Below are 116200 nucleotides of genomic sequence, written 5' to 3'. Positions count from 1 at the left end.
GTACATCTCAAATTGCCATCAATTTTTTAACAAAAAAAATGAGGTCCGAACACAATGAATAGTCAAGTGACTATTTTGTTAATAGTTGAGTGAATATTTTATTAATTATTGAATGACTCAACAAAACAATATTCTCTAGTCGATAAACTTAATAAAACAACACATTCCTATCGTAAAACCATTTGTTCACTTTACCTGTAATTATTTTATTATTTATAATAAAAAATAGATATCCCTTGTTCCCATATGTAATGGGATAAGGGGAAGGTAATATAGTAGGTTGCCCCCAACACCAGGTTAAGAGCAACTTCCGAAGAAGACCTCCGAATTATGAAATGCCCTCTGAGTCCCACGACCTCAAGGTTAAGAACCTTATGCTCTACCAACTGAGCTGGATAGTCATCTCATTTTTATTTATAATAATATCAGTTTAATAATCTTTTTTTAAATAGTGGAGTGGAGAAATTGAGAAAGAATTGGATTGGGGAATTCTCGATAGCCACAAAGAAAAGCCACCCTCGATGGCCGCCACACTCAAAGTCAAGTCAAAGTGCATGAATTAGTCTTGATATCGTGAAAAGCTGGGCATAATGTGAAATGAAACAACCTTAACGTGGTTGACAGAACTTTGAAATTTGTGGGAGAAATTGAGATATTAGAATAGATATTGACGGTCACTGCATTTTTAAAACATTTTCATTTTGATCAACTAAATTCTAATCTCCCAATTCTACGCCTTAAACCTTAAACAGAATTTTAATATAGTTCACTTTTAATTGATCTGATGGCTGAGACGTTGAATAATTTTTTTAACTTTTAATTTTTGATTGGAAAAAGAGATTAAAACGTTATTATTTTGAATAATAAAAAATTGGAGACGAGATGTTGTAATTGCGTCTCTGTCGTTTATTATCCATACTAGGGTAAATTACGTATTAATATCTAAATTATCAGTTTTAGTCTATTTTAATATATAAATTTTTATTTTTTTTAAAATCATATCAAATGTTTAATTTTTACTTCATTTTAGTATATTGCCACTAAAAATCTTAACGCGTTTAGTATCTAAACTATCAATTTTGGTCTGTTTTAGTACCAAAATTTTTATTTTTTTTTTAAAAAAAATTAACGTTAAATATTGAATGGGTACTAAAATAAAAAAATGGACTTTAGGTATAGTTTTGAAAAAAATGGAAGATTTAGGTACTAAAACAGATTAAAACTGATAGTTTAGATACTAAACACGTAGTTTACCCTAAATACTATTATGTTTAAACAGTTCAGAATCTTCTATTTTTCTTGGCTAAGAGTCGGATTGTTTTCTGGCATTCATTCAACACATATATAGACTTTGAAAAATGCACATATTTATGTGTACAATCTATACGGACAAACTTGAGGTAGAACGCCATCTTTGGCCAAGTTGACCAACTGTAATATCTAGTCACCAAAACGGTGAGAAAATATCGAAAACTTTCTCAGAGAAAAAAGAATGTAGAATTCCGATTACGGTCAGTATGGCCTGAACCGGACATGACTAGAACTGGCTAAATCCAAAACCAATGAAGATTATCTGGGAATCGATGGTCTAACTGGTTTGACATTGTGCTGGCTATTACAAATGAGGTGTGACAGACCAAGAGCAACATCACACAAGTAGGCAGTAGCATAACTTAGGTAAAACATATTTGCTTTCTAAGTTTCTGAAAATGAAAGCCTCGTGTCCTCAAATTCAGACACTACGACATACACTACACACGATTCGGTTCTCCAGAGACAACACCGATAACACTCGATTGCATTCTAGTGGACTGTAACTCTAGATTTCAGTAGCTTGTTGAACTAAAACACATCAGACATGAAACACCTTTCAGTGTGCCAATAGCAATATCAACATATGGAAATGGTTGTTCAAGAAAATCCATCATTTCTTCCAGTTCTGTTACATAAGAACGAAACCTAAATCAATAGAATGAATTATAGAAACATAAAACAACATACACACGTTAAATGGTATTATCTCACATCTCTTAGTTCTTGGGTTTCCTGTGGTTTTATATTCAAGTTGGGAGATTTTAGCTATTACCAATTAGATCTAAGTTGAAAGCTTAAGAATATAATTGAAAAGATGGTAATTGGTTATTAGTCATTATGCCTTTTGTTTTCCCTTTTTTTTTCAGCTTCCCCCCTTCCACAGCACCATTTTTTTTTCTCTTGGCATGTAAACGGGATTTCTAAATTCATCTAACAATTCAGCTCTGTGATTGGAAATCATCGGGACGTACATATTTTTTCCACGAATGCAAAGACAATAGATGGATATAGATATGGGTATCAATATTAATCTTTACAAGAGCAACAAGAAAACAATATGAACTTGCTAGCATACAGTTACGAAATCATCAACATAACGGAACGATAGCAAGAAAATCCATAAGTGCAACAAATAGGAAATTTCGGTTTAAGGCATTACCTTTGATATCAAGTAAGGCGAAAAACATATATAATTGGCCACCATGATCTGACCTTTCTTGAAGAAACGGTTAAAGATGGGTTCTGGTAGGAACCTTTCTGGAGGTGCCATTCAAATTAAACTAAAGAGAAGAAGAGAAGGAAAGCATACACAAATAATCTTTATGACAAGTAACCTAGATTGAGAGTTAAGGAAAGGTCCATACACTATCAAAATGAAAGCTTCATTGCTTGCAGGTAATTTATTTAAGGCTAAGAATGAATACAAACTAAATAGCATTCTAATTGGTTCTTCACGTATGAAATATGATTTCAATATGCGAGTCTATCTTTACTTATACATACCTTTTGGTCCAGCTTCATGAAATCTATTTCGACAATATTCATCCCGACTTCTGCTCAATACATTTGTAATATCTCAAAATCCGGCTAGTGACTAAAATGAGAATTTTGAAAGTTTTGTGCTCAATTTTGAAATAAGTTAAAGTTCTGGGATTTAAGTAAATAATTTTGATGATGGATTAAATAGCATAGATGGATAATTAAAGGGGCAATTTAGTCTTTTCAGCTTAAAGCATATTTTTTCCCCTTTAAATAAGAGTTATACACGTGGGTTTTGAGAGATTTCTGGAAGCCTTCTTCTTGCTCTCTTCTTCTTCTTCCTGTAGCTCAAGCTTAAAGGTACGTTTGATTTGTAGCCGTTAATTTCTTGAATTTATAAGTTGGTTTTGAATCTTTGGGGGTTATATAAGCTTAAGGAAAGCTTATATAAGCTTAAAACATCAAGAAGAGAGAATTACAAAGAAATTTCTATTAAGAGTTTAGAAATGAATTTTTGATATATAATGGTTTTTGAAATTTTAAGGATGAATTTGACTTGTCCTCAACTTAATTAAGACATATGAAGTGTTAGAATTAGATTTAGATCATGTTGGAATTTGAGTGAGATTCTTGAATTCTATTTGGAGGATTTGATTTTTAAATTTTACAGGTATTGAATGGGCATTAATTAGTTTAAATAGGTGTATAAGAGTTAAGAATATTAAAGGAGGTGAAAGATGAAGCGATGAGCTGAAAAGAGAGTGAATTTCGTGCTTAAAATGGAATTTATGGGTTGTGTGCATCGATGCATCTTCAATGTATATCGATGCACTCTCAAATGAATGAACATAGAATGCAATTAGTGCATCGATGCATCCCCTTAAGAATAAAACATCGAAGGTGATTTGTGTACCGATGCACAGGTAGTGCATCGATGCACACGTTAAGGAATGCATCGATACACTGTAGAGAGCATCGATGCATACCTTTATTAAAAGATGAAAATAGCTTTCTTTTAGCCTAAGAATCGATAGTTTAGAATATATTAATTAATATATTGATATGTATCAATATATTACTATGTAGATTCAGAGCTTAAACAAGTTCCAGAACAATTACCCGGTAAGATCGATCAGGGGAAAGCAAAAAAATACAAGTGAGTGCATACTAGTGACCTGTAGTGTTTAATGGAAATAAGACTTGCGGTGAGTCTATTTCCTAGAGTAATATGCATGAAGTCATGAACATGATTATGTGGTTGTTATGATTATATGTGTTATATGTGATTATATGTATTACATTAATTGTATGTATGCATGACTAAAGATATTGATATGCTTTGTATATGCTATATGATTTGTGTAAAACATTATTATGTAATAATGAAAGAACGTGAAATAAGTTATATGATAAAGACATAAAGAATGAAATGAACATGTGACATAAGCTATATGTTAATGAATCATTGATATTATATATATATATGTGTGTGAACATAAGATAACCAAGTATAAGTCATATTATATGGTATAAGTGATTACACGAGAAATGTTAAGAGACTCTGTGAGGATAGTATAAATTTGAGGGCATAAACATAAGTAATGATACATAAGTTATATAGGGAAGATTTATATACTTAAAGGAAACTATGGGTTATGAGTTATAAAGTGAAGAATTACAACACTTTATGAAAGAATATTATAGAAATCATGGAAATTGAACTAAATAAATAGATAAAACTAGTATATAGAAGATTTATGTGAGTGAAAGGGGAAGTGAGATAAGATAAGTAGAAACTATGTATAGTATAGAATGAGACTATTTGAACTGGTACTTATAAAGGAAGACTTAGGTAAACTCAGTATATGATACAATTATATAGCATTACTATACAAATTATATTAAAGAGTATATATGAGTATATGAGTAAGTTTATAGGTTAATGATAGGACATATATGATTATATAAATGTATGATAATATGGAAAGTGAACTAAGTTTAATGATGTTGAACCCTATGAGTAGAAGTTATGTGATTATAAGTAACATGATTATATGATCACAAGATATGATACGTGACATGAGATATATGAAAGAGAAAGTATATGCCATATGAAATATTATATGACTATGTGATTATATGAAAAAGAATACAATTATATGTGATAAGCTCTGTGATATGTGAATCATATGAAAATGTTCTACGCGTAAGTGAACCATGTGTTTAGATGTATCTGTGATATGTGATTTATATGACAATGAGCTATGTGAAAGAACTATGTGACTATGTGTATATGTGAATGTATGCTAACATAAATATTTATGCCCATGTTATGTGACATGAAAGCTAGAGGTATAGTTGGCATGCCAAGAGTTGAGGGTCTACGCGGTCTTTCGGGACATATATGTATTCTTTGGAACATGTGTGATGTCTTTTGAGACACATACTTGATCATTGACATATGTATATGATCCTTAAGGAATTTTCTACGTGGTCCTTAGGGACAACCTTATATAGCACTTCGGTGCATTTCTACGCGGCACTACGGTGCAATTCTACGTGGCACTTCGGTGCATTTATACGAGCTGTGGTGACAACATTAGTGCACAATCTCTATAGACTCACATATCCGTAGTTCTCACATGTGTACATGGGCTAATAAAGAGATAATTGTGAAAATAATGTATGTAATATATGTATATGATGTGTGATATGAATTGTATGACATGATATATGTGTGATATGAGTGATTGCATCTGTTACATGATATACATGAATATATGTTGATGTATATGTGAATGAGTATAAATGACTTAGATGATGATATAAAAATTTGTTATAAGATATAGAATATGAACGTAAGAGATCATATGAACAAGAAATAAGAGATATGAAGTATAAGAGTATGATAAAAATATAAATGATGAAATGTATGTGCACACGTATGTAATTGTTATATGGAAAAAGTATATGAGTTGTATGATTTGATATCATAAAACAGTCATGCATGATTAGTAGATATGAATTTCATTAGATGTGTTTTTTTTATGCCTCACTAAGTCATCGACTTAGCGTGTGAGTGTTTCACACGCATGTTACAAAAAGTGAATATAGAAGCTGAGAAGAGCAAGACAGATCAACATCTTTCTTACAAAGTTCAAATCAAAAAAGAAATGTTTGATATGTATTTTATTCTTTTAGATGTAGTTGACATGTCATATAAACGATTTGAATTGTATATGCTCTGATAAGTGTGAAAACTTTTATTTTGAAATAATAGAAAGTTTTCTTTAATGGAGATTTTTCATTATTTTGAACAAGTAAAGGTTTAAAAATTGATGTGACACTTCGAACTCGGATTCGGGTTAGGGGTGTTAGAACATTTATAAAAGCTCGGCTACATAATGAAATACACTATATTGTTCAACAGTATACACAAAATTTCAATGTCCCAACACATTCCATCAAATCCACTCATTCATGTTAATCACACACACACACACAAATTTACTAATAAGATGTACATCCCTGCGGGTAAATGGTTTAGGTTTTTTCAGCTAATATCGATCACTTACACCGATAAATGACATGGTTGACAATTCACTGTCTACTCTACCAGGCATGTATCCGAAAATGAGCCTAAAAGTAAAGCGAAATCAAGTTACAGTTTCTGAACACATGGAGCTCGAACAATAACACAATGGAAAAGTAACCCTTTATATAAAGAGAGAAAGATTTCCTACTGTCATCAGCTTCTTTTTCGCTCTTCATTCTATCAAACATTGGACTAACTTTAATTTCCATTCAACGATGACTAACATCCAATGAATGCAGAATTCAACGACAGAGAGATCAAGTGATGAAGTGAAGATAACTACCAGCAAGCTCATAAAGTAGAGAAAGATGGAAATAACTTGTATACACAAAAAGTGGCCACAGATTACATAGTTCAAAACTTTGACATGCTTAATAATCCTTAAAACGAATGCCACAACAACAAGAATCAAATTGAAAAGAAAAGAAAAGATAGAGCCGAGAGTTAGAAAAATAGAAAACGGATCAAGCTTGGGTGCCAGTCAAAGCCTTCATCTGAATATGATTATTATCAGCAGCATTGGAAGGCAAGGCCTCATACGATCCCAGTTTCCTCGTCCCAAATAAGAGTGTAAACGAACTGAGTCGAGTTCGAGTATTGCTGAGCTCGACTTGACTCGAAAACTCTGAAATGGAGTTCGATTCGACTCGAAAACTAGCGAGTTTAAAATTTTCAAATTCGACTCGAACTCGAAATCCTGAACTGAAGCTCGTGAACAGCTCAAAAAAAGCTCGAAATGAAAAAAAAATCTTAAACTTAACTCGATTAAAGCTTAAAACTCAAACTCGAACATAAACTTTAAATACATGAAATCTTATTATATTTTTTTTAAAAAAATCAATACATAAATATTAATATTATTATTAATTTATTTTTTTAAATAAAATCTTAATATATTATATTTTCAAACTGTTCAAGAGTTTTTCGAGTCGAATATCGAGTAGTTCGTTTCAACTCGTTAAGAACTCGAGTTGAGCTCGAACTCAAGTCGAATCCATTCGATCCGAGTATTTATCAAACCTTAATCGAATCGTTCTCGAATAACTCACGATCTGTCTCATCTCATTTTCAGTCCTAATCTTGATAACAAGAGCGTAAGTGACCATCACAATGATGACAACGAACATAACGTGAACAACGAACACCAGATCCAGAATCGCCACAGCCCTGAGCCGCGACTCAACGAGCTCGCACTTAGTAGATCCCTCGACCCCACTCACAACATCAAGCAACTTATGACAACCTTCGGGTATAAACGCATCGATGTAAAGCGAGAGCCCGGTTTGCAAAACCCAAAGCCCCTGCAAGCAAATCGCCACCCCCAGGCCCACCTCCGCCACAAAAAGCTTGGGTTGACAAGCCAGAATCAAACACATCAAGGAAGCCAAAGCCGAGACGCGGGCGGAAATGGAATCGCATCAGACGTCTGAACAGAAGAAGCGGATTCGGAAACGGAGTAATGGAGGAAGAAAATAGCCGACCCAAAGGCGAAGAAGAGATCAGGAGGGAAAGGAAGACACGACGTAGTCTCGGAGATCAGAAACGAAATCGAAACGAGAAAGAAGGGGGTGCGGCCTTTGACGAGGGAGTCGGGGTCGGAGGAGGTGATGGATTGGTGGAGGAAAGCGATGAAAAGGCAGAGGATGAGGAGATAGAGAGGGAGGTGCTTGAGGCGGAGATTGGGAGAGAAAGGGAAAGGGTAAAATGGCTTGGCAGAGTAGCTTTGTGGGGATTTGAGGAAGTTACGGGCGGTGCAAATTAAATGGTAAACACCCAGAGAGAGAAGCGTGGAGGAGGCTAAGATCTGGTATATTATTCCCGCCATTGAAGAACGTAAAATCAAAGCGAAAAGGGAATCTCAGTGATTATCAACAGTAAGGGAGCTCCAGTGGGATTCTCTTCTCTTCTTTTTTTCCTTTTTCTGATTTTGATTTGATTTTTTCCCGGAGATTGACCCAACATTTTGTTTTGGTAAAGTACACATATAACCCTTTAATTATAAGGTATTTCTTTTTACTATTAAAAATTATAAAATAATTCTTTAATTATATAGTGTTATTTTATTGAGTCTCTTAACTATTAAAAGTTATAAAATGATTACCACTAATCATCATGTTCCAGCCTCATTTTATTTTAAAAATTGATGGTATTCTACATCTAGCTTAGATATCTGTCAAATTTTAATAGAAAAAATACGAGTTTAAAACATAGTGAATAATCGAATGATAATTTTATAACTTTTAATAGTTAGACTTAATAAATAAATACTCTATAGTTAGGGTCCATTTATGTACTTTTACCCTTTTAATTTTTGAATAAAATAACTTTTCAGGATAAATTATCCAAATAATCCCTAAACGAGAGGTAAATTCTATTTTAACCATTAAACTAAATGTTTTTCATAAAGTCACTAAAGTACCAAACTAGTTTCAATTAAGCCAACTACTTTTAGAATGTTAACAGAATTTTTGATCAAATAATTAAGTAAATTTATATAATAAAATATTTAACCTTTTATATTTTTGTATTCAATCAATTTAATTTTAATTTAAAAAATTAATAAAGTTAACCTTTTCAAATACATTTATGAATAATATTAATAATATTAATATTTGAATTTTTTAAGTGATATTAATGATAAAAGAGAATGTTGATATTTTTATAGAACTCGAATTCAGATAATTACATTTGTAAAGTGTGTGTTACTAATTGATTTTGAGCTAAATTATTATTATTATATTAGATCATGCTACACTTCCATCTAATATTTAACAAAATATTTTATTTATAATAATATTTTATTTATAATAATATTTTATTTGAATAAGGTCTCTATACTTAAAAAATTAATGTGAATCTTGTATTATTTTTCTCTTAACATAACCTTTCAACTCAAAAAATAAACCTAATGTGGCCCTTTGACCAACGTTCTTTCGTCGTTGACTATTAACGCGCTAACGTGACAGTTCACAATGCTGTCGTGGTAGCCCAGGGTGGCAGATGAGCTAAATTGGTAACTCTAACATGACAGATGGACTATTACTGTAGAACGTCATGTCAGCACCCCGAACTGACACAATATTGTTGTAACAGTCAACGACGAAAAACGTTATTCAAATGTCCATATTGGGTTTATTTTTTGAGTTGGAAGGCATGTAACACCCTAGACCAGTACGACACACAGTCAACCAATTTAGGATGACACACAGAACCACAAAAGTGACTGACCAACTTTTTCTTACTTTGTTTAAATATAAAAACAACTGTAAAATAAACTGAAGAATGAATAAAATCTTTACACTGAGAAGCTCCAAATTAAAATGTTTACACTTTACAAAAATGATACAGATTACTCTACTGAAACTATGACTCAACTGGACAATAAATTTTACAATTATACATGCCCTTTCAAAAATGCTGAGATGTACTCTGAATTTGCAATGGTCTGAACTGGGTTTTGACCTATCTACTGCTCCTCGCCTACTGGATCTACTGACGTATTCACGGAAGCAATCCGAAGGCTGAGCTGACCAGCTCAGCGACACACTAATAGATGAAACATATTAACTGCATATCACTGAAAGGCTAGCTATCAAGTCTATTGATATGATTTACTTAGTGAATATCCTTTAGGTACTCACTCTCTACGCTATTGTAGACATCATGTATGGCTAAGGGATTACTGCATCTTAGAGCTCACACACCCATCTAGTCTACTGAGATATGGCCCTCAAAATTCTGCATCGGGCACCATACTCCTGACTAACCCACCCCATATAGGTGTCAGGCCTCGACCTTAGTTAGTCGATTTTAAGGGACTTGCGCCCTATATAAGGATATATCCAGACTTAGGGTTGTAAATGAGACGAGACAGATTACGAGCTACTCGAGATCGACTCGATCAAGGTTCAATAAATACTCGGATCAAATGGACTTGACTCGAGTTCTTAACGAGCCGAAACGAGCTACTCGATATTCGACTCGAAAAGCTCGTGAGCAGCTCGAAAATATAATATATTAAGATTTTATTTTATTTTTAATAAATTATTAATAATATTAATATTATGTATTGATTTTTTTAAATACAATAAGATTTCATGTATTTAAGGTTCATGTTTGATTTTGAGTTTGATGCTTCAATCGAGTTAAGTTTAAGAATTTTTTTTTCATTTCGAGCCTTTTCGAGTTGCTCACGAGCTTCAGTTCAGGATTTCGAGTTTAATTCGAGCTTGAAAATTTTAAGCTCGCGAGTTTTCGAGTCGAGTCGAGCTCAGCAATACTCGAGCTCGACTCGGCTCTTTTACACCCCTATACCGGACTGCATCTATACTTTCAACTCCACTAGCTTTTCTAAAGGAACTCGGGTGTTCGAATAATTTTTTGAGCATCAAACAAGGCTAGTCCTATTTGTCCCTAATTATTTGATTTCTATGTTTGAATTAAACAATAATATTGTTTCACTTGTAGTCTTATTTGATGATATAATGAAGTATTGGAGTACCTCGAGTCTAATTCCCTTGGAAAGTGACATTTTTGCCCAAAACATACTGAAATCGATACTCATGCTAAAGTTTCGATACTTTATATAAGTATCAATACTTTTTAGCCCTATGTTCTAGCAAGTTTCGATAGTTGCCTAGGAGTTTCGAAACTATTCCTAAAGTATCAGTACTCTTGTAAGAGTATCGATACTTGTTGAGTTAATCAATATACGGAATCGGCCAAGAGGGGGTGAATTGGTAATTAAAAATTTCGTGGAAGCTTTTGCAGAAAATTTAAAGTAATTGCACATCGATTTACAGTGGTTCGACTTTCTCAAACAAAGTCTACGTCCACTACCTTAGCTATCCACACTAAGGATTTTCCAACAAATTCACTAATTTGTTCTTTCTTTTGAGGCCAAAGAGATAACCTTACAAAATCCCTCAAGAGTATACCCCAACTCTTGAGAACACTCTTTTTCTCAAAGAGAAGATTACAAATTTGCAAACTTACAAGAAAACCTCACAAGATAAGATGTTTGCACAATTCTAGAATAAAGAAAAGAACACTCAAGGATAAATACAATTGAGTACAAAAGTGTTCTTGAAAGCAAATGAATATTGGATGAAAAATAGGCTTGAAATACTCAAACTTGAGGTTTGATGCTTTCTCTTTGATTTTCTCTTGATTCTAGTTGATTGATGTTTCTTGTTGTTGATCAATGGCTCCAGAACTTGTTTAAATACCCCTTGAATCAATTCTGAATGTTGGTGATAATTAGTGGGGATAATAGAGCCGTTTAAGTGTGAAAACAATTAATTTTTCTAGGTGGAGCGTCTCATGCATCGATGCATGATCAAGTATGCATCGGTGCATTCGTGTAAAATTCAAATATTTTGACCGTTGGAACACTTGATGCATCGGTGCACCAAGTGTGCATCGATGCATGAAATGCATTCGATGTTTGAAAAATAGCCTGATGCATCGATGCATGGCTTGTGCATCGATGCATCAAATGCATTCGATGTTTTGAAAATATTCAGAGTGCATCGATGCATGGAGAGTGCATCGGTGCATAGAATGCATTCGATGTTCAATTAATTCATCGATGCATCGATGCATGGACTGATGCATCGGTGCATGCCTTTGAATAATTGATTTAAGGCTTGCTTTTGGTTCAAAATACTTTGTGAAAATTGTTTCAAAAATAGTTTAAGTACAAATCACAATTTTACACATTTAGTAAGGATTAAAATTGATCTTGAAAAACTTGGAGTAATAATTTGATATTCGGTTAATTGAATCGAATTTGTAAAATCATTTGTGAAATCTTAAAATTCATTTAACTTAATTTGTTATATCGAAATATCAAAAATGTTTTCAACAATCTCCCCCTTTTTGATATAACAAAACATTTGAATAATTTTAAGATTTGTTTAAGAAATTATTTTTGAAATCGATTTTGAAAAACTTACTCCCCCTTACTATAGCACATCTATAGCACATCTTAAATTTTCTCCCCCTTTTTGTTAAATCAAAAAGACTCTATATAAACGTTTTAAACAAGAATTTTGAAAAACATTAGCCAATTGATTTATTAATAATAAGCTGCTAAGATCACAATCAAAAGAGAGATTAGCCATTAGTTTTCATAAACAATATTCATAATAAAATGTGAAATGGCATAATTGGTCATATATCTAATGATGCAAAATGAATAAAATTCAAACCAAATATATTAAAATTAAGTTCAAACATTCAAGCATCCAAACATCCAAACAAACATAAACATTCAAATCAAAAAGTTTAACAATCCAAGTTCTTAAAGTTTAAAACCAAATATCATCAAATAACGTTTAATCATCCATAGCGGAATCGGGAGGAGGAGGAGGATAATGAGCTCTAACTTCAAGAGTAAGAGCATCCATACGATCACGCATCTCCCTCTGAAACTCAGTAATCGTAGACTCCATGGAAGCAAAACGCAGATCAAACGACTCTAGAAAAGATTGGAAATAAGGTGGCGTTTGATCATCTTGCCGAGCTGGTACTTCCTCGTCAATATCTCTCATAAGCCTTTGAAGCTCTGGATCATTATCAGCGTCAGGAGCTGGAGGAGGAGGAGGAGCACGAGAAGAACTAGGAGCAGCTCGTGAAGAACTAGCTCCCGGGGTTTGCTTACCGGGTCGAAAAGACCATAGTCCGGTGTTCTCATCCAATTTCCAATTCGATTTCTTTAAGGATGTGATATTGATTGGGTTTTGGAGCGGAATAGGATTGTCAAGGGAGACATCTAGGCCGAGTTTGATAAACAAATTGCTTAGTAGACAACCATAAGGTAGGGTTTCTACATGCTTTGAGGGAATGATGTTTATGATATCGACAAGCGCGCTAAAGACAATATGTGGAAAATTGATTTTCTTTTTGTTCTTTATACAGTGCATCCACCATAAGACTGTAGTACGTAGTGTGGAGTACCGACCTGCGGATGGTCTAAACCACCAAGAGATCATTAAGTGAAGAAATCGATCGTGGTGAGACCTAAAGGTACTGACACTAGCATTAGGAAGATATGGATATTCCACATCTTCCTTCTCATTAAATAAACCCTCGTCATCTAAACCAAAATGAGATGCGATGGATTCAGAAGTAATAGTGATATATTGTCCTAAAAGATAGGATCTAATCGCTATAGTACCGCACTGAGTTGTGTTCTGAATACAAACCGCATTGGAATAAAAGATGCGGACAAGTTGGTGAAAGACGGGTTGAAGAGAAAATAGTTTATCAAACTTCCATCGGCGAAGAATTGAGAGGTATTCAAATTCAAGTTTTATCATAGCTTGTAGAGAAGGAATACGCTCTTCCCTAATACGATAGGATTGGAAGGAGTTCATGTACCTAGAGTACAATTCATCCCTACGGTTTTCAGGCATGTTAAAACAAGTACTAATGAGGGATGAATGAATATTGGATGGATTTTGAGGTCTAGGAGCGGGAGGACGGTTTTGGTGAGACCGACTCGAGGATGATCTAGGGCGTTTGGGATTAGACATGGTTAGGGAAATCGGAAAAGAAATATCACCTGCAATTTAAAAACACATGTATGCACAAAATTCAATCCCAAAACTCAAATGAGTCCTCAATAATTCAAGGTTCTCTAACATAATCCTAATGGGCAAAGTTTTGAAAACTATTTAAAATTAATATCATAATACGCATAGTTTTCATGAAAATAACACAATTGAATCAATAATTTTTGAAATAATAATAATAATTTTTTTTTGAGTTCGAAATTTCCAAATAATTTTGAAAAATTATGCGTTTTTGATGAAATTCGTTGTAGAAACTAGTTTAGAATCATCATATAGCCAATGCCCGATAATTATTTCAAACTAGAACTAATCTAAACTAGTCCTAAGTTTAAAAATTTAATGAAATAGAGTTTTTGTGAAAATACCTTGAAAAATTCGGATTGAGGGGAATGAGGAGATGTTTTGCGCGATTTAATGAGTGTAGCAGGTTTGTAGGATGAAAAACTTGAAGAATCCGATGTTTTCCCGAAGATTTTGAGCAAAAATAGAGATTTGAGGTGAGAGGGGGACAAACGGCCGAGAGTTTGTGTTTTAGGTTTTGAGAAAAATGAAGAAGATGAAGATTTTAAACCTAAAACCCGACGGATGCATCGGTGCATGGTCTTATGCATCGATGCATATTCAAGGATGCATCGATGCATTGTTAAATGTATCGGTGCATGAAGCGCAAAAATGTCAAAAATCCATTTTAAACACTTAAAATGCTAAATAATTTGGCTCTAATGGTAATGGCAACTCATATATATCAAAAATTAATTATGTTCAATCAATCAAATTAATCTTCAAACTTTATTTGAACATAAAATTAATTTTTATTAAGAACCATAAACTCCCCCTAACTAATAGCAAGAATACAATCAAAAATTATTATTATAAGCATTTTTCAGTATTTATTAAAAGTGCTAAATTATTTTAAGCACTAAGTGAAGATAGGTCAGTTAAACCTAATTCTCTTCTAAGTGTCCAAAATCTTTCTTTATCTAAGGGTTTTGTAAAAATATCCGCTAATTGGTGCAAAGTATCAACAAATTCTAGAACTACATCTTCCTTAGTGACATGGTCTCTAATGAAGTGATGTCTTATTTCAATGTGTTTAGTTCTAGAGTGTTGGATGGGATTTTTAGTGAGACAAATAGCACTAGTATTGTCACACTTGATAGGAATAGTACCTACTTCAATTCCATAATCAAAAAGTTGTTGTTTCATCCATAAAACTTGTGCACAACAACTACTAGCTGAAATGTATTCGGCTTCAGTGGTAGATAATGCAACACAATTTTGTTTCTTTGAAAACCAAGAAATCAGCATATTTCCAAGGAATTGGCAAGTACCGGAGGTGCTTTTCCTATCTAATTTGCATCCTCCATAATCCGCATCAGAAAAAGCATGCAAGCTAAAACTAGAGTCTCTAGGATACCAAAGTCCTAAACTAGGAGTGTCCTTAAGGTATCTAAAGATTCTCTTAACAGCTAGTAAATGTGATTCCTTAGGACATGATTGAAATCTAGCACATAAGCAAACACTAAACATAATGTCTGGTCTACTTGCAGTTAGATAAAGCAAAGAGCCAATCATTGACCTATATAATTTAACATCTACACATTTACCTCCTTCATCTAAATCAAGCTTTGTTGAAGAGCTCATTGGAGTGTTATGAGGTTTCCCATTTTCCAGTCCAAACTTCTTGAGCATATCTTTGACGTACTTAGCTTGATTAATGAAGATGCCATCTTTTCTTTGCTTGATTTGGAGTCCCAAGAAAAATGAGAGCTCCCCCATCATGCTCATCTCAAACTCACTTTGCATTAGCTTAGAAAATTCTTGGCAAAGAACATCATTAGTCGAACCAAATATTATATCATCAACATAAATTTGAACTACTAATAAATCTTTACCTTTTCTCTTTAAAAACAATGTAGTGTCAACCTTTCCTTTTAAAAAACCTTTTTCAATTAAAAAATTTGACAATCTTTCATACCAAGATCTAGGAGCTTGTTTTAAACCATAAAGAGCTTTTGTCAATTTTAAAACATGATCCGGAAAATTTGAATCTTCAAAACCTGGAGGTTGTTCCACGTACACTTCTTCTTTTATAAAACCATTTAAAAATGCACTTTTAACATCCATTTTGTAACAACCCGGAATAAAATTTAGAGAAAAAAAATTTAATTAAGTAATTTGGCAAAATTTGAGGATTAAATCGAAAGTTTTCAAAATTGTAGGCCATTTTAGAAGTTAAAGGAAATTCAGGGACCAAGCCCTGCATTACTCCTTTTAGTGTCGGCAGAAAATTTCATATAAACGTATGAATGGTTTTCTGTTTTCAAAACAGAAAACAATTGTGAAATTCTTCCTCACGCACACAACTTCCAAACTCGATTCCGACGCCGTCCGAATTCCGATCGTTGTTTTGAAACCACCGTTGTGTTCATCATCGAGCGAGGAGCAAAACCTTCAAATTAATTGAAGCTAAACGCGGCCAAACGTCGGGAATTTCCAGTCAAAGTAGCGACGGTTTTGTTAGCTCTATCGCCGAGAAAATCTTAAATTCACCGCTGATCGTTGCTCTGTTTACGACACCTCCCGCACCATCGTGTTCCTTGTGCCGTTCCGAGTTCACCGGTGTCAATCTTGTCCGCCGTAGACGGCGGCGCGTGAGGAGGTGGTGCAGTCAAAGATTCGGCCGATTTGAAATCGAGCTCTCCGCCGTTCAAAAATTTGAACCGATCGTTGTAAGTATCTCGAAATCGCTCAAAATAATTTTTAGAAATTTTTCCGGGATTTTTAGGGCCCCGGAGGACGCCTCACGTGCCACACGCGCCGCCGCAGGGCGAGTGGCTGCTGGAAACCGGTTTAACCGGTTTTTAACCGGTTCTGACCGGTTTGACCGGTTTCAACCGGTTCGAACCGGTTTGACCGGTCTGAACCGGTTTGACCGGTCTGACCCGACCCGACCGTTGACCCGACCCGACCCGACCGTTGACCGTTGACTTTCTTTGACCAAAACTTAAAATGGCTTTGACCGAGCATTAAACGACCGTTAATCTTTTCCGAGTATACCTATCCTGATAGTTTTCGACATGCCGAATCCGTTTCCGTGGTCCGTTTTGTCAAATTCGAATCCGAAGGTCTCCAAATCTACGGTCAAAGTGGTTGACTTTGACTTTGACCAAGAATTTGAATTTTCGAAAAGGCATACTTTATGTTTTTCGACGCCCTGATTCCGATTCCGTAATCCGTTTGGCCAAATTCAGACTCGAAATACCTCAAATTGATAGTCAAACCCGAAAAATGCGTATATACTTAAGAAGTTTAGCTTTGAACAATTAAATAGGATTTGAGACTGATAAATATTATTGTTTGAAGGTACAAGAGACTCTCCGGATCGTTCGACAGCTCGACCCAGCTCTTCTAGATCAGTTAAACCACGTGTGCCAGTATTCACCCGTTCGAAAACTGTAGCAGAGCGTGGTGAAACCAGCAATCAGTAGATTTGTTATTTGAATCTATTGTCGAGGTGTGTTCCCTACTTGTTATTGAACTGTTTTATTGGTTTTAATACGTGGTACACCGAATTCATTGGCTATTGTTTTATGGATGCACCAATTTAATGTGACAATTTATGGAATATGGCTGCTATCTAATTTTTGTTTTGAAATGGTATATGATTACCATGTTTTTGGATTTATGGAGTTTATGTCACGGTGCAATTGAATTTTGGAATTGAAATACGATGGAATAGCTCTGATCAAGCTAACTGGGCCTAATGTGACTCTTGAGGGCCCCAAGATGTTTCATTAGGTCGGCTTTCCTTTGCTGTGTGCTTAGGGTAAGCTGTATGGACTTATTGACTTGGGCTTAAGGATACAAGCTTCAGAGCCTATCCTTAAGTCGGCTTTCTTTTTGCTATGTGCATAAAGTAAGCTATATGGAAAATAATTTTGGGAACTACTGATGGTGTACCAGAAAAGGGTTTAAACTATGATTTTCAAAAAGTTAAACTCTTTTACGAATTTGTGAGATTACTGGACTATGATTTGTACCTATTGTGATTTTATGGAAATGTTGGGACACACTGAGCCTAGCTCACCTTTTGAAAATGTTTTCCCCTTTCAGATACTGTTGGGTAGATACCTTGGTTCGAGCACTTGGAGGATCAACATATCTCTTGAAGTAAATCAGATTGTAATGTTTTTATCTGGCAAGTTTACTTTATTTTGGTGACATGGACCTTATTTTAAAATATCGGATTTTATAATGATAACACTTTTGCTACTACTGCTCGGTTTATTGTGATTTTGAATTTGAAGACATGTTTTAAATTAAATTATTATTTATTTGTACTATATTTACAAGTTGGATTTTGATAGTATAAATTGTTTATAATTTCATGTTTTTATAATGTGATTTTATATTGATGGAATAACGGTTGCGAAAAATGTCTTTAATAATTATAATGTGATCCACTAGACTTAGTCGAAACGCATAGGCCGGGTCTAGGGGGTTACACATTTGATATAATTTAAATTCATTGAAACATGCAAATAACAATAACATTCTAATTGCTTCCATCCTAGCTACGGGAGCGTATGTTTCATCATAGTCTATGCCTTCTTCTTGAGTATAGCCTTGAGCAACAAGTCTAGCCTTGTTCCTCACTATATTACCACTTTCATCAAGTTTATTTCTAAAAACCCATCTAGTACCTACAGTAGATTTATTACTAGGCCTTTCAACTAATGTCCATACTTTACTTCTCTCAAATTGATTTAATTCTTCTTGCATAGCCATAATCCAATGTTCATCTTTTAATGCTTCTTTGATGTTCTTAGGCTCTATGCATGAAATAAATGCAACATAATTACAGATATTTCTAAGAGAAGATCGAGTAGTTACCCCTTTTGATGGATCACCTATAATTTCACCATCCTTGACATAGTTGTACTCTCTTGGAAAAGATACTTCCCTTTCTTCAATGGTTGGATTCTCGAGGGGATCATGAGTTTCCTCATCTTTTTTTTCTTCCTTTGATGATGATTCTCCAACGTCATGTCTAACGTCATTTGCTTGTACAATACCTACATCATCATTAACAGAAGAATCCTTCCTTGGAAGGGGATTATCATCGAAAACAACATGTATAGACTCTTCTACAACTAAAGTTCTTTTATTAAATACACGATAAGCTTTAGAATTTAAGGAATAACCCAGAAAAATTCCTTCATCACTTTTAGCATCAAATTTGCCAAGATTTTCTTTACCGTTGTTTAAAACAAAACATTTACATCCAAAAGAATGAAAATAGCTAATGTTAGGCTTTTTATTTTTGAGAATTTCATATGGAGTTTTCTTTAAAATTGGCCTAATCATTACTCGATTTACAACATAACAAGCGGTATTTGTGGCTTCCGCCCAAAAATATTTTGGCAAATTATTTTCACAAAGCATGGTTCTAGCCATTTCTTCTAAAGTTCGATTTTTCCTCTCAACAACTCCATTTTGTTGAAGGGTTCTAGGTGCTGAAAAATTATGGCTAATACCATTAGAATTACAAAACTCAATGAATCCAAGATTTTCAAATTCAGTTCCATGATCACTTCTAACACTAGTGATAGAGTAACCTTTTTCATTTTGGATTATTTTTGAAAATGTGATGAAATTTTCTAATGCTTCATCTTTAGTACTTAAGAATAGAACCCAAGTGTATCTAGAATAGTCATCTACCAAGACAAAAGCATATTGTTTTCCTCCCAAGCTAGTAGTTCTAGTTGGCCCAAAAAGATCTAAATGGATCAATTGTAATACTCTACTAGTTGATACATCATTAATAGATTTAAAAGAAACTCGTTTTTGTTTTCCTTTAGCACAAGCATCACAGATTCTATCATTATCAAATTTAAGCTTAGGCAACCCTCTTACTAAGTCTCCTTGAATTAACCGTTGCAAAACACTCATACTAGCATGACCTAGTCTCCTATGCCATAACCAACTATCATGCTCATCCTTAGCAACTAGGCATAAATTAGTCATATCAATAGAATCTAAATGCACCATATAAATGTTTCCTATTCTATGACCAATAAGCATAATCCGATTAGATGCAATGTCAATAACTTTACAACCATTAATTTCAAATAAGACATTGAATCCTTTATCGCATAATTAACTAATACTCAAAAGATTATGCTTTAATCCATTCACATATAAAACATTCTTAATTTATATGGAAGATGTATTACCTATTGTACCAATACCTTCAATGTGACCTTTTGAATTGTCTCCAAAAGTCACTTCTCCTCCATTTTTGGCGTTAAGCTCAATGAACCGGCTTTTGTCTCCGGTCATATGTCTTGAGCATCCACTATCAAGGTACCATGAGTTTGAATTTGTTTCCCGTGCCTTGTAGCAATGCTCCTTTCCCTACAAACATAGATTAATTTTTGATTTTTGGTACCCAAATTCTTTTGGGTCCATATTCATTAGTTTCCAAAATCCTAGTCCCCTTAGGTATCCATTTGTGTAGGATATTTTTATCTTTAGTAGTAATGAGTTCTTTAGGAACCCACATACTTCTAATGATTTTTCCATTAGAGGTTCTTTGGGGACCTCTATGATTGTAGTTTCTAAAACTTTTTCTAACAAAGTTGGATTTTGAATTTCCACCTCTTTCAAAATGTTTTGTTCCAACTTTATCAAAAGAAGTTTTAAGATCATCAATTTTCTTTTGATGATCATCATTGATCTTTGAAAGTAAATTTTGCAAATCTAAATTTTTCTTTTCAAACTCTTCTAGTTTGATTTGCAAATCTTTGATTTTACTTTCAAGATCGTTGTTGGTTTTGGATATGAGTTTGTTTTCATTTTTCAATTTTGAAACATCATTTTTATATTTTAAAAACAATTTCTCATAATCCAAAGCCAACCCATTGTACTCCTCAAATAACTCATCATAAGATAAATCATCAAAATCGGATGAGTTAGAGGTTACCTTAGAATCTTCCCCGAATACCATCAAGCACAAGTTTGCTACTTCTTGTTCCTCTTCATCGGAACTTTCTTCATCGCTCTATGTAGCCACATGAGCCTTGTGCTTATTCTTTGATTGACCCTTTTTCTTCAATTGTGGGCAATCATATTTGACATGCCCCGGCTTTTTGCATTCATAGCAAATGATTGGGTCCTTCTCTTTTGGTTCATTTTTGAGGCCTTTGTTTCGTTTGAATTTTCTTCCTTGGTAAGGTCTCATCATTTTTCTGAACCGTTTGGCAAACAATGCCATTTCCTCGTCATCATCATCATTATTAGAATCACTCTCATCTTTTGTGGATTTGAGAGCAACTCCAATATTTTTCTTCTTCTCCTTTTTCTTTGGTGTCTCTTCAACTTTATCAAGGTCCACCTCATCTTCGAGCATCATCTCATGAGTGAGGAGTGAACCGATAAGTTCTTCAAGAGTTAAGGACGATAGGTCCTTAGACTCGATGATTGCCGTCTTCTTTGATTGCCATGATTTTGGGAGGGAGTAGACTAACTTCCTCACAAGCTTTTCATTTAAGATGATCTCTCCATATGATTTGAGACCATTGACAATCGTTGAAAATCTATCCGTCATAGCTTTGATGTCTTCATTTGGTTTCATCCTGAAATTTTCATAGCTATGCGTTAGAATACTAATTTTTGATTTCTTTACCTCATATGTACCTTCATGTGTGACTTGAAGCTTGTCCCATATTTCTTTGGCGGTTGTACACGATGAAACTCTTCTGTATTCATCTGGTCCAAGAGCACAAAAAATAATATGGATGGCTTTGGAGTTGAGCTGGAACATTCTTGTCTCTCATTCACTCCACAACCTTGGATGAGTGATAGGCTTGATGAATCCTTCTTCTACGGCATTCCATGCTCCCATGTCACTTGCTTGAATGAAGTACATCATTCTATTCTTCCAATAGGCGTAATTAGCTCCATTGAAGAAAGGAGGCTTGTTGACGGGCATCGAATCAAGACCGCAGTCGTAATTTGAAGTGGAGGCCATTGATGAATTGGTAATCGATGTAACTCTTCCCGAATCGACTCAAGAGGTGATTAAACCTTCAAATGAGTGAGGCTCTGATACCAATTGTTGAGTTAATCGATCTACAGAATCGACCAAGAGGGGGGTGAATTGGCAATTAAAAATTTCGTGGAAGCTTTTGCATAAAATTTAAAGTAATTGCACAGCGATTTACAGTGGTTCGACTTTCTCAAACAAAGTCTACGTCCACTACCTTAGCTATCCACACTAAGGATTTTCCAACAAATTCACTAATTTGTTCTTTCTTTTGAGGCCAAAGAGATAACCTTACAAAATCCCTCAAGAGTATACCCCAACTCTTGAGAACACTCTTTTTCCCAAAGAGAAGATTACAAATTTGCAAACTTACAAGAAAACCTCACAAGGTAAGATGTTTGCACAATTCTAGAACAAAGAAAAGAACACTCAAGGATAAATACAATTGAGTACAAAAGTTTTCTTGAAAGCAAATGAATATTGGATGAAAAATAGGCTTGAAATACTCAAACTTGAGGTTTGATGCTTTCTCTTTGATTTTCTCTTGATTCTAGTTGATTGATGTTTCTTGTTGTTGATCAATGGCTCCAGAACTTGTTTAAATACCCCTTGAATCAATTCTGAACGTTGGTGATAATTAGTGGGGATAATAGAGCCGTTTAAGTGTGAAAATAATTAATTTTTCTAGGTGGAGCGTCTCATGCATCGATGCATGATCAAGTATGCATCGGTGCATTCGTGTAAAATTCAAATATTTTGACCGTTGGAACACTTGATGCATCGGTGCACCAAGTGTGCATCGATACATGAAACGCATTCGATGTTTGAAAAATAGACTGATGCATCGATGCATGGCTTGTGCATCGATGCATCAAATGCATTCGATGTTTTGAAAATATTCAGAGTGCATCGATGCATGGAGAGTGCATCGGTGCATGGAATGCATTCGATGTTCAATTAATTCATCGATGCATGGACTGATGCATCGGTGCATGCCTTTGAATAATTGATTTAAGGCTTGTTTTTGGTTCAAATTGTGAAAATTGTTTCAAAAATAGTTTAAGTACAAATCACAATTTTACACATTTAGTAAGGATTAAAATTGATCTTGAAAAACTTGGAGTAATAATTTGATATTCGGTTAATTGAATCGAATTTGTAAAATCATTTGTGAAATCTTAAAATTCATTTAACTTAATTTGTTATATCGAAATATCAAAAATGTTTTCAACAATACTCCTACTAAAAAAACACACATTTTGCTTGGAACGATGAACAAGTATTAATAATATCCCTATAGTATCGATACTCCACCAGCAGAAAACACGTTTTCACTCAAAAATCTCTTATTCATCTAACCCAAAGACCTTAGTGAGGTCCCAAACGTTCTTAAAGTCTTGTGTGATTAAAGAGGAGCATAAATAAGGCTCAGAAACATGCTAAAAACATTAAACATAAGATCTACTATGGAAGGCTAATAAACATGCTCATACTCAACTTTCAAGCTAAATTATTTTTAATGATCCTACAACTGGTATGAAAAAGCTAATAGTGTGTTATCTGGATTCTTTGGATGCTAGAACACTTTTTGAATCAACTAGGGATCCATTCTTCCTTTTCCATTTACTTGAACTCTCTCTTCAATCTCTTTAACTAATCAAGGTATAAAAATGGATTACTTACTTAACTAGGTGTTGGATAAAGCTTAGATACACTCCTTACAACTCAAACACTCTTCTAAAATAACTTAAAACACTTGCTTTTTAAAAACCCATAAAAAACCATTTCTAAAAACTTAACCAAAACTATAAATTAATTACTCTAATTGATGCTAAAGGAAAGAAGAATAAGAAAAATTATCTTGGTTTCTTCAATCTAGCTTGAAATCTCACCTTGGTTTGATAACGAGAAAGAAACTGGAGAAGAAAATGGAAGATAAAATGAAAGAGAAGATTTTTGCATGAAATTTTATGAAGAATAGGAAGGTTTATAACCTTAAAATAAGCTTGGGGTAAATTTTTATCTAGGTCCCTCTCATTTCTTATTTAATTAAGAACTATCATTAAACTTAACTCTTAGGCCTACCTTAGGCCCAATACCCTTTATAATTGGTCTAGAATGACTCTATTTAATCTGATGGGCTCTAATATATAGTTTCGTTTTGACCGACACTACTGACCCAGAAATCAAGGCGTTACAGGATCACATTGAAAGAAAAATAATACGAGAGATACATTGATTTTTTTCAAAAAGTATAGGGACCTCTAATGCCTTTTTCCTTTTTAAAGAATGCCTGTTGTAATAAACCCGTAATTAAGTGACCTTGTGAGTAGTTTACCCTTATTTATTTTGTTTTCTAACAATTAAAGAACAAACATCTTTACGAAGCAAACAACAGGATACAGGCACGGCTAACCATTGCTGGATTTAAATTAGTCTGGTTCGGATTTGGCCTCCGCCTGCTAGCTGTTGTTTTCACAGTAGCTTCTTTGATAATCTTTTTAATCCTGAAAATCACTTTTACTTGAGGTTCATCAACTGTTCAGAAGGGTAAGTATGCAACACAAGGAAGATGTTCGATGATATGCTTCAAAGAGCGTATTCGTTCATTTTATTTCTCGTATATTGTGATCTTCGAGATAATTTTATTTTGGTATATTTTTGAATGTTTGAAATTTCTTTTACGACAATTAGGTTAATCCTTTGATTGTTTTTTCTCTGCTAAAAATTGTGCCTTTTGCCTGTTTTTGGTTATATTACACGGCTTGGTTTTTGAAGCTTTCTTTTTTTGAAGGAATGGAACATGAAGACGATATGAAATTAAAAGGAGACACAAAGGAAAAGATGTTCCAAATTTATACAGAATTTTTGACAGGGTAATCAAAACACAAAAATGTTGGTTGTTAACTTACTCCAGTGCTTCTATGCATCGGTTTCGATGTGTCATTCCTTAATTGCTTTAGGAAATTGTATGTCTGCACATTAGAGAAAGGGGTTGGATTTGCAACTTTAAGATGCAACTCCATTTTCAATAGAAATCAAAGTGATGAAGCCTATGGTTTTTACCGAATTCCGAAATTATTGTTTGGGACATTGCAGGGTGGCAAAGCTTGATGAACTGGTGGCCGTTGGAGGCAGACTACTTACCGGCTTTCAGCAAGGACTAGGTCAGCACCTTTTGAAAATCCGCACTATATTTTTTATCCATTGCAATCAATAGGATGGTTTCCTTGGTGATAGTATTTTCTCGATTCTCTTTCAGAGTTTCTCCGGCGCCCTGCAATTAACAAGGCGTCCAAGTTGATTGAGAACATTATTAAAGCCAATGAAACAAACAGGTTAAAGTCATACCTTGAAGCTGGTTGCATTAACAATCATGACCGTGTACATAATACGAGCAAGTGTAAGTACTTTCATTCTTCATAGATAAAGCATTATCCGGTTGATAAATGGAAACAGTCACTTGTCTTCTTCTGTTCTATACTGATTTCTGCTATAATCGGATAATCTCTTGATTATGTAGTATAATTTACCTTTTAAAACCCTCCTAATTCTCCTTATTTTATATCACTTTTTTACTTGCATGTTGATCTTTCGTATCGGTAGTATACACATGCCTACATGGACTACATGATCATTTTATTAAAGGTAATGTTCTATTTGCAACCTTATTGCCTTTGTCTACTTTTATCCAGTAAATATGTTGTGTAAGGATCAATAAGTGTTTGCAAACTTATGGTGTGCAGTCGAATCCTTGCTGAATGATCTCGAATGCTTCTTGAGGGATGCCACAGCTGCGCTGCAAATGGCAAATCAACAGTTATCTCCTTTGTTGTACGCGGAATCTAGTGTCGGACTACATCCACATGAAAGTGACGGTGAAGTAGGTGTTTACGCTTCAACTCTTTCTGTTTATTGGAAGTTGACTATCTTGCTGAATGATCCAATTGTTTTCCCCTTTAGGATGAAATGGTTTCATCTTGTCTCCTAGAACCCGAAGTGACAGATTATGCCGTCTTGATGGGGATTGTATATAGTATGGTGAAGCAGGATTGTACAATGCAGGTACTGCTTGTAACTAGTATCATATTTCCGATACGGAGCGAAACTCCATCAATCATCGAATATGAGTTCCGAAACAATTTCTATTTCTCTTTCGTTGTTTCCCCCCTCTAGAACAGTGACAAAACACCGCCTTTCCATTGCAGGGTAAGATTGTTAAATCTCTAAATCTCAAGACAACATCCGAAGAACTAGAGAGCTATTCACTGATGTGGACGTTGCGACCTTACATCAACAATCAAACCATGCAGCTAGCTTGGAAGATTGTTCCCTGAAACGTGTATGTGTTTATAAGAACCCAAAACTTGTTTTGTCCGGAATATTCAGTTTTTGCCTTGTTCCATTTAATACAGTTTTGGAATGGTTGTGAACTTGAATGAAAGCACAAGGGAGGCCATTTACCCCTTCAAGCCAAGACAGATATGGAACCCTGCAAATGACATAGTTTCGAATCAAAATAATTCAAAAATATCATTGTTGAAACCTCACATTGGGTTATTCCTACATGGTTGAAAAATCCAGCTTGTTCGAATCGTTTTGTTGAGACTTTTCTCATAAATAATTCTAAGGGAGTTGAACGTTAAGATATACTCTTAAATTCCACATACAATACAACACTCATGCATGCTAGCCCTAGGCACTGACTATTTCGAAGACGCTGCAATGTGATTATTCAGTCATCTTACAACAAGAAAATAGGCTGAGCGGATGACAAAACAATCTCCCACATAGCCACAACCACATATTATCTAAAGAAATACAAAGGTCAGCTTTTAACAAACAACTTACGGGTTACTAGATTATATTGAAGAAACAAAAAAGCCAAGTATCATTATGTTAAACATTGCAAAGTGAATGGTTTATTGGTATATAAGTTAACAATTTGAAATGAAATCTAGAGTGACAGCACTTGTAATATAATTTCAAATTTAAGAACTGCAGCTAGAAAAATAGTGCAATTTCTTTGAATCATTTATGAATTATTACAAGAGAAACACTTGCACTAACCAGTTGCACTTTGCATCCAGAATCGCAAGGCATATAAAGCCTATATTCAACAAGGGAAAAAGAAAACGAGGAAAAGTTTCTTTGACAGGATAAAAAACAAACAAACAAACAAACGAACAGTCCAAAATCATCTTGTCCATAACCTGAACCAGTTTTATGATCACAGTTTCTCGGTGCATCAAATGTCTTATATATGATTTTAGGCCAAAAGCATTAATCATCATCATCTGCAGTTGAAAAAAAAAGGAAGTAAATTTTTGGTCGAACCAATGGTATAAAAACAGATAAGATACACAACTTTAATCTTAAGCTTGATGAAGAGCAAGGTTTTAAATGTTACTACCATGGTTGATCAGCTAACATAAAGATAATAAAGAAACAAAAACATCCGGTTCCAACTCAGCATTCGCAAAAGATGGTCAGTTTGGATTGGGATAAAGTAACAATTTTAGACAACTCCTCCATTTAGGACTTATAATACATATACAACAGTGAAATAATTTCGAGAAAAAGAGGGAGGCTGTAACATTGCAAGCAAAGACAAAGCTGCATGAATTGGAGCATTCTGAAATAAAAAGACTAATAGTATAAATCAGGGACGAACTTATAAAACTTTAGAGTGGGCAAACTAATAAAATTTTAGGAGGCAAAAACATATTATCAATAGAAAATACAAAGAAAAAATCTAAATTATATAAGAATTTGAAATTTTCAGGGGCAGCTGCCTCGGTCCATCCCTGATATAAATGGATGCTAATAAAATTGATTGCAGATGACACTAGTAGTTTTGGTTTCAGGTAAATTGATAAAATTTATGGGTTGATTTTAGGAAATAGGGTCATCGACCAAAGTAGCGGCGCTCGTTGGCTGCCTTGGCCTTTTCGAGCATTTGGTCAAGGTCCCGTTGGAGCTGAGCGTCCCAAATCACTAGCTGGTTAACGAACACTGCTCCCAGGCCCATCCCCAACAGGTGCTCCCACGGATCTGCATTTCGAGTTTTCGATTTCGAATTCAAATTTCCTAGTCTAGGGTTTGAAATTAGGAACGAGATGAAACGCATAAATAAATAGAAAAAAAAGGAAAGGAAATGAATCGCACGTCGCATGTAAGGGAGCTTGCGGAGAGCGTTGGAGTACATTTGGGTGCCGAGTCCCAGCAGTGCTCCGATCACCGTTGCGCTCACTGCCATCTCTTCCTCTTCTTCACCTTTAGGCTCTACCTTCGCCTCCCTCTTCTTTTCTTTTCTCGAATTGCTGATTACCAAATCTTTTCCTCGGTCATGTTTACTTAATTAATAGTAGAGGCATAAAACAAAATAGGATAAACTATCGAAATGATCACTTCTATTTCATAAGTGTTCATTTTAATCAAACAAATATAAAAAGTAAAGTTTTAATTACTTATATTATATAAGACGATAAGTCGTTCCTTTGATATGTTAGTAAAATAAATTAATTTTTTAATTTTAGATCAAAAATATTAATTTGACTCTTGAACTTAGATAAAATTTTAATTTTACACTTAAATTTTAAATAAAATATAAATTTAATCTTAATCAAAGTTTCCTACCATCGATCATCTCCCATCGTTATCGACTTGACCACCTTCGCTAACGACCGTTGAACCTTTAAACTTTTAAAATTAAACGAACAACTTAAAAGTTAAGATTTTAGAATTATGTATACATGTTATGACTCCTTTCTTTCTTCATAAATTTGTTATATTGTATAATTACAGAGAAATCCTCTTAATTCATTTCATTTTATTCACAATACTAAAATTTAAATTATGTATATTATGGAAAAAAAATTAGCATCGTATCTCATTAAATCAACCGATAATTTATGTCTTTATTCTAAATATATATATATATATATATATATATATATATATATTCTTTTTTTAAAAATTAAATGTAAAAGTTATCGAAGTTTATCTATACCAATATAATTGTTCAAATAGATATTTATTTTCATATCAATATAACTGTGAAGACTCGAAAGTTTTCATATGAAATGTTGTATAAATAAAATCCTTTCATAGAATAAGTCAACGTTGCCAGATTCAGATCAGCAAAAAGTCAACAATTCAAAAAGCTTCGATTGATTATATATTTTTTTAAAAGAGAAAATCGCCTCAGTGACCAAAAAAAAAGTTATAATATACGATTTTAATCAACTTTTTTTGGATTTGCCAAAATGACCAACAAAATCGCAACGCGAAATAAAAATCGCAACGCGATCCCCAGAATCGCAAATCAGTTTCCAAAATCGCAACGCGAATATGAAAATCGCAACGCGAACACATAAATCGCAACGCGTATCCGTAAATCGCAACGTGTATCCGTATATCGCAACGCGTATCCGTAAATCGCAATGCGTATCCGTATATCGCAACGCGTATCCGTAAATCGCAACGATAATACGTAAATCGCAACGAGAATCTGTAAATCGCAACGATAATCCGTAAATCGCAACGAGAATCTGTAAATCACAACACTGAAATTTTGGGTATATAACACTGAAATCATAAACTAAATCCCTAAATCGCAACTCATTCCATCTCCATCTATCACTCTCTCCGGCGACATCCGTTCCTATATCCAACGACATCCTTCCCAATCCGGTAACAGGTTTTAGTTTCGCAGCTCGTCTGTTTAGTAAATTAATTTACAACCATGAAATCATCTAATGTTGATCATGTTTGGATAGATTTGTGTTTTGGAGGGTCATGGGATAATGTTCATGGTGTTTTACAATATATGCCTTTACCCATGAATCTTCAACTAAAATTGTCTTTACAAAAGTTAACTTATGAAACTCTAATGCTACGTGTTTCAAATAAATTGAATTTAGAGCCCCTAAGTGGATTTAGGCTATCTTATCAGAGAAATGGTAAAGTTTATTTGTTAACCGACAATGAAGATGTTGAACGATTCATTGCTTACATTAGTGTTTCACAAGATGATGTTACATTGTATGTTGTTGAACCTAGAAGTAGTATTGTTGGGTCAGTAGCGGGTAGTAATCAACTAAGTTTTTCTCAAAACCCACAACCTTTCTCTAATCCAAATCTCAATCAACTTTCAGCACCAAATTCCGGTTTTCGTATTGACCAGTTAGACGATGATGAGCCAACAGAAAAAATTGTGAGTACTAGTCAGTATTCGAAATTTGGTCTTGGTCAATATCCGGACTTTGATATTGGTCAATACACGGATTTTGATGATGTTTCAGAAGAAGAAACAGACCCTGCGTGTAATGATTTTGATATTGGTCAATACCCGAATTTTGATGATGAAACAGCCGTTGCCGAAGAATGTATTGTTGATGATAATGAGGAGGAAGTTACGACTGTGAATGAACATGTTGAACATCCATTCTGTAATTCATATAATCCTGAAGAAGAAAAAGAAGAAGAAAAAATCCCCGAAGAAAAGAAAATGCCACGGGCGTATAACTGGAATATGCCAGAATTACTTCAGATACCGGAAGAAGAGTTGGTAAAGAAAGCAGTTGATTGTTACACAAAGTTATTCGTATCAAGAAAGATGATTGTTTTGATACAAAGGAAGACTTGAAGATAGCTTTGTATACGAAATGTGTGGAAGATGGCTATCAACTAAAAGTTAACAAATCAAGCAAAGATCGTTTTGAAACAAGGTGTATGATTGACAAAAACTGTATGTGGCGAATGATTGCAAATAGAATAAAAGATTGCGAAATGTTTCAAGTTAGGACTTTTATTGATAAACATACATGTTCAAGAACCCAAGTTTTTCCTCACCATAGACAGGCAAACAAAAAGGTGTTGGGTGGTTTTCTGGCTGAGTTAATGTTTTTGAATGGCAGGGTATATCGGGGACATGAAATTATGACTGACATGAATGCTCGGTTCAAGATTAGTATATCATATTCTCAAGCTTGGAGAGCCAAATGTTATGCCTTAGAATTGTTGAGGGGGTCGCCAGAAGCATCGTTTGCCCAACTGCCGGCTTATTGTCACAATTTAAAGCTGAAAAATCCTGGGTCGGTAACTCATATCAAAACAGATAGAGATGGACGCTTTGAGTTGCTGTTTATCGCCATTGGTGCTACGGTTAGTAAATCAATATAATTTTGTTGACTCATTTTTGTTAGTTACATGCATTTCACATTTAAATGATTATATTTCTTGTGTATATTATTTTGTAGATTCGTTCGTTTATTACTTGCATGCGCCCAGTTATTATAGTTGACGGAGCACATTTGAAAGTCGATACCTTGGAGTAAACTTATTAGCAGTAGCCATGGATGCTAACAATGGGATATTGCCAATAGCTTACGGGGTTGGCAAATCTGAAACCTCTGATTCATGGACATGGTTTATGGGGCATCTTAGGGATTGCATAGGTCCTATTAGCAATCTGACAATCATATCCGATAGGGCAAACTCAATTGACAACGCTGTTAGAAGGTGTTTCCCAAATGCTTTTCATGGACTTTGTGGTGTTCATTTGTATAGAAATCTAAAATCAAGGTCTGCTGGTATAAAAAAGCACAAATGGACATACTGGAAGGCTGTAAAAGCTTATCGGGAAGTGGATTTCAATAAGCATATAAATTGTTTAAGACGTGTTTTGCCTCAGTGTGCTCAAACACTAGAAGATGTCGGGTTTGAAAGATGGTCAAGAGTACATCAACTTGGAGCAAGATATGGTTTCATGACGTCTAATAGTGCAGAATCAATCAACGCTCTAAGTCGTCATTCCCGGAAATTACCCATTACTATGTTAATGGAGTTTTTTCGAGCCTCTATTCAACAGTGGTACTACAAGAAAAGAAACCATGCAGGTATTATTTCTTTGAATTCGTAACTTATCATATTTATATATTTTACTAAGTATTGTTTATTTAAATTTACAGGAACATTGGAACATCGTGTTACACCATGGACTGAAAAAAAGATAACGAAAAGTGTTGTGAAGTCAACGTCATGGAGAGTTGAACCATGTTCAAACACTTTGTTTCAAGTACTGGATAATAACTTAAATGGGCTAGTCGATCTAAATGCAAAGACGTGTAGTTGTATGAAATGGCAAACATCTGGTTATCCGTGTGGCCATGTTATAAAAGTTGCTCTTCATTTAAACCAAGATTATTCAAGCGCATACGCTATGGATTGCTACACTACAGAAGTTTATCGACAGACTTATGCCGAGATTGTCTACCCTATTCCACATCCTTCTGAGTGGGACATACCAGATGACTTACAAACAGTTTTGCCACCAGCCATGGACAGAAGGCTACCTGGCCGACCAAAAAGTCACGATCGTATACCGTCTAAGGGTGAAGAGAAGAAGAGATCGACATGTAGTCGGTGCAAGGAAAGTGGTCATACAAGGTTGACATGTGGATCACCAGTGCCATCAAAATCATCTTTTCCTCTACCAAAATATGGATCCTCATCAAAATCCAAAGCTCATATGGTGTCAAGCAAAAGGCAATCATCTTTAAAATCCCAATCACAATTGGCTTCACCTTTTGGGACTGTTAACTTAGGTGATTTTTAAATGCAAACGTTGTATTATGTGGATTTTATGTGTGAACTTTTAACATTTTCAGTTGAATTAATGACTCAGGCCAACCATTTTGACTTAACCAACTCTTGTTATTCAGTTGTTATCACTATTAGGCATGCATTTGACTATCGCAACACGGAAATTACAATCGCAACGAGAGAATCGCAATGCGAAATGAAAATCCCAACATGAAAATCGCAATGCGGAAATGAAAATCGCAACGGGAGAATCGCAATGCGAAATGAAAATCGCAATGCGAAATGAAAATCGCAACGAGAGAATCGCAATGCGAAATGAAAATCGCAATGCGAAATGAAAATCGCAACGAGAGAATCGCAATGCGAAATTAAAATCGCATTGCGATTCTCCCGTTGCGATTTTCATTTCCGCATTGCGATTTTCATTTCGCATTGCGATTATCTCGTTGCGATTTTCATTTCGCATTGCGATTTTCATTTCGCATTGCGATAGTCAATTTTGCCTTCAACATAATGCAGATTGAAATCAACAAAATCAACCATTACATTTCAATCAATTAAACAAGCACAAATAAGAATTATATTCGCATCAATTACACAAATCAACTTTTACAAATCATCTTTTACAAATCAATTAAACAATCAAAAAATAAGCAATAATTCTTATTTCCGATCATCTACTATTGAATCAACTTTTACAAATCAATTAAACAATCAAAAAACAATCAATTAAACTATTGAATCAACTTTTGCAGCCATACATCATTTTCACGCAGTTCACTTCTTAGATTAACCTGCAGAAACCAAACATTTGCTCAAAAAACACTTTCTACACATCTAAAACCTACAAACAGCAAATTATTGAATTCTAGGTACTTAACCAAACATTTTCAAACCAAAAGTATATAAACTTACCAATTGTTTATGGACATTTTTATAACGCGGATGCAGGTAGGCAGCGTCTCGTATATATCGATTTAGCCATATAATGCCGAAACCACAAGCCTACTGCAGCTCTATCTCTATCGGTGGGAGGTAGATACTTGATGCTTCCCGTCGTCAAACGCTCCAACGCCAAGCATACGAGAGGACCACAATCTCCTCTAGCTCCGCTCGTTTGTTGTGGCGCGGTCTCGTCTCTAATAACTGTAATATTGAGCTTCTTTGGCTTCTTGTTTCCAGAACGAGTCCAATAATTGATCGCATCCAAGAATTTAGCCAAATGAGAGCTCCATCCCTTAATAACATCTCTTAAATCAGCCAATGATATGTAATTTATCATGCTGTCATACACTATTGTCTTAAGGGATGGGAGCTGAAGCTCGACGAGAATCCAATGTTTACGTTCCAAAACAGGGATAAACACCTGCAATCATAAGTAATAATTCATTCATTTGCGCACTTATTTCATAAAACCTTTAAACTCAATCTAAAATAAATACTAACCTTATCGACCTCCCACCATGCAGGATAAAGTTTAGCTTGTCCATTGCCCAAATCAAATGATTCATCTCGTGCATTCTTCAAGTGAACGGCGTGAAAAGACGTCGGCATAATTGTATATCGTATATTTTTATTTTTCTTAAGTTTTCTTATTATTAGAAGACGTGTCACCCACGCATCGATATGCTGTTTTACAAAAAAAAGACATATATTAGTGACTTACATAAATTTAAAAAAAATTAATCAAATTGAAATATAAGAAAAATATAAGACTTACCCCCCCATCGAAATAGCCATTGTCTTCGACCCCTAATAATACGCCCCACCAAGGCCGTTCAAGCAACAAATAGATATCATCGGTGAGCTTGCATATGTCAGTGAAACACCCCTTGCTCCGCTCATGTAGATAAAAATCAACTGCGGTCTTAGCCCAAAGGGTGTTATCCAAAATTGTGTCCGGTAGTTGTTCCCTATCCTCTTCAGATACCGGTATGGTACTGGCCGGTAACTCATACGAGAGCCAACTTGAATCCATCATGTCCGGCACATCAGAGGGTTTCTCAAGAAGCCTACATATGACGCCATGTGAATCGGGCTCTTGAATGGTGGGAGGGACCTCTTCAATGATGACAGTGGCCTCTTGAACGGTGGGAGGGGACTCTCGAGGAATGATAGGGGGGCCTCTTCAACGATAGGAGTGGACTCTTGAGGGATGACAGGCGAGTCGGGCTTCTTCTTGCGGTGTCTTCGCACTATTGGGGTGTACGGAGACTTAATAGCACGTGCACGCTGTCTGATGCGTGAACTCCGTCGTGCAAGCATAACCCGACGTAAAGCATCCACTCTATCGGGCCGCTAAATAATTAAATACAAAAATCAGTAAATAAACAGACATGATATTTAAACAGTGAAAACAAAGACAAATATGTTTCAAACTTGCATTGTATTCACCCAAGTCATTATTCTATCATAGTTCACAAAATGCATCAGATAACAAAGAAAAATATGTTTCAAACTAATACCCTGAAGTTAGTATTTGTCTTTGTTTTGTCTATTGGTTGAAGTAATGCAATCCATTCAAGTTTCAATTTGCAGAAGAAGAAATAGTTTACTTTCGCAACACGAAACTTAAAATCGCAACGCGAAACCAAAATCGCAACGCGAAATGAAAATCGCAACGACAGAATCGCAACGCGAAACCAAAATCGCAACGAAAGAATCGCAACGCGAAATGAAAATCGCAATGCGATTTTGGTTTCGCGTTGCGATCTTGTCGTTGCGATTTTGGTTTCGCGTTGCGATTCTGTCGTTGCGATTTTCATTTCGTGTTGCGATTTTGGTTTCGCGTTGCGATTTTAAGTTTCGTGTTGCGAAAGTAAACTATTTCTTCTTCTGCAAATTGAAATTTGAATGGATTGCATTACTTCAACCAAAAGACAAAACAAAGACAAATACTATTTCACAGTGTTAAAGAATACACAGTTTAGCAGAATTGGCAGCAACCGAACAAATTTACTTTCAACCAAAAGACAAAACAAAGACAAATACTATTTCACAGTGTTAAAGAATACACAGTTTAGCAGAATTGGCAGCAACCGAACAAATTTACTTTCAACCAAAAGACAAAACAAAGACAAATACTATTTCACAGTGTTAAAGAATACACAGTTTAGCAGAATTGGCAGCAACCGAATAAATTTACTAAGCAATCTAAGTGAAATGGCTAATCTAAGTGAAATTACGAGTAAATTTATCATTAAGTTAAATATGGAAAATCTTAAACTTACCTCGTTGCGTAGAGTATGAACCTCATTCTGCAACGATACTATCATCTCACGTAGAGCGGCAACCTCACCACGTAAAGTTGACACCTCCACACGCCATGCACCATCGTTATCGCGTAGAGTACCGATCTCCTCACGCAAGGCATTGACCTCATCACGTAACTCCCTTGACTCATCCCGTTGAGGTGGAGGTGGAGAACAGGGAGATAGGAGTCGTGGCATCTTTGCCGGTCGCCTATCATGAGGTGATGGTGGAGAAGAGGCTCGATGATGTGACGGGATAGGTGATGGCTCTCGTTCTAGAGGTGTATAGTCGGGTCGATCGGGTGATGGCTCTAGGTGAGGTGATGGCTCTCGAATTGGAGGAAGTGGATGCTGCTCATCATCCGTGCCATCAAAAAAACTCTGACTAGCTTGCCACCAATCAGTGGCAAGCTCTTCCTCCGTGGGTGTCAGTCTTTGTAATGGAATGTTGGCCTCCTAAAATATAAAAACTCAAACAAAGTTAAACGTCTACTATTAATAACTTGTTTATATATTATATGAAAGTATTTGTGTTAACTTACATTATTTATTGTCGCATATGGTATTAAGTCTTCCCAATCCAACAGAGTTTTCCTCTTCCAGGAAATAGCCCTGGGAATATCATTTGACGTTTTTATTGCATATGTACGCATGCTGGGGAAAGCCTCGAATATCCAAATCTACAAACAATATAATAACAAAATTAGTAATTGTTAAATAATTAATTATAATTTTAGAAACATTATATAGAAATTCTTACCTTAAAGGCCCAAACAAAGCCTGACAAAGTGTATTTGGACCCATCGCCCCGCAAACTTTTGCGGTCATCAAAGGCAGACGACAACTTAGTCCAGGTAGCTTTCCATATATACGAACCCCACGGAAACAGATTCCATGCATTCAGGTCCTCTACCAATATTATTAGCTCCCGATGAATAGGTTGTCTGGCCTCTCTGCCTAAAAAGCCGGCATACACAAGTAGTAGAAGGCATACTCGGACAACATCGACGTCATCCATCCGAGTGAAACCAGCTTTCTTATTAAACAATTTCTTCAGGTCGTCGACATGTAGGTTCGGCTTCTCCATTGACTCATCCGGAAAAACCCGGGATAACCATGATGGGCGAGCGATATGACGAGTGTACCGGCCTACATCATCGTGTCCGAATCGTAGACCAGTGATTAAGCAGAACTCCTTCCGCCCAAAACAAGTATACGCTGGTGGAAAATGAAACCATATCTCTTCCTCACCACGTTGTATACTGTCGGGTAGATTTGATGTCATGGTCTGAAGCCACAAATGGGTCAAATTAGCATCTCCACCCGGATGCTGTACTCTCAGCCATGGCCCGAAGCAGGTTTCCTCAAACAATTGTCTTTGAGCAGGTGAAAGCTTCGAAGCAATTGTAGTGGCCAGGCTGACTTTATTTCTCAAGGTCAATTGAGCCGAAAAAAATTTCTACAAAAACAATAAACATACCAAGTTAGATATACCAAAAACTACACTGTGAAGATATACCAAAAACAATAAACATAAAAAGTAGTAGTTTATTCTTGAAACTAAAATTTGCAACACTGTTTTGTCTTTTGGTTGAAATGAAAATCGCAACGAGAGAATCGCAACGCGAAATGAAAATCGCAACGAGAGAATCGCAACGCGAAATGAAAATCGCAACGCGAAATGAAAATCGCAATGCGATTTTGGTTTCGCGTTGCGATTCTCTCGTTGCGATTTTCATTTCGCGTTGCGATTCTCTCGTTGCGATTTTCATTTCTCTCGTTGCGACAGTCATTCTCTCGTTGCGATTTTCATTTATCTCGTTGCGACTCTTCTGCAAATTGAAACTTGAATGGATTGCATTACTTCAACCAAAAGACAGAACAAAGACAAAGACAAATACTAACTTGAAAATCGCAACGAGAGAATAGCAACGCGAAATGAAAATCGCAACGACAGAATCGTAACGCGAAATGAAATCTAAGTGAAATGGTTAATCTATTATTGAAATGACCAGTAAACTTATCATCAGTTTCAATATGAAAAACCTACAATAATGCAAACATTTCAAAATAAAAATAATTAAAAAAACTAACCCTCGGAGGTTGATTTTCCATTTCTGAATATTGTGAGGGATTTCTGACCGTGAATGGTTGTGAGGGATTTCGCCGGAGATGGGGACGGAAATCTTCGGAGATGGGGACGGATTTCTTCGCCGTAGAGAGTGAGAGATGGAGATGGGACTGAGTTGTGATTTTAGGTTTTAGGTTATGAGTTGCGATTACGGGATTTTGTCTTAATATTCGTTTTTGTAATTTGAAAATAAAATACGCGTAGCGATTATAATGGCGCTTTAAATATCGCGTTGCGATTTACGGATACGCGTTGCGATTTTATGTATTATCGTTGCGATTTACGGATACGCGTTGCGATATACGGATATATGTTGCGATTTACGGATACACGTTGCGATTTATGTGTTCGCGTTGCGATTTTCATATTCGCGTTGCGATTTTGGAAAATCGCAATGCGAATTTGTACTATCGCATTGCGATTTTCAAGAATCGCGTTGCGATTTTGGAAACTGATTTGCGATTCTGGGGATCGCGTTGCGATTTTTATTTCGCGTTGCGATTTTGTTGGTCATTTTGGCAAATCCAAAAAAAGTTGGTTAAAATCGTATATTATAACTTTTTTTTGGTCACTGAGGCGATTTTCTCTTTTTAAAATTATTATTAAATCAATTATTCAACTGAAAATTGAAGTCCAATTCTTGTAACAAAATCAAATTCAGATGCCATAAATATAGGTAAATTTCTTGCTTAGTATTAAAATTATCAATTTTGGTCTGTTTTAGTATTTAAACTTTTAAATTTTTTTTCAAAATCATACTAAAGTTTAGTTTTTGTTTCATTTTAGTACCCGCCGTTAAAAACTTTAGTTTTTGTTTCATTTGGGTACCCCGTTCAAAATTTAACGTTAAGTTTTGAAAAAGATTCAAAGTTTAAGTATTAAAACGTGCCAAAATTGATAATCTAAGTACTAAACAAGTTAAACTTTTAACGGCGTGGTACTATAATGAAATAAAAACTAAACGTTTGGTATGATTTTTAAAAAAATGAAAGTTTAAGTACTAAAACTGACTAAAACTGATAATTTAAATACACAACACAAAACATGCGCCAGGAATTTACACCAACGGGAAGTATATAAATAAATAAAAAAACACATGTACACGCCATATATTGCACTCATATAACGTATATACCACTCCCTGTAGTAATTTTATAAAACACTTGGACACTAAATGATAAGAAAAACGAGAAAGATTACCAGCACCAACACTAGAATTCCCAGCACCCACCAGCACTGCCAAAAAAGAAAAGAAAGATATATCAACATGAAAATGCATATCAAAGTTAGGGATATACGAGGGATAATGGTTCATCAGACCACATTAATCTTGTAAATATTTCAAACAGATTAAAATATGTTGTCACGACCGAACCCGAACTGCATCGTGCAGACCCCATGAGCATAATCGGGTATTGTCGACAATACCAGATTGGGCTCACGGGGTGATAGGTCATGACACCTGCATCCTTCTCATCTAGAGAGAACTAAGGAGCATATCATTCCTATTCCTTGCGCATGGGCTAAAGCTGATGGTTCTAAAAATGAAGTACATTGCGTACCAGGATATTGCAGGGCTTAAGTTATGAGTTAATCTGTTATTGCAGTTAACAACAGCAAGTTTATGAACTCGCCAGCACTATCTCATTAGCCAGTCTCTTTACATGCAGAAATTTCAAGTCTTCAACGAAAGCAATTCATTGGTTATTCAAGTTTTTTGTTTTTACAAATTCATTCTCTATCGTCAAGCAAGCATTCTGTGAATGGATCCGAAAGTCGAAACAATCTTTGCACATTTGCATTTCCTCAGCAAAATTTCAACTACAAATATCATGCATGTCATGTCAAATAAAATTCTAGAAATCAACAGTTTAAAGCATACCCATGAGGTTCGAGATTTCACACTTTTGGAACCCTTGGCCAGCTGAACTCTACCCTGGGTTGTTGCAGCGGAGGAAGCATCAATGTTTGATGAAATGTCATCTGTTTATGATGGAACAAACCGTCAGATAAATAGATAAAATGTAAGCAGGTAGCAATGTTTTGGCATGCAAACCAAGATATTAACTCTTAAATCGCACATAGTCGCAATTCTATTGTACTCTCTTTTCCAGCATAGTGAAATTTCACGTAAATATGTGTGTTCTTTTCGTTTCTTTTAACTTTGCGGTTGTTTCTATTGCCATTATCGACATCTAGTATTACGATATGCATAAATGAATAATGTATCTTAGGGGGTATTTGGCATCTTACCAATGACCACACCCTGGTCGTGGACAAGAACGGCAAGGTCCTTAAATATATCATTTACTTGTCCTATTTGCTCCTCTATTTCTCTGATTCCCTGTTCTCTTTCATCAGTTATAGCTTCGTTGAACCCAATTTCATTATCCAGCAGAAGCACCTCTTGAATGCACATTTTCTTGGATGAACATGGATCACAAAGAAAAGGCTCTTACAACTCATTGCAACAAGAACAACATAACGATGGCTATATTGTATGAAACGACTTTGACCAAAAAGACAGGCATGTTCATAGGAGTAAAAAAATGTTCAAGATCAATGGACTACTAAGGAAAGCGACATCAGAATTCATAACTAATGTTTATATCAAGAGCATTCATTTCAACGATGCTTGTCATCATCGTCGACTGGTAAGGTACTATGACTTCATAGGATTACATCATGCTGGTGTAGGCGCCCTCGTAGCCTAAAGAGAACAATATCGATATTGTGCTCATGACACCAGCACAAAATGGCGTATGAAATTAGAGTACATTGCTGATCGGCAGGTAGTGCAAATGCTACTAAAGTCATTGATATGCATGCATTGATATGCATGTATTGATATGCATGCATGACAAGCGATGAAAACAAATAAGTAAAAGGAGTTGGGGGAGAAAGGAAAGGATGAACTGAACTCACCTTCTCTGTTCCATAAGAAAATGTTGTTGTTGCTCTTGAGAATCATTGAACCCAGAGCTGCTTTTTACAAAGCATCAAATCAATATAAGGCCTCAAATTATAACAATAAATGATGCAAAACGTAAAAGACTGATACGAAGGAGGCAAGGAAGGTGGGGCAGCGGCAGGAGAGTAAGTAGACTCGCGTTCAGAGGCCAGCTGCTGAACTTTCTGGAACTCTTGTAGTGTGGTCTGAAAATCTCTGGTCAGCTTTGCATCTTCTACCTTTTTACTTGGCTGGAAGTCGAAATTCGATTATGAATTGACCATATAAACTGGATATACTCAAAGGAAAGAAAAACAAAATTAGAGATGAAGAAAAGATACATTGACAGTAGGGTCATGATCGGATTCAGTCAAGGTCTTGAGCTTAGCGAAGGTTTCCTTCACTAGTTGCAGAATCCTTTGCCTTGTGTTGTGCCTGTCGATCAGAAATTTTCAACTTCGTGAGAAGAAAAAGAACAAGAAGGATATGCATCTTTGATGTTTTAATTGCAAGACATTAGAGAAAAAAGAGTACAGTTTTAGGCGGTGATCGGGAGTGTCCTTGGCGGTGCCAATGGCGTCCACGAGGCGACGGAAAGCGGCGACGGCCGTGTTGATCTGGAAGATCCCGGCTGCCACAGCTTGTGAGGGGCTCTTGGACGCCAATGAGGAGCGAACACCACCAGTTGGAACGTCTTGAAAGCTCATTTTCGGCTTTCCTTTGAGGTTTCCGCTTCCAAAAAAAATGGGGGAAAACACTATTTGGCTAATTAATAAACCCTACAATGAGAATTGATACAGCTTCATAAACGCTGATCTCAGAAGATAGGTAGCAGGCTAAAGGCTAACCCTTTCCAGTTGTAACTGTGATTAGTTATCAGTTCAGCTCATCTTCAATCACAGTGGCACCAAATCACCGACCACTCAACGTATCTGGGGTATTTCCTCCCATCGGATTCAAGGTTTAAAACAGAATAAACTAGAAAACTCACCAATCAAAAATGGAACACTTGGAGGTGCTGTTGCTTTTCATGCCTTATACTCTTACATCCTGATGTGAGTTAAATACTGGGCCAAGTGGCATACGATCTGTTTCCCCCCCCCCTAACCGAACCAAAAAAAAATATTAATTAGTTCAATAGGATGTATAAAAATTTATATTGAAAACTAATTTATTTACTACAGTGATTTAAAATTTATCGGTAATAATTTTAATAATTTTTTATTTAAAATTTTATTTCGATGTGATAAAATTTAATAAAAAAATATATTTTATTAAAATTCATCACATCTACGAAATGAGTTTAAATAAAAAATATTATTTGAATAAATTTATCACTTCAACCTGACAAAACTGTAACAAACAACATATATCTCAAAATAAATTTTCTTATGCCTTATTGGGCTAATTATCAAAACTATTTTTCTTATTGAAAAAAAACCTATGATATGTTCTTCCCGGATAAGCGAAATCATTGAGAATTTAATTGTATCGATGGTCTTTAAATTATAACATTCATTTTAAATTAATCTTTAAATTTGAATATTTAAATTACATACTTAAATTATGTCTCCCATTTCAAATTAATTCCTTAAATTTTGAATATTTTAATTTCATCCTCAAACAATAAAATTCATTCTACATCAATCCTCAAACATTTAAAATTTCAGTTTCATCCCAAACATTTAAACATTTAAATATTCAATCAATGAATATTCGAATAATTAACCGAGTACAATGTGCCTTAATTTTTCTTTATAGCTCAACATGTAGCCATATAGATTCTTCTCCGATGACTGATTAACTAGCGGACTACACATAATATATCATTCCAACTTCAACGAGACTGATGTGAGGAATGTTCAGTTCTACCGCAGGCCCCCTGCAGTTCGTCCGGAGGAACGCATACGCAACATCGATCACGAACTTTTTTAAAACCGATGAACTTCGCCTGGCCTTTACACAGGAGTGCCCCATTATATATGCAAACCCTGCTTCCTGTGCCTCGATCAAGTCCATCAGCTCTTCTCGGACAGCAGGGTCCATTTTCTGCTTTGCCGGTACTTGAAATCTCAATTGTCGCTGCCTAAACGGAAGATTCTCTTCGTCATACACGGACTCCAAGCTATGTAGGATTGAGGATTCACTGCTTTGGATGGTGCTACTATCAATGATATCGTCTTCCTCGGTGATGATTATACTCCGGATGCTGGTGGAACTCGTAACAACCATCCTCCCATCATGGTAGTGCGGGTCTTCAGCTTCCAGCTTGATGAACTCTGCTATTCTTTGTATGAGCTGGTTCTCAAAATCACCGTTGTCTCGTTGGATATCTTTGTACCCGTACCTAAGGATACACCGATACATTCGATATGGCCTCGGGCAAACCCGGCCGATGATGAAGCGTTCGTGTGATGGTACAAATGGGACTGGAACTGATTTGACACAAACAAAAACCAACACCTTATGGAATGCAGGTAGGTTTGTGACGAAATGGGAGAAGATTGCAGGGACTCCTGTTACCAATTCGGAGTATATGAGGCCTACACCGGGCACACGGGCAATGCCGAGGCTAGGACCTAAGCCGAGCAACCATTTCAACGATACTTTGTTGTGCATGTCGAAGTCATACTTCTTGCCCGTCCCGTAATGCCAAATGTACATGACCATCATGAAGATGAACGACAGCACCAGGGGCACCCATCCTCCTTGTTGCACTTTCATCAGCGCAGCCGACAAGTAGACCCCTTCGATAAACCCGAAGAACAGAAAGAACATTCCAGCAAGCCAAATGCTTTTATGCCAAACAAAGGCTATCACAAGCGACATAAGAAATGTTGTGATGAACATCAACGTAACGGTTGTGAGTCCTGAAAATCGAAACCAAACATCATCACCAAAGACAGAGACAGGACAGTTGATGCAACGTAGTAAGGGACCATCATCACCAAGGAAGCGTTTATGAGAGAATGAATTACCATAAGCATTTCCGATTGAAGTTGTATCGTGAAATCCAATAGTGATCAAAAGAGCAAGGACCAAGAGTATCCAGTTGATTTCCGGGATGTAGATCTGGCCATATATGTGCTTCGAGGTGTGAACGATTTTGACTCGAGGAAAGCAGCCGAGGGCATGGCATTGTTTGATTACAGAGAAAGTGGCAGTTATGATAGACTGGCTTCCAACAACAGCTGCAAGGGTGGAAACTACATAGATAGGCCAATAAACGGAATCTGCAATGGTAAAACTAAAGATTTACACAAGCCTAAATGTTGTAACAATGTTTAGAAGCTATAGAGATGGTCTCAGATTGCACTAACCCGGAACAGATCTGAAGAAACAGTTGGGAATCGCATCGAGGTGTCTCGACAAGAACGCAGCCTGACCCATGTATTGTACAACCAAAGAGGGGTATATTGCAAATACAAATGCAATCTGCACAACCAGTAATATTATCAGTTTGCTATACATCATTCAAAACACAAGTTCATAGCTTCAAGAATGAAATACACACACACACACTCACCCTAATTGATATGGCAGTGAAATGACCAAGGTCTGCATACATATATTCGGTACCTGGTGAGACCGAAAATGTACACATGATCGATACATCGAAATCGGCAAGCATTATTATTGAAAAGTTAATTGAAATGAAAGTCAAGCAATAAACAGAATCAATATCGATATTCAACCTACCGGTTATCGATAGAAGGATCCCTCCAAGGGAAATACAGCCATCTTTACCAGTCTCTTTAAAGAACTTGATAATATAAAACGGAGAAATTGCTTTAAGAATATGTGGATTCCAATGTATTATGTTGTACAATCCAACACAAAAGATTAATATCAGCCACAATAGTACAATTGGTGCAAACATAAACGATACCCTGTGCGTGCCAATATGCTGCAGAGCGAATAGGCTCACCAATATGGCACAATCAAGAAAGAGGAGTACTCCTAGGATCAAAATAAAGCAGAAACTATTAAGTCCTACAGAAACCAGAAAATGAAGATAGAAAAGAACACAAAATAAGAGAGACAAATTACCTTTAGATAGTTTCTGTCCGGAGTTTAGTAGCCCCGGCATCGATGATAGAACTACGAAATTAAAAATATTTAACCCCCTTAACCATAGCAACAAAAACCAGATGGGAGATTTGACTGATATGATGAACTATACATTCTTAACATCTACCTGACATTGCTGCAGTGAGCACACCATCACCAATGACCATAGAAGCAGCAAAGAGTACCACGATAAGAAGTCCCATCCTCGCCGTTTTATTCTTCTCTAGAAACCGCTTTAAGAAGGAGGCATTCGACTGCGTCGAGGGCCCGTATTTATAGGCCGAGATCTCTTCATCGGCTGCATGTTGATTGGGTAGCAAGCTAAACTTTGCGTGCCTACAAAGCAGAGAGTAAAGAGCAAAAGTGCCACCTGACAAGAACTCGTTTCTATCAGCCTGCAAATGGTTAGCCAAAGGGGTATATGTCTACATTATGAAATTTCATTGATTCACCTCACCTTCACCATTATCATCAACATACAGCAAGATGAACACATATTTACAAAGGGGTATCAATGTAAGGGTCCAAAAGATCAAGGATAATGCTCCAAGTATAGCGTCTTCATTCTGATGATTCTGCAACTTCCCAATGAAAGTGCTCGAGTACACGTAAAGAGGTGACGTGCTAAAGTCTCCATACACCACCCCCAAGCTCTGGTATGCTAATATTAGGTTTCTGGAGAGATTGACCCACGAAAGCTGCAAAAGTGACAGTGTCAAGCAAGTATACTAATACAATGGTTAATGCCAAAACATCCAGAAAACTAGAGTACGGCCAATACAGAAAATAGTTTACAATTATAACAAAGTATTTGTGAATAATAAACAACATTAATAATGTACTATCTATAAACATGATTAATAATAAAATGATGGCATGACTTAGAATCTTGTAAGTTTAGAATCTTGTAAGTTGTAACTTTTGCTTCTGAAGTGTAAGTTGTGGAACGACTTCTAGTAAGTTATTTGCCCCTTCCTATTATCTCTCAGATTATGATGTGCATTTAAAGCAAAAAAAAAAAGTGAGTTATAAAAGACTGTGATCTATAGATTGTATCTATGTTCACTGAATTAAAGAACGGATCAAAATAAAGAAGGAATCGGTTCCTTTACAGTTGAATTAGTAGGAACGAGCTAGAAAAAAAAATTATATTCTAGAGCTTAAGAAACACAAGCAGATTACCAAATTGAAAAATATAATAAAATCAGATCAAACAAAAGTATTCAAAATTAAATGAAATCTAACCGCAAAAAGATGTTTCGGAGGAGCCGAGTCAGAATCTGGATCCATCGGAAAGCGGACTCAGAGTTCGAAGAGATTGGATTCTACAAATCGTCATTTTTCATATTCTTTCCCTATTTGATTTGATTTGATTGTTTTGTTTGTGTATTTAGAAGAAATTTAAAAAACAGTTATTGTAGTGGGAATGAAATGGATTGGTTCCAACACAAACACTCTCGAATTTTGGTTTATTAATTTTCTTTTCTTTTTCCGAAACAAACTTGATCTGATTTAACCTATAATCAAACCGAGTTAAGTAGTACCGAAGATGCTGAAGAGAGTTTCAACTTTCAAAACCTTCGACTCTGATTATTGTTTCAGTGCTTTCCCAGTCTCCTTCCCCAACGGCAACGGGCCGATGAATTTGGAATACTACTTTGAATAACAAAATCAATAATACTATTAGCTATACATAACAATTGATTTTATAATAATTATTTACAGTAGATTTATGGTTGAACTCCGCACCTTTGACTATCATTCATGTCGTCTACAAAAGCTGACGGCAGTAATCGTAGTGATAACGAAATAAAATTTTAGTGATTATTCCATTGGCATCAATAAATCCTATTACCTTACCAAAAAAAGAAATAAAATTTTAGTGATTATATTACAAATTTTAGAAGTTAAGTGACCAAATCACAAGCACTTTAAAAGTTTAGGAACCATTTATGTATTTCACCCTTATTAATATCATGACATGATATGATGATGGTAATTGTTATTAACCATTTTCTTAAAACAAAAGAAGCCTTTATTATTCCTTTTAAGGGGAAAAAATCAATAAATTAACTATGCATCTCAAATATAGTCTGTACAGAAGTGATATTTATCTGAAGGAAAAAGAAATGGTAAAAAAAATTTACGGAGAATGTACAACATGATCTGGTAGACTGGTACAAGCAGATGAGAAAAGTTACTCGTTAGGGCGTTGGATCTCACCCATCAATATGCGGTTGCTTGTAACCTTGAAACCGAGCAAGGCCGGATCGATCTGTTTTCCCTTCTTCCCTTTTTTCTTGCTAGATCGGGGAACTTGTGAGGCAGGCGCATCAGATGATGGCTCAAAAGCAGAGCCGTACACTGCTGCTTTGATTCCGTGAAGATGAGCCGGCTGCTTGAGAATATCTATGAATGATGATGCCTCAGACACTGCAGCATCATTGGAAGATGAGGTCATTCTCATACCTGCATCGTTGCCCGATGCCCGAGTTTTTGTGTTCCTCTTTGCACCTGCATACATCAACATGCCTTCCTGTCTTCCTTCTACACAATATCGAATCGAACACATGATTTTGTAATCAATATACATACAAGTGAAGGACGAACATGTATTTATTTTATGATTCGTCTTTTCTACAAATAATCAAAAAGAATATATCATACCAGAAGTTGCAAGGCTTTTCTGCTTCATAAGCACTGTGTTTTGTTCGGAAAAAACATTCTGGGTTGAAGAAACGTGTGAAGTTTTATCACTAAAAGAACCATGTCGGACATGGGTTTGACCTTGTAGATCATCGTAGTTCAAAGATGTCTCTACTTGCTCTAAGTCCTCAGACCCTGACACAGAACCGCTCCTAGAAATCATGCCTTTCAATCCACTTATCTTCTCCTTGCCCTCCAGTTCAACTAATTCTTTGTCCACTGTGGATTTTGCCATCAGCCTAGCATCTGCATAACTACTAGAAAAGGGATCCTCAGAGTCCAACAAAAACGACTGTTCTTCTGTAAATGAGACAGAATTTTGAGGGCCTTCTGATAAAGAAACGTTCTCATGAACTTCCTGATCTTTGAAATGATTAAAAGGTGGATTCGAAGACGATGTAGAATATTGATAATCTACTTCTGATGACTGTCCATATTGAATACCAAGTTTTTGGTGAAGAAGGTCCATTAAAGCTTTCTTAGAGTTTTCATGAATCCCTCCAGTTGGTGTCCAAGTGTTTGAATCAACTTCAGACTCCCTTCTTTGCAGATCTGCTTCAAGACTTAATTGTTGCATTTGATTTTCCGCCCAACTATTTTCTAGCTGCCCATTTTGCCTAGACTGGTAGCTCTCTATTAAATCTGGATGAGAAGTGTACACATCACCCGAAACTTGCCGGTCAAGAGAGTGATTACCAGAAGAAAATGGACCTAGTTGGTTGTTATAGTGCATATAGAAATGCTCAGATAGATCTAGAGTATTTACATTGTCTACTTTCATCCCAGGAGCAGCTGCAGAAAGAGACCTGGCAAATTCTGTAGCACTGGGGTCAAAAGCCCCTCGCTGCTGTTGCTCCTGCAAAGCACGATTCATTTGAAGATTGCTGAATTGCTCTTCAGAAGATGAAAACCTCTTTTGGTGAGGATCTGAACCATTCAGCCCCGCTGTTTGAGCCTGGGGATGAATGCCAGGATTCCTGACAAACTGACCAACTTCATCTACAGACCAAGAACCAGCATGTTGTCTATCCCCCTCCATACTTAATTGTTGGTTCAGTGCCCTAGATAATTGCTCAGCTTGAAACTGATCACGTTGAAGACGAAGCTGATGCTCTGAAGGAATCATATTGCCATACTTCGCTTGTAACATGAAATCCAAAATATCAGCCTGCTGCCCTAGAACTGCACTCTGGTTTATCTTTGCTTGGATAATCTGCTCCGGTGATAGATCCAAGTGCATTGAAGCATGAGAATTCTGCTGCAATCCATCCAGAAGATGCTTTTTTAACTGAATCTGATCAAGCAAGTTGTCTCTAGCAACATCAAATGTGTGCTGGCCATAAACAGGATCAGAAACTTGATGCTTCAGCAATTGATTAAGTAGCAACTCCCGAACTTGAGATGGCTGCTGATGTAGATGTTGCTGTTGCAATTGCTGCAACAAATGAATTTGATGGTTATGATGCTGCTGCTCTCGCATACGTTTCAGCTGTTCCAGCTGCTGCTGCTCTCGCATACGTTCCAGCTGCTGCTGCTCCCGCATACGTTCCAGCTGTTCCAGCTGCTGCTGCTCCCATATATGTTCCAGCTGCTGCTGCCGCTGAAGCTCCAACTGCTGCTGCCGCCGCTGCTGAAGTTCCAACAGCCGCTGCTGTTGCTGAAGTTTCAACTGCCGCTTCTGTTGCTGAAGTTCCAACTGCCGCTGCTGTTCAAACTGAAGTTCCAAAAGATGTTCCATATGCGGAGCTGAAAGATGGATTGACTGCTGATGATTGAGATTCTTGCTTTGCAAACTATAAATTTGCTCGGAACCAAATCCAGTTGATTGTGATTCACTGGGCAACTTTTGTGACATTAAGTGCTGTACCAGGTCCAAACCATTGTGTTCTTGTTCCCTGTGAGATAAGGGGCTGCCTAGATGAATGTTAGGATTAAACACAGAATTTCTTCTGTAATCATCAGACCGAGCATCTGGAAGTAACTCGTCACCACGATGAGAAGGCACAATGGTTTTTGAAAATTCATTTGAAATAGGCAGATGGCTTGCAGGATTGCTACTAAAAGGATCTTGAATTTCACCAGAAACTTTAAAAGGCTCCGCACCAGCACTTCCAGGCCTTCTGGGAAAAATAATTTCTGCATCACACAAGAGAAAAGCAGGAATCATTATCAAACACAATAACAAAATCAACAACAGTAGCTCCAACTAATTAAACTTACCATCTGCACCAGCATCAGCAAATTTGTGGAGCTTTTGATCTTCAGAAAACTGATGCTCGGAATGATAACTTTGAGAAGGCACTCTTAACTGAAAATTAGTACCAGAAGTCTCAAAAGCAGACAAAAACTGCTGATGCTCACGTCCAATGGCAGACCCCTTCAACTCTGGAGCAGAAGCGGAAGATATGGTCTCTTCCAAGCTCCCTTCAAACTGATCAGGTATTTGCATTCTTGTAACTGCACCAACACCGGAGGCTGAACCAGAATTCATCCTTAAGTGAGGCATCAATTCACCAAGTCCTTGGAAAGGCAATCCATCAGGAGCATTTGCCAATCGAACAGGTAAGTCTGTACCAAAATAACCTTGCTCAAACCATGAAATTATGTCAATTCCCAGATATGGTCCCTGAACTACCCCTTGAGGATCAAGATAGCACAAGCTCAATTCCTCTGGAGGGGTAATACTTTCCAGTGAATGTGACTCATTATTTCCCTCAAGATTTATCTGGTTATAACCAAGAGTAGGCTGCAGTGACTGAAAACCAAATAGAGAGCTTGAGCCATCAGGAAGATCACTACCCACTCCAAATTGCCAGGATGATTCTTTGTCCTTCATGTTGGAGTCCTTTTCCATTTTCCTATCAGCTACTGCTTGATTATCAAAAGATTTTAATCCATCCATGTAATTTGCAGAACCATCAATCTCCCTATCTGACCCCAAAGCATTGGTTTCATCAATATCAGATGGTGTCACATATACATATCTTTGTCCACCTTCTTTTGAACTATACATTTCTGTAATAACAATCAAAATAAATCATGAATATTATCCTTAATGGACTACTGTAGGCAAACAAATAAAACGGAAAGTTTCCTACCCTTAATCATAATCATATGCAATTCTCACACACAAAATGTTAAATGTCTCACCTTGATAATTTTTGTTTACAGAAGCCTTCTCACCAGATTGAACACCATCCTCACTGTTAACCGAGAAACATTGTTTTTCTTCACCTGAAATCACATCCATAAGACCCGGATTAGGATAGGAACATAACTTAGCTTCTTAAATATATCTAATCATTTATTAGGTAAGTTTGAACATAAATGAAACTCTAGCAGCATTTCATTTGATCCCTACTTGTGTCCCTAAATGAGTTGCAGATCTCGTCACTGTTTGTAGTTTTTACATTCCATATATCTCCAAGGACAGCCTGCAAGAATCATGCAAGCAAAATTGAGACAATGGGCAGATTTTTCTTCTATAAATCAGATTAGAAGTTTCATACCTCTTCCTCGGCATCAGGAGGAACAAATGCCAAAGGCTCAACGATTTCTTTGTGTGTTATTGTTGATGAATGATCAGTCTCATCAGGTAGAACGTCAAAATTCAGAGAAGTCTTTTGCATGCGGTAAATGTCAAGGAGTTTTCCTCTTGGGTAGCAATATGCATTGATGGTCTTGTTTTTATCCCCGACACGAGCACCAATAACAGAAACAGAAAGAGGCTTCCCTCGTCCTACTGTAAAACCCACATTTGATTTCTCCACTCGTCCCCTCCCCAAGCTGAATCCTGGAGCACTGCGGAAAGAAGTGGACCCGCCTGCATGAACTTCCAAACGATGACGTGGTCTCCATTTATCACGAGAATCAATCTCGCGTTCAGAAGCTAAGCGCCCCCCAATGGCAAGTGCTTGTTTCTCAGTAGGGGCATCTTCCATCTTAGAATCTGTCCTCTTATCATTTTGAGAATCCTTCTCTTTTTCTTCAAGACCCCATCTTGAAGACCACTTATTTTCTCTTCGAGATTCAATCCCTGAACCACGACTACTAATATCTTGCGCACCAGAAATATCAGGGCGCCGGTCTTCTTTTCTGCGATCTCTCCGGCCAAGTAAGCCTGTTTCTCTCTCCTCTTCACGCCAGTGACGCTTTTCTAGATCAGGCACGGCCCTCCTCCATTCTTTCTTGTCCTGAGAACCATCTAAACGCCAACTATCTTTCAGATTGGGATCACCAGAGGCTCCACGAGGCAACAAAATTGGCGATTTTATATCCTGTTAAGAGTAAACAAATTATACCACAAACAATACAAATCAAAACCAAATAAAATAGCCACAAGATATAAGTAAAATGTATATTTCAGATGAGCATTAAAAAATGAAAATTATACTATTTTTTATGCAATCGGATAAACTATTCACCCATACTTCCACCACACAAGAGAAGATGAAACTAGAAACCAACAAACTAGAAAGTCATATTCCAATCATTACCCTAAAAGACAACGATAAAGAGAGAGAGAAAATGTTCCATACCCCAGTCGTTCCAGCAGGTAACATCTTAGCATCAGCTACTTTAGAGTAAAGCCATTGAGGGGACAAAGGTATGCTGCTCTCCGAAGTCAGTTGATCTGGTCACAGAAAATATAATAAATTTCAGACAAATGAGCATATTAAATTTAAATCGGAATCCAAAAATGTTAAAAGTTGGGAGTATAAAAATGAGAGAGCGGAAACAGCAACAATAAAAAAGAAATGTGCTAATACCTTTGGGGGAGTGTTCAGAGCCGATTTTGGAAGATAAGAGATCATCGGGCAGATCGAGTTTTCCGTCATCCATCGGGAAAATGAAAGCTGATAGAATCTGAAAGGCGGAGATCGGAGCGGCAAAACGGCGGCGTTTAAGGTTGCGAGAAACGACAGAGCAGGGAGAAATTGGGAGGTATCCGATGGCTAAATAGGGGGAGAAATAAGGATTCGAAGAGATAATGATTATGATGAGCGCGAGAGATAGGAATGACTAGGGTTTCTATAAGTCAAGACTTGAACGAAAAATGAGTAAGTAAATAAATAAAGGCTTAATTATGAAATAATTGTTCAAGGTATATCATTTTCCTCAAATGGGTGACTAATTTTTTTCGATTCATCCAGGAATATGACGTTACATACGTTATCATTTTTAATGTTCGGGCCATAACGATCTTTAAATTACACTGTTAAGATACATATTTCATGTTTTGGTAATTTTAAAATTTTTATTTAAAATAAAAAAAAATAAATTATATATTTAAAAAACCCAAAATTTTGAAAGACATTAAAAAAACCCCTCAAAACTTCAAAAAATCTAATTTCAATACATAAACCCACACCGGACCTCATCATTTGACGTCGATCAGACCTCTACTAGAAACTTTACCCTACGACAAGCCAAATCCGATGATAACTCCGTGTCTCCGATAAGCAAAACGACAAAATTAAGACACCCAAAATCGTGTCTCCAATGAACTCAAACCCATAAATTCCTGACACTCGGGCGATCCAACAACGTATATGATGGCAAAGGAGACGGCTAGGGATGGCAACTCAACCCGAATCCGACGGGTTCCGACCCGACCCGACCCAATCGGGTCGGATTTTTTTAAAAAAATTTCAGGTTCGGGTCAGGTCGGGTTTTTTTTAAATGTACTGTTCGGGTCGGGTTTAGGGTGAAAAAAATCCGACCCGACCCGACCCGAAAAATATATATATAATTTTATCCTATATATTTAGGGATAATTACAATAATGTCCCTCCATGTATAATTTTTTTCAATTAAGTCACTGTTTTCATTGAATAATTTTTTTTTTATTATTATTTCGGGTCAGGTCGGGTCGGGTCGGATTTCTAAGTCATATATTCGGGTCGGGTCGGGTCGGGTGAAACCTTAATTTCGTCGGGTCGGGTCGGGTCACGGGTGGAAAACCCTTTCTTCTCGGGTCGGGTCGGGTGGCCCAAAAACCCGACCCGACCCGACCCATTGCCATCCCTAGAGACGGCGATCAAAAAGGGAGATGACAAGAACGACATTTACTATGTCAACCGTGGCTGATAAGAGAGGTTACTGTTAAGGTTAGGGATTTTGGATATTTAGGGATTTGAGTTTCTTTTATATTTTTTTACAAAAATATGTTTTTTTATAATTATAATATTTTTTAAATAAAATTTTTAAAATTATCATAACATGACACGTGTCACTTAACGAAAACTTTTAACGATCGTTACAATCCGAGCACTTAAAATGATAATGTTTGTAATGTTAAGCATCTAGATGAATCAAAAAAGTTTGGGCAACTATTGGAAAAAATGTATAGTTTGGACATTTATTTTCTAATTAAACCATAAATAAATAACAAGTAAGTAAATATATAAATAAAATTTGTGCGTTTAAATGAATAGAAAATGGGTAAATATAGATTGTAATTAATTGATTTTGGTTAGCTTCTTACAAAAATCGAACGACGTCAAGAGGGGGTGAATTGACTTTTTACAAATTTTGTTGAAGCAATCGTAAAATAGAAAGATTTGCACAACGATTTTAGAGTGGTTCGACTTCTACGCTAACTCTACATTCACTACCTTAGCATTCACACCAATGATTTCTCAAATCCACTAAATTTGCGAACTTTTTTAGGACAAGGTGTAAACTTACAACAATACATAAGGTTTACAACCCAAAACCTTGCTTACACTCTCTTCACAAGAGGGATTACAAATAAAACAAACAAAGAAAAAACCTCACAAGACAAATGCGTTTGCAGTAATTAAACATTTACCCAAATCAAACTTGAGCAAAATAAACAATATAGCTCACACGTGTGTTACAATGAAAAGATTGAAAATTGAAGCACAAAACACTTCTTTGATGTTGGTATATTTGATCAATATGGTTCTAGTTGACATTGGGATGCTTTGACATTCAATTTATACTAGCCACTAAGAGCTGTTGGGGATCATTATAGGCGTTATCTATAACTAAAAACAACATTTAATGCACAAGGGATCGATCTTTTGGTTAGAGGGATATATAATTTTTAAATAATTCGACCGTTGCAAGAAAGAGATCTATACTTTAAGGAAAATGATCAATCTCTTTCATCGGGAGATCAATCATTTTGGTGAAGGAATCGATATTTTCCTCGAAGGGTTGATCCTTTTGTGAAGGGATCTATCCAAAACCTACTATAATCCAAGAGATCGATCTTTTTGCTAATGGATGATCCTTTGAGCAAAAATGCTTGGAAACTCGACTTTAAAGCGTGAAAATCGAGTATGTTTTTGAAAATGTTCGACTAAGTTGAAAAACATTTAAAACATATTTTCAAGTTAATTTAGACTTTGAATTATTTTTGATAAATTTTAATGATTACGATTAAGTCCAAAATTAATTTTACAAATTATTGTTATATCAAAATCTTAATTCAATAATTTTATTTTATTGGGTAATTATTGATGTAGTAGTTATCGTGACTTTTAAATGTTTTGGCCATCAAAATTTTTTTTATAAATTTTATTTTGGACCCTTATTCCCATATGTAATGGGGTAAGGGGGAGGTAGGATAGTAGGCTGACCCCAACGCCAGGTTGAGAGCAACTTCCGTAGGAGACCTCCGAATTATGAAATGCCCACCGTGAGACTCGATCCTACGACCACAAGGTTAAGAACCTTGCGCTCTACCAATTGAGCTGGACGATCATTTTTATAAATATAAGTAGTATATGTTCAAAGACTCTCAACCATATAACCATGAAGGCTCATACTTTTGGCACACACGATGCTCGAACCTAAGATCCTAAGGGATAACAAGTCTCTTAACCACTGAGGTCACTTGATTCGTATTGGTGATCAAACATTTAAAAAAATTATAATTCTTTTAAATATTTTCATTTTAATATTGATCTTACTGTGAAAAATCTTCAATTCTTTTGCTCACCATTCATCATTAATCATCATTCACAATAAGATCAATATTAAAATGTTAACTTTTCACTTATTCTTCTTCTCTTTGAATCGACTTTCACAAGAATCACTCAAAATCAATAAAAATCTATTTAAAAGATAGTAATTTCTAAATATGTTATTCATGTTCTAAAAAAAATTAACCGTTTAAATTATCGATCGAACACCCTAAACTTCTCAAATATAAAATAACCCAAAATAATGATTTTTTTTTTTGGTTTAATTAAGTGAATTTTAAATGGACTTTGTAAAAATCTAAACCAATAATTACCAGACAATTTTATTGACATGTAGGGTAATCGCAAAAGATATAATTTTCAACTGCTAAAAGCAAGTGAAGAAATATTAATTTTGATCAAGATAATAAGATGAAATAATTTTTTTTTACTTCTACATCAAAATCAAACTGTTTAATCAATCAATTGTTAATGATGTAACAGCAAAATGGAGTAATTAAAATGCAAACAAAAATTCATTGTTAAAATTAAAACGTTGTAAAATTCACTATTAAAATCAGCACACAACCTAAACTTTAGTGACTGATAGTATAATTTACCTTTATTTTTATTTTCATAAAGCCAAATTACACAAAAAGACTTTATTTGAGCAACCTCGAAAAGTTTGATTCTAAAGAAGATCAATCTCAAATATTTAACTCTGATTTGCTCATTGCTTAACGTTTAAACCCAAACTAAGCTTAAAGAAGCCTAACAAAAACAAGCAAAAAATTACAGGGAATGTACATGGCACGGTACGTGTAGATGAGAAAAATTAGTCAATACCTTGGATCTCCCCCATCAAAATGCGGTTGCTCGTAACCTTGAAACCGAGCAAGGCAGGATCGATCTGCCATCCCTTCTTGCCTTTCTTCTTGCCACTTCGAGGAGCTTGTGAAGCAGAGTAGGATGAAGGCTCGAAAGCAGAACCGTACGCTGCTGCCTCAGTCCCGTGAAGATGAGCTGGCTTCTTAAGAATCTCGATGAATGATGATGCCTCAGACAATGCAGCATCGTTGAAAGATGAGGTCCTTCTCATAACTGCATCTATTTTGACAGATGCCTCGTCTTTTGCACTCCTTTTTGCGTGAGTTGCAAGGCTTGTAGGACTTTTCTGCTTCACGAATGACACCGTGTTTTGATCAGAGAAAATATCCAGGGACGATGAAACCTGTGAAACTTTATCACGCCCTTCCGGCATAACTGACAGTAACCTACCAATAACACAAGCACATTTAGATCGCTTTACAAACTGGGTTTAATAGTTAAAACATTGTTAACAACCAAAATGATACTGAACATGCAAAGATTTGCATTAATGCCAATTATCAAATGATGCCGATAGGAGAGAGAGAGAGAGAGATCAACATTATGAGACGTGTCGTGTCGTAGACTCGTAGCTGTGTTAAATAAAACACATGCAAATAAAAGCTCCGACATTACAAAAAAAAAATTCACCTATCCTTGGAAGGGTGTTCAACTGATTTATCCAATCCAATATCATTACTGTACATCTTGCCACTGCCACCTGCACCATTTCACTTTCAAGATTTAGTTCATACAAAGAGGATTGAATTTAATGAAAATTTCTTTCTGACAGATTACCAGTACTAAGAGAACCATGCCGGATATGGGTTCAACTTTGTAGAACACCACTGTCCAAAGTTGTCTTTACTTGCTCTAAAATATTGTCCTTAGACCCTGACACAGAACCACTTCGAGAAATCATGCCTTTCAATCCATTTTTATTCTCCTTACCCTCGAATAATTCTTTATCCACAAGATTTTTCCGTCAACCTAGCACCTGCATAACTACTAGAGAACGGATCTCCAGAGCCCAAAATCAATGAGTGTTCTGCAAATGAGCCAGAATTTTGAGGGCCTTCTGAAAATGAGCTGTTCACATGAACTTCCTGATCGGTCAAATGATTGAAAGGTAAATTCGAAGCTTGTTGCTCGGATGGTGAACTAGAATATTGCTCATCCACTTCTGATGACTGCATGGATTGAATACCAAGTTTTTGTTGAAGATCGTCCATTAAAGCTTTCTTAGAGATTTCATGAATCCTTTCAGCTGATGTCCAAGTGCTTGAATCAACTCCAGACTCCCTTCTTTGCAGACCTGCTTCAAGACTTGATTGTTGCATTTGTTTTCCAGCCCAACAATTTTCTAGTTGCCCATTTTGCCTAGACTGGTAGCTCTCAATTAAATCTGGATGAGAAGTATACACATCACCCAAAATTTGTAGGCCATTAGAGTGGTTACCGGAAGAAAATGGACCCAGTTGGTTGTTAGAGTGCATATAGAGATGGTCAGATTGATCTAGAGAAGTTACATTTTCGCCTTCCATCCCAGAAGCAAGTGCAGAAAGAGCTGGCCAGGCAAATTCTGTAGGGTTTGGCTTAAAAGTCCCTTGCTGCTGTTGCTCCTGAAAAGCAAGATTCCTTTTAAGATTGCTGAATAGCTCTTCAAAAGATGAAAGCCTCTCTTGGTGAAGATCTGAATCATTCAACCCCACTGATTGAGCCTGGAGAGGAATGCTAGGATTCCTGACAAATGGACCAACTTCATCTACAGACCAAGAACTTCATCTACAAATGGACCAACTTTTCTCCAACCTCCAGTGCATTCGAAAGGAAAGATTCTAGCTGATACAATTCTACATAGAAGCAATCATGAAATTCTTTCCCCTTCTTTTACTGAGAAAACCATTGAATGAATTAATTATAAAAAAAAGGATCTTAGATGACTCGTTAACGAAATCAGAAATCTACAATTAATAGATTAAACTACCAAAATTCAAATGAAGAAATATTTTGGAAAAATAAAATAAAATTTCACATAGACTTGCTATTGAATTGAAATGGTACACCAATACGATCTGAATACTCAAATTGTAAAGTTGACAGGATAAATAATGGGAAAAAATGAAAACTTAAATGGAAAAAATAAAAATGAAGAAATGTATTAATACCTTTGGTGGAGTGGTCAGGGCCGATTTTGGAGGGTAAGAGATCATCAGGTAGATAGAATTTTCCGTCAGCCATTAAAGATATTGAAAATTGATATAAATCTAAAGGGCGGAGATTGCAGCGGGCAATCGGCGGCGTTTAAGGTTGTGCAAGACGGCGACGCACAGAGAGACCAGACGGCTCAATAGCTCGAGTGAGAGAGAGAGAAATGTGCTGCTGTGAGTGTAAATACGTCATTGTTTGAGCAGTTTTTAAGAGTCCAAAACGTTGTCGTTTTGTTTGGTTTATATTTTATGTGAAATCTTGAGTCTGGTTATTGTTAGGTCCAATACTACAAACGAGTAGAGTTCGATTATTATATAATACTTTTGTTAAATATATAATTATAAACGACTTGATTAAATAGTATAAAATAATTATAAGATAATATTTATTTAATTTTTTTAAATTATTAATAATACATATTTATCTTGTATACATAATTATTAGAACTTAAAATTTATAAAATAAAACCATTTAAGATTCAGAGAAAATTAATAATTTGATACTTGAGAATATAAAATTATTTACAAATAATACTACATGCTTGTATTACCTTTTTTTTATTGAAATAAACCTACATTACTTTGTACGTAATTTGGAAAGATCCTCTTTTTTTTTTTTACTAAAAAAAAAGCTATGTTTTGTTACCATTGGCATCAACATCGCATCTTTTCCTTCAAAAAAAAAAACTAAATAGATTTCCTTTTTATTGTTCTCAATTACCATACGTATAAAACCTGTTGCTTTGAATCTTCGCCTTCCTGAAATTAACGCAGGAAAGGCCAAAATGCAGATCAGTCTTCAACTTTTGATTGTCGAGTGAAAGCTTTTGGTGTTGAATTTCAAAGCTTTTCCACGAAAATGCGTTTTTGCCCTTGTGTTGGTTGGAGGAAACGTGAGAAGCTAAAGACTGGTGATAAGAAAGAACCAGGCAAGAAATGCAACCCTAATGTATCTTCTAGTCAGTTTCTTTCGTGCAATTTGCTTCTCCCCCTTTTCTGAATTTTGGTTCCGTTGTTTGTCAGATATATGGTTTAATTTATCTTGTTTGGTTTACTTTTCTCAAGATTTTGTTAATAATGTGAATTTAATAGATGGGATATATGGAATTTCAAGGTATATTAGTGGGGGATGTCCATTTGTTCAATTTAGAATCTTTTGGTTTCTTAATTTCTGCTAGGGAAGTTGTTATTTTTTAATGTTATATGTGAAGAATACCCTTTTTCCCCAATATATAATGCATCAAGGAACTAACAGCTTATGCTAAATTTACATTGAATCTTTACCTTTCATCCTATTTCTACTATTGTTGAAAACATTGCTGCTAAATATCTGGTAATTCGTTTTGAACTTGTATGGAGCTTAAATCAACTACGGGATTTTTCATGGAATGGAAGCTCACTTGGAGTTGATTAGCTGAACCAAGATCTAAGGCTTAGTTGGGATGAAGTTTTGGAATTGTACAATGATAAAATACGGTTTGTTGTTGAAATCGTGTGGATATAAGTTGATTGTTCCTTGGCTTTTGCTTGTATCGAATCTTTCTTGAGGCTGTAATTTGTTAGATTTGTCGTTGCTGCCTGTCCTTTTACTTCGTTTCCCTTCCTAAATGAACCGAACTAATATTGCAGACTCCAAAAGTTAGCACTATAGGACCTGTGAGTTTATGTTTGGATCCAATATATGTTTCTTTTGCACACTTTGATAGTACCTAAACAGTTCTCAATGTTAAACAAAGTGACATGATAGAGTTTTTTTTTTTCTGGCAATCTAACTATGCCTGAAGAAAAACAGAAGTTGGACCAAAAACCAGTGCAGCCGTTGTTGAAATCGTGTGGATATAAGTTGATTGTTCCTTGGCTTTTGCTTGTATCGAATCTTTCTTGAGGCTGTAATTTGTTAGATTTGTCGTTGCTGCCTGTCCTTTTACTTCGTTTCCCTTCCTAAATGAACCGAACTAATATTGCAGACTCCAAAAGTTAGCACTATAGGACCTGTGAGTTTATGTTTGGATCCAATATATGTTTCTTTTGCACACTTTGATAGTACCTAAACAGTTCTCAATGTTAAACAAAGTGACATGATAGAGTTTTTTTTTTCTGGCAATCTAACTATGCCTGAAGAAAAACAGAAGTTGGACCAAAAACCGGTGCAGCCGTGAGACAGGAACCATCAGCTCCAAAAGAGGAGCCTATTTCTGACAATCGGGCCCAGACTTTTACATATCGACAATTGGCAAATGCGACCAAAAATTTCAGAGCAGAATCCATGGTTGGACAGGGTGGATTTGGGTCTGTTTATAAAGGAAAATTAGAAAGTGGTCAGGTACATTCTTCTAGGGCTGTTTAATTTCCTGACTGGAGCATTTTCCCCCATATTTGCTTTTTATTCGCATGCATTATGGTTGTTATCAGGTTATAGCTATTAAGAAACTTGATAAGACTGGTCTCCAAGGGGACAAGGAGTTCCTTGTGGAGTTTCTCATGCTTTCACTTTTGAATCACCCAAATCTTGTCAATTTGATTGGTTACTGTGCCGAAGGGAATCAGCGCCTTCTTGTATATGAGTACATGCGGCAGGGATCATTGGAAGATCACCTCCATTGTAATTCATGCCTTCTCCTTTAATCTTGTTAAAGATTGCATTTGTTGTAAACCATTTTGACTGGTTCTATCTAGAGTTCTAGACCTCCGGGATAGGGTCTGAAGGACACTAGCTCACTCACTATCACAGCTTTGAAACCCTTTTCATTTTCTTTCTTACATATGTCATGGTTTCAGTAAATTAAATTTATAATCAATGGTGTTCACAGATCTTGAACCTGATGAGAAACCTTTGGACTGGAACACGAGAATGAAAATAGCTTCTGGTGCAGCCCAGGGATTGGAATATCTTCACTGCGGAGCAACTCCACCTGTTATATATAGAGACTTGAAATCATCTAACATACTATTAGGTGACGGATTCAACCCAAAACTCTCTGATTTTGGGTTTGCAAAATTTGGTCCGAGTGGAGATAAATCACACGTTTCCACCAGGGTCATGGGAACCCATGGTTACTGTGCCCCTGAGTACCTCACTAGTGGAAAATTGACTACGAAGTCTGACATCTTTTGTTTTGGGGTTGTTCTATTGGAGCTGATAACAGGCCGTAAAGCTTTTGATGATACACGTGCTTGTGATGAACGACTCCTTGTTGATTGGGTAATAATACTTCACATAATGTTTATTAACGGTTTGACTGGAACTGTTTTGCTTTATGGTTGTTTCTCAAAGAAATGTCATTTTTCTTTGCATATAGCACTTTAATAACAGGCTGATATATAACTTTAACTATGACAATTCTCCAAGTATTGATCTCATATGGTGCTTACTGAAATCAGTTGCCTTTTCATTTTCTTCTTACTATATCTCGGTGATCGAACAGTAATTTATGGAAATACAATTAGTCATAAACTTGAAGCGCACGGTATTTACATTTGAATTGGCTAAGTGAGAACACATGGCATATTTGCATATTTCTGCAGTAACATTTCCTGAATGCATGGATTTCGTTTTTCTCCTTGTTAAAGATACCAACAATGTGTTTCCTGACCTACCAACTTATATATATCCATTTTTTTTTGTAGGCACGACCAATGTTTAAGGACGGAAAGAACGTTGCAAACTTAGCAGATCCACTACTGGGAGGCCACTTTTCGAAATCCGGCTTGCAGAAGGCTCTAGAGGTGGCCGTGATGTGCATCGAAGAAAATGCAAATTCGAGACCCTCTGTTAGTGAACTAGTGATAGCTCTGGATTATTTCAATTCTCATCCATATAACTCGGAAGAAGCTAAAAGGGATAGTGTGAAAGGGCCCGGAAACAGTGACTCTCCAATCGAAACAACCGGGATGTTAGGCGTGGATTACGAAAGAGAACGAGCCGTCGCTGAGGCCAAGATGTGGGGAGAGAGTTGGAGAGGGAAAAAAGGATCAGTAGGATAGAAGTGCAGAAAAATGCTATGCAGGGATGATCAAACAGGTTAAAAAAATGGTATCTAACCCTTTTAATATGAAGTACACCAGAGGTCACTGAACTATGTTCAAATAATCATTTTGGTGAATTAACTTTCAAAGTTACAAAATGCTCGTTAAATTTTATCAAACTGTTACAAAATGCTCATTAAGTTTTATCAAACTGTTACAAAACGTCCATTTTGTAAATTTTGAAAATTCAGTGACCAAAATGATCATTCGAACATGGTTCAAAATCGTACTTTACCCTTTTCATATCAGAAGCGTCTACAGTGGAACATGGAAGTAGAAAGCAAGGGGTTGGGTTTGTGTGTTGTCCTAGTCATGTAGTAAATTGTATTTATTTATTTTAATCCATATATATTATTGTACCGTAATGTTGAGTCACTGGAGAACTTCCATTACTTGACATGTTCTTATCTTGTTTTTGTAATCTTTCATGTATATACATGTGTTTGAACATGCATCTGTATATGTATTTGTGTATATATACATATTTTATATTAAATGAAACATCCAATCCATAAGCATCATTCCCTTTCCTCCTCTTCTGAGGTCTGTCTGTTGGACAATCTGATTAATCCACTTCCCAAATATACTATACACTTCTAAAAAATATATATATTCACTTTAAAGTGAGTTAAACTACTTAAATATTTTCTCATCAATAAAATATAATTGTAATAATAATAACAAAAGTCCATTAAATTAACATAAATATCAAAATTCTCTCTCAATAAAATCTAGTTATTATAATATTTGAAGACAGTATATCTGCAATTATGTTTCCAGATCCACATAAAGAGGGCCTAAAGGTAAAGAACAGGAAAAGGGGGAAGGTCAAAATGATAAAGGTCCTACCGCGATTCGAACCCAGATCGCTGGATTCAAAGTCCAGAGTGAATTACTCAAATTTAAAACTTTTAATTTCATTCATTTAGATCATTCCCCCTTGAGTCTTTAAATAAAAGAAGAAGAAAATCAAAATCAAAGATCAAATGCTGGAATATTGAAGGGAGAGGTAGAAGGATGAGAGGTTTGGTACAACACTCGAGAAGCTATGTTCCTATAAGGATCTTTTTCTCTTCTTTGTTTCAAGAAATCAATGCATCCCTCCACCTCTGATTTTATGTGAGAATACAACTCATCACATTTCTTCTTGTCCTTTAACTCCTCCATCCCTGTGCATACAGTTCTAGTTAATGCATTAAACATCTGATTAATTAATTGCTTGGCTCTCCTTTTTTACACCATACATGTGTATGTGTATACATATACATGAATTATTTGATACGCACGCTATGTAAAAATTAGATTCTACTGTTTTATCTATTTTAGGTCTAAACCCTAAACCTTAAACATCAACTTTTAAATTCTAAACCATACGTCTTGAATATGACACGACATTCAAATAAACAAAGTTATGAAATCAAAATTTTACGCAGTCTATGCACGAACCAAGCTACTTTAGTGGTTGGGGATCTAGTGAGGTCATAAGTTCAAGCATTAGTCTCTGTAGACAGAGGTGTTTAAACATTCATTGTCAAATGATTTAGAATTTTTAGAACATATACTATCGTGTAATCATCTCAGTTTAATAAAAAAATATTTTACGCATCCTATATCAAATGGTTCCATATATATTATATTACCAAATTTCAACGCCATAAAGCTATATATAATGTATATGGATCTTGGTTTGTACAAATTTACCTCGAGTTAAAATCGGCTTCCCAAAATAATAATAAAACCGGCCTGGAAATTTTGGTAGCATCACTGGTAAATGCATTTGTTGGTTTGCAACCTCACCACTTGCGTCGGTCCTGATTAAGGAGTTGAAATGTTCCAACCATGAAGACAGCAGAGGAAAATTATATGTACGAGATCGATGGAACATAAAATTTAAATTCAGTTTAATTTTGAATTCGTACCGCAGTTTTGCAGACCGACTTGTAAGTTTTTCTATTTCTTCCCTCCTCCATGGAATTTTCATTTGGTCATCGTAATCCAAAATAATCTGGAATGTTAGGGAAACACCCTCATTTATTGAATTGCATGTTTAGAATCGTGAGATAAAATATGACTGTAAAACATGGGAGTGATATAAAATTTTAGTGGACGAAAACAAATTATCAATAGAAAATATAAGTGAAATACTTAAATTATATGAAAATTAAAAATTTAACGACAACTACCCCAACCATCCCATCAGTCATCCCTAGGGTTATATATGTAGACTTCATGAAGGAAAACAAAATTTGAAAAACATAACAAAAACATGTGTTATACATGGACGGATGCATGATTTTATGCTAAGGGCGAAAACAAATTATCAGTAGAAAATATAAAAGAAATACCTAAATTATATAAGAATTTAAAATTTTCAGGAGAACGACTGCCTGCAGACACCTCCTCGATCCATACCAATGCTATATATGTAGACTTCATCTAGGAAAAAATTAGTTTTGTGATTCTTAGCCTTAATTACCTCAGCGAAATCATCCTCTCCAACAACACCAAAAGGAACAATCTTGGCTCCAAATCTGGCTGCCATCCTCACAAACTCAGATTTCTCTGGCCAAAATAACTTGTATTCTTCGCCCTGCAGGTCCATCTCTACACTTGAGTATTACATATACATATACACAATGTGATGCATGATCTCATATTCACCAAGGGTCAACTCATGGATTATATATATATATATATTATGTTACCTTCCTATGAAGGGCCTCACGTACGCCACCAGGGTACAACAGGGCATGAGATTTTGAAGACATAAGTTTGTAAAAGTTTGCAGCTGAGACAGGCACTGCCCCCATTACTCTAAGTACGTCATAATGTGATAGCTCCACGTCCGGGGGCTTTCCGTCTTTCACTCTTACAAACATCACTGGATGTGCTATCCCGCGAACAAGAATGTTTCTCTCCATCATAAATTGAGCTACTAATGGAACAACTTCAAGTCCCATTAACATGTGATAACCGACAAGTAAGACTGGCCCCTCTGATGGAATTCCCGCCAGTCCCCTCACCACCTTCCCTTCCTCTAATGTTGAGAGCATCACAGGGCCGGTAGCTGTAAGAAGCAAGCTACGAAAAAATACCAATTTAATCAATTACTCATAATTAATATCAATTCATAGTTTCCGATTAATAATTAAGATTGATGATGCAAAAGGCATGTTAATCCGGAGACAGCCCCTTCGGCCTTTTTTTGGTGAGGAAATATCCTCGACAGTTCTATATTCTTCAATTCCCACTCAGACATTGGCAGATACTTAGTTTTGTGGGAATGCTGATCAGCAAATTCCTGTCAGTAAATTTAGTAGTAGATTAATTAATGTTTACCTAATCGATTCATGCAGTTTTTTGAATTCACTAGGTGTTGGTGGTATGTAATCTGAGACGCAGTTGAAGTGCTTTCCACGGCGGTAGAAAGAAACTCCCTTGATGATTGTGGCCAAATCAATATTGTCTTCCTGAACAATCGAGCAAATCTAATAATTTGTATCACAAAGTTACTTGCAGATTAGAATTAATCTAAGCCGGTGCCTAGCAGCCTACGCAAAGAGAGAAGCATACCAGGAAGAGAAAATGACCACTTTCTTCAAACTTACGAATCTCACAATCAGGTAGTGTTTTTTGAAGTCTTTGACTTTCTTCTAGACTAGGCAACAGCTGATCTCTTCCGCTATATATAAAGAAAAAAAAAACAGTGAATCCAATCTATCATTATGATATAAATTACAAATTTAAATGTGCAAATTCAATGCAATATACCATATCCACAGAATATGCAAAGTATATCTATGAGTTCATACATACATATATATATATATATGTGTGTGTGTGTGTGAGCCACAGAGTTTAAGGACCTGCAAAGTATCAGCATTTGAGCTTTAATTGCATGAAGGCATGAGTTCGTATTTGCAGAACCAGATTTCAACAAATTTAGCTTCCATCGAAGCGTTTCTCTGGGTAAAATATCAGCCAGAATCTGTCAACAAAAGATTATTTCTCTTTCTGAGTTTTGTCGCTAAACATGTAGTTCTCTTGTCTATTATCTAGCTCAATTATGTACATTGCTCCGGAGAAGGAATGGATGTACAATTGAACATAAGCGTGGAACTTACAGGGAGGTATGATGACATATTAGAAAGATCTTGTGATAACTCTCCCACGATTTGGGGCAGAGAACCTCTTTTTACAACGTTATCCATCAGGATCCTCAAAGGATTACCTAAACAAGTAAACATATACAGTGCCATTATTAGTAAATCATATCTTCTCACTCAGTTCTAAATGGAAAAGAGCACTATACATGAATCAAAGAGAGTAGAGGAACATGTTGGCAAAATAACCTGTTGGTAAGCTCAGCATGTAAGTGAGATTAAGTGGGAACTGATCAGGCGTAATCTCCAGCAAAGGTATTAGTGGTTGCAACTGTGACTTACTAAAAGATGTGGCTGCAGGTTAGAGAAAAAACAGGAAAAAGAGAGAGACCAATAAGATTATCCATGGATCAAGCAGAGCAACTAACTAGATTTCTTCAAGGCATTTTCTCAAACAGAATAGGTATTGCATATATGTAAGACTGACTGTGGACCTGGGTTAGAAGAAACAAGCACAAGATCTATGTCAGGATTCCGAGCTGCAACGGAGAAGGCAAGGCATGCTCCAAGAGACTCCGCAACAATATATATTGGCCTGTTTGGGGACCTGTAGTTCTCTGACCTAATCGTTCTTTCCACAAGCTTCACTAGCTCTAAATCGGAAAATAAAAATTATATGGAATAATTAATTAGCAAACTATCATATATAGTCATTAATTAAGCCACTGGTACTGAAAAACGGAGAAAAAACAAGTACCATTAAATGGCGTTCTATCCTGCACAGGAATATGCAAGCACCAAATGTTGAACATCCTTCATTCAAAGATCATTTAAAATGGATACTTGTTAGACAATTTTGTTAACTAATTAAAAGACAAGTGAAAATTTAACCTCAGTTTTGACTTACTTCCCAAGCTTATGATGATGCATTATAAGTCCAAGTCCGGTGCCATCAATTCCTGAAAACTGAAAACTCGTTAGCTTATGCTATAATTTGAATTATGAAAAACACTAAGTAAATTGCATTTGTTTATATATAAAGAGAAAACGAGTCTATATCTGATCAGAAAGGTGAAGAAAAACGAACCGGGCAAAAACAGAAGCAAAGGACAGTCTGGAGAGGTCGAAGAAGAGCACTCCAAATGTGAGAACCAACGAGGCGGACCGCCGTCCGATCTGATGATCTCTTTAGACTCTTCAAAATAATCTTTTAACCACTTTTTACCCTCCTCAAACTCCGGCAACTCCTCCGGATTTGCATAAATATTAGGTTTCACCTCAGTTTCCTCCGCCATCGTTTTCAGATTCATCTTCTTACCAAGCTTTTCATTCTCTCCAAAACCGCTTACTCTTCCTATCCGTTCCGTAGAAACAGCTAAAATCCGCCCGCGTTTCGTTATTCCTCCGAACAAGGTGGTGGTGCTCCGCTGAGAAAATGGCGATACGCCACCGGCGAGGAGTATAGAAGCTCCGATGGCCGCCATGAAACTGAACCGAACACTCTCTTGTTTTGATCGAGTTCTTTATTTGTTATTTATAATGGTATGATCCAGCTTTTTGGATAGACATGGATTTGAAAGGGGAAAAAAACGTTTTGTCCTCTTCTGTAATACGAGTCATGAAGTACAGAGGCGCTAAAAGCCTTAATTTGAAATTAAAACATTGGTTAAAGAGTACTTTCAATCATTAAATATTAATTTATTTTTTAAAATATTTAATATTTTACTTTGATTTATCTCTTAAAATTTTCTAAAAATAAACTTTAAATTATTCAAAATTTTCAATTCTATTATAAAAAAGTGACAGAATATGTTTTAAATTGATTTTTAAATAAGCTCACAATTTTTTTGAAAAAAAAAACTCACAATTCTTTGAAAACTGAAAATATATTTTTATAAAAAATATTATTGATATTTTCTGTGTAACACCCCAATTTAGGGGCTAAAATTAAGAAATTATAAAGTGGTGAATTTAATTGGTATTTTTGAAAGAAACAGTGGGTTAAATTATAAGGTTTTAAAGTTGACACACCGTTTTATAAAGTGTAGTAAATTTAGTGGTTACACTCATGGTTTACCCATTTTTATTATGAGTTGAATTATAAATCCCCTGCGCACGGGTTCTCATTTTTCCAGTTTTCCCTTCTCCAACAACCCTCCTTTCAACTTTGATCTACTCGCCGTCCGACCTCCGATTGACGAGCTTAAACTATCATCGTGTTCGTTGTCAACTAAAGAACAAAACTCCTCAAACCTTTCGTCATGAATCGTCACTATTCGTCATTAATTTCAGTCGGAAGTATCGTCGGTAATAACTCAATTTTAGTTGGTTTTTCATCGATTTACGCACCATCGTGTTCCTTGTTCCGTTCCGAGTCTGCCGGTGTCATCCTTGGTCTCCGTCGACGGCGGCGCGTGAGGAGATGAAGCGATCAAAGTTTTCGATTCGTTGAAATCGAACTCTCCGCCGTTCAAAATTGTGAACCGAGCTTTGTAAGTATCTCGAAATCGCTTAAAATAATTTTTATGAATTTTTCCAGGAATTTTCCGACATCAGGGTACTGTTCATGCGCCCCCACGCGCCACCACTGCGCGTGGGGAAGAAAAAAATGACCGATTTTGCTCCTATTTTGATCGGTTTGACCGGTCATAACCCGACCTGATCTGTTGACCGGTGTTGACCACTGTTGACCAAAACTTTTTGACCGTGCATTAAAAGACCTTTGACTTTGACCGAGTATACCTATCCTGATATTTTTCAACATTCCGAATCCGATTCCGCAGTCTGTTTTTCGAAATTCGAACCCGAAGACCTCGAAATTGGCTGTCAAACCCGTTGACTTTGATTTTGACCAAAAATTCCAAATTTCTAAAAGTCATATTTTATGTTTTCGACGTCCTGAATCCGAATCCGAAGTCCGTTTCGTCAAATTCGAACCCGGTAAGCTGTTTTTCACTGATTTATCACCCGATTCGATTCATTTATCGTAATTAAGCTCCGTTTCTGATATAATTTTTTTTGATATGGATCCGATGATATATTGGAAGATGATTTCAATATCGAGGGCGTACGAATGGAATTTTATGGTCGATCAGTATTGCACAGAAATCGAGGTAATACTTTACTACCTCTTTATGCTTTATAGAACATGTTGGTATTGGTAAATGCATAAATGAAAATGTTTGCTCTCATATGTGTAATTAATGAATATCTACACTAGATACGAATACAGTAAAAAGTAGGTAACTAAATATGGCTGAGATGACTATTATAAGAAATTGGAGGACAGTTGGAATTAAATTACAAGTTCTTGAATTAAGTGATAAAAGAATCAGCCATGGATATGTAGATTATAATTTATCTCATTAAAGGTACTTAGATGATAAATTATGAGAATATTTCGATTAGATAAAATTATGAAATTACCCTTATGTTGGAAAATAACAAGAATTATCCCTGTAAGTGGATTAATAAATCTAAAAAGAATTATTGATCTGCTAAAACTATTGATGTGCATAAGAAATGTTAGTTTTACTTGGAAATTATGGATAACCGGTTTTTAACCCCAAGACGGTTTATGCTAGATACTAGAAGTCTTTTAAAGAATCATTTCAAGATTAAAGAATGTTCGAGGAATCAGTTAATCTTATGATCTCTATATTATATTATTTTCGTTAAGAGCTAATATCGAAATTATCTGGTTAAGAAATTATGAAAATACCATTGAGATGTAAAATAGTTCGAGTTAACCCTGAATGAGAAAATACTTTAAGGATTCATACTTAACTCAATTTAAGTACGTATTTGATTGTTAAGATCTTGAATTAGTGCAGAAAAATTCTTGATATTCCGTTTGTAAAATCTGAGAAGGTACTTGACCCGAAAATATCTGAATTATGAGTAAATACCTGAAGAACAGTTTATCGGGGGTGTTCTTTTGTTAGAATTGTCTGAATGGACTGAAATAAATGATAAGTTTAAATTCAAAAATAAAACCGGATGGAAGAAAAAGATTGAAATACCGTAGATCTATAAAATTACCAAAATACCCCTATAATAGAAATGACCCAAGAATATCACCAAGCTCATGAATGATTGGATATCCTCGAACTCTGAAATGAATGGAATAAAACCTAACACTAAAATTATCAAAATACCCTTGTGACCTAGACTAAGTAGATGTTAGATTAATTAAGGAATCCAAATAAGCATATGTGTTAGACTACCTTTAGAAGTTATAGAATAACTTAAGTAAGCCGATCAACCGTAATGATATGTCAATACCTGAACGACATATGTATTAGTTGAAGGTGTATTCGTCTTCTCAAGTGTGGTTCGATGATAATTTTGGAAGTACTCTGTAACATCCGCAATACCGGGTTAGTGACCAAATTGTAAAGTTTCAGAATTTGGTGACTAAAGTATAAGAATGAAATAGTTCAATGATTATTGGATATATATGATGAAGGTTATTTAGTAATTAGTAAAGGAAATAAAGGGCAAAAGGGTCAATTGACCAAGAGATGAATAAAAAAATGGGATTGGTAAGGATAAAGGCACGTGGAAAGGGAGAGAGTTCTCCAGAGTTCTCTTCTCCTTTCTTCTTCTTCTTCACGTGGAAGCCAAGAGCCAAAGGTAAGTTTCTTTGTTTATAATTGAATTGTTGATTTTAAGGTTAGGTTTTAATTATTAGATGATAACTAAGCTTAAGGAAAGCTTAAATCATCTTAAAAGCAAAGGATGGTGGAGTTATGAGAGATTAAAGATTTAGAGTTTATAAATGAAATCTTGGAATAAAGTTCATTTCTTAGATTGGAAGTTAAATTTGACTTGTCAATGGTTAAATTAAGAGATTTGGAGTGATAGAATTGGATTTATATCATATAGAAAATTTGGTATGATTCTTGAATCTCATAAAGAAGATAGGATTTTGAGGTTAAAGATGATTTACATGGATATAAGTTGGTTCAAGTTATAGTAGTTGAGTTTAATGTCATAAGAGGGGCTTAAAATAGAAGAATTAAGGGAAGAGTTAATGATTTACGTGCTAAAATGTCAGTTCTGGGCAATGTGCATCGATGCACATTCATTGTGCACCGATGCATCGATGATAAATACCAGAAATTGTTTAAGGTGCATCGATGCACATGCAGTGCATCGATGCATAAATTTAAATAAAAAACATCGAATGGGATTTATGCATCGATGCATAAGGAGTGCATCGATGCATCTCCATTAAATACAAACATCGAATATGATATATGCATCGATGCATGGTGTAGTGCATCGATGCATACCTTCATTAAAAGATGAAATTGGCTTTTCTTTGAGACTAAGGAGTGATAGTTTCGAATATATCAATCAGTATACTGATAAGTATTAATGTATTATTATGTAGATATAGAATGAAAGCTTGTTCCGGAACAAACTAAGGATTAGGATTGATTCAAACAACGAGGCCCAGGTGAGTGCATACTAGTGATATGTAGTGTTTAATGGAAATAAGACTTGCGATGAGTCTATTTCCTAGAGTAATATGCATGAAGTCATGGACATGATTATGTGTGGTTATAATTATATGTGATTATTTGTATTACATTGATTGTATGTATGCATGACTAAAGATAATGATATGCTTTGTATATGCTATATGATGTATGTAAGACTTTAATATGTAATAATGGAAGAACATGAGATAAGTTATATGATAGAGTCATAAGAAATGAAATGAATATGAGAGAATAAGATAATAAAGTATAAGTTATATGATATGGTATAAGTAATTATACGAGAAATATTAGGAGACTCTAAGAGAATAGTATGAATTCGAGGGCATAAATAAGGATACATAAGTAATATAGGGAAGATTGATAAATTAAAAGAAACTATGGTTTATGTATTATAGTGAAGAGCTACAAAGTTTTATTAAAGAGTATTGTGGAAGTCATGAGAAATTGAACTAAATAAATAGATGGTTGATGTGAATAAAAAGGGAAAATGATATAAAATAAGTTATGAAATTATAGGAATATAGAAGATAAGTCGAGAGATGTAGGGAAATAGAAATATATGTTTATTAAGGGTCATAGGAGAACAAGTATATGTAATATGATAATGAAATATAAGACTATGTGGATACATGGTTATGAGATAAAATATGTAATAATAGGAAAATATGATGAAAGTGAGTTTATAAGAATTGATATGAACTAGGTAAACATGGGTAACAGTATATGCATAATGGAAACATGAGTTGGACAAGTACTTAGTGGTATGATTTATTATGAGAATTAGTATAATGGAGCTATATGAAAAGATTATAATGAATATATGAAATTGAATTAAGTAAAGAGATTAAATTAGTACCTAAATAAAAATACTATTAAATTATATATGTTTAGAAATACAACATAATTTATAATCTATGGGAATACAAAGAAATAGAGCATAAGGTAGATAATATGATATCCGTTATTATATATCTATATGATATATGTCATCAGGTAATATGAAAGAACTCTGAAAATTGATATAAGCTAGGAAGAAGTGTTCTATGTGTTATATGTAGCATATATGATCTTATGTGAACAAGATATGATAAGTATGTTTACATGAATAAATGTGATTGGGTGAGAAATGATAGAAATTATATGAAAACATGATATATGTGACATGAGAATGATATGAAAATGATCTACGTGTAAGTGAACTATGTGACTATGTGATAATATGAAACGAAGCTATGTGATACGTGATATGGGAAGTGAATTACAAGTTTATGTGAAATGATAAGTATAAAAGAAAATTCCCATGTTATGTGTCTTGAGAGCTAGGGGTATAGTTGGCATGCCAAGAGTAGAGGGTCTACGCGGTCATTCGGGACAATATTCTATGCGGTCCTTCGGGACAATATTCTACGCGGTCCTTCGGGATATATATATATTCTTTGGAACATGTGTGAAGTCTGGTGAGACACATATATGATCCCTAGCATATGTATATGATTCTTAAGGAATTCTATGTGGTCCTTATGGACATCATTATATGGCACTACGGTGCAATTCTACGCGGCACTTCGGTGCATTTATACGAGCTGTGGTGACAGCATAGTGCACAACCTCACAATACTCAGATACCTTAGGTTCTCAATATGATATCATGGGCCAAGAAACTCATTAATACAAATTCATGAATGTTAAAGTAATATGCTTACAGGTATGGATATTGGTGATATGAGAACAATGTATGTGATATATGTATATGATTTGTGATATGATGTTGTGTGTGTATAGTGTTTGATTGAAAAGGTTAACCATAAAAGTATGTGACTACATGATAAACTGTTAATGATGAATTATGTGTATGTATGTATTTACTGTAATTAATCTGATATGAGTTTATAGGATACAAAGAATGCATGGTATTGGTATAACATGATAGAACAGAATATGCATGTATTGATATATGTTATAAAGTGCATTATAAGTTGTTATGCCTCACTAAGTCTTCGACTTAGCGTGTGATTGTTTCACACGTAGGTTTTGAGAAGAGTAAAGAGTAATGCGGAGCAAGACAGGTCAGTTCTCCTTACCAAATGTCGGATCAGAAAATATATGTACTGTTTATAGAGTGTAGTTGGCATGTAGTCTAAAGATATAAATTGTATGAACTCTGATATATTTTGTAAACGTTTTTAATAAGTTAAATATTATCAAAGTTTTTAAATTACTCACTATTTTATACGAATAAATGTTTGAAAAGTCAATGTGACACTTCTGACTCGTATCCGGGTCGGATACGGGTTGGGGGTGTTACATTTAATGGTATCAGAGCTATGGTTTAGTCGATTCTCGGCATAAACCGAAGTTTAAAGTGTCATAAAATGTGTACATGTCAACATAAGGTGAAACATTTCTGATCTGATAGTGTAAGGAGTGTGTTGTCTTGCTAATAGAATTAGATTGCTACGTTCTAATATAAGTATGATTATAGTAATTTCGAAGTGAAATAAGATGTGATATTCCTGATTGTGATAGCAATTCACCTGCCCTGACCAGGCAGGGAGAAGAGCGGACACCTCAGGAAATGCCTAGTAAGATCAAAAGTTGATTTCAGAAAGCTGAAATCATATCTGAATAATGATAGAAAGTTTTCATCATTTGGAATCGGAAACACGATATATAGTAGTTTTGTTATTATATGGATAAGATAGAATATGGTGAACAGGTGTCACCATAAGAATGTTAAAAAGATCTAAGGACGTGATGAGTACGTATAGAAGAACTCAAGGATAAGTGCATCAGTGACAAGTGTATAAGATGTATAAAGTCAGAGCTTATGAGTTTGAAACGAAGTGATAGTATTGCGCATAAACAAGAGTATGTTTATAATAAGGGTTTGCAGTTAAGATGGAAAGAGTTAGCATTGGCTAACTAGAGTATGTGATAAAAATGTACTGGAATTATAAGATTATAAGATATTGTCAGGATATGATAACCAGATCTGCAATGGATCTGGATATAGTTGCATATTTGGATTATAGTAATGTGGTATAGTAAAGGAAAAGGAAGTAAGAATTTGTATATTTAAGTAAAGCCGAGGATGGATAAGAAGAGTTTGAGAATGTGTATATCGATGATCAGATTATAGGACACAGGAAGTCAGAATGTTGAGTTTGAGCAAAAGAAATTTCAGGATGTATGAGAATAGATGTGAAATTGATAAGTTGAGTAAGCGAATGTTGAGATAATTGAGATTGGAAAGGATGTATATGATTGGTATAATAGGGCTTGTGTCCTAGATTGAACAAAAGTTATTATCTAGCGGTCAGAGTAAAGGTACTAAAGTTATAAGATTAGAGGAAAGATAAAGTGGAGTTAATTGATTAGGATGTGAATTTGAATATAGTTGTATATTCTGAGCAGATAACTATGATATAGAAACAGAGATAAGTATTTGCATGTAACCTTCAGGAAGGAAAATACAAGTATAAGAAATGATAAAGAATGAAGTTATGTATAAGAAATGGGTTATCAGAGTAATGAGAATGCAATGAAGATTGGTACATAAAGATGAGTATAAGTGATAAGACAAAAGTATGTGAATATGAAAGGAAATATATGATTTATGTATAAGGATAAGGAATAAAAAAATGAAAGGGATTGATTTAAAGGATCATATACGATAAATATGGAAGTACAGATGACAATTTTTATATAGAAATAAGACAAGTGTGCAAGGTGATGTGAAAAAGATTCTTTAAAGTGTAGGTTGAATCGTATTTAAGAAGATTTAAGGTCATATTCTTGGTTAAATGATGATGGAAAATGAATTTGGTTATTATAAAGTATTTAGAGATGAATTTATGATGTTAAGTGATGAAAATTGATGTTACCGTCTATGTGATTAGTGACATTATATGAAATTCAGAAATGGTCAAAGGAAAATACATAAAGGAAGGAGAGAGAAGACATAAATGGATTGAAGTTATTGGTTGATGTTTAAATGATAAGTGACCTGATATATATATATATAAAGGAAAAAGGTAATTGAAAAGTTAAAGGATTGAAAAGTAAGTTTCTGATGATGACAAGAAAGATTAATTAAATGAAGCAACATGAGAACTTTAGAACATATGTTTCTATCAAAATGTCCAGTGAAAATTCGAGGACGAATTTTCTTAAAAGGAGGGGAGATTTGTAACATCCGCAATACCGGGTTAGTGACCAAATTGTAAAGTTTCAGAATTTGGTGACTAAAGTATAAGAATGAAATAGTTCAATGATTATTGGATATATATGATGAAGGTTATTTAGTAATTAGTAAAGGAAATAAAGGGCAAAAGGGTTAATTGACCAAGAAATGAATAAAAAAATGGGATTGGTAAGGATAAAGGCACGTGGAAAGGGAGAGAGTTCTCCAGAGTTCTCTTCTCCTTTCTTCTTCTTCTTCACGTGGAAGCCAAGAGCCAAAGGTAAGTTTCTTTGTTTATAATTGAATTGTTGATTTTAAGGTTAGGTTTTAATTATTAGATGATAACTAAGCTTAAGGAAAGCTTAAATCATCTTAAAAGAAAAGGATGGTGGAGTTAGGAGAGATTAAAGATTTAGAGTTTACAAATGAAATCTTGGAATAAAGTTCATTTCTTAGATTGGAAGTTAAATTTGACTTGTCAATGGTTAAATTAAGAGATTTGGAGTGATAGAATTGGATTTATATCATATAGAAAATTTGGTATGATTCTTGAATCTCATAAAGAAGATAGGATTTTGAGGTTAAAGATGATTTACATGGATATAAGTTGGTTCAAGTTATAGTAGTTGAGTTTAATTTCATAAGAGGGGCTTAAAATAGAAGAATTAAGGGAAGAGTTAATGATTTACGTGCTAAAATGTCAGTTCTGGGCAATGTGCATCGATGCACATTCATTGTGCACCGATGCATCGATGATAAATACCAGAAATTGTTTAAGGTGCATCGATGCACATGCAGTGCATCGATGCATGAATTTAAATAGAAAACATCGAATGGGATTTATGCATCGATGCATAAGGAGTGCATCGATGCATCTCCATTAAATACAAACATCGAATAGGATATATGCATCGATGCATGGTGTAGTGCATCGATGCATACCTTCATTAAAAGATGAAATTGGCTTTTCTTTGAGACTAAGGAGTGATAGTTTCGAATATATCAATAAGTATACTGATAAGTATTAATGTATTATTATGTAGATATAGAATGAAAGCTTGTTCCGGAACAAACTAAGGATTAGGATTGATTCAAACAACGAGGCCCAGGTGAGTGCATACTAGTGATATGTAGTGTTTAATGGAAATAAGACTTGCGATGAGTCTATTTCCTAGAGTAATATGCATGAAGTCATGGACATGATTATGTGTGGTTATAATTATATGTGATTATCTGTATTACATTGATTGTATGTATGTATGACTAAAGATAATGATATGCTTTGTATATGCTATATGATGTATGTAAGACTTTAATATGTAATAATGGAAGAACATGAGATAAGTTATATGATAGAGTCATAAGAAATGAAATGAATATGAGAGAATAAGATAATAAAGTATAAGTTATATGATATGGTATAAGTAATTATACAAGAAATATTAGGAGACTCTAAGAGAATAGTATGAATTCGAGGGCATAAATAAGGATACATAAGTAATATAGGGAAGATTGATAAATTAAAAGAAACTATGGTTTATGTATTATAGTGAAGAGCTACAAAGTTTTATTAAAGAGTATTGTGGAAGTCATGAGAAATTGAACTAAATAAATAGATGGTTGATGTGAATAAAAAGGGAAAATGATATAAAATAAGTTATGAAATTATAGGAATATAGAAGATAAGTCGAGAGATATAGGGAAATAGAAATATATGTTTATTAAGGGTCATAGGAGAACAAGTATATGTAATATGATAATGAAATATAAGACTATGTGGATACATGGTTATGAGATAAAATATGTAATAATAGGAAAATATGATGAAAGTGAGTTTATAAGAATTGATATGAACTAGGTAAACATGGGTAACAGTATATGCATAATGGAAACATGAGTTGGACAAGTACTTAGTGGTATGATTTATTATGAGAATTAGTATAATGGAGCTATATGAAAAGATTATAATGAATATATGAAATTGAATTAAGTAAAGAGATTAAATTAGTACCTAAATAAAAATACTATTAAATGATATATGTTTAGAAATACAACATAATTTATAATCTATGGGAATACAAAGAAATAGAGCATAAGGTAGATAATATGATATCCGTTATTATATATCTATATGATATATATATCATCAGGTAATATGAAAGAACTCTGAAAATTGATATAAGCTAGGAGGAAGTGTTCTATGTGTTATACGTAGCATATATGATCTTATGTGAACAAGATATGATAATTATGTTTACATGAATAAATGTGATTAGGTGAGAAATGATAGAAATTATATGAAAACATGATATATGTGACATGAGAATGATATGAAAATGATCTACGTGTAAGTGAACTATGTGACTATGTGATAATATGAAACGAAGCTATGTGATACGTGATATGGGAAGTGAATTACAAGTTTATGTGAAATGATAAGTATAAAAGAAAATGCCCATGTTATGTGTCTTGAGAGCTAGGGGTATAGTTGGCATGCCAAGAGTAGAGGGTCTACGCGGTCCTTCGGGACAATATTCTACGCGGTCCTTCGGGACAATATTCTACGCGGTCCTTCGAGATATATATATATATTCTTTGGAACATGTGTGAAGTCTGGTGAGACACATATATGATCCCTAGCATATGTATATGATTCTTAAGGAATTCTATGTGGTCCTTATGGACATCATTATATGGCACTACGGTGCAATTCTACGCGGCACTTCGGTGCATTTATACGAGCTGTGGTGACAGCATAGTGCACAACCTCACAATACTCAGATACCTTAGGTTCTCAATATGATATCATGGGCCAAGAAACTCATTAATACAAATTCATGAATGTTAAAGTAATATGCTTACAGGTATGGATATTGGTGATATGAGAACAATGTATGTGATATATGTATATGATTTGTGATATGATGTTGTGTGTGTATAGTGTTTGATTGAAAAGGTTAACCATAAAAGTATGTGACTACATGATAAACTGTTAATGATGAATTATGTGTATGTATGTATTTACTGTAATTAATCTGATATGAGTTTATAGGATACAAAGAATGCATGGTATTGGTATAACATGATAGAACAGAATATGCATGTATTGATATATGTTATAAAGTGCATTATAAGTTGTTATGCCTCACTAAGTCTTCGACTTAGCGTGTGATTGTTTCACACGTAGGTTTCGAGAAGAGTAAAGAGTAATGCGGAGCAAGACAGGTCAGTTCTCCTTACCAAATGTCGGATCAGAAAATATATGTACTGTTTATAGAGTGTAGTTGGCATGTAGTCTAAAGATATAAATTGTATGAACTCTGATATATTTTGTAAACGTTTTTAATAAGTTAAATATTATCAAAGTTTTTAAATTACTCACTATTTTATACGAATAAATGTTTGAAAAGTCAATGTGACACTTCGGACTCGTATCCGGATCGGATACGGGTTGGGGGTGTTACATACTCAGCTCAACTCTAGATCGCATTCGGTAATAAAAAATGGATATTCATTAGACAAATAAACCACGAAGACCAAATTGAATTGAACGGAAGTACAATATGTATACGAATTTCAGAAACGTCTGGATTACCCTAGAAAACCCCGAAATAACGAGAATAGACATGACTGATAAATGAATTAGGTAACCTCAATGACAGAGGATTTAGTAAGTGATTTGGATAAGTTTGGAAATTCTGATGAGTTTACATAGTGTACAATTACGATGGGTTATGATTAAAATAATCAAGTGCGTCAGCATTGCATGAAATTGTGGAAGCGTGAAAATGAAATAAAGACATTGAAAGATCTATTCAACGATGATTCCGAAGATGATCTCTGGACAAGTATTTTTTGTATTAAAGAGTAAACACCCTGGAAGGGTAATGAATTGACCAGTCGATAAGTATCAGTTATGGGAGTTGTTCGATATTCTGATAGATCGACGTAAATCGTAAATGTTTTAAATATTCGTTTCTGTCTTATCCGCTCAATTCACATTCTGAATAACTGATGATTATGTAGTTAATGAACTCTTCCAATAGTGATTCTAAATTCCAACATTCTATCGACATACTGAAGAACTGTGTTTCTCTGCATGATACAGTACCTTTAAATAATACCAGTAAGCTCTGGTGTGTTCCCTAATTACATGAATATTTTATCTGATTTCTGATTTGAATTATGTTATGATACTTGACCTAGATTCTGATCTGATATTAACATGGATTCTGATCTGATACATGACCTGGATTCTGATATGATACTTGACTTGAATTATGTTTTGATTTTTGATATATCCGTTTACGGACGGTACATGTTTTATTGGGGGGTATTGTTGGAGGAAGATTACTTGGAGGCTCATCGGCTTTGTGCTCATGGCCTTACTGTTCGTGACGGGGTCGTATGGTTTTGGGGAACCTACACATTTTGTTCGTGACGGATGGGGGTATATATATATGTTTTAAAAAGATCTGAAAAGTTACATGATTTTTTAGAAACACGCTAGATAACCTATTCTGATCTCCTGAATTCAGTCATCCGAAATATTTCTCTGAACTGAAAGCTCATTGTCCATTACCACCTGAAATATCAGTAGGATCTCTGCTCAACATAAAAATCTGTAAATGTTCGGAAATAATAAGGAAATATATATTTATCTGTATCTGCACATTCATCAGCATCACCTGATAGTTCTGTATTACTAAGCTTTCCAAAGCTCACTCTATTACTCACCTTTTCAGGTTAAAAGAATTGTACCAGTGCATTTATCGACTTCAGTAAGAGAGTTCTTCTGGCGTTGTTACAGAGTATGGTACATGTGATTAGGGGGCATGTAATTGTATTTTAATTTATATACGAGTATGAAAATCTGTTTTATTTTTAAATAGTGACAAATGATTTTATGAGTTACATGTTCTGATAAAAAAAGTTTTAAATTTTCCGCTATTTTTACAATGGGTCACTCCGGTGGCCCTCATGTGATTTCCCAGATCGGATCGTGTTACCCGCATCGGTCTGGGGGTTACATTATGTTTTTATATCTTCAACGTTTTTTTTTAAAATATTTTAATATATATATTTATGTGACGTACCATACAAATATATTCTAAAATAATGTTATTTTTGTGTGTTTAATAAACAAATAAAATAACATTTTAACGTTTTAAGTGTATTTAATTAACTAATTAATTAAGATTTTAAACAAATAAGTATATAATTAGCAGACGGCAGGATTGTGGAGAAAGTATATAGTATAACTGTATAAGTCGATCACCTCGGTGAAAACGATCATTAAATAAAAGGGTAAAGTACAAAAATGGTCCTTCAATTATAGGATATTACTTTATTAAGATCATTGACTCTTAAAAGTTACAAAATGATCCTTCAACTATATAATATAATCTTATTAAGTCGCACGACTAGTAAAAGTTACAAAATGGTTACCCGACTATTCATTATGTTCCAAACTCATCTTTTTCTTTAAAAAATTAATGGTTGTCAAAGTTAGATGCTAACATGATGACTGTAATTTGTTAGTCATTTGAGATTTTGTGATTAAATTTTATCATATCACGATCAACAAATTAATATTCAACTTAGAATACCATCAATATTTTAACATAAAATGACGAGTTTAAAACATGATTAATAGTCGGATTACTATTATGTAACTTTTAATAATTGAGGGACTCAACAAAGTAACACTCTATAGTCAGAGGATCATTTTATAATTTTTAATAATCGAGGAACATAATAAAATAATATCCTATAATCGACGGACCATTTGTATACTTTCTCCTAAATAAAATTAAATATTTTTTTATTTATTAATATTAATCATTTTTATATTAAATTGTAGTTGATGTAAAATTTGTGTATTTTTAATTAAAGTAATATATTTTATTTATGACTAAGTATACATATAGTAAATAAATTATGACTCAATAACTTACTAGATAAACTCACCTTCCAATCGACAAGAGAACGAGAAGCGCCATCTTCCACCCCTCAAACCATCATTTACCACACTCGACTCATTAGGTAAACTGACTTCAACTATCCAGCCTCCTTGAATCAACAATTCTCAAGTTACCAACATTCTTGAGAGGTTCAGGTGCTGCACAAGTGCTGACCAAAGTTTTCCGTGGCACTAATTTAAGAATCATAAGCAAATCTGTGCAATAATAATTAGTTCATATCATACATCATGCATAGCACATATCAGTCTGGATTCAAACTTTATAAATGGTACTATAAAGAGAAATGACTAAAAAATTAAACATAAATTATTAGATGGACATATATATATATATATATATATATATAAGTAAATCTAAGAAATAATCTTTTTATTTATTAATTTGGGTAAATACAATATATTATATATTTAAAAATAATTTTTAATTATTTGACATTGAACATTTATATCTCTGACATTCCTAACGCTTGAATCCAAAATCTCAAAGCATAACAACAATTAGAACATTAATAGAAAAATATATGTATACCAACATATAAAAGCAAAACATCATAAATCAAATGATGGGATATGAAAGGGAGAGATAGAACCAGGACGGGAGGCCTGGTATAATACTCTTGAAAATAAATTCCTATAAGGATCCTTTTCTCTTTTACGTTTCAAGAATTCAATGCAGCCCTCCACCTCTGACTTTACATTTTGATACAGTTCATCACATTTCTTCTTATCCCTCAGCTCCATCTTCATCCCTGTAAGTACACCTCAACTTTTTATACAAATTTATCTTAACAATTATTTTTTTACACTATCAATGAATCAAATATATATATATATATATATATATATATATATAGGCTAGGATCCAATTGCATAGTATAAAACAAAAAAGTTTTATACCTTTTTAGGATTGTTGAATGGGAACAAATCAAAGGTTGAGACATTAGGAAATGAGAAGATATTCACTTAAAAAAGTTAATCTCAACCTTTGATTTCCTTCATCTAAAGATCTTAAAAAGATGTAAAACACTAGATGCAAGTGGATCCTAATCATTAATTTCTATAATTTACCTTCAGTCAGAATGGGCTTCCCAAAATAATAATAAAGCCGGCCTGGAAATTTTGGTAGCATCACTGGTAAATGCATTTGCTGGTTTGCAACCTTACCACTTGCATCAGCCCTAAATAAGGGTTTAGAATTCAACCAAGAAAATTCCTAATCATAACAAGAATCAAGGCGTACTTACGATTCAAAAAAGAAAATTCCTAATCATAATAATTCAGTTTAATTTTGAATTAATACCTAACTTTTGAAAACCGATTTGTAACTCGTTCTATTTCTTCCCTTCTCCACGGAATCTTCATTTGGTCATCGTAATCCAAAATTATCTGGAAAATTAAGTAAACACCCCATGCAAATTAATTATTATTCGTGACTTAAGCAGCAAAATCAACTTAGAATCATTTCTATATAGAATTATTAGAAAAAACCTCCACGAGCTGATAAAATATAATGATAAATATAACGTGTTAGCTACTGTTATGAGTGAAAACAACTTCATGAGGAAAACAAAAGTTGCATGCGTAGCCTTTATCACCTCAGCGACATCATCCTCTCCAACAACGCCAAAAGGAACAATTTTGGCTCCAAATCTGGCTGCCATCCTCACGAACTCAGTTTTCTCTGGCCAAAATAACTTGTATGCTTCCCCCTGCGGGATCAACTCAACACGTGAGTATTACATATACATATAAATAAGGTAATGCACAAGGACGAATGCATAATTTTATGTTAAGATGACTAATTTATAAAATTTTAGGAGGATAAAGTTATAAAATTTTAAATGAACGAAAATAAATTATCAACAAAAATAAAAGAATATCCAAAATAAACGAGTAATTAAATTTTTTAAGGGATCACTGCCCCACCCGTCCCTCTCGATCCATCATTGATAATGCATGCTATACTATTTTCATAAACTTATTCTAAAGTAGCTGGAAAATCCCTCGACAATGTATAAAATGTTGATAGGATATTATTATATATGTTACCTTCCTATGAAGGGTTTCCCGTGCACCACCAGGATATAACAGGATATGAGATTTTGAAGACATGAGTTTGAAGAAGCTTGCTGCTGAGACAGGCACTGAACCCATTAGTCTGAATATATCAAAATTTGATGGGTCCATCTGCGGGGGATTTCCATCTTTCTCTTTTACAAATATCATTGGATGTGTGATCCCACGAACAAGAATATTTCTCTCCATCAGAAGTTGAGCTACTAATTGAACAATTTCAATTCCCAGTAACATGTGATAACCAACAAAGAGGACTGGTCCCTCTGATGGAATTCCTTCGAGTCCCCTCACCACCTTGCCATCCTGTAATGTTGAGAGCATCACAGGGCCGGTAGCTGAAAGAAGCCATCTAGGAACAAAACCAATTCAATTAATTACTCAACTAAACCAATCTATTAATTTCAAATCAATATTTCTGTAAATTTTGTAGTAAAACAATTGATCCTTACCTCATTGATTCATGTACTTTTTTGAATTCCCAAGGTGTTGGTGGCACGTAATCTGAGACACATTCAAACTGCTTTCCTCGGCGATAGAAAGCAGCAGCCTTGATGTTTGTGACCAAGTCAACATTATCTTCCTGAACAATTGAGCAATTTGTATCAGAAAGTGGCTTGCAGTTTGGAATTAGTCGGACTCAGTCCCTAAATGCCTACGCGAAGAAAGAAGCATACCATGAAGAGAAAATGACCACTTTCTTCAAACTTACGAATCTCACAATCTGGTAGTGCTTTTTGAAGTCTTTGGCATTCCTCTTGACTAGGTAACAGCTGATCTCTTCCACTAGAAGTAAAGAAAACACTGTGAATTCAATCTACCATCACGGTATTACAATTCAACTGTTTTGATACAATATTAACACATGATCGTTTAGGTACTGCAGAGGTTCAACAATTATGTGGATAGCAGAAACAAATACGAACAGTTAACCATGTAGGCATTATCAAAATTTGGGAAATATTATTTAGAGTTTTAGCCAACACGATAGAGTTATAGATTTTATGGATGGCACAACCTTCTGCATATAATGATTTTTTTTAAGAAAATCATCAAGTTAATGTTTCTTATATGTACATCCATTTGACATCTATAAGATTTACATTTACCACCAATATCCACAGAACAAGCAAAATATTTCTATGAGATTTTAAATGCCAGAGTTTAAGGACCTGCAAAGTAACAATATCTGAGCTTTTACTGCATGAAGGAATGAGTTGGCAGAGTCAGAACCAGATTTCAGCAAATTTAGCTTCCATCGAAGTGTTTCTCTGGGTAAAATATCAGCCAGAACCTGTCAACAACAAAAGATCGATTCTATTCATACCATGTAGCTATTTTGTTCACATCTACCTCAATTTTGTATAGTGTGCTTTGGAGAATGAATAGAAGGAGAAAGACAATTGAAAATAATCATGGGCCTACATTGCCTGTGATACTAAAATGATTAAGTTTACATGAATCAATATAGGAGAAAATGGCAGGAGAAAAAAGTAATGCTACATCCTTTAGACATTTAGCTATGGATCTTACTGGGAGGTACGTTGACATTGTAGCAAAATTTTGTGATAAATTTTCAATGGTTTGGGGAAGAAGACCTCTTTTCAAAACATTATCCATCAGCATCCTCAAAGGATTGCCTAAACTTATATAGTCCAATTGTTGATAAAATCGCATCGGCATCCTCAAAGGAGACTTCGCATGCATCTAAGAAATTCAAAAGAACATGTTGGCAAAATAACCTGTTGGTAAGCTGAGCATGTAAGGGAGATTAAGTGGGAACTGATCAGGCATAATGTCCAGTAGAGGTATCAGTGTTTGCCACTGTGACTTATTAAAAGATGTTGCTGCGGGTTAGAAAGAAAACAGGGAAAAAAGATGGATCAATTAGATTCTCCATGGATCAAGCAGAGCATCTAAATCGATCATCTAGCATTTCTTCAACATGATTTCACACTGATCAAATCAAGAGTTTATATAGAACGGAAATGGCACTGTTGTAAGACTGTAAATTTTAACCTGGGTTGGACGAAACGAGTACAAGATCCAAGTTAGGATTCCGAGCTGCGACAGAAAGGGCAGGGCATGCTCCAAGAGACTCTGCTTCAAGATATATTTGCCTGTTTGGTGACCTGGAGTTATCTGACCTAAATCGTTGTTTCAACTAGCTTCACCAGCTCTAAACCGTAAAATTGATATTAGAGAACTACATTACCAAACTTATTTTATATGGCAATTAAATTAAGCGGCTGATATCTAAAAGAGTAAAAAAAACAAGTACCATTAAATGAAGTCCTATCCACTACTGGATGTTGCGGAATACGGCTATCGAATAGAACAAAATCGCAACTGATAATTTAAGAAAATAAAAATGAAGATAAAAAGAGACACAAAATTTACGTGGAAAACCCCTAAATAATATAGGGTAAAAACCACAGGCAACGGTAGAAGAATTTCACTATGAGAAAATAGGAATTACAACATCTCTCGATCTACCAAGGAGAAAACAATGATAATTCTCTCTTGATAAAAAAGAGAAAACAACTCTCAAGAAACTCTCTAAATTCTCTCTAGTATTGGAAGAAAACTAGAATGCTTTGGGATGGTTTTGAAGCTAAATGAGCTAGGGTATTTATAGTTGAAGCTTTAAGGACTAATTTGTAAATACCCTAAATTATAATGACTAATTGCATAGTTTTACCATCTAAAATTTTCAACAATTTGGTGGCCAAATTTGACCAATTTTGCCACCCCATTAATGCCACCAAATTGCCACCCATAATGTTGACAATTGATGTAATTTGATGTGCCAATTTTCAACAATCTCCCACTTGAAGATTTGATTGGAACAATCATATCTTCACACCATTCTTTCTACTTTGTACCTTTCATGTTGCTTACGTTTCTGACAGGCCACAGGAGGATCGACACCAGGTAAATTTATCAGCATTGATTGCATTCGTCATGAAATCTGTTATGTTGTCTTTGGAATGGATCTTCTGCATATCTACCGTTCCTTCTTCCACCTTTTCACGAATGAAATGGTACTGAACTCGTATGTGCTTAGTCCTTGAATGAAATGTTGGATTCCTTACTAGATGCAAGGCGCTTTGACTGTCACAAAACAGAGAGACATACTCTTGATTGTGCCCAAGCTCCTCCAATAGCATCGTCAACCAAATAGCTTCTTTACTGGCTTGTGTAGCTGCTACATATTCTGCCTCTTTTGTGGACGTAGCCACAACTGACTGCAATTTTGAAACCCAGCTTACAGCTCCACCAGCAACTTTGAACACATATCCTGTAGTAGATTTGCTTTTATCCAAACCCCCTGCATAGTCAGAATCTACATACCCATTGATTAGTAAGTTTGATCCTTCGTAATATAATGCAACATTTGAGGTCTCTTTGATGTATCTTAGGATCCTCTTTACAATATTCCAATGCTCTTTGCCTGGATTCGCCATGTACCGACTAACCACTCCCACTGCTTGTGCAATGTTTGGTCTTGTGCATATCATAGCGAACATTAAACTTCCCACTGCTGATGCATACGGTACTCGAGACATCTCCATCCTCTCTTCTTCACTGCTAGGACTCATACTGGAAGATAATTTGAAGTTAATAGGAAGAGGGGTAGAAATTGGCTTACAATCTTGCATGCTAAATCGTGACAAGATCTTCTTCAAGTAATTCTTTTGTGAAAGCCAAATCTTCCTATTACTTCTGTCTCGGTGAATTTGCATCCCTAGAATCTTGTTTGCTGATCCCAAGTCCTTCATTTCAAATTCCCTAGCCAGTTGTGCCTTCAATTCTTCAATATGATCTTTGTTGGGTCCTGCAACCAACATGTCATCCACATACAATAACAATATAACAAAATCGTTATCACCAGACCTCTTGAAATAAGCACAAGGGTCTGCATTAAGTCTGTTGTATCCAAGGCACATAATGAAGGAATCAAATCTCTTATACCAACACCTCGGCGCCTGCTTTAGACCGTACAGAGATTTGTTCAACCTGCAATTCTTCTTTTCTTCTTCTTCAAAACCTTCAGGCTGGAGCATATAAATCTCTTATTCATGATTTCCATGAAGAAAAGCTGTTTTAACATCTAGCTGCTCTAGATGTAAGTCCAATGTAGCACACATTGCCAAGACTACTCGAACTGTTGTTAGTCGAACCACATGAGAAAAAATTTCATTGAAATCAATACCTTCTTTCTGAGCATATCCTTTGACCACCAGTCTTGCACGATACCTCTCCACTTGATCGTCACCATTTCGCTTGATTTTGAAAACCCATTTGTTACCAATTGGCTTTCTTCCTTGTGGTAGTGGCACAAGGTCCCATGTATTATTTTTATGAAGGGCTTCGATTTCTTCTTGCATCGCCATCATCCACAGTGAAGCATCTGAACTGTTTATTGCCTCCTGGTATGTTGATGGCTCACCGTCCTCTGTTAAAAGGCAGTATGCAATATTACATTCTATAACATAATCTGAGTGCCAATTGGGACGTCTTCTCACACGATTTGATTGACGAGTTGTTGGAGCTTTAGAACTCTCTGGTTCTTGTTCATCATGTGCTGGTTCTGCTTCAGAAGAATCTCCTTCTTCAAACTCTTTTTCCACATGTATCTGAGTAGTCTCTGACTTTTCAACGCTATCATCGTCTTCTTTTCTTTGTAGTTTATCTTCTACAAAGATAACATCCCTGCTAATGATCACTTTGCGGGCAATAGGATACCACAAGCGATACCCCTTTACTCCATCAGCATACCCCAAGAATTTGTATTTCCTGGATTTTGGATCCAGCTTTGAAATTTCTTGGGAGTTGTACATCACATACACAATACTTCCAAACACATGGAGGTTTGAATAATCAGATGGTTTACCAGTCCACATCTCCATTGGTGTCTTCAGCTCTATTGCAGTTGATGGAGCTCGATACACCAAATAACAGGAGGTATTGATTGCTTCTGCCCAGAATGATTTTTCTAGGCCTGCATCCCTCAACATTGCTCTTGTTCTTTCTAACAAGGTTTTGTTCATCCGCTCTGCCACTCCATTTTGTTGAGGAGTGTTCGTCACTGTGAACTGTCTTTTGATGCCTTCTTTCCTGCAAAAGTCATCAAATTCTTCACTTGTGTATTCTCTTCCATTATCTGTTCTGAAACACTTGATTTTATTTCCAGAATCAAGTTCCACCCGCTCTTTGAAGTTTTTGAAAGTTGAAAACACATCGGACTTCTTCTTAATAGGGTACACCCAACATCTCCTGGAGTAGTCATCAATAAATGAGACAAAATATTTTGCTCCACCTAGGGATGTAACTGGTGCGTGCCATACGTCAGAGTGAACCAGTTCTAGAATACTTTTACCTCTAGAATTTGATGTGTTGAATTTCAACAGGTGCTGCTTACTTGTTATGCAATGCTCACGTAAAGTAAGTGAAACCTTTGTTAAGCCTGGAAGTAGCTTTTGCTCCACAAGGACTTTCATTCCTTGTTCTGACATGTGTCCAAGTTTCTTATGCCATAGCATTGCAGAATCTGAACTACATGAGGCAACAGAGGCTTCTGCTTCTAGCAATGTCTCTTCCTTCAACATGTACAAGTTTGCAGCTATCTTTTCACCTTTCAGCACCACAAGCGCTCCACGGAACACCTTCATGATTCCTTTCCGTGTTTCAATCTTGCTAGCATTATTATCCAACAATCCGTAGGATAATAAATTTTTCTTCAGACCTTTCACGTGCCGCACATCTCGAACAACTTTAATTGTTCCATCATACATCTTCAATTTGATGGTTCCCACACCAACGATCTATAAGGCATGATCATTGCAACTATACACAGATCCTCCTGAGACAGGTTCATAATGATGGAACCATTCTCTTCTTGAGGTCTTGTGATATGTCGCTCCCGAATCAATGAGCCATATATCTGCAAATCGTTTTCTTCCTTCCACGGTGGTTGACGCTTCACAACATAGAGCATCTCCATCATCTGAAGTGTTTGCGGTATTGCCTTGTGGATTGGAGTTTTTATTTAGACTCCAACAATCATTCTTCAAGTGACCCTTCTTTCCACAGTTGTAACATTTTAAATTCTTCTTGCTTCTCGACTTCGATCTACCATGTTTGTGACTGCTGCTTTGGCCACGTTCTGTTGATCTCCCTCTCATCGTTTTCATTGTTGTCAACGCTTCTGCTTGTTGCAGATTTACTTGTCTGTCTTCCTTGTTCTTGCGCCGATTTTCTTCTTGTAGAACAGCAGCTGCAACGTCATCGAAGACTAGACTGGTAACATTACTGTTTGTCAAGTTGATGATGAGTTGATCATATGAATCCGGTAGACTTTGAAGTAGAAGTTCAGCACGTTCTTGTTCTCCTATTTTACAGCTTAAGGATGTAAGCTGAGAAAATAAAGTGTTTAGTGTATTTAAGTGCTCCGTCACTGAAGTAGATTCTGGCATACGGAGAGTGTACAATTTTCTCTTAAGGAAAATTTTATTGTGCAACGATGTGGCCTCGTACAGTTTGGTGAGATAATCTCATATCTCCTTAGTTGTCTTCTTCTCCTCGATACTTGACAATACTTCATCTGCTAATGCTAGATGAAAGTTTGCCATAGCATTTCCGTCCATTTCGATCCATTTGTTGTCGTCTGTGAAATCTATTGGCCTTTCGCTGATAGCTGCTAGACAACCGTCTTTCCTCAGGATGGCCTTCATCTTCAATTTCCACAATGAGAAATTTCTCCCATTGAACTTTTCAATATCAAATTTCGTTGCCATTGCTTCGTTTACGGATAGCTCCCACTATTTCACTATCGTGAATAGTTCTCTAGAACCTTCAAAGAATGGGTAATAACTTCTTACTTTCTTATGTTGGAGGATCCACCTTTTGGTGGCAACCACAAAGACAATAAGCAGATATTACACACTCTAATCTAGCTCGGATACCAATTGTTGCGGAAGACGGCTATCAGATAGAGAAAAATCGCAACTGATAATTTGAGAAAATAAAAATGAAGATAAAAAGAGACACAAAATTTACGTGGAAAACCCCTAAATAATATAGGGTAAAAACCACGGGCAACGGTAGAAGAATTTCACTATGAGAAAATAGGAATTACAACCTCTCTCGATCTACCAAGGAGAAAACAATGATAATTCTCTCTTGACAAAAAGGAGAAAACAACTCTCAAGAAACTCTCTAAATTCTCTCTAGTATTGGAAGAAAGCTAGAATGCTTTGGGATGGTTTTGAAGCTAAATGAGCTAGGGTATTTATAGTTGAAGCTTTAAGGACTAATTTGTAAATACCCTAAATTACAATGACTAATTACATAGTTTTACCATCTAAAATTTTCATCAATTTGGTGGCCAAATTTGACCAATTTTGCCACCCCATTAATGCCACCCATAATGTTGACAATTGATGTAATTTGATGTGCCAATTTTCAACACTGGAATATGGAAGCACCAAATGTTGAACATCCTTCATAATCATTCAAATATCATTTAGTGGGTTACTTGGATTTTAAACAATTTTGTTAATAAATTAACACCAAAGTAAAGATTTAGCCTTAATTTTGACTTACTTTCCAAGCTTATGATGATGCATTATAAGTCCAAGTCCGGTGCCATCAATTCCTGAAAACTGAAATCTCGTTAACATATGCTAAAATGTGAATTATGAAAAACATGCAAGTCAATTGCATTTGTTTATATATAGAGAGAGAAAACAGTCTATATCTGATCAGAAAGATGAAGAAAAACGAACCAGGAAAAAACAGAAGCAAAGGACAGTCTGGAGAGGTAGAAGAAGAGCATTCCAAAGGTGAAAACCAGCGAGGCGGACCGCCGTCCGATCTGATAATCACTTTAGACTCTTCAAATTAATCCTTCGTCAACTTTTTATCCTCCTCGTACTCTGGTAAATCTTCCGGATTTGCGTAAATCTTAGGTTTCACCCCAGTTTCTTCCTTCACCGTTTTCTGGTTCATCATTATCTTCTCAACCTTTTCATCCTCTCCAAAACTGTTTCTTCGTTCCACCCTCTCCGTTGAAACAGCAAAAATCCGTTCACGCTTCTGTATTCGTCCGTATGAAGTAGCGGTGCGCCGCTGAGAAAACGGAGATACGCCGGCGGCGAGCTGCATAAAAGCTCCAGTGGCCGCCATGAAAAACAGAACAAAATTATCTCTTGTCTCGGATCTCGATTGAGTTCTCCATTTGTTTACTTATAATGGTAGTTGAGTTTTCGGGTTGATTTAAAAAAAAAAAGGCGTTTCTGTCCTTTTTGTAATGCTCAATATTGAAAATTTTTTAATGGCGGGACTTAAAACTAACTTCCTTTTCTTTTAAGAATATTTATTTTTAATTTAAATATTTAAAATGTTTTATATACTTCAATTTTAAGATAAACTATGTATTTAACTATCTATTTTTTACACAAATCAAACAACGTAAAAAAATATTGTTATTTTTAAATTCTCGTATTCGAGCATTAAGAATGTCAGAAGTATGAACGTTCGACGTCAAATGGTGAAGAGTTATCTTTGAGTATATATTACCTTATACTTGATCAGATTAATAAAAAAACTATATATTTGTTTTTTCCTATATAACAAATAAGTACCTAAAGTATTTTTTATCAAAATATTTAAAATTATATTTTTGGTCAAAATAAGTACCTAAAGTATTTTTTTGTTCAAAATATAGATACCTAAAGTATTCAACTTTTTCATCTAAGTACCTAAAGTATTCTTTATTTAACATCACATATCAACTTTTTTAGAACTATATTAAAAATTTTGAATAGTTTAGGTACCTATTTTGACATAAAATAATTTATGTACTTATTTTGACAAAAAAACTTTAGGTACTTATTTTACAAAAAATACTTTAGATACATAAATTGAAAAGAGTGTATACTTTAGGTACTTATTTGTGATATAAATTATTTATTTTTATGGTTTCGTTTTAGTTATTGTATTATTTTAAAAAAATAATATTTAATGTTGTATTTTAGTTTTAATGGTGATGTAATTTTTTTTATATTTTTAAAATATTGACATAATGTAATCTTTTGATAACATGTAAGCATCACTATTAATTTACAGCAAAAAATGTGATTAAGACGTAATATTAGTTATAATTTTGCAAATAAAAATATACTCATTAAATGATCGAAACAAAACTACAAAAAACAAGTGATGGTTGATTACGTAATTTATCCTAAATTTATTAATTTATCCTAAAAACATAAAGATGTTCTTGGAAAGTATATTAAAATAACCGTCAGGCAAGGAAATGCTTAGCCGCCTTGAAGTGGCAGATGGGCTTACGAGTCTGATTCCGAATCAGACAGTTTTGGGTCAATATATATTTGTAGGGGTAAAATTGGTCCAATAGATCATGCGGATAAATAAATTAGTTCATTAGTTCGTCTTTAAAATTAATTTATGATCTATAACAAAAATTGTTATTAATCCATATTTAGAATTATTAATGTTATTTGCATACAAATTCCAAATCAATGTAGCAAATGTCGTAAATCTCAATAAAATATTTGGTATCATATTGGACTAAATAATTAGTCCACCTATGATATTGGGCCAAAATTACCTATTTGTAGGTTTATTCAGGCTCAAAGTTGCACATGTAAAAAGTATTGGTTGCATGATTTTATTAACCCATATTTAGAATTATTAATGTTATTTGCATGAATTTAGGTTCGTCCACTAACGAGTGTGACATGTGATACGTTCGTCTAAAATTTAGAGGTTCATATCTTAAAAATATCATGATTTTGCTTCTAAGAGCGTTCGAAGGATGATACTTTTTAAATAAAATATCACAATTATTGAGTTATTTTGTGATATTATCTTAGTTTCATATATTTGATTTTTTTATATTTTATAAGACACAATCGTAATGTGCTAGATTTTGATATTTTACAATTTTGTCTCATTATAAAATATTTTAGGGGTCTCGTTTTAAAAAATAACACAAAGCCTCTGTATCATTTGAGACAGGTCTGCACGAACCAAATTACTCAATGATAAAAGGAATCATTATTATTTCTAGAGGTCACGAGTTTGAGCACCAGCGACTGTCAGAGCAATTGAGCGTTCATTGTCAAATAGATTAAATTACTTAAAACATATACTACTTTGTAATCAACTTAGCTTAATAAAAAAGTCATCTAATGTTATTTAATTAAAAAGATAATATATATTATAAATTTAAAATTTTTAAATTAAATGTTAAAATTTTAAATTAAAAAGAAGATTGATAGATAATATCTAGAGTCTTAAATATGTGGGATCATTGATTTTTTATTAGGGTAAATTACACAATTAGTACCTAAAATATCAATTATGGTCTATTTTAGTACTTAAACTTTTATTTTTTAAAATCATACTTAAAGTTTAATTTTTGTTTCATTTTAGTACTCATGGTCAAAATTTAACATTAATTTTTGAAAAAAATTAAAAGCTTAGGTACTAAAACGAACAAATCTGATAGTTTAGGTGCTAAACACGTTAAGTTTTTAACAATGGGTACTAAAATGAAATAAAAACAAAGCATTAGGTATGATTTTGATAAACATGAAAGTTTAGGTACTAAAATAGACCAAAATTAATAATTTAGGTACTAAATGTATATTTTACCCTTTTTATTATCAAGTCTTTAATTGTTATTAGAGCGGATTCAAATGCGACCGTGTTAAAATATTGGTGGTTCATGAGCTTAGACATCAGTGACGGATATATGATTCTTTTCCACGAATAAACTTCTAAAAAAAAGTAAGTTTCATGAAACAAAAACATACTTTCAATAGAAAAAAATCCCATTAAAAAGTTTAAAACTTATGAAAGTGTTGTACCCAAAGTTCTACTTGCAGGACACCACACCTTTTTTTTTTTGATACACTTGAACAAAGCAGTAAACTAGTGTCAGCTGGTGCTCCTCGTTCTTATCCGCTCCCAACAACGCCTGAATTTCAGGTGGAGGCAACTTTAGAATAGCGGAATCATCTCCTTGTAGAAGTGCGAGATTCGCATGTTTATCGGCGCATTTGTTTCCTTCACGCCAGATGTGCCGAACTTTGAGCAGACATAAAAGTGTTTTACCCGAGGGTATGATGTTTGTAGTATTTTCAGCATATTCCCACACTAATTAGTTCAAAGGAAGAAGAGAAAGGTCTATCATGAAAGAGAAGAACCTGTCAGCTAAGCCAAGGATGATTGCCTGCAGGAACCCCAAACAGATCTTCCATTAAGAAGAAGGAAAAAAACAGCTTGTGAGGTGCAGGCAAGTCATCCTTGGCTACCCAACAAGGTTCTTATCCTCATGGAAGACCTCTCTTCCTCTATTGTATCCATGCATGCATGTTAACCAGGACATATGACGAGTGGAAGTACAAAGAAATATTTAATTATACGAGATTTTGAAATTTTCAACAGCGATCCTCTTCTGTCATGGAGGAAGACAAGGACTAGCATGAAAGAAAAGAGCCTGTCAGGTTAGCCAAGGAGACTGCCTGCTACCCAACAAAGGGTATTCAAACAAAACTTGAAAGAAAAAGAAAATCCCTCTTGGAAGGAACAGGCAAGTCATCCTTGGCTACCAAACACAACTCTTATCTTCATGTTAGACCTTTCTTCCTCTCTCAAGTATTTCGAGCTCAAACGGTGATGCCAACAGCACCATTTCGAAAGTCTAGATTTATAGCAGATGGGAAACTAAAGAGTAGTGAGCTCGGATTAGTACAATTTTGATCCCTTCTCATCCATAGAGCCTTTTTTCCCTTGCTGCAATACTGCCCATAATGGAATATATTCGGTTCATATGTGGGGACCCAATGGTTTCAGAGATATGAGTCTCCTCGAAGATTAAGGAAAGTTCTCCAAGTTTCTGACCATGCACTCTTGGCCAGCCAACTTGGACCTACGCTCAGCCCCACCTTGAAAAACAAGTAATGCTAGGGTTTTTGCAGCATAATCTAGACATGCATACCAATAACCCTTCTTAGCAAGGTTTCATTTATGCCACCATGTGGATTTGTGACGCATAGACTTGACTCAAGGGCCAGCTCTGTTTAGTTTTATCATGTGAAAACTCAAAAATTTCGCACAAATTTTGGAGTTCATTTATGCCATTTGATTCACAACCAAAATCAGTTATCAGTTGGTGTGCGAGCAAGCCGATGACTGAGGGAAGGCCAAAGTACATGAATCTGACTTTAACAAGTACTTCAATCAATGGAACTTAGATTGATTTCTGGCCAACCTTTTCCAGCTAACTACAGATGATTTTGATTCCACTCAAAATGATGCTAAAATGAAATCTAGTGAAGGCACAAAATCGGTCAATACCTCTTTGTAAAATGCCTGATAGAACCCCCTCAAAAAGTATATGATTCATTGACAATATGCCTCCAATTTTGAGATGCCCCAACTAACCAAACCAATTCTAAAAGAAATATAAAATGTCAATGCCATTTGCACCATGCAATGTCTTGCCGTCCCCATTTACTTTCTTGTGCATCCATTCCTTTGTTCATAAATGCATATCAGTATTTATTCTTACTTCTTTAAGCCCTTTTTTTCTGTATTTATAATTGACAAATACTATTGAACCTCAATAGATATGTATGATGTCAATAAGTCTTTACATTTTCATCTTTGGACCTCAATAAACCTATAAATAGATTACTATTTAAAACTCAATTTTATTCTAAGTTAAACTCGAAGTTATTTGGTCATTAAATGAAGATTTAATTCATGCTTATTCTATCAATATATATATACATGCTATTTAGTACTGTAAAAATTTTCGGATTTTAGATAAGTCACGCGATATAGCTGATCTAGCCCTTGTGTCAAGTCTATGCCATCATAGCCTCACAGATGCACATGGTGGCATAAATGAAACCTAGCTAAGAAGGGTTATTGGTATGCATATCTAGATTATGCTGCAACAACCCAAGCATTACATATTTTTCAAGGGGGGCTAAGCTTAGGTCCATGTTGGCTCACCAAAGGTTCAAGGTCAGATACTTGAAGACCTTTCCTTAATCTTTGAGGAGACTCTTATCTCTGAAACCATGGGGTCCCTACATTTGAACCAAATATATTCCATTATGGGCAGTGAGTATTGCGGCAAGGGAAAAAAGGTTCTATGGATAAGAAGGGATCAAAATTGTACTAATCCGAGCACGCTACTCTTTAGTTTCCCATCTGCTATAAATCTAGAATTTCGAAATGGTGTTGTTGGCATCACCATTTGAGCTCGAAATACTCGAGAGAGGAAGAAAGGTTTAACATGAAGATAAGAGTTGTGTTTGGTAGCCAAGGATGACTTGCCTGTTCCTTCCAAGAGGGTTTTTCTTTTTCTTTCAAGTTTTGTTTGAATACCCTTTGTTGGGTAGCAGGCAGTCTCCTTGGCTAACCTGACAGGCTCTTTTCTTTCATGCTAGTCCTTGTCTTCCTCCATGACAGGAGGGAGCTTATGGGCGATCACCGTTGAAAATTTCAAATTCTCATGTAATTTAAGTATTTTCTTTTTACTTCCGCTCGTCAACGTTGGTTAGCACGCATGCATGGATACAATAGAGGAAGAGAGGTCTTCCATGAGGATAAGAACCTTGTTGGGTAGCCAAGGATGACTTGCCTGCACCTCACAAGCTGTTTTTTCTTCTTCTTAATGGAAGATCTGTTTGGGGTTCCTGCAGGCAATCATCCTTGGCGTAGCTTACAGGTTCTTCTCTTTCATGATAGACCTTTCTCTTCTTCCTTTGAACTAATTAGTGTGGGAATATGCTGAAAATACTACAAACATCACCTCCTTTGTTTGTTTGTTTGTTCAAGAACAAGTTTGATTCAAGATTTCTCTTCCGAAACATGCTTGGTTTTTACCGGATGCAGCCTCCTTTGCTTTCTTAAACCTGATTTTTTCCCCATGTTAAGAAATGAGACAGAGCCTTTGTATATGTTATATATTGGCAATTTCTTAATTACAGTAAGATTTGGTTTAGGCTTAATATACGATTCGACGGATTTGTTTTTTTTCCCCTTTTTAATAATATCAACTTGGGGGAGAGAAAGGGGAGATTCCAGAGATTTGTTAAAATTATAATAATGTATGCCCTTAATATTAAATGTCATATTAAAAGTATAAAAATTAAATTCATGTCGGAATTAAAAAAATTGAAATAAACAACTAATTTTATTAAAAATAAAAAATATTCAAATTATAACGAAAGTTTATAATTATAATCGTAAACTAAAGACATAGTAAAGGTAATTTTCCCAAACACGAGAAAACTAAAAAGGAAAAGGTTAAAAAATTTAACCAAATAAACTCGGATAAAAAGTATATACGAACAAATCTGACCATATCGACAATTGAACCACAAAAGGGGATGTACCTTTTGAAAGGCCACTGACAAATCGAAAATTAGAATCGAGCAACGTGAAAAAGACTATCCACTAACCCAAATCGAATCTAAAGGCTCAAATCCAATCCGAGAGTCCAAAGTATGGAAGGATAACATGATAACAAATAGAGCATCAACTTAATTAGTCTTGACGATATCAAATGTAACCCTGAAAAAAATGACAAACGAAAACAACAGCCAAAGGACCGAAAACGTATCATAAAGACAGATGAAAAACATGTCATAAAAGCAAAAAAGACATGTTATAAAGGCAAAATTATTAAAAATAAAAAATAAAGAAAACTAAAAATATACTATAATAAAGCAAAGAAAAAACAATCAATTTCGATGATAACTCCGTAAAAATGATATATTTAGGGCCTTTTCACTTAAGTTATTAATTGTCTAAAGGCTTATATAGGTTCAATTAGATGCATTTAGGATTGTGCAAGGAAATTTGTCTTGGCAAACTAGATGAAAAAGTCGTGGCATTTCTAGGTGGTGTGCAAGGAGAATTGTCGTGGCAAACAACACTAAAATGTCGCGGCATTTCTGGGCATTTAAAAAAACAAAGAAGTTGAAGATAATTTCATACAAGGTCAGTTGTCTTGTCACCACGTGTTCTTTGCTGCCAACCGTTTATGAGGGGCCCAATACCAGTTATTGTACTACCCATCTCATGTGAGAAGTGTCACCTAGGTTACTATGGGAATTTTTGCACTAAAACCTAGTATATTCCTCTAGTGTAAATAAAAAAAGGTAGCCACAAAAATCAAGGGAGAGAATTCTTTTAGGGAAAAAGTGAGCTAAGCAAGAGTGGGAGGCAAATTAAAGTTTCCAACTTTCTTTCCCCTTTCATCTTTTCAAAGGTTTTCCTCCATAGTCAAGCTCGAGGGAGTGACGAGCTAAACGTGTAAAAGGAGCTAGCGTCGCTAAGGTGCGGTTTGTGGTGGTCTAAGGAGCAACGAGAACCACGCATTGGGAGTTTCCTCCACCCTTGTGCTTTTATTTTCCTCCACGCATTGCGGGTTTATGATGGATGATTAAGTATTTTTCTTTAATGAATGGTTGATTCTTTTATGTTTATCACTTGTTTTGTTTATTGTTTCGAATTACTTAAGATTGTAGGAGGCATGAGAGTGATCATTTCTTAAGTATATTACTTAGTGTTCGAGAGAAACTAAGTTAAAGATCCTTAGTGTTCGAGAGAAACTAAAGGAGGATCAACATGAACAATGGGTTTTAGCTAATAACTAGAGTCTAATCCAACATTATTGTTCGAAAGAAACTAAGGTAGGATTTCAACGACTAATATGAGTTGAGCTTATTCGATAGGTTAGATGTTGCTGCTCAGGCTAAGAGGATTTGATGTGACATTCTTATCTGTCAGGTTCTTTGACCAAATATAGCATAGGAGCACTCTTGGTGAACTTTGTCGAGTGAATGAACCATATAAATTTAGATCATTCTAAAAGATAAGGCTTAGGATTCCTTAATAACTCCACCATTCATTCTCATAGTAGCTTGTTGTGTGAAGATTATTAAGTTTGTTACTTTTTTCGAGTTCTCAACTTATTTTACATTCACATTTTTAGTTGTTTACTTTTCGAACATATTTTCACTTGTCACGACATTTCCATCTGCTACATTGCCACATTGTCATCACAATTCACCCTCACATTTTCACAATACCTTCTGCACACATTCCATTTTACTACAACATTCTCATGTGTGCATACCACCACACTAACTATAATTAGATAATTTAGTATTCGTGCTTTAACTTGACTTACAATTTCCTTCAATCCTTGTGGGAAAGATACTTACTCTTTATTACTTATGCGACTGTGTATACTTGCACATATTTTGCGTCTAATTTATAGTACTAACAACACGCAACAATCGGCGATCGATGATTAACACTAAAGGTGATACCGCCGTCAATCACAAAGATGAAAAAAAACTAACAACCGTTTGGTCGATACAGATACATTGTGTCTATCTTCTGCCTATCGTCGAGGTTGATTTTCGTTTGGTCGCTTTCGTTTATGATCTCCACATTAAGGTTTGACATATTCTCGGCGACTGTCTTGCAGCCTCTGAGGGTAATTTCACAGGAGGACATCCAAAGGGATTGTATTGTTTCATACTTTCCCATGTCCTCTAGAAGTGTTGCGTTACCAAAAGGGGCAGTCCTTGATCTCTATCTTGAGTCGCTTGCATTGCCCTAAAACCTTCATCTAATGGCTGATTGGTTACATGGTCAAGTTTTATGGGGTCCTCGATCCATAATTTGATCATTAAAAAAATATATTTCTAAGATTTTTTATCTAAAATAAATATTTAATTATTAAATAATTTTAATAACTAAATAATTTTTTAATTAATGGAATTATAATAATATTCAATTATAGTTTAACACAAATATGATAATTGGTATAATAACATTAAAATATATTGCATTATACTTGGTATATAATTTGTACAATAATAAATTATGCATATGCGTATATTTTTTATAAAAAAAAATTGAGAATTTTTTTGTTAGTATTATTTTATTGGGTAAATTAAACAGGTGACCACTCAACTATGGTAAAAAATCATTTTGACCACCTATGCTTTGATTTGATCAATCAGATCACCCAACTATTTAAATGCTTCAATCAAGCCACTCTCTGTTAACATTTAACGAAGGAGGTGACGTGGTAGTTAAAAAGTTTTGGTATAATTTTACAATTTGTCCCTATTATTTATATATTCTTTCAATTTGGCCATAATTTTAATAAATTAAAATAAATAAATTTAACCCTCCAATCAGGAGGTACCATGTGTCCTTGTGACAATTTATTTTTAATTTAATAGAGTTATTTTCGTCCAATCAGAGAGTAACACTTGACACCATCTTGAAAGAAAATTATAAATCACGCAAACATGCAAGTAGAGTGTTTTGAACCCATATCCCTTGGGTTGAATTAAATGGAGCCAAACCATTCAGCCAAGCAATTGGTATTTTATTGACAATAAAAATATATATTTTGTATTTATGTAAATGTTTTACTCAAAATTATTATTTGTCTTAACTTATTAAATATATATTTTTATTCTATATTTGTCTTAAATTATTAAATATATATTTTTTGTTTTAATTTCTTAAATATATTTTTAATAAAATAAAAATAAAATATTCTTTGTCTTAACTTATTAAATATATATTTTTATTTATAAAAAATATATTAAAATATTAAAATAATTTTTTTTAATAATTTAATAAAACAGATAAAATATATTTAATAAATTAAAACAAAAATAAAAGATATTTTTAAAATTTGAGATATATAAAATATTATTAATTTTGAGTAAAGCATTTGCATAAATACAACTCTCTCTAAATCAACCTAAGGGTATTGGTTCGAAACCATCTGCTTTCATGTTTTCGTGATTTATAATTCTATTTCAAGAGGGTGACAATAAATCTATCATGACGTGTCATGAGTCGATTGAAAGAATAAATTTATTTTAATTTATTAAAATTAAAATCAAATTGAAAGAATATATAAATAACAAGAACCAATTTTGAAATTATACCAAAATGTTTTAACTGCCACCTCTTCCGTGGGTGACTTGATTGAAGCATTTGTATAGTTGTGTGGTCTGATTGATCAAATTGAAATATTGGTGGTCAAAATGATTTTAAGCCATAGTTGAGTGGTCACCCGTGTAGTTTACTCTATATTTTATGATCCTTCATTACCTTTGCCAACTGCCATAGGCCATAGCAACGACATTCGATCTAGGATTTTGTTTTCTCTCTCACTGTTCCGTTGTTTTTTTTTACAATGGCGAGCAGATACTGGGCGGTGTCTCTTCCGGTTCAGAATTCAGCTTCCACATAGTCGAATGGATTACAAGACCAAATCTCCAAGCATTCCTTCGACACTCCTCTTTACGGGGTATCATCTTATCTCATTATCTCTCTTCTTCTTTATTATTTTCCCTCAATCATACATGTGATATTCTTACCTTCTTTCTATTTGATTTTGCGCAGTTCAATATTCCCAATCTACGCGTTGGAACTCTCGATTCCCTCCTTGCTCTCAGCGATGATCTCTTCAAAGTAATTCCCCTCTTCTTTCTGCTTTTCATTCATCAAATTCTACTCTATTTCTTTTAGATTTTCTGTCTTTCTGATGATTCAACTGAAGCACTGAAATATGAATTTATCGGTTTTGTTGATTTATATATATATATTATCAGTACAAGTTTTAGGATTGATTTTGATGTAAGTGCAGTCAACCTTTATCGAAGGTGTTTCTCACAAAATTAGGAGGCAGATCGAGGAACTAGAGAGAGTTTCGGGGTTGGAGAGCAATGCTCTCTCTATTGATGAAGTCCCCGTTGATTCTTATCTTACGAGGTAAAATCTTGCTCAATCCAGTGAATGAAATGTGGCATTAGTCATGGATGTCATCGGTCATTAATGGACAATTCATTGATGGCAGGTTTGTTTGGGATGAAGCGAAGTACCCGACGGTGTCCTCTTTGAGGAAGACCGTTGACAGTATTCACACTCTAGTGGCAAATATTGAGGATGATCTCAAGGTAATTTCTTCGTTGAATTTCCGATTTACACGCCTATATACATGTTAGTTTATCGATTGAATGGGTGGTCTAGTTTTGAAGTGTTTATTTATTATGTTAGGTTCATGTGGCCGAGTATAAAAATGCGCGTGGTCAACTTAATGCCATAAACAGAAAGCAAAGCGGAAGGTATGACTTTTGCTTCAGCGTCTGATTGGTGCATATGCAAGAATAGTTTACTTTTAATAACTGATCGAATTCTGCGTGTTTTAGTTTGGCTGTTCGTGATCTGTCGAATCTAGTAAAGCTGGAGGATATTATTACTTCCGAACACGTAGTGACTCTCCTCGCAGTTGTTCTCAAGTATTCACAGAAGGATTGGTTGTCAAGCTATGAAACATTGGCTAGCTATGTGGTAAGCAATATCACCCGTTGTTTAATGTTCTAACTTCTAACCTTAGCTGTCAAAATCACTGTTGCTTGTCATATACAATGCCGCCTCACGGAGAAGTAATTCTTGTGATTCGTCTAAACCTCGGGAATAGTTTATGACTTTATTCACGGTGATTTTAGCAATTGGATTCATTTTTCAGGATAAAATCCCTAGTTAATTGATGAGTGAAGTTAGCATCGTTAGTTTTTGCATCTTATTTATAACTTTTCTTTTAAATTTCTGTTACTAGTTATAGTATTCAATCTTTATATAAGTAGTCATGTTAATTTATACTTGCTGAATTTCTTTTTGTTGGTTGAGGTAATTCTGAGTTACACAGCTATGCGATTTCAGGTCCCTCGGTCCTCCAAGAAGTTGTATGAAGATAATGAATATGCTCTTTACACTGTCACATTATTTGGTCGTGTTGCTGACTTTCAGAACTAGTGCACGCGAAAGAGGCTTCCAAGTGAGTGCATTCTACGGTTGCATTTGCATTTTCTTATATATGAGTGCATTCTATGGTTGTATTTGCATTTTCTTTTATGAGTGTTAGTTCTTTTGGGTAATCTTACTCATGGCGCGTCAAAAAATGATCGATTCTCTTGGAGGATGTCTTATTTGTTGAAAAAAAGCCAAGTTGGCCACATGGCCAAAAACAACTTTCGGTGGTTTAAATTAATGCACCGATTTTTTGGTTGAAATTTAGAAAATGGTAAAATCATTTTTAGTCATTATAATTTAGGGTATTTATAAATTAGTCCTTAAGTTTCAACTATAAATACCCTAGCTCATTTAGCTTCAAAACCATCCCAAAATATTCTAGCTTTCTTCCAATACTAGAGAGATTTTAGAGAGTTTCTTTATAGTTGTTTTCTCCTTTTTATCGAGAGCGAATTATCATTGTTTTCTCCTTAGTAGATCGAGAGAGGTTGTAATTCCTATTTTCTCATAGTGAAATTCTTCTACCGTTGCCCGTGGTTTTTACCCTAAATTTTTAGGAGTTTTCTACGTAAATTTTGTGTCTCTTTTATCTTCATTTTTATTTTCTCAAATTATCAGTTGCGATTTTGCTCTATCCGATAGCCGTCTTCCGCAACAATTGGTATCAAAGCTAGATTAGAGTGTGTAATATATGCTTATTGTCTTTGTGGTTGCCACCAAAAGGTGGATCCTCTAACATAAGAAAGTAAGAAGTTATTACCCATTCTTTGAAGGTTCCAGAGAACTATTCACGATAGTGAAATAGTGGGAGCTATCCGTAAATGAAGCAATGGCAACGAAATTTGCTATTGAAAAATTCAATGGGAGAAATTTCTCATTGTGGAAATTAAAGATGAAGGTCATCCTGAGGAAAGACGGTTGTCTAGCAGCTATCAGCGAAAGGCCAATAGATTTCACAGACGACAACAAATGGATCGAAATGGACGGAAATGATATGGCAAACTTTCATCTAGCATTAGAAGATGAAGTATTGTCAAGTATCGAGGAGAAGAAGACAACTAAGGAGATATGGGATCATCTCACCAAACTGTACGAGGCCACATCGTTGCACAATAAAATTTTCCTTAAGAGAAAATTGTACACTCTCCGTATGCCAGAATCTACTTCAGTGACGGAGCACTTAAATACAATGAACACTTTATTTTCTCAGCTTACATCCTTAAGCTGTAAAATAGGAGAACAAGAACGTGCTGAACTTCTACTTCAAAGTCTACCGGATTCATATGATCAACTCATCATCAACTTGACAAACAGTAATGTCACCAGTCTAGTCTTCGATGACGTTTCAGCTGCTGTTCTACAAGAAGAAAATCGACGCAAGAACAAGGAAGACAGACAAGTAAATCTGCAACAAGCAGAAGCATTGACAACGATGACAACGATGAGAGGGAGATCAACAGAATGTGGCCAAAGCAGCAGTCACAAACATGGTAGATCGAAGTCGAAAAGCAAGAAGAATTTAAAGTGTTACAACTGTGGAATTAAGGGTCACTTGAAGAAGGATTGTTGGAGTATAAATAAAAACTCCAATCCATAAGGCAATACCGCAAACACTTCAGATGATGGAGATGCTCTATGCTGTGAAGCGTCAACCACCGTGGAAGGAATAAAACGATTTGCAGATATATGGCTCATTGATTCGGGAGCAACATATCACATGACCTCAAGAAGAGAATGGTTCCATCATTATGAACCTGTCTCAGGAGGATCTGTGTATAGTTGCAATGATCATGCCTTAGAGATCATTGGCGTGGGAACCATCAAATTGAAGATGTATGATGGAACAATTAAAGTTGTTCGAGATGTGCGGCACGTGAAAGGTCTGAAGAAAAATTTATTATCCTACGGATTGTTGGATAATAATGCTAGCAAGATTGAAACACGGAAAGGAATCATGAAGGTGTTCCGTGGAGCACTTGTGGTGCTGAAAAGTGAAAAGATAGCTGCAAACTTGTACATGCTGAAGGGAGAGACATTGCTAGAAGCAGAAGCCTCTGTTGCCTTATGTAGTTCAGATTCTGCAATGCTATGTCATAAGAAACTTGGACACATGTCAGAACAAGGAATGAAAGTCCTTGTGGAGCAAAAGCTACTTCCAGGCTTAACAAATGTATCACTTGCTTTATGTGAGCATTGCATAACAAGTAAGCAACACTGGTTCACTCTGACGTATGGAAAGCACCAGTTACATCCCTAGGCGGAGCAAAATATTTTGTCTCATTTATTGATGACTACTCCAGGAGATGTTGGGTGTACCCTATTAAGAAGAAGTCCGATGTGTTTTCAACTTTCAAAAACTTCAAAGCGCGGGTGGAACTTGATTCTGGAAATAAAATCAAGTGTTTCAGAACAGATAATGGAGGAGAATACACAAGTGAAGAATTTGATGACTTTTGTAGGAAAGAATGCATCAAAAGACAGTTCACAGTGGCGAACACTCCTCAACAAAATGGAGTGGCAGAGCGGATGAACAGAACCTTGTTAGAAAGAACAAGAGCAATGTTGAGGGATGCAGGCCTAGAAAAATCATTCTGGGCAGAAGCAGTCAATACTGCATGTTATTTGGTGAATCGAGATCCATCAACTGCAATAGAGCTGAAGACACCAATGGAGATGTGGACTGAAAAACCAACTGATTATTCAAACCTCCATATATTTGGAAGTATAGTGTACGTGATATACAACTCCCAAGAAATTTCAAAGTTGGATCCAAAATCCAGGAAATGCAAATTCTTGGGGTATGCTGATAGAGTAAAGGGGTATGACTTGTGGGATCCCACTACCCGCAAAGTGATCATTAGTAGAAATGTTATCTTTGTAGAAGATAAACTACAAAGAAAAGAAGACGATGATAGCGCTGAAAAGTCAGAGACTACTCAGATACATGTGGAAAAAGAGTTTGAAGAAGGAGATTCTTCTGAAGCAGAACCAGCACATGATAAACAAGAACCAGAGAGTTCTGAAGCTCCAACAACTCGTCAATCAGATCGTGTGAGAAGACGTCCCAATTGGCACTCAGATTATGTTATAGAAGGTAATATTGCATACTGCCTTTTAATAGAGGACGGTGAGCCATCAACATACCAGGAGGCAATAAACAGCTCAGATGCTTCACTGTGGATGATGGCGATGCAAGAAGAAATCGAAGCCCTTCATAAAAATAATACATAGGACCTTGTGCCACTACCACAAGGAAGGAAGCCAATTGGTAACAAATGGGTCTTCAAAATCAAGTGAAATGGTGACGATCAAGTTGAGAGGTATCGTGCAAGACTGGTTGTCAAAGGATATACTCAAAAAGAATGTATTGATTCCAATGAAATATTTTCTCCTGTGGTTCGACTAACAACAGTTCGAGTAGTTTTGGCAATGTGTGCTACATTGAACTTACATCTAGAGCAACTAGATGTTAAAACAGCTTTTCTTCATGGAAATCTTGAAGAAGAGATTTATATGCTCCAACCTGAAGGTTTTGAAGAAGACGAAAAGAAGAACTTGGTTTGCAGGTTGAACAAATCTCTGTACGGTCTAAAGCAGGCGCCGAGGTGTTGGTATAAGAGATTTGATTCCTTCATTATGTGCCTTGGATACAACAGACTTAATGCAGACCCTTGTGCTTATTTCAAGAGGTCTGGTGATAACGATTTTGTTATATTGTTGTTGTATGTGGATGACATGTTGGTTGTAGGACCCAACAAAGATCATATTGAAGAATTGAAGGCACAACTGGTTAGGGAATTTGAAATGAAGGACTTGGGATCAGCAAACAAGATTCTAGGGATGCAAATTCACCGAGACAGAAGCAATAGGAAGATTTGGCTTTCACAAAAGAATTACTTGAAGAAAATCTTGTCACGATTTAGCATGCAAGATTGTAAGCCAATTTCTACCCCTCTTCCTATTAACTTCAAATTATCCTCCAGTATGAGTCCTAGCATTGAAGAAGAGAGGATGGAGATGTCTCGAGTACCGTATGCATCAGCAGTGGGAAGTTTAATGTTCGCTATGATATGCACAAGACCAGACATTGCACAAGCAGTGGGAGTGGTTAGTCGGTACATGGCGAATCCATGCAAAGAGCATTGAAATACAGTAAAGAGAATCTTTAGATACATCAAAGGGACCTCAAATGTTGCATTATGTTACGGATGATCAAATTTACTTATCAATGGGTATGTTGATTCTGACTATGCAGGGGATTTGGGTAAAAGCAAATCTACTACAGGATATGTGTTTAAAGTTGCTGGTGGAGCTGTAAGCTGGGTTTCGAAATTGCAGTCAATTGTGGCTACATCCACAACAGAAGCAGAATATGTAGCAGCTACACAAGCCAATAAAGAAGCAATTTGGTTGAAGATGTTATTGGAGGAGCTTGGGCACAATCAAGAGTATGTCTCTCTGTTTTGTGACTGTCAAAGCTCCTTGCATCTAGCAAGGAAGCTAACATTTCATTCAAGGACAAAACACATACGAGTTCAATACCATTTCATTCGTGAAAAGGTGGAAGAAGTGACTGTAGATATGCAGAAGATCCATACCAAAGACAATATAGCAGATTTCATGACGAAGGCGATCAATGCTGATAAATTTACCTGGTGTCGATCCTCTTGTGGCCTATCAGAGACGTAAGCAACATGAAGGTACAAGGTAGAAAGAATTGTGTGAAGATATGATTGTTCCAATCAAATCTTCAAGTGGGAGATTGTTGAAAAAAAGCCAAGTTGGTCACATGGCCAAAAACAACTTTCGGTGGTTTAAATTAATGCACCGATTTTTTGGTTGAAATTTGGAAAATGGTAAAATCATTTTTAGTCATTATAATTTAGGGTATTTATAAATTAGTCCTTAAGTTTCAACTATAAATACCCTAGCTCATTTAGCTTCAAAACCATCCAAAAACATTCTAGCTTTCTTCCAATACTAGAGAGATTTTAGAGAGTTTCTTTAGAGTTGTTTTCTCCTTTTTATCGAGAGAGAATTATCATTGTTTTCTCTTTGGTAGATCGAGAGAGGTTGTAATTCCTATTTTCTCATAGTGAAATTCTTCTACCATTGCCCGTGATTTTTACCCTAAATTTTTAGGGGTTTTCCACGTAAATTTTGTGTCTCTTTTATCTTCATTTTTATTTTCTCAAATTATCAGTTGCGATTTTGCTCTATCCGATAGCCGTCTTCCGCAACATTATTCCCATTGTTACCGCATTTGTTTTGATGTCTTTCAGATTCGTGATTTCGAATATAGTCCAGAAGCACAAGAAAGCCGAAAGCAGGAATTATAGAAATTGGCACAAGACCAAGATAGCTTGCGAAGCTCACTTTTGCAATGGTGTTACACTAGTTATGGGGGGTATTATATTATTTCCTTCCTTTTTCCTGTGAAATCCCTCAAGTCTTAACAGTTCTTTTTAATGAGTTGCTCCCCTGCAGGTTTTCAGCTCCTGGATGCACTTTTGTGCTGTACATCTCTTCGCAGAGAGCATTCTGAGATACGGTTTGCCACCACCTTTCCTGGTAACTTTAACTCCGTCGTTTCTACAATTATTTGTGAACCAAAATCCGCTTGACGACCAAGTGCTGGTTTTGAACTGTTATCAGGCATGCGTATTGTCCCCGTCTGCGAAGAGTGAGAAGAAACTTGAAGGATTATGTAATAGCTCAAACAGGTAGATAGCCTTCCTTTCTTTTGGTGTCATCCGAATCCGTTTTAGGGTCCATGTTGAAGTGGGTTTTTTTGAACTTTTAATAATTGCGTAACAATTAGTTATTCTGAAAACTGATACTGATCCTCCTTAAAATGCCAGCATATACTGGAAGACTGAAGATGAAGGCGGAGCAATCGCAGGTATAGGAGGTGATGCCGACGCCCATCCCTACGTCTCGTTCACGATCGACATCGCTTGACGAATGCGCATTGCCAACTGCCAAGCCTTGATTCCGAGCATCTTCGTCAAGACGACAAACGATAATAAGGTAAAGTGTTGGAGATGCTGTATGTTAGCTAGGTTTAGTAGTTCAATTCTTTAGTTTTTTATGGACAACCTCCAACTTAGGGAGATCAATTTTCAAGGTTTCGTTGAACATAGTGGTGGATGGACCTTTTGCGAGGAAGATGTCTGAAAACTTTTGTATTCTGAATCTGAGGCCTTAATCCGTGGTTTCTATGTTTAGCAATTTGCAATATGGACAGCGTACTTGAGTATTATTATTATACCTCCTCCGTATTTTTTTCTATAAACAGCACCATATGTTGTTCTTCTTTCGTTTATCAAAACCTCCGAAATTTCAAGAAGTTTCTAGAGTTCTATATTCAGACAATTACAATCCTTTGAATTGACGGTTGACTATCTCATCATCGCTAAATCCTTTTACTCTCATTTTGTCAATTTATAAATAATCATCATCACCTTAAACTTGGTTTTAATATTAATTTATAAATAATCATCATTATCTTAAACTTGATTTTAATATTAATAGTTTGTATATAAACCATATATGAAACTGAAGAAGAAATCTCCCCTTCTTTCTAGAATTCTCTTACTCAAGATTATTATTCATCATCTTTTCCAGTTTGTTTATCCTCCCTCTTCTATCTGCAGAACCATCCTTTATGATTTTTCGTCTAAATTAAAAAAAATTAAATTGTTAATCGTATATATATATATATATGTGTGTGAAATTAAATAGACACGAGAAGATTGGAATATATGGTTAGCAGGTAGTGAGCATCATTTAATTGAAAGCTGGGGTTGGGGATAATTGAAGAATGTACAATGCAAGCCTTTTGGATCTAACCTAACTATTTCTCTATTAATAGCATAAGCTTCTACGGTTGAGTTTTGGTCATGGTCCCAATCTCATCTGTCAAGGTGCCCTCCACCATATGCCTCTCAGCCTCTGTCCTCGCCTCTTTAAGCATTATGGAGAGATGAATCCAGAAACACCTTTTTACACTTTTCACATCAATGAATATATATATATATATATATATATATATATATATATATATAAAGTAGTAGTATATAATTAAATCACATATGCTAAACATCACATAAATCATATATTCATATATAATAAATGTAATTCATTTTTTTATGACGACTCTCTCATTTTTTTTATCAAAAGATTCATATATGAATTTTGTTGATTCTAAAGTATAATTTCTGACCGCGTTTAAACCTAAAACTTTAAAAAATAATAATTATTTTTTCGATTATTAAAATCACTTAATTCAAATGTATTTCTTAATTCATGTATGGGCTCAAATGTTAAACTATTGTAAAGGTTTTGATAATTCGATGATAATAATACTACTGACACAAGTGTTCATTGATAAGGTAGAGTCTAATGTGGCGTGTATAAGAAAAGACATCCTAATATAAGGTTAAGAAAAAACGTTATTTGAAATGTTAATATTTTATGTTGTTGTACAGTAGAACTACCCGTAGCAGGGATATCTAAGGAAATACATCTTAATATAATGCTAAGAAAATGTGTTACCCGAAATATTAATATTTTTAATATTTTCAGTAGAGCGCTACCTAAAATGTTATTTTTTCTACTGGAAATATTAATATCGAACGCTATCTAAACTATTATTTTTTCTACCCAAAATGTTAATATCAAAAATATTCATTTTAGATAGTAAAATTAACATTTCTGATAGAAAAAATAACATTTTAATTAACGCTTTACCGAAAATACTAAAAAATATTAACATTAACGGTAACACATTTTTTTAGTCTTATTTGAGACTGTCGTACAGTAGAATTACTCGATAGCCGATGTTACGCGGTCAAAATTCACATGTGGGTTTGGCGTAGGACCTACGCCTTTGATTATTATTAGGAATCAGTAATGTGCATATCTTCTTCCATTAAGTTGCATGTTTGCCACGTATGCCTTTCATCTTCTTCATGCAATTCTACTCTCTCACGTGAAAACAGAGAGTGTTTCAGGTTTTCAATTATTTTAATTTTAAGAGTATACAATGCTTTTAGTATTTAATTTGTTAGTTTCTTTTATCTATTTTAGTATTTAAATTTTTATTTTTTTAAAATTATATGTAACTTTTATTTTATTGTTTCATTTTAATACTCGTTAAAAACTTAATATTAAGTTTTTTAAAAAATGAAAGTTTAAGTACTAAAACATACTAAAACTAATAGTTTAGGTATAAAACTCATTAAGTTTTTAACAACAAGTACTAAAATGAAACAAAAATTAAACATTAAATATGATTATAAAAAAAATTGAAAGTTTATGTAATAAAACAGACCAAAAATGATAGTTTATGTACTAAATACATAATTCACCCTTATTTTAATTTGTTGAAAGTTGAAACAGTCCACTTCGGTTAAATTTTAGGTATGGTCCCTTTATTATGCTCAAATTTGCAGATTTAGTCCTCTATACTTCAATTTAAAATAATTTAATCATCTATTTTTATAATATAATTAGTTATGAAAACCGTTAATACCATTAATCATTTTAGTTAAAATATAGATATTTCAAAAAATCATTTTATTTAATATATATTATATTAATTTTTTTAAGAAAATCATATTTGTAATTAAAATAATTAACTATATTAATAATTCACAATAATTAATATCATTATAAAAGTAATGAGATATAACGGTTTGGATGATTTATGGGGTAATTCGTGTTCTATTACAATATATACACATCTCACAGATACAATTATTTATACTCGAAATTTCTCCGAAGAACGCCATTCTCTTCAACTTCGTAATAAATATTTCGATTTGATTCGTTTTCCGTTTTTCTTGATTGCTTCATCCAACCCTGACAATTATGTCAAATAAAATAAAGGGACTAAATCACAAGGTGAACTTAATAGAGGGACCAAAATCTAAAATTGACCGTCAACTTGTCTCCCCCCCCCCCCCTTTTTCTTTTTCTTCTTTCTCGGCCTTGCGACTGGGCTATGGCGGCTTACAGTTGGCGAGTAGAGATAGCAAAGAAAACGCAGCGTTTTCAGGTCTTTGGTGTGCTAACCAAAATCCAAGTTAAACTTGCTAACAAGAGGGGAAAATCAAGCTGGGAAAACGAGAAAATTAAACAGTTGAGGGGATTGGAGAGTAGGAGCAGTGAATGGGAAAAAAGTAGATCACGAGAAACTTGGGTTTTCTTTTACAAAAACTTGATTCCAATATTAATTTAAAGGTGTTGCTTTGCATCGATAGAATGGCAAATATTATGGGCTCTAATAATTGCTTTTCTCAACTATTTATTTTTAGGATAAAGTACATAAATGGTTCTCTATTATAGGATATTGATTTATTGAGTCCCTTGATTATTACAGTGACAAAATGATCCCTTGACTGTAGAAAGTTATTTTGCTGAGTCTCTCGATTATTAAAAGTTACAAAACAGTCATTTTACTATTCATTATATTCTAAATTTGTCCTTCTCCGTTAAAATATTAATGATCATCTAAGTTAGACGTTAACATGCTGACTGAGATATGATAGTCGTTTGAGATTATAAGATCAAATTTTATCATATCTCAGTCAGCAAGTTAATGTACAGCACAGACTGTCGTAAAACTTTTAACGGAGAAGAACAAATTTAGAACATAATAGTGACAATTTTGTAACTTTTAAAAGTTTATGGACTCAACAAAGCAACTCCTTATAGTCGATGGATCATTTTATAACTTTTAATAGCCAAGAGATTCAATAAAACAATATCCTATAGTCAGGAGACCATTTACACTATGTAATTTTTTTTAAAACTTTATACCTGGACCATTAGATGAGAGAGATTAAATGATGAGATTAACAGTAGAAAACGAGAAGATATTCACTAGGGGAAAAAACAAGGAGTTAATATCAATGTTTGACAACGATCCTAGAAGTGTGTAAAACTAAAAATTTTACTGTAAGTGGATCACAACCCTAGATATAGTTTTACACATTTTTTGGACCATTAGACGAGATAAATTAAAGACTGAGATTAACAGTAAAAAATGAGAAGATATTAGGGGGAAACAAGAGTTAATCTCAACATTTGATTTATTTCAATCGAACGATCATAGAAAGATATAAAACTAAAAGAATTTTATACAGTGTGTGTAAGTCGATCCAAATTGCGTGTATATATATCGTGTTTGTAAAATATCTTGAAATTTGATATCCAATCTAGATTGACCACGATAGTTGCATGGACTAATGAGAGTCAGGCCCAAAATATACGTAAAAGGAGGCTGAAATTACAATCATTGACTATGTTATATCAACATTGAGCATTGATTAAAGTAACCAAGTTGTTTACCAACATGCAGCCTTATCATTTCTTGAGTTATAAAAGAAAACATCAAAACCGTTACAAGTTGGTGAATCAAAATAATTAATGTGAGTAAAAATAGTTAAAAAAAATTGAATTGATCTCTTATTTGATCAATTTACCATGTTGATTTTGAGTAGAGGAGATGTATTATAATGAAGCATCCCTATGTTTTTACTGATGATCTTTGTTTTAACATTATAAAATTAATATGTATAATTTATTTGTGAATATAATTTTAACATATATAATTATTTGTATCTATAAAATATATAAGTTTGTAATATGTAAACATATAAGATATATCCGCCCACTGTAAAACTGTTTAGGTCTTTGCATTAAGCCTGTAAACGAACAGAACGAACACGAACGAGAGTATATTCATGTTCGTTCGTTTAATTTTAACCGAATAAATGAACGAACACGAACATAAACGAACAAAAAATTTTGTGTTCGTGTTCGTTCGTTAAGGAAAGTAGCTTGTTCGTGTTCGTTCATGTAAATGATAAACGAACACAATAAACGAACGTAAACGAATACAAATAAACATAAAAGAACACAATAAACGAACGTAAACGAATACAAATGAACATAAACGAACACAATAAATGAATATAAACGAACACAATAAATGAACATAAACGAACGTAAATGAACATAAATGAAAAAATATATTTTTCTTTCCTAACAATTTTAGGATTATATTTTATTTAATTTTTTTGAGTTTTTTATTTATATTTAAAATTAATTGAATTTTAAAATATTTATGGGTATTATATTAAAACTTATTGGGTTTTAATATTTTAAATAGGTCTAGAGAGATTGGGCTAAACATAAATAAACGCACATAGACGAGCAAACATAAATGAACATATTACCGAACGTTCATGAACGTAAATGAACGAACGAACTCTCTGTTCATGGTCGTTCATTTAATTAAATGAACACAAAATCTTGTTCATATTCATTCGTTAGTAAATAAACGAATATAAACAAACTTCCTGTCGAACTATTCACGAACACAACCCACACGTGTGTACACACTACGGATATCCAAATAAAATAGGGTAGGGTTAACTATCTGATTAGTACTTAAACTATCATTATTAGTTCGCTTTAGCACTTAAATTTTCATTTTTTAAAACTTAATGTTAAATTTTAAAGGATGTATTAAGATGAAATGAAAATCAAATGTTATGTATGGTTTTGAAAAATTAAAAGTTTACGTAATAAATATGTAGTTTACCCCAATAAAATATGGGCAGCAAATGAAAAATCAAAAAAGGATAAATCAATGTTT

The 116200-nt window shown here is 34.9% G+C and overlaps 7 protein-coding genes and 4 pseudogenes across 9 annotated transcripts; 3 read left to right on the top strand and 8 right to left on the bottom strand.

Moving 5' to 3' along the window:
* Positions 1–6687: 6687 nt before the first annotated feature.
* On the bottom strand, positions 6688–8278 carry LOC120181688 (annotated as a pseudogene).
* A 16783-nt stretch (positions 8279–25061) lies between these two features.
* Positions 25062–26487, top strand: LOC120181752. The gene is made up of 6 exons (XM_039186824.1): positions 25062–25182; positions 25278–25418; positions 25622–25663; positions 25762–25898; positions 25979–26080; positions 26224–26487. Exons 1-6 carry the CDS (start codon positions 25062–25064, stop codon positions 26350–26352), a joined length of 672 nt encoding a protein of 223 aa, XP_039042755.1. The 3' UTR covers positions 26353–26487.
* Positions 26488–27170: 683 nt separating this feature from the next.
* LOC120181628 lies at positions 27171–28330 on the bottom strand. The gene is made up of 3 exons (XM_039186719.1): positions 28184–28330; positions 27932–28069; positions 27171–27312 (listed from the first exon to the last, which is right to left on the bottom strand). The coding sequence occupies exons 1-3, from the start codon at positions 28272–28274 to the stop codon at positions 27299–27301; spliced, it is 243 nt and encodes an 80-aa protein (XP_039042650.1). The 5' UTR covers positions 28275–28330; the 3' UTR covers positions 27171–27298.
* Positions 28331–39129: 10799 nt separating this feature from the next.
* LOC120181668 lies at positions 39130–41713 on the bottom strand (annotated as a pseudogene).
* A 1035-nt stretch (positions 41714–42748) lies between these two features.
* On the bottom strand, positions 42749–46316 carry LOC120181751 (potassium transporter 4-like). Its single transcript, XM_039186823.1, has 9 exons — positions 46272–46316; positions 45484–45754; positions 45154–45396; positions 45006–45056; positions 44655–44915; positions 44482–44534; positions 44276–44390; positions 43934–44188; positions 42749–43825 (listed from the first exon to the last, which is right to left on the bottom strand). Exons 1-9 carry the CDS (start codon positions 46314–46316, stop codon positions 42768–42770), a joined length of 2352 nt encoding a protein of 783 aa, XP_039042754.1. The 3' UTR covers positions 42749–42767.
* A 775-nt stretch (positions 46317–47091) lies between these two features.
* Positions 47092–52773, bottom strand: LOC120181601 (protein ESSENTIAL FOR POTEXVIRUS ACCUMULATION 1-like). Its single transcript, XM_039186691.1, has 9 exons — positions 52502–52773; positions 52271–52365; positions 51242–52009; positions 51094–51166; positions 50883–50966; positions 49953–50747; positions 49418–49868; positions 47694–49210; positions 47092–47573 (listed from the first exon to the last, which is right to left on the bottom strand). The coding sequence occupies exons 1-9, from the start codon at positions 52572–52574 to the stop codon at positions 47224–47226; spliced, it is 4206 nt and encodes a 1401-aa protein (XP_039042622.1). The 5' UTR covers positions 52575–52773; the 3' UTR covers positions 47092–47223.
* Positions 52774–56353: 3580 nt separating this feature from the next.
* Positions 56354–58332, bottom strand: LOC120181605. Its single transcript, XM_039186696.1, has 3 exons — positions 57332–58332; positions 57185–57254; positions 56354–56940 (listed from the first exon to the last, which is right to left on the bottom strand). The coding sequence occupies exons 2-3, from the start codon at positions 57238–57240 to the stop codon at positions 56502–56504; spliced, it is 495 nt and encodes a 164-aa protein (XP_039042627.1). The 5' UTR covers positions 57241–57254; positions 57332–58332; the 3' UTR covers positions 56354–56501.
* Positions 58333–59426: 1094 nt separating this feature from the next.
* On the top strand, positions 59427–84675 carry LOC120181604 (serine/threonine-protein kinase PBS1-like). Of its 3 annotated transcripts, XM_039186694.1 has the most exons (8): positions 59427–59702; positions 60865–61066; positions 61156–61345; positions 61554–61945; positions 62371–62764; positions 67379–67384; positions 73417–73420; positions 84664–84675. In XM_039186694.1, exons 2-5 carry the CDS (start codon positions 61010–61012, stop codon positions 62725–62727), a joined length of 996 nt encoding a protein of 331 aa, XP_039042625.1. In that variant the 5' UTR covers positions 59427–59702; positions 60865–61009; the 3' UTR covers positions 62728–62764; positions 67379–67384; positions 73417–73420; positions 84664–84675. The 3 variants fall into 3 exon arrangements, with proteins under 3 accessions (XP_039042625.1, XP_039042626.1, XP_039042624.1); XM_039186693.1 differs by lacking the exon at positions 59427–59702 and having other exon boundaries at positions 60097–61066; XM_039186695.1 differs by lacking the exons at positions 59427–59702; positions 67379–67384; positions 73417–73420; positions 84664–84675 and having other exon boundaries at positions 60096–61066; positions 62371–62766.
* On the bottom strand, positions 63541–68413 carry LOC120181603 (acyltransferase-like protein At3g26840, chloroplastic). The gene is made up of 14 exons (XM_039186692.1): positions 67960–68413; positions 67780–67831; positions 67630–67685; positions 67367–67525; positions 67122–67226; positions 66894–67000; positions 66636–66757; positions 66343–66451; positions 66109–66239; positions 65475–65850; positions 65246–65359; positions 64689–64774; positions 64471–64580; positions 63541–63938 (listed from the first exon to the last, which is right to left on the bottom strand). The coding sequence occupies exons 1-14, from the start codon at positions 68354–68356 to the stop codon at positions 63745–63747; spliced, it is 2118 nt and encodes a 705-aa protein (XP_039042623.1). The 5' UTR covers positions 68357–68413; the 3' UTR covers positions 63541–63744.
* Positions 83098–92837, bottom strand: LOC120181602 (annotated as a pseudogene).
* A 10029-nt stretch (positions 92838–102866) lies between these two features.
* LOC120181598 lies at positions 102867–110767 on the top strand (annotated as a pseudogene).
* The last annotated feature ends 5433 nt before the right edge of the window (positions 110768–116200 follow it).

This window comes from Hibiscus syriacus, unplaced genomic scaffold (assembly GCF_006381635.1).
Source record: "Hibiscus syriacus cultivar Baekdansim isolate YM2019G1 unplaced genomic scaffold, ASM638163v2 tig00112530_pilon, whole genome shotgun sequence".
Lineage (NCBI taxonomy): Eukaryota > Viridiplantae > Streptophyta > Magnoliopsida > Malvales > Malvaceae > Hibiscus > Hibiscus syriacus.
This window is presented reverse-complemented; position numbering and strand designations above follow the sequence as displayed.

Bases quoted from the DNA above. Each gene is read 5' to 3' on its own strand.
- LOC120181752 (XM_039186824.1), top strand. From the start codon at position 25,062: ATGAAGCCTATGGTTTTTACCGAATTCCGAAATTATTGTTTGGGACAT. The intron at 25,183-25,277 runs GTCAGCACCTTT...ATTCTCTTTCAG, and splicing joins CGGCTTTCAGCAAGGACTAG to AGTTTCTCCGGCGCCCTGCA. The intron at 26,081-26,223 runs GTACTGCTTGTA...TTTCCATTGCAG, and splicing joins AGCAGGATTGTACAATGCAG to GGTAAGATTGTTAAATCTCT.
- LOC120181628 (XM_039186719.1), bottom strand. From the start codon at position 28,274: ATGGCAGTGAGCGCAACGGTGATCGGAGCACTGCTGGGACTCGGCACC. The intron at 28,070-28,183 runs GTGCGATTCATT...CTCGAAATGCAG, and splicing joins CAAGCTCCCTTACATGCGAC to ATCCGTGGGAGCACCTGTTG.
- LOC120181751 (XM_039186823.1), bottom strand. From the start codon at position 46,316: ATGGATCCAGATTCTGACTCGGCTCCTCCGAAACATCTTTTTGCG. The intron at 45,397-45,483 runs GTGAGGTGAATC...AGTTCTTGTCAG, and splicing joins TGTTGATGATAATGGTGAAG to GTGGCACTTTTGCTCTTTAC. The intron at 44,189-44,275 runs GTTAGTGCAATC...TTACCATTGCAG, and splicing joins TTTCTTCAGATCTGTTCCGG to ATTCCGTTTATTGGCCTATC.
- LOC120181601 (XM_039186691.1), bottom strand. From the start codon at position 52,574: ATGGATGACGGAAAACTCGATCTGCCCGATGATCTCTTATCTTCCAAA. The intron at 50,967-51,093 runs GTAGGGATCAAA...ATGTGATTTCAG, and splicing joins CAACTCATTTAGGGACACAA to GTGAAGAAAAACAATGTTTC. The intron at 49,211-49,417 runs GCAACAGAAGCG...GCTGAAACGTAT, and splicing joins CAGCGGCAGTTGGAACTTCA to GCGAGAGCAGCAGCATCATA.
- LOC120181605 (XM_039186696.1), bottom strand. From the start codon at position 57,240: ATGTACAGTAATGATATTGGATTGGATAAATCAGTTGAACACCCTTCC. The intron at 56,941-57,184 runs GTGAATTTTTTT...TGTTATTGGTAG, and splicing joins GAACACCCTTCCAAGGATAG to GTTACTGTCAGTTATGCCGG.
- LOC120181604 (XM_039186694.1), top strand. From the start codon at position 61,010: ATGGTTGGACAGGGTGGATTTGGGTCTGTTTATAAAGGAAAATTAGAA. The intron at 61,346-61,553 runs GTAATTCATGCC...TGGTGTTCACAG, and splicing joins ATTGGAAGATCACCTCCATT to ATCTTGAACCTGATGAGAAA. The intron at 61,946-62,370 runs GTAATAATACTT...TTTTTTTTGTAG, and splicing joins AACGACTCCTTGTTGATTGG to GCACGACCAATGTTTAAGGA.
- LOC120181603 (XM_039186692.1), bottom strand. From the start codon at position 68,356: ATGGCGGCCATCGGAGCTTCTATACTCCTCGCCGGTGGCGTATCGCCA. The intron at 67,832-67,959 runs GTTCGTTTTTCT...TTCAGTTTTCAG, and splicing joins TTTGCTTCTGTTTTTGCCCG to GAATTGATGGCACCGGACTT. The intron at 63,939-64,470 runs GTAAATTTGTAC...CTGTATGCACAG, and splicing joins GAAGCCGATTTTAACTCGAG to GGATGGAGGAGTTAAAGGAC.